Source organism: Salmo salar, chromosome ssa10 (assembly GCF_905237065.1).
Source record: "Salmo salar chromosome ssa10, Ssal_v3.1, whole genome shotgun sequence".
Classification (NCBI taxonomy): Eukaryota; Metazoa; Chordata; class Actinopteri; order Salmoniformes; family Salmonidae; genus Salmo; species Salmo salar.
In genome coordinates, this window is record NC_059451.1 from 88,033,389 (window position 1) to 88,177,567 (window position 144,179).

Sequence of the window (144,179 nt, forward strand, 5' to 3'; positions counted from 1 at the left end):
CAGTTGCAGGAAAACACTCACATCTATTTCCATTATGCTCAACTTTAGGATGGCTCATCATTTTGCCCATTAGTTTAACCGTTCTTATATAGTCATAACGAGTGCTATCTTTTGGATAAATCCGACAAAGTAAAGTGACAAGTTATTGTATGAACAAAGTATATGATAAATGCTGTTGGCACATTTTGTTTTGTGTCCCGAATAATGATAAGCTGTTTTTAGAGGATTACAAATGATCAATGAGAGTCTTGTAGTCAGTTTATTGAGTTAAGAAATTGAATCAGAATGAAAAATGAAATTACAGATTACAGACTCGCCTTTAGGCAGACAAAACATTATTCAGTCATACTAAGAGATTTTTTCACAGAACTCAGAAGTCTAAGTCTATTGGTCCCAGAGACTGGACCATTGGCCTGGAACATCACCATGGGATACCATTCCCTTCCCAGTCCAGAAGGCTGCCATTGTGCTTCTCTGTGAGGGTTGACATCACATGCAGAATGCCTTTGGCACTGTCCTCAGTCTTCACCGGTGCCTGTCGAACAGAAACCCATCATAGACAAACAGTTATAGATCTGTGCCATTCTGCTATGACTCTAGTCCTACCTTATTCTACACTTATAAACAAATATGTAATTATCATAATGAGTTTTGCTACTTCAGAGCAATGTGCAGTGCATTGTTGTCAATATCGGGTGTATGAGAGGCGAAGTCAGGTGCAGGAGAGAAGCGAAATGTAACCAAGCGCACTTTATTATAGTTCCAAAATCCGAGAGCACTACATCAATAAAAATGCGCTCAAAACCACGGAACATAACCAAAGTAAAGCGCGTAAATCAAACACCACGAAAACATGAAACAATTACACACAAAACATGATGGGAAACAGAGGGTTAAATACAAGTAGATTGATTGGGGAAATGATAACCAGGTGTGTATGGAAACAAGACAAGACAAATGGATAATAGAAAAATGGATCGGCGATGGCTAGAAAGCCGGTGACGTTGATCGCCGAACGCCGCCCGAACAAGGAGAGGAGCCGACTTCGGCGGAAGTCGTGACAATTGTGTAGAATGGCATTGTGGACTTTTAAGCTTAATAGTTTTATTTTACAGATACATGCAAAAAGCACTCTTGAAATAATTAATGAAAACCAGTATTTTTATCCCCCCCTTACTCACATGTGGGCCTCCCATGTCAGTTTTCACCCAGCCAGGGTGAATGGCCATGACCAGAATCCCATCCCTCTGGAAGTCCTCTGCCAGGCAACATGTCAGCATGTTCAGTGCTGCCTAGTGGAGAATAGGACAACAGAAATCATTTTATCCACATCTTCATTATTCAGCATGGAATCAATAGAAACTGTTCCACTATCAGCCAGAAGAGTGTTAAGGATCACATTAGAAGTAGGCCTACTGATGGTGGCATACCTTGCTGGCTCTGTAAGGATACATAGGGGCCATGGAGAAAGTCTCAGGACACTTCTTAACCGAGGACAGCAGAGTGGAGATGTTGATGATGGCTGCCCTGCTACAGGACATCCCTGTTCTTGCAGGACCTAATTGGTCAGCTGCCTTCTGCAGGTATGACCTGAACTCCTGCAAGAAAGGACAGATAAAGAAGAAATTTTCTTAATCTCAGTGTCAATACATCAAAGATCTCACAATAGTGAGCAGTTGGGGATGTCTCTGCGCCAGCTCCTTCAGTGCCTTGAAGCAGGAGCAAATGTGTTGGGTCAGGACAGGCTAAATTCTAGGATCCTGATTGACTCCAGCAATTTCCAGAGAGAATTAAGTGGATATACAAAGTCACGTGCTAATAATGAATCTTTCCAATTCAAATACACAACAAATGTACAGTACTTAATAATGAGAGAATCTACGTATTATATTTAACTCAAATATCTTGCTACATAAAACAGAAACCATGCTCAGTTTTCTATTGTTGCCAACCTCTACATACTCTGTGCCATGCATTGGGCTCTGGAGCTCTCTGATACTTTGCTACTTTCTGTAAACTGGCCTTAGAGGCTGTGGACTACCTGAGCTCCATATAGATCTCGACACGCGGCAATGATCTGGGCTGGAGCACTGGTGGACTCTGCCAGCTGACGGACTAGCTCTAGACCGATTCCCCGGTTAGACCCTGTCACCAGAACACTGCCTCCTATCCTAGCCGCCATAGTCGCTGTCTGTCTATTGAATTAACTTATCCAACACTGACACTCCTTATGATTATGTGTAATGTATGTGCGGGGGCGGAACAGTATTTAGAGTTCATAGTTCATCTTCACCTATGTTAATGTTTAATCTGCATGGGCTGCACCTTAGTAGCAGCGTCATCCCATTTCACAAATAATGCCCTGCACACTCACTATTCAGCAAGCATTTGGACAGCAGACTCTTTAGGGCAAGACCAGTAGGAAACAAAAGACGGACAATTACCCCAAAAAACGTAGTTGTGAAATACATACAATATTTATTTTATACTTAACAAAAATAGAAACACAAAATGTGTTGTTCCCATGTTTCATGAGCTGAAACAAAAGATCACAGAAATGTTCCTAAGATGTTCCATACGCATTTGTTTACATCCCTGTTAGTGAACATTTCTCCTTTGCCAAGATAATCCATCCACCTGACAGGTGTGGCATATCAAGAAGCTGATTAAACAGCATAATCATTACACAGGTGCACCTTGTGCTGGGGACAATAAAAGGCCACTCTAAAATGTGCAGTTTTGTCACACAACACAATGCCACAGATGTCTGAAGTTTTGAGGGAGCCTGCAATTGGCATGCTGACTGCAGGAATGTCCACCAGATTTGTAGCCAGATAATTGAATGTTCCTTTCTCTACCTTAAGCCGCCTCCAACGTCATTTTAGAGAATGTGGCAGTAAGTCCAACCGGCCTCACAACAGCAGACCTTGTGTAACCACTCCAGCCCAGGACCTCCACATCTGGCTTCTTCACCTGCGGGATCGTCTGAGACCAGCCACCCAAACAGCTGATGAAACCGAGGACTATTTCTGTCTGTAATAAAGCCCTTTGGTGGGTAAAAACTCATTCTGATTGGCTGGGCTTGGCTCCCAAGTGGGTGGGCCTATGCCCTTCCAGGCCCACCCATGGCTGTGCCCCTGCCCAGTCGTGTGAAATCCATAGATTAGGACCTAACACATTTTTTTAATTGACTGATTTCCTTATATGAACTGTAACTCAGTAAAATCGTTCAAATTGTTGCATGTTGTGTTTCTATTTTTGTTCATTGCATTATCTCCACAAAGTGTCGTGAGTTACCCATAGTTCCGAGCAAAGGCACACTACAGGTATGCTACCACTTGCAACATAATTTACAGTATACCACTAATACATTGTATATGTGGTGGATAGGAAATGTGGTAGACGTTATTATTATTAAAAGTCTGAAATCTACATTATTTCATTCTTCAATCACCCAGTATTTAAATGTTCAATTATATAAATATTTAAATGATGAACATTGAGATATACAGTAAATAAATGGATCTGAAATTGCATCTATTTTGACCAGTGGCTCTGGGACATAAAACATAGCAGAACTATGGGTAGCATGACACCTGACGAATACAATTGGTAAGAAGATGTGCCTGTAATATCTGCAAGACATGTTGTAGTCGTAATTAGATACCTTTCCCTTTCACAATCTCTCTCTCTCTGTGAGGGATAGTGAGTGCTGATATCAGATAAGGAACTTTCACATGACTTCATAACTTTATTGAAAAAAACAAGGCCATTGTAAACACACACACACATACACCACACGTAAACACACACATACACACACTTGCGCATACCAAGGTTATTCAAGTTTTGTGATTTAAAATTATGTTAATTTGTATCAGTTTTTTTATTTTTTATTTTTAATTCAGTTTAGCTTCAGTTTGTTTTCAGACTTGATTCACAATTTTTTATTTAGTTTCAGTTTGATTAAAAAAACATTTCAATTTAGTTTTTATATTATTTAGTTTCAGTTGTAGTGTTTGAGACAGAAAGTAGCCTATGCATGGGAGGCTAGGAGCTATTTACGTGTTGTATACCTGTAGTTTCTTTGGGGGGGGGGGGGGGGGGGTAGTCCCTTCTTGACACTGGGGGGCAGTAAAACATAAGGTAATGGGTCAGGACCATAGACTTGGCTAGACATAACATCTCTGTATATGTGTCATGATGGTGTCTGTGAGAGGATGGGCAGCGCCATTAAGGCCATCTCCATCTTGAAATAGTAAATGATATTTTTCACAAGTAAAATTCATTGGCTGATCCCTTTTGTCACGACTCCAACCGGGTCATCATGTCATGCCAACCAGGTCATCAGGAGGGATTAGCCAATGTAGTTGGAAGTCCCGCCCAGTTGACTAAATCAAAATGGTGAAAGACCTCAATGGCGCTGCCCATGCTAATACAGGCTTTTGTCCAATAGAGCACTCCATACAACTGGCCAGGACATGGTTAGGTTTAAATTATAAATCAATCCTTATGTGACTTGGATTTAAAGAATAAGCACCTAGACTGGTGCAAGATATATGGTGGAAGAAAACTCTCTTGCCCATGTTTACACCAATCCAATGCTTTTTCTTTGACTTTAGTAGTACATGTAAGAAGAATCAAGTACCTTTACCTTTATCTGACAGAAAGAGAGAGGAAAAATCATGGCACATTTTACATGTTATGTAATATTAAACATGTATCACTGACTAACCCCTTCAAATAGGGTTAATAAAAACAGCTACAACAACAGCAAAAACATAAGCAATACAAAATGTCTTCACAAATCTATCAGTTTACAGTCAGCTAATTTGCGTGTGTGTGTATGTGTGCACCAAGGTTATTATAGTAAACAAAAACTGAAAGTAAAATAAAAACAAAAATTTGAAAAAACATTTTGTAAACTGAAATAAAAATAAAAAACATTTGAAAAGCTAAAACTATACTGAAACTATTATCTTTGACTGCAAAACTAACTAAAATAAAAACCAAATAAATTAGTTTTAGTTTTAGTTGTTTTCTTCTAAACTTTGGGGAAAAAATTAAATGGGGTTTTCAAGCTTCTGAATCTGGCGGGTAAATGCTGGCAGTAGATGCCGATGTTTCAAATATGCCTATCTTGTACATCACTATCACTAGCGATCACTAGCTAACAGGGAAGAAATCTGAGGGTGAGCATGGAGCCTAACTGGGCCAAGCTAGAACAGCTTGTGAAGTTGTTGGAGCCATTCGCGATCCACACCAACCAACTTCAAATTGATAGCCAGTCGCTGTCTGATGTGGTGCCGTGCCTTCTCAACCTTGAGGCACACTTGCAGTCAACTACTGTTGCAAAACAGTTGGCACAGGTCCTCCTGAAGTCACTGCGTGAGTACTGCATACTGAATACTGAATCCAAAACAGCAATGTTAGTTCTAGGTCCCAAGAAACAAAGAGATCTTCTGTTGGATCTGACAATTAATCTTGGTGGTTGTACAGTCGTCTCAAATAAAACTGTGAAGGACCTCGACGTTCCTCTGGACCCTGATCTCTCTTTTGAACATTTCAAGACTATTTCAAGGACAGCTTTTTTCCATCTACGTAACATTGCAAAAATAAGAAACTTTCTGTCCAAAAATGACACAGAAAAGTTAATCCATGCTTTTGTCACTTCGAGATTAGACTACTGCAGTGCTCTACTTTCCGGCTCCCCGGAAAAGCACAAAATAAGCTTCAGTTAGTGCTAAACATGGCTGCTAGAATCTTGACTAGAACCAAAAAATGTGATCATATTACTCCAGTGCTAGCCTCTCTACACTGTCTTCCTGTTAAGGCTAGGACTGATTTCAAGGTTTTACTGCTAACCTACAGAGTATTGCATGGGCTTGCTCCTACCTATCTCTCGGAATTTGGTCCCGCCGTACATACCTACACGTACGGTATGGTCACAAGACGCAGGCCTCCTTATTGTCCATAGAATTTCTATGCAAACAGCTGGAGGCAGGGCTTTCTCCTATACTCAATTTTTATGGAATGGTCTGCCTATCCATGTGAGAGACGCAGACTCGGTCTTGACCTTTAAGTCTTTATTTACCCTCTGCCCAGGGTTGTGAAGGTGAACAGAAAGGCACTGGAGCGACAAACCACCCTTGCTGTCTCTGCCTGGCCGGTTCCCCTCTCTCCACTGGAATTCTCTGCTGGCTTACTAGTGCTCTTCCATGCCGTCCCTAGGAGGGGTGCATCACTTGAGTTGGTTGAGTCACTGACATGATCTTCCTGTCCGGGTTGGCGCCCCCCTCGGGGGGGAGATCTTTGTGGGCTATACTCAGCCTTGTCTCAGGGTAGTAAGTTGGTGGTTTGAAGATATCCCTCTAGTGGTGTGGGGGCTGTGCTTTGGCAAAGTGGGTGGGGTTATGTCCTGCCTGGTTGGCCCTGTCTGCGGGTATCGTCGGATGAGGCCACAGTGTCTCCCGACCCCTCCTGTCTCAGCCTCCAGTATTTATGCTGCAATAGTTCATGTGTCGAGGGGCTAGGGTCAGTCTGTTATATATGGAGTATTTCTCCTGTCTTATCCTGTGTCCTGTGTAAATTTAAGTATGCTCCCTCTAATTCTCTCTGTCTCCCTCTCCCTCCCCTCCCGGAGGACCTGAGCCCTGGGACCATGCCTCAGGACTACCTGGCCTGATGACTCCTTGCTGTCCCCAGTCCACCTAGTCGTGCTGCTGCTCCAGTTTCAAACTTTTCTGCCTGCAGCTATGGAACCCTGACCAGTTCACCAGATGTGCTACTTTGTCCCAGAACTGCTGTTTTCGACTCTCTCCCTACCGCACCTGCTGTCTCTAACTGAATGCTCGGCTATGAAAATCCAACTGACATTAACCTGAGGTGCTGACCCTATACAACCACTGTGATTATTATTATTTGACCCTGCTGGTCATCTATGAACGTTAGAACATCTTGGCCATGTACTGTTATAATCTCCACCCGGCATAGCCAGAAGAGGACTGGCCACCCCTCAGAGCCTGGTTCCTCTCTAGGTTTCTTCCTAGATTCCTGCCTTTCTAGGGATTTTTTCCTAGCCACCGTGCTTCATCATCTGCATTGCTTGCTGTTTGGGGTTTCAGGCTGGGTTTCTGTATAGCACTTTGTGACATTGGCTGATGTAAAAAGGGCTTTATAAATACATTTGATTGATTGAACTGGAGAACAAAAAGCAGCTTTTTCAGTCAGGTAACCATGGTGACCAGGTAACATTTCACATTCCAGTTATAGCACTCAAATTTCAAGAATAAGACTTGTTTTCACCATTCATGTTTGCCACTTTTTAATGTCGATGGTCAAGGAAATATGTCAGTGCAAATGAAGAATATCTGTAAGTTCTGTGACAGAATGGAGTATACAGTGGGTCATCACAGGAGAAGATTTAAGTTATGTCAATTAATCTTGAATCCTCACACAGTCATGATGAATCACATTGAAAAGTTACAGATTTATGGATGAGTAAAAAAACAAACAAAGAACAATCAGATAAGCTAACTACTTTTTATCTTCAAGGGACACAAACTGCTGAACAAGCTTATGTATGATGTGGCATGCTTGGCATTTCAACCAGACACAAAACATTACAAGAAGGAGTGCGTACAAGCCTGTATTTCTCCTTTGGGCAACCTGACTGATTTTAGGCCATCCATAAGTAGTTCTCTCTCACTACTGTCTCTATGCCCTAGTTTGCCTCCTACAAAGTATATTAGAGTCGTCCATCACTGTCAAACATTACTCACAGAGTTAAGTCTCTTTTTATTTTGATGCTTGACTCAGAAACATCTGAATCCTCCAGTAAAAGACATGTGGGACCTCAACCGCAACTTGCCTTGCACTCGATATAGTGATAAACCATGCAGGAGTCCTTTGAGTGAAGCCCAGAGGAATGCTAGGTAGGTAGCCAAGCTGCTCTGAGTCAGCAGGTCGGCCTGGTAACCTGCTGAGAGGTGTGGAAGTCAGAGAGCTGAGGGAATGCAGGGCCCAGAGCGGACAGGCTGGTCTGACAACATTACTCCCCCCCCCCCTCCCCTTCTAGAGCAAGTGTCTATGAGTTGTCACTCCTGCCTTGGACTTGATTTATGAATTAAGGTCACTAATTAGTAAGGAACGCCAGGTCTTAACTGAAAGGAAAAAACTAAAACCCGCAAACACTCGGCCCTCTGTGGAATGAGTTTGATACCCCTGTTCTAGAGCATTCCACATTACTTCCTTCAGAACTCTGAGCCCTGTACAGGTTCCACCTGCATCATCCACCTTGCGTCTTTTTACTGGGGGATGGCTTGTCTATGTCTATTTACAGTACTAATTACACTTTCATTCAATGAAAAAAAGTTTTATCTCATGAATCATTTGCTGCTTGCTGTGTCACACTATCATTGGTGTCTCTCTGAAATCCTTTAACCCTGACGAGTCTTCAGCACTATCGGTACAAGTATTCTAAACTCACTTTTGCTCAGGTAGTGGTGGTAATAATATGTTCCGATAAGTTACAGGAAAGGTACAGCATATTCAGATACTGTTCCCTATAAAATCTTATCAGAGAAAAGGTGTGGAGACAACTTTGCCAATTAAGTAAGTTAATAATCTAATTTATAAATATTATTTTTGAGGAGGATGTGAAAATGTGAATAACCAGAGAGGTGGCAGTGAACGGGTAGAAACCACAACAGTGCGTGAGTGGCAGCTGCTGAATACAGCAACAGGAATCACAACGATGAGACTGAGAACCGCCCTCCATTGTCTGTTTGGCAGCAGGATATGAATAGAGGCATCTCAAAGAAACATCTCTTGAATGTCATCATATGACCCATCCACCAGTCTGCCAGCTATCACAGGGCTCTAGGTTTTTGTTAGTGCTCGTGCTTCTGATAGATAGGCTCCTAAATACTCTCTGTAGCATTTGCCCAGTAGTTTACTGTAGTTTCTTCAAATTAGAGATGGCAGACATCACACATAAACTGATATCATATCACTTTGTTTTGGAAGAATTTTGCATTTCAGGATACCAGTTAATTTCAGTCACTGAAGAGTGAATAACATCCCTGTTAGATGAGAATGTTTTTCCATGACAATCACCAGAAGGCCACGGAGACAGGCGTGGGAGTATTATATATCTTATCAACATTACTGCTCAGCAGCCTGACATGGCTGACTCACATAGCTCACATACTTAGGCAACAACCAGAGGAAAGTCTGATGGAAGTTGTCCTGGAAACAGATCCAATGACTCTCTCAAGGGTGTGGCTATGAAGGTGAAACAGCAAACGTATAGAGTTTCTCTGACATGCACCCTTTCCTCTTGGGTGATGGAGGCTTTTCGTGAGGAGAATCTTTCTCTGCAGCCTGTACCATATTAAATATAATGTTTGTGTTCAGGTGGGTAGGTAGGCTTGCATGCATTTACAGGAAGCTTCCTCTGAGAAGAGCTCAGGAAATTGCTTGGCCCCCTTGGCAGCAGTGTGAAGATCAAAGCACTGGCGGGCGTTGAGCAGCATCCACTGAGGTTGCAGGATTATTGTCTCTCTTCAGTCCTGCATTCCTGCTCTCTCTATCATCTGAGACACTGTGGGACCAGTGGAGGGGGTGAAGGGGGGCAGAGCTCCACACTACTGCATATGAGTGTGCTTCTACAGATTTGGTCGGGTGGATCACATTGATGGTTACCCTGTCAGCTTTCAGTCAGGATGTTGTCATTGTCCCAGTCTGAGCAGGTTGAACTGTGAATGAAGAGACAGATGGTACAAAATACAGGCGTGAATCAGAGAAGGTTCAATCACAAACATCTTCTTAATTAATTATTGCATTAGCTATGCACAAAATGAACAATCTAATCCTTAGTATCCTAATCTGTAAAGCTTTGAGGGATTTACATAATTTAGTAGAGGCCATGCCATACCAAAACCATGTTCCTTTGTCAGAGACACACACAGAGTGGTACTGATTACACTAGGTCATGGTACTACACCTTATTGAGTGGAGGATAAAGCTGGAGTGTCAGTGCTCAGACTGAGAGAGAGAGAGAGAGAGAGAGAGAGAGAGAGAGAGAGAGAGAGAACATTGGAACATTCAATGTCTGAAGTACTTCTGCTCTTGATCTTAAGAGCAAGATCCCATGTTTTATTAGAGATATAGGAGATTCTCCTTACTCCAAGGAAGAGAGCTTCTCCATTCTAGAAGAGAAGATCAATCATTTCCAGGCCCAAGGAAATGTTCTGATCTGTGGGGATCTTAATGCTAGGACTAGAGAAGAATCAGATACCATTAGCACACAGGGAGACAAACACAAACCTACAAACATCAGCATTCCTCTGCCCTCATGTCCCCCCAGAAATAACTTTGCTAAAAAACAACAGAAATGGGAACCAACTACTGCAGTTCTGTTGAACGCTGGGTCTGTACATAGTCAATGGAAGGCTACAAGGGGAATCTTTTGAGAGACATACAGATAGCTCACCTCTTGGCAGTAGTACTGTAGATTATGTCATCACAGAATTAGGTCCAGTGTCTTTCAGAGCATTCACAGTCAGCCCACTAACACCACTATCAGAGCATAGCAAAATTACAGCAATTAGCAATCCAAAAATATAATCTCTCCTAGACAACTTTCTGACCAACACATATAATCACAATAAGGAAGGTGTAAATTTGCCTGTACAAAACATAAACAAAATGTTTGACAAATTGGCATCGTTATCCAATCCAAAAAAGACAAATGATGAAAAATGGTTTGATTGTGATTGCAAATGCGTAAGATAAAATACGTAAGTATCTATCCAACCAAAAACATAGACAACCAGACAACCAGGATCTGCGCCTTCAGTATTGGGAAACCCTAAAAGAATACAAACATACTCTCAGAAAAAAAGAGCAACATATTATACACCAACTTAATGAAATTGAGGTATCCATTGATAAAAAAAACTTTGGGGAAAATTGAAACTGCCTATCAGTGGCGTGTATTCATGGTTGCCAAGGGAAGCCAGGCTTCCCTCCAACATGTACCAATAAAATACACTACAAAAACATACTAAATAACGTATGAAATCAAATCAAAATATAATTTTATTGGCCACATACACGTGATTAGCAGATGTTATTGTGGGTGTAGCGAAATGCTTGTGCCTCTAGTTCCGACAGTGCAGTAATATCTAACAAGTAATATCTAACAAATTACACAACATATACCCAAAACACACAAATCTAAGTTGGAATGAATTAAGACTATATACATATGGACGAACAATGTCAGAGCGGAACGGACTTAGACACAGTAGAATTGTATAGAAAAGCAGTATATACAGATGAGATGAGTAATGCAAGATATGTAAACATTATTAAGTGACTAAGATACCGTAGAATAGTATAGAATGCAGTATATACATATCAGATGAGTAATTCCAGATATGTAAACATTATTAAAGTGACTAGTGTTCCATTCCTTAAAGTGACCAGTGATTCCTAGCCTATGCCTATAGGCAGCAGCCTCTAACGTGCTAGTGATGGCTGTTTAACAGTCTGATGGCCTTGAGATAGAAGCTGTTTTTCAGTCTCTCGGTCCCAGCTTTGATGCACCTGTACTGACCTCGCCTTCTGGATGGTAACGGGGTGAACAGGCAGTGGCTCGGGTGGTTGATGTCCTTGATGATCTTTTTGGCCTTCCTGTGACATCGGGTGCTGTATGTTCCTGGAGGGTGGGTAGTTTGCCTCCGGTAATGCGTTGGGCAGACCGCACCACCCTCTGGAGAGCCTTGCGTTTGCGGGCAATGCAGTTGCAGTACCAGGCGGTGATACAGCTCGACAGGATGGTTTCAATTGTGCATCTGTAAAAATTTGTGAGGGTTTTAGGTGACAAGCTACATTTCTTTAGCCTCCTGAGGTTGAATAGGCTCTGTTGCACCTTCTTCACCACACTGTCTGTGTGAGTGGTTCATTACAGTTTGTCAGTGATGTGTAAGCTAAGGAACTTGAAGATTTCCACCTCCTCCACTGTGGTCCCGTCGATGTAGATAGGGCTGTGCACCCCCTGCTGTTTCCTGAATTCCACGATCATCTCCTTTGTTTTGTTGACATTGAGTGAGAGGTTGTTTTCTAGGCACCACACTCCCAGAGCCCTCACCTCCTCCCTGTATGCTGTCTCATCATTGTTGATAATCAAGCCCACTACTGTTGTGTCGTTTGCAAACTTGTTGATTGAGTTGGAGGCGTGCTTGGCCACGCAGTCATTGGTGAACAGGGTGTACAGGAGGGGGCTGAGCACGCACCCTTATGGGGCCCCAGTGTTGAGGATCAGCGGAGTGGAGGTGATGTTTCCTACCTTTAACACCTGCGGGCTCAGTTTCACAGGGCGGGGTTCAGACCCAGGGCCTCAAGCTTAATGATGAGCTTGGAGGGTACTATGGTGTTGAATGCTGAGCTAGAGTCAATAAACAGCATTCTTACATAGGTATTCCTCTTGTCCAGATGGGATAGGGCAGTGTGCAGAGTGATGGCGTTTGCATCGTCTGTGGATCTATTGGGGTGGGAAGCAAATTGAAGTGGGTCTAGGGTGGCAGGTAAGGTAGAGGTGATATGATCCTTGACTAGTCTCTCAAAGCACTTCATGATGACAGAGGTGAGTTCTACGGGGCGATCGTCATTAAGTTCAGTTACCTTTGCCTTCTTGGGTACAGCAACAATGGTGGCCATCGTGAAACATGTGGGGACAGCAGACTGGGATAGGGAGAGATTGAATACGCCCATAAACACACCAACCAGCTGGCCTGCGCATGCTCTGAGGATCAAATCAAATCAATCAAATCAAATGTATTTATAAAGCCCTTCTTACATCAGCTGATATCTCAAAGTGCTGTACAGAAACCCAGCCTAAAACCCCAAACAGCAAGCAATGCAGGTGTAGAAGCACGGTGGCTAGGAAAAACTCCCTAGAAAGGCCAAAACCTAGGAAGAAACCTAGAGAGGAACCAGGCTATGAGGGGTGGCCAGTCCTCTTCTGGCTGTGCCGGGTGGAGATTATAACAGCACATGGCCAAGATGTTCAAATGTTCATAAATGACCAGCATGGTCAAATAATAATAATCATAGTAGTTGTCGAGGGTGCAAAAAGTCAGTAACACAAGAGAAAGTGTCAGTTGGCTTTTTCATAGCCTATCTTTGAGAGTATCTCTACCGCTCCTGCTGTCTCTAGAGAGTTGAAAACAGCAGGTCTGGGACAGGTAGCACGTCTGGTGAACAGGTCAGGGTTCCAGCAGGTCTGGGACAGCAGGTCTGGGACAGGTTGCACGTCCGGTGAACAGGTCAGGGTTCCATAGCCACAGGCAGAACAGTTGGAACTGGAGCAGCAGCACGGCCAGGTGGACTGGGGACAGCAAGGAGTCATCAAGCCAGGTAGTCCTGAGGCATGGTAGGGCTCAGGTCCTCCGAGAGAGAGAAAGAAAGAAAGAGAGAAAGAGAGAATTAGAGAGAGCATATTTAAATTCACACAGGACACCGGAAAAGACAAGAGAAATACTCCAGATGTGACAGACTGACCCTAGCCCCTGACACATAAACTACTGCAGCATAAATACTGGAGGCTGAGACAGGAGGGGTCAGGAGACACTGTGGCCCCATCCGATGAAACCCCCGGACAGGGCCAAACAGGTAGGATATAACCCCACCCACTTTGCCAAAGCACAGCCCCCACACCACTGGATGCGGCTAGGGATGCAGTCTGGACCGGCAGCCTTGTGAGGGTAAACACGTGAGGGTAAACTCACGTCAGCCATGGAGATGGAGAGCCCACAGTCCTTGGTAGCAGGCCGTGTCGGTGGCACTGTGTTATCCTCAAAGTGTGCAGAATGTGTTTAGCCTGTCCGGAAGCAAGACGTCGGTCTCAGCGATGTGGCTGGTTTTCCTTTTGTAGTCCATGATTGTCTGTAGTCCCTGCCACATATGTCCCGTGTCTGAGCCGTTGAATTGCGACTCCACTTTATCGCTATTCTGACGTTTAGCTTGTTTGATTGCCTTACGGAGTGAATAACTACACCGTTTATGTTCTGCCATATTACCAGTTCCCTTGCCATTGTTTAATGCGATGGTTTGCACTTTCAGTTTTGTGCGAATCATACCATCTATCCACGGTTTCTGGTTAGGGTAGGTTATAATAGTCACAGTAGGTACTACATCTCCTAAACACTTCCTTATGAACTCCGTCACCGTATCCGTGCATGTGTCTAGACTATTTTCATATCCCAGTCCACGTGATCAAAACAATCCTGAAGCGTGGATTCCGATTGGTCAGACCAGCGTTGAATTGTACGAAGCACGGGTACTTCCTGTTTGAGTTTCTGCCTATAGGATGTTGAGGAGTAAGATGGCGTCGTGGTCAGATTTGCCGAAAGGTGGGCGGGGGAGGGCCTTGTAAGCATCCCGGAAGTTTGAATAGCAATGGTCGAGAGTCTTAGTAGCGCAAGTAGGACAGTCAATATGTTGATAGAGTTTTGGCAGCCTAGTCCTCAGATTTGCTTTGTTAAAATCTCCAGCTACAATAAATGCAGTCTCAGGATATGTGGTTTCCAGTTTGCATAAAGTCCAGTGAAGTTCTTTGAGGGCCGTCGAGGTTTCAGCTTGAGGTGGGATGTAAACGGCCGTGGCGATGACGGATGAGAATTCTCTTGGGAGATAATATGGTCGGCATTTAATTGTGAGGTATTCTAAGTCGGGTGAACAAAACAACTTGAGATGCAAGAATTACACCATGGGTCATTAATCATCATGTATTCTGTCTCTCTGTGTTTCATAAATGTCCTTCAATTCGCAAGAGGCTGAATGTTTCTCACCGGAGAAAGCATCCGAACAAACGGAACAGCGCACCCTTTGTCTCAGTATGTGTAGACAATCTATCTGATGCTGTCTGGTCCAAAAGAGAAGGACAGTGTTGTCGCCCTATAGCAATGAATGCAAAGGAAGACGGCGAGCATTTGGCCTCCCTTGACAAAAAAAGGATAAAATAATAGCCAATCAACATTGAGCTAAACTGAGTGAGCTCAGCTGTGAATGGTCCTGGTGGTTTCACACCAATCACATCACATCTGAAGCCAAACGTCATTGACGGAAAAAAACTAGAATTGTTGCATCTCTAAATCAGCCATGGATGGAGATAGGGATTAGGACTTTTTTAAACTTAATTCTCTGTACTGGCCAATGATTATAACAGTGATTCTATCCAACCATGAATTCATACATTGTGCCCCTGGCCTGAGAGTATGGAAGTTCAACATGTAACTAGATGTAGGAGGCTAATAGCCTGGCGCATCACTGCCCATAAAAGGAAGTTAGGATAGCGAGCAAGCATTTAAGTCAGGTAGCCTAGGACAACAAAAACTAAAAGTGTGTACTGTGTGAAAGAGTCGTAGAACATTTAAGCACCATGAAAGAGGAGGGTGGTATTGGCGTTTCTCTACAAGTACTGTAGGGTGAGTCAACATGTTTTTTCTACTTGCACACACACACAGAGAGAAATCTGTAGCTAACAGGGACAGCCACATCATATTTAGCTTACGTTGGTAAGACTAAATCCTTTTTGGTATCTTTCAGTTGTTACTGTATTAGTCTAAGCATAGGTAATTAAATGATGTTGAAATGTTGAAGTTGGAATAGTGCTGGAATAGTGGAAGCAGAGTGTTTTATTTGCATCTTTAACTCTCTGTGGTTCTAAACCAATAGTTGTCTAGTAGCTCGAAAATGTCAGTAACATTAACTTGCTTGACCATGCTGTAAGTGTTGTAACTGTTTGTAATACGTTTTGTGGACTACACCGGACAGATGTTGCTCTCGGGTTTTGTGATGAAACAATGGTGTGGTTGAATTTATTCTGCCCACTTTGTTTTCTTATTGCCTCGGCCTTAGGCCTATATATCATGTTGTCAAGGAATATGAACTACCAGGTTATAGAACAAACAACACAATTATCACAACTCATACAGTACCAGTCAAAAGTCTGGACACACCTACTCATTTAAGGGTTTTTCTTTATTTTTACTATTTTTCTATATTGTAGTTTCTAGTTTGTACAATAGTGAAGATATCAAAACTATGAAATAACATATATGGAATAATGTAGTAACCAAAAAAAGTGTTAAACAAATTTAATTCTTCAAGATTCTTCAAAGTAGCCACCCTTTGTCTTGATGACAGCTTTACACACTCTTGGCATTCTCTCAACCAGCTTCATGAGGTAGTCACCTGGAATGCATTTTAATTAACAGGTGTTCCTTTTTAAAAGGGAATTTGTGGAATTTCTTTAATTAATGGTTTTGAGACAATCAGTTGTGTTGTGACAAGGTCGGGGTGGCATAGAGAAGATAGCCCTATTTGGTAAAAGACCAAGTCCATATTATGGCAAGAACAGCTCAAATAAGTAAAGAAATGACTGTCTTTAAAACATGAAGGTCAGTCAATCCGGAAAATTTCAAGAACTTGAAAGAAAAGAAAACCACTACTAAAGGACACCAATTACAATAAGAAGAAACTACTACTAAAGGACACCAATAATAATAAGAAGAGACTTGATTGGGCCAAGAAACACGAGTAATGGACATTAGAATGGTGGAAGTTTGTTCTTTGGTCTGATGAGTCCAAATTTGAGATTTTTGGTTCCAACAGCTGTGTATTTATGAGACACAGAGTAGGTGAACGGATGATCTCCGCATGTGTTGTTCCCACCATGAAGCATGAAGAAGGAGGTGTGATGGTGTGGGTATGCTTAGCTGGTGACACTGTCTGTGATTTATTTCAAATTTAAGGCACACTTAACCAGCATGGCTACCACAGCATTCTGCAGCGATACTCCATGCCATCTGGTTTGCGCCTAGTGGGACTATCATTTGTTTTTCAACAGGACAATCACCCAACACACCTCCAGGCTGTGTAAAGGCTATTTGACCAAGAAGGAGAGTAAAGGAGTGCTGCATCAGAGGACGTGGCCTACTCATTCACCCGACCTCAACCCAAATGAGATGGTTTGGGATGAGTTGGACTAAAGAGTGAATGAAAAGCAGCAAACATGTGCTCGTCATATGTAGGAACTCCTTCAAGACTGTTGGAAAAGCATTCCAGGTGAAGCTGGTTGAGAGAATGCCAAGCGTGTGCAAAGCTGTCATCAAGGCAAAGGGTGGCTACTTTGAAGGTTCTCAAATATAAAGTATATTTTGATTTGTTTAACACTTTTTTGGTGACTCCATGATTCCATATGTGTTATTTCATAGTTTTGATGTCTTCACTATTATTCTACAATGTAGAAAATGATAAAAAATAAAGAAAAACCCTTGAATGAACAGGTGTGTCCATACTTTTGACTGGTACTGTAGGTTGTAATATGGCTTTTTTTCCCTGGCTTGGCTTCCCCAGTGATTTTAACTACGCACCGCTACTGCTGCTTAAACAAACCACACTGAGAAGAATTGGCAATCCAAAATGGTGACCTATGAAACACTCATTTTGAAGAAATATTAAAACATTCAAATTCAAAACAAAAAGAAATCTATGAAAAATGTACAATTCTTGAATCAGCCATTAAAGACAACCAGAACCCGTTGGATTCCCCAATAACACAAAAATAACTATCGGGAAAAATACAGGCCCTGCAACTCAGAAAAGCTTGTGGTCCTGACGTAATATTAAAGGAAATGATAAAATACACAGACCACAGAAATGAACATACACATTTATTTTCCCAAAGGTGCAGAGTAAAACAGGGGAACAACTTGAGTCTTTTTGAGCTCCAAAGGTATTGGGAAAGTGACACATGAAATGAAATGATACAATGACTATTATTATTATTATTTTTATTTTTTGTGTTATTACTTATCAATTCATTTATACATTTATAATTAGTAGGTTTTGTTATATGTTTAAACAAACCAATTTTTTTTGGCACTTATTTATTGAAAATTGTTTTTTTGTGGTGTAGTTTTCATATAAGCCGCTGGACTTCCAACCACACTCGGACCTGTTTTTTAAAATGTGTTTTTATCTGTCTTGTTGTCTATCACTTGTTTTCTTTGGTGTGAAAAACAAAAAAGACAAAACAAACTAAAACTAAGGAGTACAGTCGTGGCCAAAAGTTTTGAGAATGACACAAATATTAATTTCTACAAAGTTTGCTGCTTCAATGTCTTTAGATATTTTTGTCAGATGTTTCTATGGAATACTGAAGTATAATTACAAGCATTTCATTAGTGTCAAAGGCTTTTATTGACAATTACATGAAGTTGATGCAAAGAGTCAATATTTAGACCTCTGCAATCCGCCCTGGCATGTTGTCAATTAACTTCTGGGCCACATCCTGACTGATGGCAGCCCATTCTTGCATAATCAATGCTTGGAGTTTGTCAGAATGTGTGGGTTTTTGTTTGTCCACCCGCCTCTTGAGGATTGACCACAAGTTCTCAATGGAATTAAGGTCTGGGGAGTTTCCTGTCCATGGATCCAAAATATCGATGTTTTGTTCCCCGAGCCACTTAGTTATCACTTTTGCCTTAGGGCAAGGTGCTCCATCATGCTGGAAAAGGCATTGTTCATCACCAAACTGTTCCTGGATGGTTGGGAGAAGTTGCTCTCGGAGGATGTGTTGGAACCATTCTTTATCCATGGCTGTGTTCTTGGGCAAAATTGTGAGTGAGCCCACTCCCTTGGCTGAGAAGCAACCCCACACATGAATGGTCTTAGCATGCTTTACTGTTGGCATGACACAGGACTGATGGTAGCGCTCACCTTGTCTTCTCCGGACAAGATTTTTTCCAGATGCCCCAAACAATCGGAAAGGGGATTCATCAGAGAAAAGGACTTTACCCCAGTCCTCAGCAGTCCAATTCCTGTACCTTTTGCAGAATATCAGTCTGTCCCTGATGTTTTTCCTGGAGAGAAGTGGCTTCTTTGCTGCCCTTCTTGACACCAGGCCATCCTCCAAAAGTCTTTGCCTCACTGTACGTGCAGATGGACTCACACCTGCCTGCTGTCATTTCTGAGCAAGCTCTGTACTGGTGGTGCCCCGATCCCGCAGCTGAATCAACTTTAGGAGACGGTCCTGGCACTTGCTGGACTTTCTTGGGCGCCCTGAAGCCTTCTTCACAACAATTGAACCGCTCTCCTTCAAGTTCTTGATGATCCGATAAATGGTTGATTTAGGTGCAATCTTACTGGCAGCAATATCCTTGCCTGTGAAGCCCTTTTTGTGCAAATCAATGATGACGGCACGTGTTTCCTTGCAGGTAACCATGGTTGAACAGAAGAAGAACAATGATTCCAAGCACCACCCTCCTTTTGAAGCTTCCAGTCTGTTATTCGAACTCAATCAGCATGACAGAGTGATCTCCAGCCTTGTCCTCGTCAACACTCACACCTGTGTTAACAAGAGAATCACTGACATGATGTCAGCTGGTCCTTTTGTGGCAGGGCTGAAATGCAGTGGAACTGTTTTTGGGGATTCAGTTCATATGCATGGCAAAGTGGTACTTTGCAATTAATTGCAATTCATCTGATCACTCTTCATAACATTCTGGAGTATATGCAAATTGCCATCATACAAACTGAGGCAGCAGACTTTATGAAAATAAATATTTGTGTCATTCTCAAAACTTTTGGCCACGACTGTAGACAGTCAGCTTTAATTTGAGGGTGTTTTGATCCATATCGGGTGAACCGTTTCAAAATTACAGCACTTTTTGCACATAGTCCCCCCAATTTAGAGGACCAAAGGTATTGGGCCAAATGCACTTATATGTGTATTTAAGTAGTCGAAAAGTTAAGTATTTGATCCCATATTCCTAGCATGCAATGATTACATTGCAATGATTACACAACATTGTTGGATGCATTTGCTGTTTATTTTGGTTGTGTTCAAGATTATTTTGTGCCCAAGAGAAATGAATGATAAATAATGTATTGTGTCATTTTGGAGTCACTTTTATTGTAAATAAGAATAGAATACTTTTCTAAACACGTCTACATTCATGTGGATGCTACCATGATTAAAGATAGTCCTGAATGAATCGTGAATAACAGTAAGTGAAAAAGGGAGCGGAGGTTAGCAATTTTTTTTTGGGGGGGGGTATGATATTTGTGCGTCTAACTTTCTCACTCATCATTATTCATAATTGATTCAGGATTATCCGTAATTGGCAAAAACACTAGAACAATAAACAGCCTCTCTAGCGATACAGAAATAAAATGGCTCCTGTATGCAGATAACCTGGTGTTGTCCCCCACAAAAGAGAGGTTACAGCAACATTTAGATAATCTGCAACAGTTCTGTCAGATGGGCCCTGACAGTCAATCTCAAAAAGACAAAAAGATGATATTCCAGAAAAGATCCAGATGTCAGGGAAACCAATATCCATTTTTACTGGGCTCCACTCATATACTGAACAAAAATGTAAACGCAACATGTAACAATTTCAACGATTTTACTGAGTTATAGTTCATATAAGGAAATCAGTCAATTGAAACAAATTAATTAGGCCTTAATCTATGGATTACACATGACTGGGCAGGGGTGCAGCCATGGGTGGACCTGGGAGGGAATAGGCCCACCCACTTGGGAGCCAGGCCCACCCACTGGGGAGCCATGCCAAGCCAATCAGAATGAGTTTTAGACAGAAATACTCCTCAGTTTCATCAGCCGTCCGGGTTGCTGGTCTCAGATGATACCGCAGGTGAAGAAGCTGGATATGGAGGGCCTGGGCTGGCGTAGTTACATGTGGTCTGCGGTTGTGAGGCCGATTGGACGTACTGCCAAATTCTCTAAAACGACATTGGAGGCAGTTTATGGTAGAGAAATGAACATTTATTTGAACATTAATTTCTTTGGCAACAGCTCTGGTGGACATTCCTGCAGTCAGCAGAGTCAATGTGCAGGTGTACAAGGTAGTTGAGGTAATTAAGATAATACAGTATGTAGATGTGGGTAGGAGTAAAAGTGTGGCAATCTAGATATATACTGAACAAAAATGCAAGTCGCATAAAACTTCAGACATCTATGGCATTGTTATGTGTGACAAAACAGCACAAGGTGCACCTGTGTAATGATCATGCTGTTTAATCAGCTTATTGAGATGCCACACCTGTCAGGTGGATGGATTATCTTCGCAAAGGAGAAATGCTCACTAATAGGAATGTAAACAAATGTGTGCACAACATCTGAGAGAAATAAGCTTTTTGTGCGTATGGAAAATGTCTGGGATCTTTTATTTCAGCTCATGAAACATAGGACCAACGCTTTACATGTTCTGTTTATATTTTTGTTTAGTAAGAACCAACACACACCTAGACATATTTGGGACAAAAAAAAATCAGCTCCACAGGGAAATTCAACCTGGCCGTGAATGAACTAAAAGACAAGGAGGGCTATTTATGTCATTAAAATATCTATCAAATTAGACAAACCAATTAGGATCTCAGGTCAAAATATTCAAATTAATAATATAACCAACTGCACTATATGGCAACGAAGTGTGGGGTCTGCTTACAAAACAAGAATTTTTACAAATGAACAAACACACAATTGAAACCCTGCATGTGGAATTCTGTAAGAGCATCCTCAGAGTACAGAGAAAAACTCCAAACAACGCATGCAGAGAAGAATTAGGCCAATTCCCTCTTCTTATTAATATCCAAAAAAGAGCCACCAAATTGTATAATCATTTAAAAACAAGTTAAAAACTCCTGCCATTTGTATTTGTATTTTTTATTTGTATTTATTATGGATCCCCATTAGCTGCTGCCAAGGCAGAAGCTACTCTTCCTGGGGTCCAACCACACCAAGGCACTTATATTACACATAAAACAAAAGATAAAACAGTACATCATATAACATCGTTACACCACTACATATCTACGCCAGCTGGTCCTGAGGCTTAATTCACTAACGACTACCAACCCAACTAAACCTCGGGACACTACTCAGCAAATCTGGCCCAACCAAATTATCATAAATAAAAAATAAAAATATATCACCTATTGGAAAGAAACCACAAAAGATCTAAGTACACTTCAATGCTATTTGTCTCTAAACAGACAGTACACGGTGGTAGACTATCTGACCACTGTAACTGGCAGAAAACTGAAGAAAACACTAACTATGTACAGACTTAGTGAGCACAGTCTGGCCATAGAGACCGGTTGTCACAGGCAAACTTGGCTGCACAGAGAGGACAGGCTTCCTCCAGGAAGAGATAGAGACAGAGCTGCATTTTCTGTCAAACTGTGACAGATATTCTGACATAAAAAATACATTCTTCCCCAAAATTATAAAATAATATGAATAGTTTGAATATCTAAATGATGAAGACAAACTTAAATACATACCTGGTGAAAAAACAAAATGCTGTGTTTTAGCAGCCACATTTGTGGCCACCTGCCACAACATGAAGGACAGCCAGTGAGAAGTGTATAGTGTGGTTTTTCATATTTTCCTATTCTTTATTATTATTTGTTGTAATTGCTGTTAATGAGTATCACTATCATTATTATTGCTTAATTACAAACAGTCTAGTATATTCAAATCAAATCAAATTGTATTAGTGAAATGCTTACTTACGAGCCCCTAGCCAACAATGCAGTTTTAAAAAATATAACAAAATAAAATATGAATAAGAATAAGAAATAAAAGTAACAAGTAATTAAAGAGCAGCAGTAAAATAACAATAGCGAGACTATATACAGGGGGCACCGGTACAGAGTCAATGTGCGGGGGCACCGGTTAGTCGAGGTAATTGAGGTAATATGTACATGTAGGTAGAGTTATAAAAGTGACTATGCATAGATGATAACAACAGAGAGTAGCAGCGGTGTAAAAGGGGGGGGTTAGAAGCCTCTTGGACCTAGGCTTGGCGCTATGGTATTGCTTGCCATGCGGTAGCAGAGAGAATAGTCTATGACTAGGGTGGCTAGTCTTGATCATGTTGAGGGAGAGGTTGTTGTCCTGGCACCACACTCCCAGGTCTCTGACCTCCTCCCTATAGGCTGTCTTGTTGTTGTCGGTGATCAGGTCTACCACTGTTGTGCCATCGGCAAACTTAATGATGTGTTGGAGTCGTGCCTGGCCATGCAGTCATGAGTGAACAGGGAGTACAGGAGGGGATTGAGCACGCATTCCTGAGGGGCCTCTGTGTTGAGGATCAGCGTGGCGGATGTGTTGTTGCCTACCCTTCCCACCTGGAGGCGGCCCGTCAGGAAGTCCAGGATCCAGTTGCAGAGGGAGGTGTTTAGTCCCAGGGTCCATAGCTTATTGATGAGCTTTGAGGGCACTATGGTGTTGAATGCTGGGCTGTAGTCAATTAATAGCATTCTCACATAGGTGTTCCTTTTGTCCAGGTGGGAAAGGGCAGTGTGGAGTGCAATAGAGATTGCATCATCTGTGGATCTGTTAGGGCGGTATGCAAATTGGAGTGTATCTAGGGTTTCTGGGATAATGGTGTTGATGTGAGCCATATTCCTATCTTTGATCATTGTAGCTATGTTTATTTTGACAATGTACGTGTTTACTTTCCAAGTCAATAAAGTATACTTAAATGAATTGACAGAGAAAAAGAGAGAGAGACTGGTGAAACTGGATGTCAATGCATGGGGTCATCGCTGATGAGATAAATCCATATGTAGAACACATATGTAGAAATGTTTTTGCCAAGCCTCTATCCATGGTATACAGTGTGAGAATACTGCAGTGGCAGCAAAGACCATTTCCCAATATTACAAGCAAGGGTAGGCCTATATAGTTTAAGTACCACATTGCCACTTTTTCTATTTGTATATATTTATTTTGTAAAAATCCTGTCCTTGGCCGTTTTGTCATTGAATGACCTCAGGGAAAATCTCATCATCACATCATCACATTAATTGAGTTGAATAATAGGGATTCTGTTCTTAGTCACTTCCTAAAAATTACTTTTGACACTCATTGGAGAAATGTGAGTCAGTGAACCATGTCTCACCTGCTCTATGCCTCCTGGTCAACACCGACTGAAACATTCCAGCTGACCCCACGCACGACCCCATCCCCGCCTTCAATCGGCGTGTCTAGCTGACGTCATTGTTATTGAGGCAGTGTAGCTCTGCCCATCGCGAGGACAACGTTTTCCATCACAGATCTGATTCCTACTACAGAACCAGGACTGTTTAAGCACTGTACCTGTGCGTCTATCAGCCCCTATGGTGCTGCGAGTAAATGCGCTTACGACGAAGTGACTGACTTCCTGCTTAAACCTGTTTCGAGGAAAGCCTGTGGATGGTCCGAAGTGACTGACTGACTGACTGACTGCCTGCTTAAACCTGCTTCGAGGAAAGCCTGTGGATGGTCCTATCCGCTGGGGTTCAACGCGCTAACATGTCAAGGTACCAGAGGACCCCCTTGAAAAACACCGACAATGTGGTAGAGGTCAAGAGCAAAGTAAGTGGCTGGTTTATTAATTTCACATTCATGGGAATGGAACTCGTGGACCGCAGTTTATTTGCTGTTAGGTTACCTTATCAGGCACGCGCATGGATAACGCCTGCGGTGCTCAGGGCTAAACCAAATCAATCCGTATAAATTGGATCTGTCCGTATTGCGCTGTCTGTATTGCGCTATCCGCTCTTGAATCCCCCACGTAACTAATCATCATCAGAGCGGGAAACACTGATGTTGGTGCCTTTGTCGCCACGACGTTCTGAGACGGAGCAGCTTGGAACGAGTCTGCCTCTTTCAATATGTAGTAGCCTAGGAAGCAATGACAGTTCGCATTGTCGCTCTCGGCTATGAAAGTGCACTATCCGTTCCTGTTGTAATTTCTTTGATGCATGTAGCGCGCTGTTATGCTGCAGAATAGAGCGTAGCTGTACGCGGTTAATTATAACATTAGGCCTGGCTGATTAATTATGCATGAAACATGGTATTAGTAGCGATAAACCATATGGCTTAGTAAGCTCACTGCCAATGAATTCACCGATTCACCATAAATGAATAGACCACATAGGCCATAGCCTATCTGTAAAAAAAAATATTGACAATTGACAATAAATGATATATGTATTATCAGTATCAGCCTACACAGGGTGATTATTCGTTTATTATTTTATCATCATCATCAGTGTAGCACATTAAAATAAACTGTCTGTCAATTATACTCTGTCAATGTGTCTTTTTATAAAAATAATAGCGATGACAATACTTCGAACACACATTGTCTGTCCTGGCAATACAGATGTTTTTCAGTAAAACCCAGGGGTCTCTATGGACTTCTGTCACAAAGAGCAAACATGGTAACTGCGTTTATGGAAAGTGTTTAAATGGAGTTAATGACTCTGATTATTACTTTTTCAATGTTTTACTATTGTTGTTCGCTACAGGTCAGAATCTTTAACAATCTAGTAAGCTCAGAATGCACCATACTAGTGTGTATGTCAAATTCTGACATGCTACGGATTGTGGTGTTAACTCTAAATGGAGATATCTATACATGCATTCTCTGTGCAGTGTAATGTGCAGTGCAACTGCCTCACTCTCTGTCTCTCCTCAACAGTGATTTTGAACAACTTGTTGACAGTGTATTCTATTCTAATCATGTTTGTATCTCAAGTATGTGTCTCAGCTGCAGCGCAGCGTCTTAAAATGTATCAAAGGCAATGTCTCGAAGGCAAACAGGTTCTCTCTTTGTCAGTCTCTTCTTATTCTCTCTAATAGCTATGTGTTTGGTGGGAGAGTATATGTATTAATAATTAATAGAAAACACTCCAGCCTTTCACACGGTTCTACAGGAGGCTTGCTTCTCCGAACGAGTACAGACACTCATGACTCAGCAAAGTTGTTCTGCTCATTGGAGCCCTGGGATGGTAGAGGATATAGGATCCCCTACACTAATCTGTCCATCACCCACGCACTTGTTTTCTCCCACATTTACCATCACTTTCTATATTCATACACACACAGACTTATTCTCACTTGATTACTTGCACACTTGCTATGTAGGTGATATTTAGGCAGAGTGGATTTAATCATAATCAAAATTATTTTCCAATCGTTTTCGTTCTGAACAGAACCATACTTTTTTTTTGTTCTGTTCCGACCAGAAAAATAAAGTTCTCAACTGGTTCGAACAAAAAAAGTACGTTTATATCGTTCCTTTTTAAAACTCAATTTTATATACATTTTTTACATTTAGCTCGATATTAAATGACTTCACCAATCAGTGCGGATAGAGCAGCTTGCTATGGAGTGGCCAAGCGATAATTGTTTACACATGCATTGGACAGATGTCAGACAGGTGTAGGGTGCGAAATGCGACTGAAATGTTGCATGTGTGAAGAGAGAGGGTGGAGGACGAGGCCAGCTTGAAGTGCTGGGCATCTTGTTATGACATGCATTATCTGAATTAGGCCCACAGAATTATACCTACGGAGGAGCGGCTTCGAAGAAGGATCTTTGAATGTCTTTGACCTTCAGAGAGTTGTCTTAAAGTTGGACCAAGCTAGCTAGCAAGCTTGTGTGTGCAGAGCGGCACCAGAATTTAAATAAAAACACATTTTTGTAGTTAATAAATCCAATGTTAAACTTGATACCTATAGTATCCTTAATAACCTTTTCACACGTACCAACAAACGGGTGTGATCATTCTACAGTGGTCCCTGTTGCGCATGATCAAACCGGTGTGATTAGAATGCTTATTTAGAACGTCCATTTTTGATTGAAGCAAGAATCATCATTTGAGCTGGCCACACTTTTTTTTCTCACATAAATATTTTGCACAAACACAGTCCTGACAAAGTTATGTCCAGAATGTGACCAGTTTATTTCAGGATGGAATGATCAGACATTCACAGAAGTAGCTACACCATAACACAATCATCCAATTGGAAAAATGTAGGCTACATTTGTTCTAGCCCTAACTGAGGAAAGTTTGAGGTAACACAAGGTCATATGTTTACAACTCTCTGTTGACATAAACTACAATATGAATTAGCTAAACATTTTCAAGAAATCGAAAGTAATCAGACTATGGGTAGATGGGTAGCCGCCATGCTTGTTTTTTTCTCATCAACCAAAGATAAGAGGAGGCAAGATGAGTTTGGTCTATTTATAGTATGCATGTTTAAGGGGGTGTGTCGTCTACGATCATCCACTTCCCTTCATTCACTTCCGTAAGTTTACCCGAAAGATGAGTGAACCATTCCTTCGCCTCATTATAACATCTTTGGTCTGACAGATTATGTGACACCCAGAATGCATTGTATAATGTCATCAAACATGGCGCCACACATAGCTGGCAAATATCATTATCGTCAGTACAACCTTCAAAAGTATTTTACACACATCATAGGTGTCCATTACAATATACGCAATAATCGGAATGCATTATTTGTCACCAGTAATTGAAAATGTGAATAAACTGTAAATAAATTATGCTCCATTCATACATACAGTAGAAATGACAACACAATATACAGAAAATATGGATAGGAACGCACACATGTCCAAAGTTATTATTTGTAAGGAAAACAACAAGGAAGGCAATGCGAGCGCCAGCAAGAACATTACAATTCTTGCAAAACTGCGCAAATATATGCATACTTGATCTGCGCAAACATGAGTGAAGTGCTGTGGGTTCTCCTCAAAGAGAGAAGTTTATCCGGCTCAGTAAAGCCTCAAACATAAATTGTCCACAACGCTGAAATGGACTACTTCTATGTGAATTAATGAGGAGGCGGAACACACCTCCATTAAAACTGTTGTTAGAAAATACAACTTGTTAGAAAATAATTAGAAATGGACAAGTTGAAACATAGCCTATAGATAATTAGTAGACAGCGTGTTAATTGTCCTGTTACGTAATAATCACATTTTGGAACAGTGAGTGCATTCTGACCTCACGTGCATAAAACAACTGTTAGAGATATTTAACCTTCTAATAAAAAATCTCTTTCCTTAATTTCTGAATCACAGTTGTAACGTCAGTAGGCTACGGTAGCCTATGGGAGGGGCAGGTAGCCTGGCCCCACACACACGCACACACACTGGCAAAGATTTTCTGAGTGACAGAGTGAGGGCTTTGCATAGGCGCTTTGTTGCATTTTTTGGGGGAATGGGAAAAAGGACTGGAAAGTAAAATAATATTATTAACAGGTTCCCATGCTTTTAAGAATAAAGGTGCTGTTTTGGAATAGTATGGATCACTTTTGTTCCCGGTTCTGATTCTGTTCCCTGAAAAATGTAGTTCTGTTCCGTGAATTATATATATATTTTTTAATCGTTTTTTATGTTTTTATAGAATATTTAAAACATACAATATACTTATTTAACCTTTATGGGGCGGCAGCGTAGCCTAGTGGTTAGAGCGTTGGACTAGTAACTGAAAGGTTTGCAGATCGAATCCCTGAGCTGACAAGGTACAAATCTGTTGTTCTGCCCCTGAACAACTGTTCCTAGGCCATCATTGAAAATAAGAATTTGTTCTTAACTGACTTGCCTAGTTAAATAAAGGAAAAATACAAATTTGGCAAGTCAGTTACAAACAAATTCTTATTTACAATGATAGCCAACCCCAGCCAAACCCTAACCCCTATGGGACTACCAATCACAGCTGGAATACAGCCAATGCAGCCTGGAATCGAACCAGGATCTGTAGTGACACTGAGATGCGGTGCCTTAGACCACTGCGCCATTCGGGAGCCCATACTTGCAGTGAAGCAGCTCAACAACTACATCACATTAGTCATCAAACAGCAAAACGCATCAAGGACAACAAAAATCATAACAGCAAGGCCAACTGAATATGTTTGAGTGCATGTATGGCACTATTTACATGTCTGTGTATGTGCACATGTGTGCATTTGAATGAGCGTGTGTGTATATTGCATGTGTACAAACACCTGCACAGTATCAGCCTCAGGCAAACCAGCATTAACTGTAACAACACTGCCCCTCATTGTCATTCAAACTTACTTTTTGTGATGTTTTATTTCAATTTTTTCTTTTTACTTTTATCTTTGAGAGTTTCAGAGTTCCTCTGTCTGTGTTCTTTTGCCCATCTTAATCTTTTCTTCTTATTGACCAGTCTGAGAAACGGCTTTTTCTTAGCAACTCTGCCTAGAAGGCCAGCATACTGGAGTTGCATGGAATTTCTCGCATGGAATAGCCTTCATTTCTCAGAACAAGAAAATTCTGACGAGTTTCAGAAGAAAGTTATTTCTTTCTGGACATTTTGAGCCTGTAATCAAACCCACAAATGCTGATGCTCCAGATACTCAACTAGTCTAAAGAAGGCCAATTTTATTGCTTCTTCAATCAGTACAACAGTTTTCAGCTGTGCTAACATAATTGCAAAACGGTTTTCTAATGATCAGTTAGCCTTTTAAATTGATAATCTTGGATTAGCTAACACAACGTGCCATTGGAACACAAGAGTGATGGTTGCTGATAATGGGCCTCTACACTGATGTTGATATTCCATAAAAAATCTGCCGTTTCTAGCTACAATAGTCATTTACAACATTAACAATGTCTACACTGTATTTCTGATCAATTTGGACAAAAATTTGCTTTTCTTTCAAAAACAAGGAAATTGAAAGGTAGTGTATATCAGCTCATACACCCTGTACAATGGAATCGGTACATCAAAAATCTCTTCACAACTATTTTTCAATCTGTATGGCACAGCTGTCAAAATCCTGGTCCTGAAATGAAACAGGTGTACTTTACTATTTATGCAATTTTTATTCCTCTGCCAGTTTTGATCCTTTATATTGGGCAGACAGACCAGTTCCCGACCTCCTCCCGCTGCCACCTGCCTCCTCCATTTTTTGGATCTTGGATTGAGCAGACCTTCTGATACAATTCTGATAACTCCATGAGAGACATAACTCTACCATTCCAATTTACAATATCATTTAAAAACAAAATACCCTATTCAAACATCTTTCCCATAAATTCAGGTATTTATCAACCAGCACATTTGAGTTCAGCCATAATATTTGTTGTAATATTTGCTCTATCTTTTCAGGGGGATGAAATTGAAATTGTAGTCAGCTCGCAATACTTGTTTGAAAAAGAGAGAGACATTTAAAAAAGTATAATTTACAATTAATCGAAAATGAGACATGGCGATCATCAGAAGAAGGCAGCGCCATAAGTAAGTGAGTAAACTGAGATATGACTAAGGAGTTAATCAGGGAAATGTTTCCATAAATAGACAAGTATTTACAGTTGAAGTCGGAAGTTTACATAGACTTAGGTTGGAGTCATTAAAACTCATTTTTCAACCACTCCACATTTTATATTACATTTTAGTCATTTAGCAGACGCTCTTATCCAGAGCAACTTACATTAGTGAATGCATACATTTCATTAAAAAAAAAATCCATACTGCTCCCCCGTGGGAATCGAACCCACAACCCTGGTGTTGCAAACACCATGCTCTACCAAATGAGCCACACGGGACATCCACAAATTTCTTGTTAACAAACTTTTGTTTTGGCAAGTCGGTTAGGACATCTACTTTGTGCATGACACAAGTCATTTTTCCAATAATTGTTTACAGACAGATTATTTCACTTATAATTCACTGTATCACAATTCCAGTGGGTCAGAAGTTTACATACACTAAGTTGACTGTGCCTTTAAACAGCTTGGAAAATTCCAGGAAATTATATCATGGCTTTAGAAGCTTCTGATAGGCTAATTGGCATAATTTGAGGCAAATGGAGGTGTACCCGTGGATGTATTTCAAGGCCTGCCTTCAAACTCAGTGCCTCTTTGTTTGACATCATGGGAAAATCAAAAGAAATCAGCCAAAATTGTAGACCTCCACAAGTCTGGTTCATCCTTGGGAGCAATTTCCAAACGCCTGAAGGTACCACGTTCATCTGTAGAAAGAATAGGCCACATGTATAAACACCATGGAGCCGTCATACCGCTCAGGAAGTAGACGCGTTCTGTCTCCTAGAGATGAACGTACTTTGGTGCGAAAAGTGCATATCAATCCCAAAACAACAGCAAGGGACCTTGTGACGATGCTGGAGGAAACAGGTACAAAAGTATCTATATCCACAGTAAAACGAGTCCTATATCGACATAACCTGAAAGGCCGCTCAGCAAGGAAGAAGCCACTGCTCCAAAACCGCCATAAAAAAGACAGATTATGGTTTGCAACTGCACATGGGGACAAAGATCATATTTTTTTGATAAACGCAACACCATCCCAACCGTGAAGTACGGGGGTGGCAGCATCATGTTGTGGGGGTGCTTTACTGCAGGAGGGACTGGTGCACTTCACAAAATAGATGGCATCATGAGGGAGGACAATTATGTGGATATATTGGAGCAACATCTCAAGACATCAGTCAGAAAGTTAAAGTTTGGTTGCAAATGGGTCTTCCAAATGGACATTGACCCCAAGCATACTTCCAAAGTTGTGGCAAAATGGCTTAAGGACAACAAAGTCAAGGTATTGGAGTGGCCATCACAAAGCCCTGACCTCAATCCTGTGGAAATTTAAGGGCAGAGCTGAAAAAGCAAGTGCAAGCAAGGATGCCTACAAACCTGACTCAGTTACAGAAGCTCTGTCAGGAGGAATGGGCCAAAAATTATTGTGGGAAGCTTGTGGAAGGCTACCTGAAACGTTTGACCTAAGTTAAACAATTTAATGGCAATGCTACCAAATACTAATTGAGTGTATGTAAACTTCTGACCCACTGGAAATGTGGTGAAAGAAATAAAAGCTGAAATAAATCATTTTCTCTCTACTATTATTCTGACATTTCTCATTCTTAAAATAAAGTGATCTTAACTGACCTAAGATAGGGAATTTTTACGAGGATTAAATGACAGGAATTGTGAAAAACTGAGTTTAAATGTATTTGGCTAAGGTGTACGTAAACTTCGGACTTAGCTGTACCTCTCCATGGTTGCAGGATCTTGTCTATTTTTACAAGTTTTCTATTTTAATTTATTGTGGAGATCTCATATCTTTTGTGATATGAATACCAAGTATGTCTACTTCACCATCAGCCCATTTTATAGGTAAACCGCAGGGTAATGTTAAAGTTGTAATTTTTAAAGATCCAATGCGTAATATTGTACACTTATCATAATTAGGTTTTAGTCCAGAGTGTCCAGAAAAGTTATCTAGATCTTCAGTGAGACATTGCAGGGATCTAGCTTGTGGACTCAACATAAAACTTGAGTCATCGGCACACATGGACACCTTTGTTTTTTAATAGCTAGCGATTCGATGACAATAACGAATATATATGGTGACAGAGGACACCCTTGTTTAACTCCTCTTGACAATTCAAAACTCTCTGACAAGCAGCCACTATATACTATTTTACACCAGGGGGTTGCTATACATGACATTTACCCATTTTTATAAGAGAATCACAGAAATTGAAAAAACTCAGGCATTTATAAATAAAATCCTGTCTTACTTTATCAAAGGCCTTGTCAAAATCCCCTATAAATACCAGGCCTGGCTTCTTAGATATTTCATGATGTTCTATTATTTCTAGTGGTTGTCGTATATTATCTCCAATGTATCGTCCATGTAAAAAACCTGTCTGATCAGGATGAACAATACTTGGTAAAACCTTTTTAGTTGTGAGTGCTATGCATTTCGCTAGTATTTTTGAAGCGTAACATTGAAGCGTAAGAGGCCTCCAGTTTTTAAGATAGACTGGCTCTTTATATTTGCCACCTGGGTCCTGTTTTAATAATAGTGAAATCAGACCTTCCCGCTGAGTACCTGACAAACTACCATTTCTATAGGAGTAGTTAAAACAAGCTAAGAATGGACCTTTGAGCATATCAAAAGCCCTGGGTTTTTTACTGACTGAAAGGATTTATTAGCCTTAAAAAGTTATTCCTCTGTAATTTGGCCTTCACACTGATCTTTCTGTACATTTGTTAATTTTCAATATTTTTATTATTTGGAAAGAATTCCTTACAGTAATCATTATTCAGTTTGTGAGGATGAGATGGAAAAGAGAACATCTCTTTTAAAATATAATTTGTAGAATCATAAATGACTCCGTCTTCAGTAACGAGTTTCTGCAAATTATTTTTGTTAGCGTTGCTGTGTTGGAGATTCAGGAAGAATTTGGTGCATTTTTCTCCATATTCCATCCAGTTCACTTTATTTTTGTAATAGATTACATTAGATCGTTCTTGAATAAGTTCCTCCAGTTCTTTTTGTTTTTCCTCTAACTTATTTTGTATCTCTGTAGTATCATTTTTATTGGTATCTACCTGTACTATTAGTTCATGTATTTCCCTTGTTAGTCTTGTCTATTGCCTATTGCGGACAGTCTGAGCACTGATGAAGGGATTGTGCGTTCCTGGTGTAACTCGGGCAGTTCTTGTTGCCATCCTGTACCTGTCCTGCAGATGTGATGTTCGGATGTACCGATCCTGTGCAGGTGTTGCTACAAGTGGTCTGCCACTGCGAGGACGATCAGCTGTCCACCCCGTCTCCCTGTAGCGCTGTCTTAGGTGTCTGTGGAACTTGTTTAGTTTATGTCTCAGTTGTTGAATCTTATTTTCATACAAATATTTACGCATGTTAAGTTTGCTGAAAATAAACGCAGTTGACAGTTTCTTTTTTTGCTGAGTTTAGTTGCATCATAATTACCTTTAACATAATTTTCATAGAAAAACACATCCCAGCATTTCCATAGCAATTGACGTTTCACATGATCATGAAAGAGACCTTGCATTACACTAGCGATGGCTTCACTACAGTACAAATGTATCCCGTACAATATGTTATTGTTCCCCAATGTTCTTGTTCTGATATCTTCCCCTTGCTCTCTCTCTTTTCTGTTTTTGGGTGGAAATGGCATAATCAGTCACCCCTCCTGCTCAGTAAAGCATGCAATGTATTCTTCTTCAATGGAGAGGAAAAGAAGCGTAGAGTAAACCCACTCATTTTCTGTGAGAGGCCACAATCATTGAGTGCATATCCCATTATTTGTTTCAGACTGTAAATATGGTTGGACACACAAACCAATCAATCATGTTATCATAAAAACAACCAATGGATTTTAAATGGGTGGTGCACCATGCAGTACTCCCTACTCTATACTGTCTAGCACTGTTTGCTCATCCTGCCTGTTTTTCCTTTACTCTAATCTGTCTCCTTCGCCTGCCAATCTGTTGTATATTTGTCTCCCTGTCTTTGTGATTGGGGAAGTAAGTGGCACCAGACATTGATGGGATTGCACATCGTGTTAGAGGAGTGACAACCTGCTGTGTGTGTTTCTATGTGATAAGCACCTCAGAAAGAAATTCACTGGCTGTGCAGGGCAGCATCTCCACACAGACAAGCACAGCTCACATCTTGTGTTGTCCCCACAGCGCTCTTTATGTATTTGTGCTACACGGCTACCTCACAATGATCAACAATCCACTGTGTTATCATTGGGCTGTGCCCTGGTCCCTGCTGCATCTAATAGGAAGTCTCAGAACATGACTCCAGTTGTTACATACTGGACGATGTCTACATGTCAAGCTCTGTGATGTAAAAGTAACACCTAGGTTATGTTTTGAAGAATGCAGAATGCATGCAAGACAATGAAAAGCGATGGTGGAATATAGGTGAATTGTGAATGGTTGGGTTAGCAGTGAATGGCAATGTCATGTCTGAGTCTTATGTTGGAGTCTGTTGTTTGTTGTAAAATTGATGTCAGGATGCACCATTCTTCATGAGTTTGCTTTCATGACACAGTGTTCTCTGACCTTTTTGTTTTCCAGTTTGAGGCGGAGTACAGACGTTTCGCTTTGAAGAAGAGCAGCACCTGTGGCTTTCAAGAGTTTTACCGGCTGCTGCAGACGGTTCACCACATCCCCGGTGTGGAAGTGCTGCTGGGATATGCTGACATCCAGGGTGACCTGCTGCCAATCAACAACGATGACAACTTCTACAAAGCCCTGTCCTCAGCCAACCCACTGCTCAGGATCATCATCCAGAAGAGAGGTGAGGCTGCATCATGGAGAGAGGGATGGGAGGGGGCTAAGAGTATAGATATATATAAGAGAAACCTCATTGGTAGCTTACGGTGTTGGTTAAAGCTTTCTGCTATTGATGTTGACCTTGTTGCAGTTGGAGTTCCTGTATTCTTGCTCCAAAGCCTGTTGACTGTTGTGTTGAAGTGGGCTTGTCACTCTTGATGCTTGTTATCGGCACTGTCCTTGGTGTGTTTTTTAAGTGTCAGTTGTAGATCATGAAAAGGAACTTCGAGGTGAGCTAGCAGAACATTATAGTGTGTGTTTATGACTAAATAAATGTTATGCCTTTTGTTATTGTGCAGTCGTTAGTGATAGTGGCTCTATTGTAATGTTGTTGACAGCTGTGTTTCTTACTGTGACTGATAGTGGATGTATGAGAGTCAGTCAGTGTGGCAATGGTGATGACGTTGTTTGTATTGTGAGGGGATGAGTGTCTGGTACTCTGCTCATTGTTGCCATTCTGGCCTGCCTCAGTGGGTTGGACTGTCTGGCGCTGGGCCAGCCCTCAGGAATGCGAAGGCAGAGCACTGAGAAGGGATGGAGCTGGGGTTGGCGCTAAGGCTAAGGGACTGGAGATGGGGGTCGGGGCTGGCTCCAGTGGCGGTTCTAGACCATTTCAACTGGGGGGGCCAAGCTGGGGCCAGTTGTACTGTTAGAGGGGCCAGTTACATTAGATGTTATTGTTGTCATATCGTTTTCTTCACTGCATTGCAGGCATTAGCAGGCAAAAGACCATGTTCATAATCATCATCGTTGCCACTGTCATTTAGGGGGGCTACAAGGGGGTCCAAAATTGTTGTCACAGGAGCACTGCCCCCCCCCCCCCACAGAACCGCTAGTGGCTGGTTCCTCTCCCTGATCTCAGCCCTAGCCTTTTACACACACACACACACACACAAACACACACACAAACCTCAGATGCTCCGTTCTCTTCCCCACCACATGCTCTCTGTCCCTCTTAATAATCTCTCTCCCCTCTCTCCGTCTGTCTGTCTCTCTCTCTACATCTCTTTAGCTCCCTCTCAATTCCTCCATCCCTAATGCCCCATCACGGTCAGTGAGTTTGATCAAAACCAATTCTGCAGGGCAACATTCCGGAAATGTGTCACTAATGCTCTTAAAAGTTGCTCCCCCATTATTTATAGTCAAGTCTTTCTATGTTCTGTTGTTTTATTGTTTTGTTTGTTTGCTTAATTCAGTTGGAAATGTTAATCTGGAAAGAGGAGAATGGCTGCTATTGTTCCCAGTTTTAGAATACCATCCTGTTTGTAACAAAACAAATTTGCTTACATGAAATTCCCATTATTATGCTTCTTTATTAGCCATGTCGTGCTGCTTTGTGATTGCTACAGGAAGGTATCGATGACTCATTTAGCACTTTACATAATTATCCGTCAGGCTCACGATGTTATCCAGGTCAGTGGAGATGGATGGTTATTGTAGTTAACCATCTCTATTTTATGACTAAACTTAACAAAAAGAAGACGAAATTATATTACCAAACCAAGATAAATGACAAAATACAATGGAAAAAAGCTTTTGAGTACCTTAAATGATATCTTGGCCAGAAACTCCAATTCATCTCCATCGTTCATTGAAGTTAATGTTCATTTACAACAAAACCTTTTAATATTGCCAGTATTTCAATGAATATTTCACTAGTAAAGTGGAAAAACTCAAAAGTGAAATGACAACATTGAACAGTGAACCATCATGTTTTTATATAAAAGATATAATAATGAAAGAGAATAATTGCTGTTTTGAATTTCTTGCAATTAGTGTGGGAGAGGTGGAAAAACTGTTGTTATTCGTCAGTATTGATAAGTCACCAGGTATAGACAACCTTAATGGGAAACTATTGAGAGTGGTAGCAGACTGTATTGCCACCTCTATTTGCTAAATCTTTAACCAAAGCCTAAAGGAGTGTGTGTCCACAGGCGTGGAAGGAAGAAAAAGCACCCTTTGTTGCCTCTAACAGCCGCCCAATCAGTTTGCTGCCTGTTCTTAGTAAACTGATGGAGAGAATTTTATTTGACCAAATACAATGCTATTTTTCAGAGAACAAGTTAATTAGTGACTTTCAGCATATATATCGAAAAGGGCACTCAACTTGTACTGCACTGACTCAGATGACTAATGATTGGTTAAAAGAAATGGATAATAAGATAATAGTTGGAGGTGTATTGTTAGATTTCAGGGTAGGCTGTTATTGTAAATAAGAATTTGTTCTTAACTGACTTGCCTAGTTAAATAAAAAATACATAAATAAAATAAAGATTAGAGTGCAGCCTTTGATATTATTGATCATAAATTGTTATTGAAGAAACTTGCTTGCTTTGACTTTACATCACCTGCCATCACATGGTTGGAGAGTTGTATTTATCCAATAGAACCCAGAGAGTGTTCTTCAATGGAAGCTTCGCTAACGTCAGATATGTACAGTGCGGTGTCTCTCAGGGCAGTTTCCTTACTCTTCTCTATTTTTACAAGTTATTTGTCACTGATCTTACACGAAGCTAGAATGACTATGCATGCAGATGATTCCACAGTCTACATGTCAGCACCCAAAGCCAGTGTTCTCAATGAAATTCTAAATAAGGAGTTAGTCAGTATCAGAATGGGTGATTAATAATAAACTGATCTTTAAATACGTTTTTGACACAAAAATTGCATATACTAGTTGTTCAGGCTCTGGCATTGTCCCATCTTGATTATTGTCCAGTAATATGGTCAAATGCAGCAAAGAAAGACCTAGCAAAGCTGCAACTGGCTCAAAACAAGAGCAGGATGCCTTGCACTTAACTGCACATACAGAACTAAGATCAACAACATGCATGCCAGAAATGAAATTGAATAACACGTATGTGTTCATTTATTTTGCTACGCTCGCGCACGTAACGCGAGCAGTGTGGTCAGCATGTTACATACACATCATTTTTGTGATGTATTGTTTGTATATTGTTGTATTTAAAATGTGTGTGACTGTTCTTGTGTATCAGTGTTTTGTTACTGGTCATTGTGTTTTTTTTGTGGACCCCAGGAAGAATAGCTGCTGCTTCTGCAAAAGCTAATGGGGATCCAAATAAACAAATATGTGCTCAGCTGTGTATAGAGAGGAGAGAGGAGATGTGCCCTTTAGTTCAACCCCTCTCTGTGTGGTCGCTGAAGCTCTAACGGTTTAGTGTGCTATGTGTCAGTCAGAATAGAGATAGACAGTGCAGCTTAATGCTTCTCTATCCATGGCTCTCTGTGGGAGTGACTCCTGCTGCATCAGCACCAGGCCCTGCTCTGCCTGTCATGGCTGGGGAGCACAGTGCCTTGCTGGGGCCTGAGATGCGGTCAACACAGGTGGCAATGGAACTGGGCGCAATAACACTGGATGGAGAGAGACTAGGGTGGATGTATAGAGTGACAGAGGCTGCAATAGTAGATTTAAGGGAAGAGCATTAGTAATGCCATTTGTGAGGTAGAGTGAGTGAGAGGTTGGGGGTTTGGGGGGCTGGGGGAGTGAAGCTCAGAGGGTGCCTTCCATTCAGCACAGACCAGGAGAGCAACGAATGCAGCTAATGAGATCTAGTCTCCCCTGTGGTCCTGGAAGAAGGCTTCAAGAGAGAAACTCAGATGTGAAGAGATGAAAAGTGAGAAATTGAAATAGAAAGCGAAGGAGAGAAAGAGACTGCTATAGGAAGTTCATAGTAATGTGTCTTTTTCCATTTCATCTTCCTGTTTTCTCCCTGTTCTCATCTACATCATATGCAGTATATGTTTGAAAGAAAGGCCTATTTGAATAACAAAGCCGTAGCTTGCACAGAAATATAATTTGCCTCCTTTCTAATTTTCTCTACTTTTGCATATTCTTTATACTCTATGTTATCAGATTGTCAACCAAAACCTAATATTAGATAAAGGAAACCTGAGTGAACAAATAACACAACATTTACATACTTCATTTATTTCATAAAAAATGCAACACCCAATGCCCCTGTGTGAAAAAGTAATTGCCCCCTTACACTCAATAACTGGTTGTGTCACCTTTTAGTTGCTATGGCTTCAACCAAACGCTTCCTGTAGTTGTTGATTAGTCTCTCACGTCGCTGTGGAGGAATTTTGGCCCACTCTTCCATGCATAACTGCTTTAACTCAGCGACGTTTGTGGGGTTTCAAGAATGAACTACTAGTTTCATGTCCTGTCACATCATCTCAATTGGGATTACGTCTGGACTTTGACTAGGCCATTCCAAAACTTCAAATGTGTTGCTTTTTAGCGATTTTCATTTAGACTTGATTGTGTGTTTTGGATCATTGTCTTGCTGCATGACCCAGTTGCGCTTCAGTTCACATACGGATGGCCTGACGTTCTCCTGTAGAATTCTCTGATACAGAGCAGAATTCATGTTTCCTTCTATTAAGGCAAGTTGTCCAGATCCTAAGGCAGAAAAGCATCCCCGAACCATCACACTACCACCACCATGCTTGACTGTTGGCATGAGGTTCTTACTGTGTAAGGCAGTGTTTGGTTTTTGCCTTGCATAATAGGACCTGGGTCATTCAAAAAAGTTATACTTTTGACTCATCTGTGCATAGAACATTCTTCCAGGAGTCTGGTGGATCATCCAGGTGGAGAGGTGCCTTCTGGCAAATATGAGTCAACTTTATGGATGAGATGGGTCCCATTTATGTCTGGCGAAAACCAACTACAGGAAGCATTTGGTTGGAGTCATTGCAGCTAAAGGTGGCGCAACCAGTTATTGAGGGTAAGGGAGCAATTATCTTTTCACAAAGGGGAATTGGGTGTTGCATAATTTCATAAAATTAACTTCATTCAATAAATAAAACAAGTATAAATGTAAATCAATTTTTATTCAGGTTTCCTTTATCTAATATTAGGTTTTGGTTGAAGATCTAATAACATTCAGTATCAAAAATCTGCAAAAATAGAGCAGATCAGAAAGGGGAAATACTTTTTCACGGCACTGTATAAAGAGGAAGCCAGCATCCGTGTATGCTCCAGGAGATCCAGCACACATGCTAATTATTCATTAGCTGAAAAAGCCTCCTCGCTTTACAGACAAAGCTCTGATCAATAATTTGAATGGCTCTGGAGGCAAACGCAATCAGAGGTTTTTTGCTCTATTTGTTCACCCAGCGGGAGTTGTTCTGTTTTGCTGCAACTGACTGACAATAGAGCTACTTCCTGTTTTCATGGGGATGCTCTTTAGAGCCCTGAACACCTATCAGGCTTTAAACGGGCTAAGTACAGTATGTGGCTATAGATCAAATTACATTTTATTTGTCACATACACGTGTTTAGCAGATGTTTTTGTGGGTGTAACGAAATGCTTGTGTTTCTAGCTCAAACAGTGCAGTAATATCTAACAAGTAATATCTAACAATACACACATTCTAAAGTAAAGGAATTGAATTAGGAATATACAAATATTAGGACGAGCAATGTCAGAGTGGCATAGACTGAGATACACTGTATCTGTAAAAGTTTGTGAGGGTTTTAGGTGCCAAGACAAATTTCTTTAGCCTTCAGTCAGGAAGTCCAGGACCCAGTTGCACATGGCGGGGTTCAGACCTTGGAGGGTACTATGGTATTGAATGCTGAGCTATAGTCAATGAACAGCATTCTTACATAGGTATTCCTCTTGTCCAGATGGGATAGGGCAGTGTGATGGCGATTGCATCGTCTGTGGATCTATTGGGGCGGTAAGCAAATTGAAGTGGGTCTAGGGTGTCCGGTAAGGTGGAGGTGATATGATCCTTGACTAGTCTCTCTAAGCACTTCATGATGACAGAAGTGTGCTACGGAGCGATAGTCATTTAGTTCAGTTACGTTTGCTTTCTTGGGTACAGGAACAATGGTGGACATCTTGAAGCATGTGGGGACAACAGACTGGGATAGGGAGAGATTGAATATGTCTGTAAACACTCCAGCCAGCTGGTCTGCGCATGCTCTGAGGACGCGGCTAGAGATGCCATCTTGGCCGGCAGCCTTGCGAGGGTTAACACACTTAAATGTCTTACTCACGTCGGCCACGGAGAAGGAGAGCCCACAATCCTTGGTAGCGGGCCGCGTCGGTGGCACTGTGTTATCCTCCAAGCGGCTGAAGAAGGTGTTTAGCTTGTCCGGAAGCAAGACGTCAGTCAGGAAGTGAAGTCGGTGTCCGCGACGTGACTGGTTTTCCCTTCGAGTTCTTAGGAAACTATGCATTATTTTAGTTTTTTATGTATTATTTTTTACATTGTTACCCCAGGAAATCTTAAGTCTTTTTACATACAGCCGGGAAAAACTATTGGATATAAGAGCAACGTCAACTTACCAACATTACATCCAAGAATACGACTTTCCCTAAGCGGATCCTCTGTTTGGACCACCACCCAGGACAATGGAGCTAATTCCTGTAGGCGATCCAAAACAACAACGTCGCAGAAGGGGCAGATGAAGCGGCCACCTGGCCAGGCTCCGTAGACGGGCACAATGCACACCACTCCCGAGTATACTACTAGCCAATGTCCAGTCTCTTGACAACAAAGTAGACAAAATTCGAGCAAGGGTTGCCTTCCAGAGAGACATCAGAAATTGTAACGTTCTCTGTTTCACGGAAACATGGCTCTCTCGGGATATGTTGTCGGAATCGGTTCAGCCACCGGGCTTCTCCATGCATCGCACCGACAGAGATTAACACCTCTCTGGGAAAAGGAAAGGCAAGGGTGTATTCTTTATGAATAACAACTCATGGTGTAATCATATCAACATACAGGAACTCAAGTCCTTCTGCTCACCCAATCTGGAATTCCTTACAATCAAGTGCCAGCCATTTTACATTCCAAGACAATTCTTGTCAGTTATAGTCACAGCTGTGTACATTCCCCCTCAAGGAACAGCCATCAAGGAACTTTTTTATTTTATACCAGGTAAATTGACTGAGAACACATTCTCATTTACAGCAACAACCTGGGGAATAGTTTCAGGGGATAGGAGGGGGGATGATTAGGTGGCCGTGATTGTATGAGAGCCAGATTGGGAATTTAGCCAGGACACCAGGGTTAACACCCCTACTCTTACGATAAGTGCAATGGGATCTTTAATGACCTCAGAGAGTCAGGACACCCGTTTAACGTCCCATCCAAAAGACAGCCCCCTATACAGGGCAGTGTCCCCAATCACAGCCCTGGGGCATTGGGATATTTTTTAGACCAGAGGAAAGAGTGCCTCTTACTGGCCCTCCAACACCACTTCCAGCAGCATCTGGTCTCCCATCCAGGGACTGACCAGGACCAACCCTGTTTAGCTTCAGAAGCAAGCCAGCAGTGGGATGCAGAGTGGTATGCTGGACTATTTACAAATTGGAAACCATACATCCTGAGGGTGCATGTATTGTAGCTGGGGATTTTAACAAAGCAAAGTTTAGAACAAGTCTACCTAAATTCTTCAATCATATTGATTGCGATACGCGCATGCACAATACCCTCAACCACTGCTACTCTAACTACCGCAATACATACAAAGCTCTCCCCCACCCTCCCTTCGGTAAATCCGGCCACGACGCCATGTTGCTCCTTCCTTCTTATAGGCAGAAACTCAAACAGGATGTACCAGTGACGAGAACCATTCAACGCTTGTCCGACCAATCGGAAGCCACGCTCAAGATTGTTTTGATTACGCGGACTGGAATATGTTCCTGGTCAGCCTCAGAGACCACATCGACCTATACGCTGACTCAGTGAGTGCGTTTATAAAGAAGTGCATTGGAGATGTGGTACCCACTGTGACTATTAAACCTACCCTAACCAGAAACCGTGGATGGATGAAATGCGCGATCCACCACATTTAACCATGGAAAGAGGTCTGGAAATATGTCTGAATATAAACAGTGTAGCTATTCCCTCCGTAAGGCAATCAAACAAGCGAAATGCCAGTACAGGGACAAGGTGGAGTCGCAATTCAACGACTCAGACACAAGACGAATGTGGCAGGGTCTACAGGAAATCACGGATTGCAAAAAGAAATCCAGCCACGTCACGGACACCGACGTCACGCTTCCAGACAAACTAAACACCTTCTTTGCCCGCTTTGAGGATAATACAATGCCATCGTCGCGGCCTGCTAACAAGGACTGGCTGACGTGAGTAAAACATTTAAACGTATTAACCCTCGCAAGGCTGCTGACCCAGATGGCATCCCTAGCGGCGTCCTCGGAGCATGTGCAGACCAGCTGGCTGGTGTGTTCACGGACATATTCAATCACTCCCTATCCCAGTCTGTTGTCCCCACATGCTTCAAGATGGCTATCATTGTTCCTGTACCCAAGAAGGCAAAGGGAACTGAAATAAATGACTACCGCCCCGTAGCACTCACTTCTGTCATCATGAAGGGCTTTGAGATACTAGTCAAGGATCATATCACCTCCACCTTACCGGCCACCCTAGAACCACTTCAGTTTGCATACCGCCCCAACAGGTCCACAGATGATGCAATCGTCATTATACTGCACACTGCCCTATCCCATCTGGACAAAAGCAATACCTATGTAACAACAGTAGTGGGCTTGATTACCAACAACGATGAGACAGCCTACAGGGAGGAGGGGAGGAGGGGAGGGCACTCAGAGTGTGGTGTCAGGAAAACAACCTCTCACTCAACATCAACAAAACAAAGGAGATGATCGTGGACTTCAGGAAACAGCAGAGGGTGCACCCCCCTATCCACATCGAAGGGACAGCAGTGAAGAAGGTGGAAAGTTTTAAGTTCCTTGGTGTACACATCACTGACAAACTGAAGTGGTCCACTCACACAGACAGGAGGTTGAAGAAATGTGGCTTTTCACCCAAAACCCTGACAAACGTTTACAGATGCACAATCGAGAGCATCCTGTCATGCTGTATCACAGCCTGGTACGGCAACTGTACCGCCCTCAACCACAAGGCTCTCCAGAGAGTGGTGCGGTCTGCACAACGTATCACCGGTGGCAAACTACCTGCCCTCCATGACACCTACAGGACCCAATGTCACAGGAAGGCCAAAAAGATCATCAAGGACAACCACCACCTGAGCCACTGCCTGTTCACACCGCTACCATCCAGAAGGTGAGGTCATAACAGGTGCATCAAAGCTGGGACCGAGAGACTGAAAAACAGCTTCTATCTCAAGGCCATCAGACTGCTAAACAGCCATCACTAAGTCAGAGAGGCTGCTGCCTCCATTGAGACCTAATCACTGGCCACTTTAAGGAATGGATCATTGGTCACTTTATACAATGCACTCTAAATAATGCCACTTTAATAATGTCTACATATCTTACATTACTCAGATCACGTATATACTGTTTTTTTATACTATATATTTCACCTTGCCTATGCCGCTCGGCCATCGCTCATCCATATACTTACATGTACATATTCTCATTCACCCCTTTAGATGTTTTGTGTATTAGGTAGTTGTTGGGGAATTGTTAGTTTACTTGTTAGATATTACTGCACTGTTGGAACTAGAAGCACAAGCATTTCGCTACACTCGCATTAACATCTGCTAACCATGTGTATGTGACATATAAAATTTGATTGTCTGTAGACCATTCCACATACGTCTTGCGTCTGAGCCGTTGAATTGCGACTCCACTTTGTCTCTATACTGATGTTTTGCTTGTTTGATTGCCTTACGGAGGGAATAACTACACTGTTTGTATTCAGCCAAATTCCCAGTCACCGTGCCATGGTTAAATGCAATGGTTCGCGCTTTCAGTTTTCCACTTACTAACCGTATAGTAAATGCAGTTTCATTTAGGAGCCTGTATTCCTTACCCTCTGCAATACTACTGCATGTGCTAGTGTTTTTTCCCCCCTCCCTTTTAAGAGTGTGAGAATGTACTACGTGAGTAGTGAAAATCTTCATGAGTTACACCTGGAAGCAGTGGTGGAAAAAGTACCCAATTGTCATACTTGAGTAAAAGTAAAGATACTTTAATAGAAAGTTACTCAAGTAAAAGTAAAAGTCACCCAGTAAAATCCTACTTGAGTAAAAGTCTAAAAGTATTTGGTTTTAAATATACTTAAATATCAGAAGTAAATGTAATTGCTAACATATACTTAATCATCAAAGTAAAAAAATCCTTATATTAAGCAAACCAGACGGCACCATTTTCTAGTTTTTCATTCATTTACGGATAGCATGCTCCAACACTCACTTTTTTTTTGTTATTTTTTTTTGTGAGTCCGCCAGATCAGATGTGGTAGGGATCACCAGGGATGTTCTCTTGATAAGTGTGTGAATTAGACCATTTTCCTGTCCTGCTAAGTATTCAAAGTGTAACAAGTACTTTTGGGTGTCAGGGAAAATGTATGGAGTAAAAAGTACAGCATTTTCTTTAGGAATGTAGTGAAGTAAAAGTACAGATACCCCTACTTAAGTGGTACTTTTATTTATTTTTACTTAAGTACTTTACACCACTGCCTGGAAGTATTCTCATTTTCTATTTAAATGAGAATTAGAAAGCAGCTCTCTCACTCTCTTCACTCTTTCTCTCTCGCTCTCTCTCTTTCTTTCCCTGCTCTCTCTAGCATTGGCCAATATCTGTTAGCTTTGGCTTTCTCAGAGGATATATTTAATAAAACCATAAGGGGAACAGAAATGCACATTTCCAGAGAGGGCTTATCACTGTCAGTGACAGACATACCCGTTCAGGGCCTGGCGCTATGTGATTGCAGTTTCATCTTCTCCATGGAAGGAATGTCAGTTTTCCACAGTAATGCCTTTTCATATTTCTCATTTGTTTGCAAGTTAGAGCAAATCAGTAGAGCAGTGCTCTTCATTCACTTTAACTGGTCTTGACTTCTAGTCAACCACATTTCCCTCAACTCTTACTCTCTCTTCTTTCATCTCTAGAGACCGTCTATTTAAGGAGACTATTGATCCTTGCCATACAGTACAGTACACATGGTATATTTGAATTATAACCTCAGAGGACTGTGGACAATCAAATCAGATGGTGAGTCAACACAGGGGTGAAGTTTCTGTCAGGGCTATCTTAATGTAAAGGTTGTAGTGATGCTAACAGACTGGAAGTAGTGGTGATGCTAGTCTAAGACCACGCCTAAGACACTGGTCAATCGCTCTGACCAGCACAACTGGCCAGTCTGGCTATTGAAGGCCCAATAAGCTGCTGTCCAGAGATTGACTCTTATCTAACCTCCCCCCCCGAGGCTGCTACATGACAGAGCTTTGGTCTATTGACACGTTACTGGCATAGTGGACACATTGTGCTGGTGGAGCCATTTAAAGTCTCTGACCCTTCCTCCCTCCTCCACTCTCCCTCTGTGGGACATTAATATCACAGAGTGCTGGTCCACTGAAACACTGATGAGATTGATGGGGCTTTTAGCATGAGCTCATCTCACAGAGTGGCCATTGAGAGGCTGGCTAATGTGATTCTATAGCACACGAGATTCAGCGCTCGCCTCCATCCTCACCCAGAATCCCAGCACAGAACACCTATGGTGTCTGTCAGCCCAGTGAGTCCACTTGCCCATCGTTGCCATTCTCAACTAGCTAGCTACCATGTCTCTCCTCAATTTCCTGGTACAGTCATAAGAAGCCAGTAGCAAAGGTCTATGGAATTAGCTTGGCAATAGCTGGCAGTCTGAGAAGCATGGATTAGTGAAAATAATATATCTTTTGTGGTTGCTAAATCTACTTCCTTGAAGATTTATTTCAGCAGACTGCTTTACAAGCTGGGGTTTATTTGGCTAATTCACATCGACTGAGAGGACGCAGGAAAAGGGGGGATAGAGATACAAAGAGGGAGAAGGGAAAAGAGGGAAGAAAGGTTTTCAATGTTAGCTAGAGGAGATCTTCCTGGATGTCTTCAGGGCCCTCTCTGGAGAGAGTGAGCAGGGAGACGGGAGGTTGACTTTCAATGTTAGCTAGAGGAGATCTTCCTGGATGTGTCTTCAGGGCCCTCTCTGGAGAGAGTGAGCAGGGAAAAGAGAACCCTTTCTTCCCTCTTTTCCCCTCTCCCTGCTCACTCTCTCCAGAGAGGGCCCTGAAGACACATCCAGGAAGATCTCCTCTAGCTAACATTGAAAGTCAACCTCCCGTCTCCCTTACCTGCACAAACACAACCACACACTACTACTAAGTTCAAAACAATTTGCACATTCAAACCGTGCTCCAATGTAGTCATGCAGGAGTGCTTTAGGTGGTGTATCAGAGGTGTTACTGTGGGTCGGCATGCTGTTGCAAAGCCCATTGGCTGTGCTGCTGTTTTTAGCAGAGTAGGAGAGATTCCCTTATGTTCATCCAGCACACGCACTGAGGCTGCATCAGCTGCTCAATACCCCGAGGAGACGGTGTGTGTGTGTGTGTGTGTGTGTGTGTGTGTGTGTGTGTGTGTGTGTGTGTGTGTGTGTGTGTGTGTGTGTGTGTGTGTGTGTGTGTGTGTGTGTGTGTGTGTGTGTGTGTGTGTGTGTGTGTGCGCCTGAGAATGCATTTGAGTTATGTATAGGATTGGTTGGACGACAGAGAGTGAATGTATTTATGATGTGGCTGTAGGATACATTCCCTCAATCCTGCTGTGTCTTTGCACACTTAATTGCATGATTAACATCTCCACTGTCGTTACAGACGGTGTGAAATCAAATATTCCTAGGTTTGGAGATTGAAAGATAGAAAGTTATATCAGGAAAGCAGAGCAGAGGAGCGAGAGAGAAGGGAATGAGGAAAGTAGGCAGAGTGTGAGTAGTGCTAGGAACATCTGCTGTGCAGGTGTATGTACCTGGGCGGGGTTTTCTGTAATGTACCTGGGCAGGGTTCTCTGTAATGTACCTGGGCAGGGTTTTCTGTAATGTACCTGGGCGGGGTTTTCTGTAATGTACCTGGGCAGGGTTCTCTGTAATGTACCTGGGCAGGGTTCTCTGTAATGTACCTGGGCAGGGTTTTCTGTAATGTACCTGGGCAGGGTTTTCTGTAATGTACCTGGGCAGGGTTTTCTGTAATGTACCTGGGCAGGGTTCTCTGTAATGTACCTGGGCAGGGTTTTCTGTAATGTACCTGGGCAGGGTTTTCTGTAATGTACCTGGGCAGGGTTTTCTGTAATGTACCTGGGCAGGGTTTTCTGTAATGTACCTGGGCAGGGTTCTCTGTAATGTACCTGGGCAGGGTTTTCTGTAATGTACCTGGGCAGGGTTCTCTGTAATGTACCTGGGCAGGGTTTTCTGTAATGTACCTGGGCAGGGTTCTCTGTAATGTACCTGGGCAGGGTTCTCTGTAATGTACCTGGGCAGGGTTTTCTGTAATGTACCTGGGCAGGGTTTTCTGTAATGTACCTGGGCAGGGTTTTCTGTAATGTACCTGGGCAGGGTTCTCTGTAATGTACCTGGGCAGGGTTCTCTGTAATGTACCTGGGCAGGGTTCTCTGTAATGTACCTGGGCAGGGTTCTCTATTATGAACCTGGGCAGGGTTCTCTGTTATGAACCTGGGCAGGGTTCTCTGTAATGAACCTGGGCAGGGTTCTCTGTTATGAACCTGGGCAGGGTTCTCTGTAATGTACCTGGGCAGGGTTCTATGTTATGAACCTGGGCAGGGTTCTCTGTAATGTACCTGGGCAGGGTTCTCTGTAATGTATCTGGACAGGGTTCTCTGTTATGAACCTGGGCAGGGTTCTCTGTATTGTACCTGGGCAGGGTTCTCTGTAATGCACCTGGGCAGGGTTCTCTGTTATGAACCTGGGCAGGGTTCTCTGTTATGAACCTGGGCAGGGTTCTCTGTTATGAACCTGGGCAGGGTTCTCTGTTATGAACCTGGGCAGGGTTCTCTGTATTGTACCTGGGCAGGGTTCTCTGTAATGTACCTGGGCAGGGTTCTCTGTTATGAACCTGGGCAGGGTTCTCTGTAATGTACCTGGGCAGGGTTCTCTGTTATGAACCTGGGCAGGGTTCTCTGTTATGAACCTGGGCAGGGTTCTCTGTTATGAACCTGGGCAGGGTTCTCTGTATTGTACCTGGGCAGGGTTCTCTGTAATGTACCTGGGCAGGGTTCTCTGTTATGAACCTGGGCAGGGTTCTCTGTAATGTACCTGGGCAGGGTTCTCTGTTATGAACCTGGGCAGGGTTCTCTGTAATGTACCTGGGCAGGGTTCTCTGTAATGTACCTGGGCAGGGTTCTCTGTAATGTACCTGGGCAGGGTTCTCTGTAATGTACCGGGGTAGGGTTCTCTGTTATGAACCTGGGCAGGGTTCTCTGTAATGTACCTGGGCAGGGTTCTCTGTAATGTATCTGGGCAGGGTTCTCTGTTATGAACCTGGGCAGGGTTCTCTGTAATGTACCTGGGCAGGGTTCTCTGTTATGAACCTGGGCAGGGTTCTCTGTTATGAACCTGGGCAGGGTTCTCTGTAATGTACCTGGGCAGGGTTCTCTGTTATGAACCTGGGCAGGGTTCTCTGTAATGAACCTGGGCAGGGTTCTCTGTAATGAACCTGGGCAGGGTTCTCTGTAATGAACCTGGGCAGGGTTCTCTGTAATGTACCTGGGCAGGGTTCTCTGTAATGAACCTGGGCAGGGTTCTCTGTTATGAACCTGGGCAGGGTTCTCTGTTATGAACCTGGGCAGGGTTCTCTGTTGTGAACCTGGGCAGGGTTCTCTTTAATGAACCTGGGCAGGGTTCTCTGTTATGAACCTGGGCAGGGTTCTCTGTAATGAACCTGGGCAGGGTTCTCTGTAATGTACCTGGGCAGGGTTCTCTGTAATGTACCTGGGCAGGGTTCTCTGTAATGTACCTGGGCAGGGTTCTCTGTAATGTACCTGGGCAGGGTTCTCTGTAATGTACCTGGGCAGGGTTCTCTGTAATGTACCTGGGCAGGGTTCTCTGTAATGTACCTGGGCAGGGTTCTCTGTTATGAACCTGGGCAGGGTTCTCTGTTGTGAACCTGGGCAGGGTTCTCTGTTGTGAACCTGGGCAGGGTTCTATGTAATGAACCTGGGCAGGGTTCTCTGTAATGTACCTGGGCAGGGTTCTCTGTAATGTACCTGGGCCTGGTTCTCTGTTATGAACCTGGGCAGGGTTCTCTGTAATGTACCTGGGCAGGGTTCTCTGTAATGTACCTGGGCAGGGTTCTCTGTAATGTACCTGGGCAGGGTTCTCTGTAATGAACCTGGGCAGGGTTCTCTGTAATGTACCTGGGCAGGGTTCTCTGTAATGCACCTGGGCAGGGTTCTCTGTAATGTACCTGGGCAGGGTTCTCTGTAATGTACCTGGGCAGGGTTCTCTGTAATGAACCTGGGCAGGGTTCTCTGTAATGTACCTGGGCAGGGTTCTCTGTTATGAACCTGGGCAGGGTTCTCTATTATGCACCTGGGCAGGGTTCTCTGTTATGAACCTGGGCAGGGTTCTCTGTAATGTACCTGGGCAGGGTTCTCTGTAATGTACCTGGGCAGGGTTCTCTGTAATGTACCTGGGCAGGGTTCTCTGTAATGCACCTGGGCAGGGTTCTCTGTAATGCACCTGGGCAGGGTTCTCTATTATGTACCTGGGCAGGGTTCTCTGTTATGAACCTGGGCAGGGTTCTCTATTATGTACCTGGGCAGGGTTCTCTGTTATGAACCTGGGCAGGGTTCTCTGTAATGCACCTGGGCAGGGTTCTCTGTAATGTACCTGGGCAGGGTTCTCTGTAATGTACCTGGGCAGGGTTCTCTGTAATGCACCTGGGCAGGGTTCTCTGTTATGAACCTGGGCAGGGTTCTCTGTAATGCACCTGGGCAGGGTTCTCTGTAATGTACCTGGGCAGGGTTCTCTGTTATGAACCTGGGCAGGGTTCTCTGTTATGAACCTGGGCAGGGTTCTCTGTTATGAACCTGGGCAGGGTTCTTCATGCCATATCAGATCAGAAGATACAACACCTGCACATATCACCCACTGTTACTTAGGGCAGCCTCTGAATGTCTTCTCTAGCCAAGTCATTCTCCATGTCTTTCAACCTCTGAGATTTCTGAGAGCTGCTGTGATCTCTTGTTTCTGTGAAACAGCCAGGCTGGTGCGCTGCTTGTTGTTACATTTTTGTATCTCTAGAGGCTGGGGAAGGAGTGGAGGCACTGGCAGGAATGTCCTGGCATGCAGCGGGTACACTGGAGGCGTGGAAACAGGATGTTACCAACCACAGGTTAGCGTGGTAGGTGGGTAGATGCCCAATGCCACTGAGGGTCAATAGGTTGTCAGCAGTGTGAATACAGGGCAGTATGACCCAGGGCTCTTGACCGGTTGCCTGCCTTGACTAGTTGATATAGAGGTGCAGTTACCAAGTTGATTGTAACATTAACAATGGAGCAACTGTAAACCACTTTGTAGTGTAAAAACGTCATGACTGTTTTTGGTCTTATTTCAGTGGTTTTAATCCAACCTTCAATCTAAGCCCCAGTGGTTTACTGAGCATCACATATATAGCAGGACAGTCCTTTTCAGATGTGTTTCTTCCCAGAGACTAGCGGTATGGATGTGTAAAAACAGAGCACCCACAAATAGAAACAGAGGAGGAGAGGGCCTTTGAAGGGGCCGTTGTGAGTCTGAGCGTTCTGCCTGCTGAGGTCAGAGAGAAGGTGTGGGCATTGTTTGAGGGTTTTAAGAATGCTTGCTGGTATTGGCAGCTGTCTACAGTCCATTTTTGGATTCTGAATGGAATGTACACTACAGTACGCCTACCACGACGATGACTCAGCTCATATTGATGGTGACATCATACTGTTTTATGATCCAGCTCAGTGTTTACACAGTCACATATACATGAAATAGCAGACTGTAAGGGAATAGGCAGCAGCAGGTGGTACAGAAGACAAGAATAGAATGCTGCCAAAATGACAAAGGAACATGGAACTAAAGAGAAGTTTCAACTGTAAACTTCCCTTTACCTGTTCCCAAACACAGGGGGAGAGGATCATGAATATTAATGATGCTGTGTTTGAGACTGTATTGTGAAAGCTATAGTTCTCCTTCCTCCAGTTTCCAGAGGTTTATAGTGTGATCAGGGTTGGTCCCGTGGGGGTTGGGAGGGGTTTTATAGAGAGCGGCTAGACCAGGTCCCAGTGTTTGTGGTGTAGGGAGACGGTCCCCCTTGTGTTTGTGCCTCAGTAATAATCCTGGGATGGGATAAGAGCTGCCCTCAATTTTAAAGGGTAATCCAAGACAAGCGCCATTCGTTACGTCCCACTGATCAATACACACATACATACACACACAGGTACGCGGCCTACTGCTGATCCGGCCTCCCGTGCAGCACGTGATTGCTGATCGGATCTGCTGCTCCACTAACAAACTATGTTGTCATCCAGTGTCTTTCAATCAGAATAGAAGTGTTTTTGTGTGTTGATACTGTGTTGCCTGTATTTGTTTAGTTAGGCTATGCTGAGGCTCCTTTCTAGATGGCAGTGGGAAGACCCATTCTTGCTGTTTACATGTGATGGAAACAGTGGGGTGTTATCATGGTGACCATATGGCAGGGCTTCAGCCTCCAGGTTCAGGACAGGGGCAGCGTGGTCCCCCCAACCTGGCTGGGGAGGTCAGTCAGACTATATGGGTAGGGCAAGTTTTTCTTTACCTTGTGACCAGGGCTGTATCCACGAAGCATCTCAGAGTAGAACATTGGTTGTAAGTGCTGAGAATGGAGCCATTTTACTCCTACTGAGTCTAAATAAAAGCTATGCATGAAGCCTCTTTAGTCATGAGAGGAAACCTCATTTTAAAACCTCATGAGCTTAACCAGTTAAGAGTTACCAGCAGTTGTCTTGAAAAATCGAATCAGGCAGCAAGACAGTGGTTTCTGCGCTATAGACAGGCAATTGCTTTGGACTTGTTGAAAGAATGTTTTGATATTTCTATATGATTAACCAATAAATAATCTACACCTACATGCAACAATATCTCTTTAGATATGATTTCACGAGGCCTAATTCACATGATAGCTACTTATAACCACTAGGTTAATAAATTATCACTTTATTATTTCAATTATTTAATTAACCTACATCATGTTATTTCAAGTTATACATTGGGAGCGCAATATCCCATTGTTAAAAAAATATGCCTAAATTGGGTAATTGAACACATTTTGGGCCGATGTTAACTTTGAATGTGTTTGGTAAAAATGATAGACCTTTCGAATATTTTATGCAATATTATCGGCAAGTGACTTGATGCCTAGCCCACTGTGCCAAAGAAATGTAGAGTTGTTAAACGGGAGTGACGAGTGTGTGATATTATCAAAATTCCTCTTAACAACCAATATGATTTATGTGCCTATCACATTATTCCAAATATCAGAATTGGTCCAAAAAATATATATTAGGCACTCCAACAAATTAGGCAAGAATTAACAGTAGGCAAAGTGATTGTGTCAGTCAGAAATTATATAAAATATTTTACCATTGCAACATTTTATGTACAGTCACATTCACCGTGGTTTGTGTGCCATACATTTCACAGCTGGCCATACTTCATCGTGATTGGTTATTCCCAATCATTTAAAACAATGTCAATGAGCGTCATCACTATCTTTCCTTTGCAGTACCTCAAACTGCCGTGATGACCAGCTGAGATAAACTTTTCTGAGTTGATTTTCCTCCTGGCTCAGAGTTCGTCTGAGCAGTATCTTAAGATCATCCTTAAACCTACTCTGAGCTGAGAGCTTTCTTTTGTCTTAAAGGGGCAATCTGGAGTTGCTACATCCATTTTTAGAATGTACCCATTGATGCTTGAAAAACACAACTTATAAATACCTCGTGAAACACAATATAGCCTCAAAACATGGTTGAAACTATAATGTCGATATCATGGATGGTCAGTCCTTGCATCCATAGCTCTGCCTATGAATTTGAGAGGGGTTACATTTCTCCAGCCCCATCCATCAGCTTTTTACAGAAACTTGGGCAGGGAGGACACTTTCAAAAAAAAAATCAACTGCTGATTGCCACTTTTGAACAGGTTTGAACAGGATTCCTAGGAACTTTTCTCAGATGCTTTGTGGATACAGGCCCTGACCAGGATAAAACTCTAAAGTACTAGAGTTTTTCCTAGTTAGATCACAGGATTAATATAACTCCTGGATCCTATATATGATCTTTATTTGGAGAACATTTTTAAAGATGTTCCTATCTGAACATTGATGAACAACAGAGCTCAGCTGTTGGAATGTTGCTACAGGAATAGTTTATTCTTGGAGCAGCGCTGCAATGCGGCCAGTGGCCAGACGTTGTAAGGGGATCCAGGAGATGTGGTGCCAAAGAGATGCATCCACAGTACTCTGATCTGCTTCCTGCTGGCAGCATCAGGTGTCCATCACTCAAACCCCCTACCCTGGAGAACGGGGGCTCGCTGGTGCTGGTTCTGCCAGGCCATGCTTTCCATTCCACTGCCTGGCCTGCTCACTCTGGAATAATTCATGTGAAAGCATGCCTGGGCCAGCATGACAGCCAGGGTAGGACAATGAGCTCAGAGTGGGACCCGTGTTCATGGTGATGATCGTTTTCATAATCTAGAATGAAGGAGACAAGAACAATGAGGGTGAGTAAGAAACAACCTACCCCTCTGTGACCCACCAGCATGGCTGGTGTCAGGGCAAGAGGAAGTAGTAGTGCCTATGTTTGCCCCGAAGGCAGGACTCTCCCAGTCACATTTATGTGATGTGACGGAACAGTTACTAAGTCATTGGACGATTGCTGTCTGTCTGATTAGAGCGTAAAATCAGCTGTTTCCTCAAAGGAAACCAGACAGCTAAAATAGTGCTAAACTCAACACTACTTATCCCAGCTGTGGTGGGTTCTCACTCAATACAGAGTAGTGCCAACTGGTCGTAAACAATAGAAAAAAGGCTAACGGTGCTGCAGAAAAATGCATGACATTTTTAATATTTGTATATATGGTCAGAAATAAGCAACTAGATTTCAGCAGCCTTACAACACCTGCAGCCAGCTAGTCAGTCAGTCAGTCAGTGAGATCTGTTATTCTGTAATAACCTGTCATTGTGATGTATAGCTAGTCAATAAGCTGTTACACTCTGCAATAACACAGCATTATGAAGTGCAAATTCACAACCAATAAGCTGTTACACTGCAATAACACAGCACTGAGGTGTAACTCCACTGTCAATAAGCTATCATATTCTGCAATAGCATGTCTGTCTGAACTATAGACAAGAAGGCATTGTATCAACATGGAGGCAAACTAAACCAGTTCAAATGCCCTTTTCACCCTATTTTATTTGAAAGAGGCAGCAGAATCAGCTTATGGCTGAGCAGAGAGACAGATGTTGACTCCATACCCATAGATACTTAATACACACCTCTCTGTGTAGCTTTCCTTGGCAGACCAACCCCCTCCCCCAGGTCCTGAGGACAGGGACACAGTGAATTCTCTGGGGACACCCTCCCAGGTTAGCATGGATGGCAGCACAGAGAGATCTGTCACTATAGGCTAGACAAGGGCAGGAGGTAAATTGATGGGTCTTTCTGTGTCTCTGTCTCTCCCACTCCCACTCTCTCAACCCCTCTGCTCCTTGTCCTCTGTGTGTGTGAGAGTCAGAGAGGCTCTTGTGGAAGTGGGGTAAAGCAGCATTTCTATAGGACCCAGTGGGCGAGGTTTGAGATGTCTGAGAGGATCAGCAGTGTCTATGCCTGAAGGCTGCAGACGACTAGCTGTATTATAGTTATTTCCAATTCTGGTAGAGTCATGAATACTGTAAGCCCATCTCTCCACTGCTGGCTTCACTTCAATGTCCTCCCCTAAGGCCCAGTGCTACTGAACCCACCCACCTCAGCCCTTCTTCTCAGTGTTTCAATCTAGTGACTGCCTTGTCTTGATTTTCACATGCAACAATCTCACTTTTATAATACCCGCTTTGTTGCAAATAATGATGGTATTAAACTCAACATGCTCAAGGATATGTAAGATGTCAGCGGTTATTCAGAAGTGAATTGACCTCTTGACGCTGGTTATTAACAGGTATTTTCTCTCTCCTGTGCTGCAGTAACGTAATGCAGTGTATAACATGAGTCAGGTGATTCATGCAGTAGCCTACAGAGATCACATGATCTAGAGAGGAGGGTAGTTGATTCATTTGTTATAGTGAGGGAAGCACAGGGGGAACACGTTGCTAGGAGATCAGAGCAGTTTGTTCTGGAATGTGTTGGAGCCTCCCACAACCCCTCACCACAGGGCAAAGATTTTCCAAGTTGTCTGTGTATAATACAGGCTCTGCATACAGGTATACCTAGAAATGTGTACATTGTTTTGTGTGTGTTTGTTCTTTCCTTTGTAAGATAAGTGGGAGTATAGATGGTACAGGACCTGGTGAAGGGATGGTTTCAATGGTTCCTCTTTACATCGGCACTAATGCAGGCACACACACACACTTAGACATTTACACTAGGGAGACAGTATCTCTGTAGCTAGCCACTCTGCACATTAGCCTCTGATCTCACTCACCATTAAACCACATTATAGCCCAGTTGGTCAATAATACAGCTCAGCCCAGTAGAACTCTTAGACCACACAGACCCCTGGGCTGGCAATGCTTACACTGTGTACCGATACAACCGCACAGACACCAGGGAGAGAAGGAGAGAGCGGGAAAGAGAAGTAGATATTGAAATTTAGAAAAAGGGGAAATTGGATGTTATAGAGACATTTTACTCCAGATGGGTTATTTCTAGTAGCAGGCATTTCCCCCTTTCCTCTATAGACAGTAGCTGTGGTCTTGCCCTCAATCTCTGTTAACCTGTATGTCTGTGTGAGTCAGCTGTTATGTCAGGACTCATTTACAGACCATTGTAATGAACTCTGGCATTCTCTCTGTGGGGATATTGTGCACAGTGCAGAGGAAGCATCATTCAGAAGGTATTGCAGTGCTCCCTGTACTGCAGGCTCTTTAAAAAAAAATAATTGACACCTACTATAGATCATTGAGCAGACCCAACCCTCCTGGTCTGTAACCCTGGACCCCATCCCTTCCTTCCTCCTGACCCAGCCCCCCACGTGCTCTCCGGTTGGGCTCACCCTCCAGCCCGCCTCCTCCAGCCTATGAGTGGGTTTAATAACAGAGGCTGCTCTGCTCTCTGTGGGGGTCCAGACAATAAAACTAATGAAGGTGGACAGGGAGGGAGGCAGGGCTGACTACAGCTCTGTGAGGACTGTGGAACACTCACAAACAGAACTACACAAACAGAACTACACAAACAGACCTACACAAACAGACCTACACAAACAAACACTTGAGTTAAACCCACCCAGGCACACAAACATGTACAGTTGAAGTCGTAAGTTTACATACACTTAGGTTGGAGTCATTAAAACTAGTTTTTCAACCACTCCACAAATTTCTTGTTAACAAACTATAGTTTTGGCAAGTCAGTTAGGACATCTACTTTGTGCATGACACAAGTCATTTTTCCAACAATTGTTTACAGACAGATTATTTCACTTATAATTCACTGTATCACAATTCCAGTGGGTCAGAAGTTTACATACACTAAGTTGACTGTGCCTTTTAAACAGCTTGGAAAATTCCAGAAAATGATGTCATGGCTTTAGAAGCTTCTGATAGGCTAATTGACATAATTTGAGTCAGTTGGAGGTGTACCTGTGGATGTACTTCAAGGCCTACCTTCAAACTCAGTGCCTCTTTGCTTGACATCATGGGAAAATCAAAATAAATCAGTCAAGACCTCAGAAAATAAATTGTAGACCTCCACAAGTCTGGTTCATCCTTGGGAGCAATTTCCAAACACCTGAAGGTACCACGTTCATCTGTACAAACAATAGTACGCAGGTATAAACACCATGGGACCATGCAGCCGTCATACCACTCAGGAAGGAGACACGTTCTGTCTCCTAGAGATGAACGTACTTTGGTGCGAAAAGTGCAAATCAATCCCAGAACAACAGCAAAGGACCTTGTGAAGATGCTGGAGGAAACAGGTACAAAAGTATCTATATCCACAGTAAAATGAGTCCTATATCGACATAACCTGAAAGGCCGCCCAGCAAGGAAGAAGCCACTGCTCCAAAACCGCCATAAAAAAGCCAGACTACGGTTTGCAACTGCACATGGGGACAAAGATCGTACTTTTTGGAGAAATGTCCTCTGGTCTGATGACAAAAATAGAACTGTTTGGCCATAAGGACCATCGTTATGTTTGGAGGAAAAAGGGGGAGGCTTGCAAGCCGAAGAACACCATCCCAACCGTGAAGCACGGGGGTGGCAGCATCATGTTGTGGGGGTGCTTTGCTGCAGGAGGGACTGGTGCACTTCACAAAATAGATGGCATCATGAGGGAGGAAAATTATATGGATATATTGAAGCAACATCTCAAGACATCAGTCAGGGAGTTAAAGCTTGGTCGCAAGCTTGGTCTTCCAAATGGACAATGACCCCAAGCATACTTCCAAAGTTGTGGCAAAATGGCTTGAGGACAACAAAGTCAAGGTATTGGAGTGGCCATCACAAAGCCCTGACCTCAATCCTATTGAAACTTTGTTGGCAGAACTGAAAAAGAGTGTGCGAGCAAGGAGGCCTACAAACCTGACTCAGTTACACCAGCTCTGTCAGAAGGAATGGGCCAAAATTCACCCAACTTATTGTGGGAAGCTTGTGGAAGGCTACCCGAAATGTTTGACCCAAGTTAAACAATTTAAAGGCAATGCTACCAAATACTAATTGAGTATATGTAAACTTATGACCCACTGGAAATGTGGTGAAAGAAATAAAAGCTGAAATAAATCATTCTCTCTACTATTATTCTGACATTTCACATTCTTAAAATAAAGTGGTGATCCTAACTGACCTAAGACAGGGAATTTTTACTGGGATTAAATGTCAGGAATTGTGAAAAACTGAGTTTAAATGTATTTGGCTAAGGTGTATGTTAACTTCCGACTTCAACTGTATGTTATTAACAAACATACAGATAAATGTAAACTGTACCACACACACTTTCCAGAACTGGCAAATGTTTATAGTATTGGCATATATACTGTATATACAGTGAATATACTGGGTTTTCTGTCTATTCTCCATGTTGGAAGAGCTTTTCTGTTGTGACCAGATGATTGTTTTCACTTAATAGTGTTGAGGTCAGGGTTCACAACTGTCACCCACTTGTTATGTCTCATGCCCTCTAGTTGAGCCTGGATATACATCAAATCTCAATGTTATCCATCCCTTCATACAACAGCCTGTGGCTTTGGTCAAATCTGTTTGTTGTCATCCATAAAACCTATTGGCATTACTAGCCACTAGCTAAGTGTGCTTTTACCGGTGTTGAATGTTAGGATCATGTCCACTGCATCCTCCATGATACACATTAGTCATACAGTGATCTCCCAAAGCTCTAACCAAACAGGGTGTGGGAAAAGCTCTCTTTCTTTTGCTATGGCCTCTCTAAGTTGTTGATGACTTCCTATGTTTCACCCTCTCAGCAGGCAGTGCTCCACATAACCACATCCAGACCTCTCCTCCGTTTCTTTCTGAGAAACAGGATCACACAGCACATCCTTCTCCGCAGTTTAAAAATAACTTAAAATATTCTCTCCTCCCCAGCAAGTGTCGCTTCACATTTAGAACAGAGCCCTGAGTGGTTCCTCCCTGTGCTGCTACCTGCCAGCTAGCACTAAAAACAACACATTTGTTTATTTCTGTCACACCAGAGAATGTGTCAGGTGGGTGTGATGATAGAGCTAGGCTGTCTTGTCTGTTTAATGTAAACAGTGGGGATTGAAGCGGTGATTCATCTGACTGGTATGCAATCTGATTCTTTCACAACCTCTGACCCCTCAGTAGGGGTTGAGAGGTATGGAAATCCTCACTGTGTCCTTACACATACCACACTACCCCTGCTCCATCTCTCAGACTGACTGTCTATCTGTCTGTCTCTGGGGCAGGTTCTGAAGTACTGTTCTCCTGTTCCCAGCAATCTCTGCTCTCAATCAGCGCAAGGTTGCTCAGTTGTCTGAACCTCTGGCAGTCTCTATGGGTGTGCCACAGGGTTCAATTCTCGGGCCAACTCTCTTCTCTGTATACATCAATGATGTCTCTCGCGTTGCTGGAGATTCTTTGATCCACCTCTATGCAGACGACACCATTCTGTATACCTCTTGCCCTTCTTTGGACACTGTGTTATCTAGCCTCCAGACGAGCTTCAATGCCATACAACTCTCCTTCCGTGGCCTCCAACTGCTCTTAAATGCAAGTAAAACTAAATGCATGCTCTTCAACCGATCGCTGCCCGCCCTTCCAGCATCACTACTCTGGACGGTTCTGACTTAGAATATGTGGACAACTAAAAATACCTACAGTCGTGGCCAAAAGTTTTGAGAATGACACAAATATTTATTTTCATAAAGTCTGCTGCCTCAGTTTGTATGATGGCAATTTGCATATACTCCAGAATGTTATGAAGAGTGATCAGATGAATTGCAATTAATTGCAAAGTACCACTTTGCCATGCATATGAACTGAATCCCCAAAAACAGTTCCACTGCATTTCAGCCCTGCCACAAAAGGACCAGCTGACATCATGTCAGTGATTCTCTTGTTAACACAGGTGTGAGTGTTGACGAGGACAAGGCTGGAGATCACTCTGTCATGCTGATTGAGTTCGAATAACAGACTGTAAGCTTCAAAAGGAGGGTGGTGCTTGGAATCATTGTTCTTCTTCTGTTCAACCATGGTTACCTGCAAGGAAACACGTGCTGTCATCATTGCTTTGCACAAAAAGGGCTTCACAGGCAAGGATATTGCTGCCAGTAAGATTGCACCTAAATCAACCATTTATCGGATCATCAAGAACTTGAAGGAGAGCGGTTCAATTGTTGTGAAGAAGGCTTCAGGGCACCTAAGAAAGTCCAGCAAGCGCCAGGACCGTCTCCTAAAGTTGATTCAGCTGCGGGATCGGGGCACCACCAGTACAGAGCTTGCTCAGAAATGGCAGCAGGCAGGTGTGAGTCCATCTGCACGCAGGGTGAGGCAAAGACTTTTGGAGGATGGCCTGGTGTCAAGAAGGGCAGCAAAGAAGCCACTTCTCTCCAGGAAAAACATCAGGGACAGACTGATATTCTGCAAAAGGTACAGGGATTGGACTGCTGAGGACTGGGGTAAAGTCCTTTTCTCTGATGAATCCCCTTTCCGATTGTTTGGGGAATCTGGAAAAAATCTTGTCCGGAGAAGACAAGGTGAGCGCTACCATTAGTCCTGTGTCATGCCAACAGTAAAGCATGCTAAGACCATTCATGTGTGGGGTTGCTTCTCAGCCAAGGGAGTGGGCTCACTCACAATTTTGCCTAAGAACACAGCCATGAATAAAGAATGGTACCAACACATCCTCCGAGAGAAACTTCTCCCAACCATCCAGGAACAGTTTGGTGATGAACAATGCCTTTTCCAACATGATGGAGCACCTTGCCATAAGGCAAAAGCGATAACTAAGTGGCTTGGGGAACAAAACATCAATATTTTGGGTCCATGGACAGGAAACTCCCCAGACCTTAATCCCATTGAGAACTTGTGGTCAATCCTCAAGAGGCGGGTGGACAAACAAAACCCCACACATTCTGAAAAACTCCAAGCATTGATTATGCAAGAATGGGCTGCCATCAGTCAGGATGTGGCCCAGAAGTTAATTTACAGCATGCCAGGGCGGATTGTAGAGGTCTTGAAAAAGAAGGGTCAACACTGCAAATATTGACTCTTTGCTCTTTGCATCAACTTCATGTAATTGTCAATAAAAGCCTTTGACACTTATGAAATGCTTGAAATTATACTTCAGTATTCCATAGTAACATCTGACAAAATATCTAAAGACACTGAAGCAGCGAACTTTAAGGAAATTAATAATTCTCAAAACTTTTGGCCACGACTGTAGGTGTCTGGTTAGACTGTAAACTCTCCTTCCAGACTCACATCAAACATCTCCAATCCAAAGTTAAATCTAGAATTGGTTTCCTATTTCGCAACAAAGCATCCTTCACTCATGCTGCCAAACATACCCTCGTAAAACTGACCATCCTACCGATCCTCGACTTCGGCGATGTCATTTACAAAATAGCCTCCAACACTCTACTCAACAAATTGGATGCAGTCTATCACAGTGCCATCCGTTTTGTCACCAAAGCCCCATATACTACCCACCACTGCGACCTGTACGCTCTCGTTGGCTGGCCCTCGCTTCATACTCATCGCAAAACCCACTGGCTCCAGGTCATCTACAAGTCTCTGCTAGGTAAAGCCCCGCCTTATCTCAGCTCACTGGGCACCATAGCAGCACCCACCCGTAGCACGCACTCCAGCAGGTATATCTCACTGGTCACCCCCAAAGCCAATTCTTCCTTTGGCCTCCTCTCCTTCCAGTTCTCTGCTGCCAATGACTGGAAGAAACTGCAAAAATCACTGAAGCTGGAGACTCATATCTCCCTCACTAGCTTTAAGCACCAACTGTCAGAGCAGCTCACAGATCACTGCACCTGTACATAGCTCATCTGTAAATAGCCCATCCAATCTACCTCATGCTCCTTTGCACCCCAGTATCTCTACTTGCACATTCATCTTCTGCACATCTACCATTCCAGTGTTTAATTACTATATTGTAATTACTTCGCCAACTTAGCCTATTTAGTGCTTTACCTCCCTTATCCTACCTCATTTGCACATGCTGTATATAGACTTGTTCTACTGTATTGTTCTACTGTATTATTGATTGTATGTTTTGTTTATTCCATGTGTAATTCTGTGTTGTTGTATGTGTCGAACTGCTTTGCTTTATTCTTGGCCAGGTCGCAGTTGCAAATGAGAACTTGTTCTCAACTAGTCTACCTGGTTAAATAAAGGTGAAATAAATAAATAGATAAACATCCACCAACCCCAATAAAGAATACTGTAATGAAACAGGCAGGGAGCAGGTCTCGAACCCTCAACCTTCTAGCTCCGAAGGTGGAGGAAAAAATGTGTGTGTGTGTGTGTGTGTGTGTGTGTGTGTGTGTGTGTGTGTGTGAGGGACGGACAGACAGAGACAGAGGAGAAATGGGTTAAGAGGTATTGGGAGTGGTAACTATGAAAACAGTGGAATAGTGACTCACTGTTTTTGAAAATCTCAGTTCAGATTGTTGACATCATAGAAATTAGTATATAACTTCACAGGGCCTGTATGGTTGAATATTTGATCTTAACGAATCCCCCAGAGAAAAGCCAAAAGAAAAATACAGCAGGATAAAGTGAGACCACTGCATTCTATATCAATAGGTGTATTTGTATAGTAGGGAAATGAGACTTCCTTCTTGAGAGTTGAAAGGTGAACTTTCTCCACATCTTAAAGTTAGGGCTTGACGGTTTACACACGGAAAGACAGACGGAGGCATTAGAAAAGATTAGAGGAGATTTTAAAACATGTGCTGTTTCCCCTCTTTTTACTCTCCAACTGACCAGATTTAACCCATGTCTTACCCCCAAGTTACCTGTTGACATCTTGAACATAATGCCCTTACTGTCTCAGAGCATACTACCATTTATTTGATGGTTCATATTTGGAATGAACTGAGACCCTGGTGCTGCCTTGTCATTTTATGTCTTTGTCTGACATGGCTTTTGTCTGTGCCTCTCTCTGTCCTGTAGATGTGGATGAGCCTGTGGTCTTTGCCACCAACTCCCTGCAGAGGAGGAAAAAAGGCCTGGCAGGGTTGCGCCCGGCTCAGCAGAAGACCAAACCAGGCCTGATGATTGGCCTTCCCCAGGACTTCCGCCAGATCTCCTCCATCATCGATGTCGACATCCTGCCCGAGACACACCGGCGTGTCCGCCTGCACAAGCACGGTACCCACAAGCCCCTGGGTTTCTATATTCGGGACGGGGTGAGCATGCGGGTCACACCTCAGGGTGTGGAGAAGGTGCCTGGTGTCTTCATCTCGCGGCTGGTGCGTGGAGGCCTGGCTGAGAGCACAGGACTGCTGGGGGTCAACGATGAGATCCTTGAGGTCAACGGCATTGATGTGGCCGGCAAATCTTTGGACCAGGTGACAGACATGATGGTGGCCAACAGCCACAACCTGATCGTGACGGTGAAGCCGGCCAACCAGCGCAACAACGTGGTGCCCCGGGCAAGCAAGGTCTCGGCAGGGGGGAACAGCTCCTCTGGATCTGTAGGCTCTGCATTCTCCCACGACTCAGCCCCCAGCACTGCCTCTCAGAGTGTCAGTCACCATAGCAACAGTAACAGCGTGGCGGAGGGCGACAGCGATGAGGACGGAGACCTTATCATTGAGACTGACAGCCTGCCACCTTACCTGCCCCATCGCTGTGTGTCCAACGGTAACGGCAGCCACAGAGAGTCTCCATTGACCTCGTCACTAGGGCAACGGCCCCTCCCCCAGAGCATGTCCCTGCCCAGCTGCGGCTCTCTGTCAGACAGCAAGGCCTCCCTGAGCTCCCTGACCACTCCTACACACAACGGCAGCCCCACCAAGACCAGCAGCAGCCAGGAGAGCATGAGAGAGGATGGAAACATCATCACACTGTAAAACCTGGACATTAATAACAGAAGACAAAACATGCACAATTGGAGAAAATCAACACATGATGAACTTTATCTGAACATAAAACAACAATTTGTTACCTCATAACAGAAAACAACTCACAACAATGATAAAGGCAATGATGATGGCTTTACCTTAAAAGCATCTGATGTGTATTCCATGCAACTCAACACTGTGGAACCAGCAGTCGTCATGTAATGAACTCAGTGGTCAGTGTAGTGTGAATCCTGATGCCTACTTACTACAAAACACATGATGATCGCTGTCACCACCACCATAATGGAAGTGCCTTACGGCTTTCCGCACAACTCGCCTTATGTTTATCACTTATATTTTACTTTCAAACAAGACCACCTCTCACTTCAATTCTAAACAGTGCCGTTGGGTGTCAGTGCAAAGGTAAAGATTGGCAGAAGGAGAAGCAGACAGAATGTGAAATGTTATCTGTCTGTCTGTGTGGGACATTAACAAACACAGCCCTTTTCTTTTGCTCATCCTGTATTCTGCAATACTTCCTCAGCATGTCCAAACAGTGTGTTCTCTTCTGTGACTGTGCCAATCATTGCTGATTGTGCTGTGCTGCTGGTTGTTCGCCTGTTTAGCTGACAATAGCTTTTATCAGAGAGGAATAGGCGACGCGAGAGGTTTTACAAAATCTGTCCACGAAAATAAGCCCACAAAGTGAGGAATTTTTGTATGAAGGTGCATAAGTGTTGAATTTGGTCATCAAAAAATGCAATTGCTAATTTCCTAGGTTAGGCTTATTTTATCGAATAGAAATTTCGTAATGGTTAGGTTGTTACAAATGCACTGATATAAGTGGACGCACGTGGCGTTTTGGCAACTTACTCAAAAACGACTTTATATCGGAGAAGTGCCTGTTGTCATAGAGATAGGTAGAGGACTCATCATGGATATAACCCGTTTTACCATGGACATTGCCATTGAGGGCTTCCACCATTTTAAAGTAGAAATTGGGTTGGGATTTTTATGAGTTGGAGGCAATAAGCCAATGAAGAAAATTGACTACTTTAAATTGGAGATAGCCTATTGTGGCACAAATACAAAGAGTCCTCTATCTATCTCTATGGTCTGTTGTTCACACGAGTATATCTGCCCGCTTATTGGCTAGAATGGTCCCACCTGATCTTGCCCCGCATCTTTGAGGACATGTATTTCCATTGTTAGTGTTCACTCAAATATCTTGTCAATATAATAGACAGTCTTTGTTTTTATTCCTCTGATCAGAAGTCATTGTGAATTGGATTCACATACAGCACATCTCGAAACATACCGTTCTTCCTCTGCTCATCCCCAGGAGGAATGTCATGGTATTACTGTACACACAACACAACAAAGTCAAGTGAGGCTTTTACAATGTGTGCTTTGATCCATGTCTCCCTTCTGAACATCCCTACTACAATTCGATACACAAAGTTATGGCATATCATACTCTTTTTTTCTAGGAAAATATGTAATGGGGCTGTTAATCATCATGGTGTTAGTATAGGAAATAGGAGGGAAATATGGTCCCCTGTCTCCTGATGTAGAGGCACATCATATTTATTTGACTTTCAGATAATGGCAAAGTTTACACACTGACGTGGGGAATGGGGATGCATTATAGCAGTATATCTAACCAATTGTATCTGTCTCAGAACCACCTTCAAGAGAATACCACCGTCTTTTATTTACTTTACAGCCACCAAACACTTTCCTAATCTAAAACATAGTCAGGTGGTTTGGCTTTGTATTCCCCTCTCATAGTCTCTGCTTCAGTGAAGTCAGGGGTTGCTTGGAGATACAGAGGTCCCAGGATGAAACATTAGATCCTGGAGAATTTCCCTGGCAGACTTGCTGTCTTGCTTTTAGAGAAACCAATTCCATTTTCCTTCAGGACAAGGTTTCTCTCCCCTGAAAATTTGACAGAGGGGGAACACAACAGAAATAACATGGAGTGCTGTTGCTCCAGAAGGTCACGGCCTCTTATAGACCCAGCTGTCTACAGGCCCACTTGTGACTGCCGTGTTTTTGTGTAAAATAAGGAAATTCCTTTCATGTTTGAAAAGCCTAGAGCTCTGCACATTGGGACCTTGTTCATACAATTAACTCCCTTCTTGATATCTAAACCAGAGGAGCATGGGGAGGGAAGGAGGAGAGAGTTCCTCTTACTTTTGAGGCTTTGGGTATCATCTTGCAGTGAGAGCTGTGAGGCAGACGGTCTAAAATCTACAAGCTTGGCCTCCCGAGTGGTGCAGCAGTCTAAGGCACTGCTTCGCAGTGCTTGAGGCATCACAACAGACCTGGGTTCGATCCCAGTCTGTGTCACAACCGGCCATGACCGGGAGTCCCATATGGCGGTGCACAATTGGCCCAGCGTCGCCCGAGTTAGGGGAGGGTTTGGCCGGGGGGGCTGTACTTGGCTCATCGCGCTATAGTGACTCCTTGTGGCAGGCCGGGCGCCTGCAGGCTGACTTTGATTGTCAGTTGAACGATGTTTCCTCCGACACATTGGTGCAGCTGGCTTCCGGGTTAAGCGGGCGGGTGTTAAGAAGGTCATGTTTCGAAGGACACATGACTCGACCTTAGCCTCTCCCGAGTGAGTTGCAGCGATGAGACAAGATCGTAATTGAAATTGGGAGAGAAAGGGGGGTTAAAAAAAATTATCAAAGCTTATGGTTGTTGGTTCTGACCCTCACTACACCTGAACACAAGGGCCCCCTGACCCTCTGTTAGTACTGGACTGAAGGAAAACTCTGACGGCCCTCACAGCTAACAATGCCCACGACCTCCAGGCTAGTTGATGGGCTGTGTCTGTTTCTGGCTGTGTCTTTATGTCTGGAGTGAATCACAGAGACAGCAGGAGCATCAGATGACCTACCACACCAGAAGGACAATATTGTGTTTTACATGAACATGATGTAGGTGTAGGTCAGCACTCAATCTGGAACCAAGTGGAATAACACTGGAATAACACAAGTTTATTAACTCCCCATCTTAATGTTGACTTAGATTATTGAATTGACCAATAAGACACAACAAAACCAGCAGAGCATGAAGACCTCCTATGGCCTGGTCATTATTGTTTTACTAGAGCTGCAGTTGTATGGGTCACCGGCACTGTTGCACCAGGTGGCAGCCAGGTAGCATGATACAATAATTAACCTGAGAATGAAGATGTTCACTTTGATAAGAGGGGAGGGGCAATTATCTATTGAAAGAGGCCATCATAAGATGCATTTTTAAAGCTTGTTCTCTTTATAAACCAAGAAACACAAGTACATAGTCCTTGGACATCCTTGTAGAAAATACAAGAGAATCACCTTCACAGATACAGTATGGTCTTTTAATCTACCTACAGAAACCTATAACAGAAAAGCTACCACGTACTGTACTGAATAATATTTTCATGTATGTAATTGTATATGTATAGATACAAATGAAGAATTATATAAACAAGGGATTTTTTTTGATTCACTGGGAGATTTTGTTGGAAAAGAACATTTTATAAATGTGTAAAATATGGAGAGTATTTTTCTTATTCTTGTACTTTTATTTGTATATGAGAATCCTAGAGAGGACATTTCTATTTCTTTGAGTACCGGGAACCAAACAGCGGAACAAAGTGTTTATATGAATCTGATCGGTCAGGGTGTACAATACTGTGAATGTCATATAGAGATATGCTGTTTGTGAAATTACATCTTATAATAAAATATTATTTTAAAAAATACAATATTTAGATGTTTTTTTTGTGGTCGCATAGGCCTAATTCACTCTGAATCCTTTACCCTTGGCCTTGCCCCACCTCTCTCGCTCTCTCTCTCTCTCACTAACTTTATCTCAATATGCTTTAAAGGCCCAGTGCAGTCAAAAACGTGACTTTTCTGTGTTTTATATACACTTTCCATGACATGGACTGACCTGGTGAAAGCTATGATCCCTTATTGATGTCACCTGTTAAATACACTTCAATCAGTGTAGATGAAGGAGAGGAGACAGGTTAAAGAAGGATTTGTAAGCCTTTATACAATTGACACATGGATTGTATATTTGTGCCATTCAGAGGGTGAATGGGCAAGACAAAAGATCTAAGCGCCTTTGAACAAGATATGTTAATAGGTGCCAGGTGCACCAGTTTGAGTGTGTCAAGAACTGCATTTCTGCTGGGGTTTTCACACTCAACAGATTCCCATGTGTATCAAGAATGGTCCACCACCCAAAGGACATCCAGCCAACTTGACACAACTGTATTTGTATTTTGTATGAATATTTATTATGGATCTCCATTAGCTGCCAAGGCAGCAGCTAGTCTTTCTGGGGTCCAGAAAAATTAAGAAAATTATACCAAATTTCACAACACATTAACGGCCCATGTACACTAGCATAAGATGGCATGTGGTGAAACACTGCTTCCCATTAATTTCAATGGAAGGAAAGTGGTGAGAAGCGGAGAGGGCGGGGGACCTTCGGGCGGTGCGAAACATACATTTTTCCCAACTTAATGCAAATCACCAGCGGCGACCGCTGGGCGATGACCAATCATATCGAGTGGTTCCCATGACGAATTTGATGCTATGTGACCCAAGGCTGAAGACTTTCTTCAGCAAAGATGGCTGACAAAAACACTAGGATGGAAGCAAATGTAAGTGATTATAACGTCATAACGAATCATGCAAGAAATGAACAGTTGACAGGAATATGTTAATGTCGAGACAAACGATTATACTTTTTTTTTTCAATCATAAAGTTAATTTACGATAATCGCGATTTAGCAAGCTAGCTGACGAGCTAACATTAGCCAACTAGCCGGCAATCTTTATGGGTGTTGTGACATGAATATGAAATTGTAATTCTGGTTGTTTAATGTTTCAGAGACTCCTGAAACAACCAGCAAACCAGGCTGTCGTCTTGTGAAACAGTGGATATAAAGAATCTAGCTAGCTAAAGCATTTACTGCAAATTGAATGTACAATTTTGTAAGCTTGCCTTGCTGATATTTCCCATGCAATGCAGATAGATGAAATAACGTAGCAAGCTAACTATTTTCTTGCTTATTGTGCAGTGGAGGATAAAAATACCTGTATGCCTATTGATGTGTAGTTAGCTATGTAGCCGATCTGTGTATGGACCCTAAAACGTTTGGTATACACATTAGTTCAGAACTTCAGCTATCATAGCCAGTTGTATCAACTTCCAAACAGTCTGAATGACAATGAAGCTTATGGGTTGAGTAGATTATAATATAACTTTGTGCCAAAGATGCAAGTCGTATATACATGTAGTTATTACCATGCATGTGATTCCCAACATTGTAGCCTGTACATTTAATATATTCACTGATCATGTACTCTACCTTGGCAAATAAAGGTGCAGTTCAGGTATGAATATCTTTGAGATAATTTTTCAGTCATATCCAGTACCAGGAGTATTAAATTCCAGTCTTTGAATGATGCTGTGTCTGCATGTATGTACTACAATTATACACGTCAACAGTGTTTACCAATCTTGGTCCTGGGACATCAATGGTTACACATTGTAACTATGCAATAGACTAGAAACATGATTTAACTAGTTAAAGGCTGATTTGTAATTCATATATACAGAAATATAATTTTAAAAACAGTAAACTACACATCCTATGCATCATGTAAATACTCTAAAACAAGTTCATTTCGATATCTAATTTCCTTAATCTGCATTGATCTGATAAACACAGGATAGGTGTAGTATTTCATCAAATGAGAGAATTTCAACCAGTAGAGAATGTGAAATGCTTTATTGGAAGTTCATTATCCAAGTGTTATAAATACATGCATTATAAATATTATGAATATAAATTCAATCTTTACTTCAATGCACATCTGTTGTGCATTATAAAAACAGAGGAAGAAAGAGGTGGCGAGAAAGGTGTAAAAGAAAGGGAAAGAGGTAAGAACAGAGGAGCAGGGAAGACAGCATATGATTAATGAATCACAGTGCTACCCTAATACTCTCTCAGTTCATCACAATTACATAATAGTGTCTCTAGTGGTGTCTCCTAACCAGCCATGGGCTCCCAGTTGGCCCGAAGGTTATTTTAAGAGCGGGTGAGGTGGCGATGACGGGACTGGGGGTTGGCGTCCTCTCTCACATCAAAACATACCCGCAGACGAGAGACCGATGGAGAGAAATAGCATGTTTAAGCCTTGTGTTTAAAAAAATTTGTAACACTGTCAGTCATCATAATTATCAGGAGGTGAAATGCAAAACTGGCCTTGGATCATTAACTCTGGGACTACTGCTTCTCTATCTGTATTTCAATGTAAAGCATCTCTTTAATAATACTTCCTGTTGACCTGACCAAGTGACCTCTCACCTATGGTCATGCTGTGTCCTCTATGTAGCCAGTTCAGATGCGGGAGGGGTTCACCGACACAGCTGATATAACCTAAAGGATTTAGGGAGAAGGGGAGAGAGGGATGAAGTGAAGGAGAGAGACTGTTATTGAGAAAATAAGGTTGTTAAAGAGTGTTTTCAACATTAATCTATGTGTGTGGCCTCATCTGGTGTCTACACTAAGTGGCTGCAGAGTACTTTATGCTGAAAAACATGAACGGACACACGAGGACAAACAATATAGCATCACAAATGAATACATAAATACCACTTGAAGCTTGATGATGAGTTGACCATTTGAATCAGCTGTGCAGTGCTAAGGCAAAAACAAAAATGTGCACACCTTTGAGTCCCCAGGACCAGGACTGAGAACCACTGCTCTTCATTGAGACCTCTTCATCTGTAGACAGGCTTTCATAGCCTTCTTTATCAGGACAGAAAACCTCACAAGAAACAGACTTCATTATACTCAAATTACACTGCACTGAATATTATGTTTCTATTATCTATGTTACTAGTTATTATTATTATGTTACTAGTACCTACCCTATCCAGAATAGCCTACTTTCTCACTTTGAAAGTTGGGACTACTAATGTTAACGTTATCCTTTCACCCTCCTCCATGGCTGTTAGCTAGCTACCTACAAATGCATTTGGAGTTTGTTTTTTACAGTGATAAATACATCAAGATAGCTAGCTAATATTTAGTTAGGTAGCTGGTGATATTTCATTAACTTAGCTATATATCTATACAGTATGTCAATTTGGTTAGATAGCTAGCTAGCCAACTAGCTAAGTTAGCTCATTTAGCAGCTCATTTGAGTTAGCCTGTACTGTAACTTTAGCTAGTTAGCTAATAAAACATCGTTTTTTTTACATTTTCAAAATGTATTGACTTACTTGAATAGGTTCTCCCAGCCATGTGGACAATTGGAAACAGGGCAGCAAAGTTTGTTTGTCAACAGAGCGTTTTGGAGCATATTACTATTGAACTATTTACCCATTTAATAACCAGACCTTCATACAAACTGGCTATGCTGAATTCTTGACGCACAATCGAATGTGCTACTAAACTCAGCAAAAAAAGAAACGTCCTCACTGTCAACTGCGTTTATTTTCAGCAAACTTAACATCTGTAAATATTTGTATGAACATAAGATTCAACAACTGAGACATAAACTGAACAAGTTCCACAGACATGTGACTAACAGAAATTGAATAATGTGACCCTGAATAAAGTGGGGGGTCAAAATCAAAAGTAACAGTCGGTATCTGGTGTGGCCACCAGCTGCATTAAGTACCGTAATTTCCGGACTATAAGCTGCTACTTTTTTCCCACGCTTTGAACCTCGCGGCTTAAACAATGAAGCGGCTAATATATGGATTTTTCCCGCTTTCAAATTAAATAAATAAAATTTAAAAAACACATTCTGTGACGTGCTCAGTTTTTTGAAATTGCCGAACGGGTTAAGGTCAAACAACTGTTTTGTTTACTGTTTAGATTAAATCGAGCGCGCTCAAACTTCCCATCATTCTGATTACGGTAGTCATTTTGTCACCATCATGGCAAAGACACGGAGAAATGCATATGATGCAGCTTTCAAGTTGAAGGCGATTGATCTGGCTGTTGGAAAAGGAAATAGAGCTGCTGCACGGGAGCTTGGTCTGGAGCAATGACTTTCTTGGTAGGCAACTGTTTACTGCAAATGTTTTATTTTTTGTTACAAGCCGTGTTTCGTTAAAGCCTATTTATTTTTGTTACAAGCCGTGTTTCGTTAAAGCCTATTTTTTTTCTTTCGTTAAAGCCTGTGTAAAGTTAATTTGTTTCAATGTACCGGTAGGCACATGTGCGGCTTATTTATGTTCAAAATAATCTTTTTTTTTTAATTCAGTGGGTGCGGCTTATATTCAGGTGCGCTTAATAGTCCGGAAATTACGGTACTGCAGTGCATTTCCTCCTCATTGACTGCACCAGATTTGCCAGTTCTTGCTGTGAGATGTTACCCCCCTCTTCCACCAAGGCACCTGCAAGTTCCCTGACATTTCTGGGGGGAATGGCCCTAGCCCTCACCCTCCGATCCAACAGGTCCCAGACGTGCTCAATGGGATTGAGATCCAGGCTCTTCGCTGGCCATGGCAGGACACAGACATTCCTGTCTTGCAGGAAATCACACACAGAACGAGCAGTATGGCTGGTGGCATTGTCATGCTGGAGGGTCATGTCAGGATGAGCCTGCAGGAAGGGTACCACATGAGGGAGGAGGATGTCTTCCCTGTAACGCACAGCGTTGAGATTGCCTGCAATGACAACAAGCCCAGTCCGATGATGCTGTGACACACCGCACCAGACCATGATGGACCCTCCACCTCGATCCCGCTCCAGAGTACAGGCCTCGGTGTAACGCTCATTCCTTCGACAATAAACGCGAATCCGACCATCACCCCGGTGAGACAAAACCACGACTCGTCAGTGAAGATAACTTTTTGCCCGTCCTGTCTGGTCCAGCGACGGTGGGTTTGTGCCCATAGGCGACGTTTGTTGCCGTTGATGTCTGGTGAGGATCTGCCTTACAACAGGCTTACAAGCCCTCAGTCCAGCTTCTCTCAGCCTATTGTGGACAGTCTGAGCACTGATTGTGTGCATTCCTGGTGTAACTCAGGCAGTTGTTGTTGCCATCCTGTACCTGTCCCGCAGGTGTGATGTTCGGATGTACCGATCCTGTGCAGGTGTTGTTACATGTGTTCTGCCACTGCGAGGACGATCAGCTGTCCGTCCTCTCTCCCTGTAGCGCTGTCTTAGGCATCTCACAGTACGGACATTGCAATTTATTGCCCTGGCCACATCTGCAGTCCTCATGCCTCCTTGCAGCATGCCTAAGGCACGTTCACGCAGATGAGCAGGGACCCTGTGCCTCATTCTTTTGGTGTTTTTCAGTCAGTAGAAAGGCCTCTTTAGTGTCGTAAGTTTTCATAACTATGACCTTATTTGCCTACCGTCTGTAAGCTGTTAGTGTCTTAATGACCGTTCCACAGGTGCATGTTCATTAATTGTTTATGGTTCATTGAACAAACATGGGAAACAGTGTTTAAACCCTTTACAATGAAGAGCTGTGAAGTTATTTTGATTTTTACGAATTATCTTTGAAAGACAGGGTCCTGAAAAAGGGACGGTTCTTTTTTTGCTGAGTTTTTATGCTGCCAGCACGCCCACAAGCGAGTCACAATGGGCGGTCTAAGCTGAACTCGTCAATTTACCGCTTGCTAGTGTACATGCCACATAAGTGTGTGCCCTCAGGCCACACTCTACTACCAGCACGTATCTATAACACAAAATCCATGTGTATAGTGCGTATGTTATGTTTTTGTGGAAAACATTGGAGTCAACATGGGCCATCATCCCTGTACAATGCTTTTGACACCTTGTAGAGTCTATGCCCCGAAATGAGGCTGTTCCGAGGGCAAATGGGGGTGCAACTCAATATTAGAAAGGTGTTCCTAATGTTTTGTACAGTTAGTTTATATTTCCACACTGAGGTTGGAATAATACATTGAAATTGTGAAAGTTATGATAATGCCCTTTTAGTGTACAAGCTGTTTTGGTGGGTTGGTGACATCTGAATTTTGTTTATTGACCAATAAGAAAGAAAGTTCCAAATCTCTCTGCCAATAACAGCTACTTTTTCCCCTCCCCACTTCCAGACAATTATAGTAAAAGTCTTAAGAATTTCCACTTTACTAAAAAGCTATTTTAGTTTATTTTTGACCATTTTAATTGAAAATAATCACAGTTAGGTACCTAATTGTTACCCAGAAATGACATGGAGATGAAAAAGTCTGCATTGAACCTTTAACGGCATGAATGACAAGGTCAATGTTGCCAAAGCGAAGTGATACACATAAAAACAATGAAAGCAACAACAATACGAATAGTAGGTGTAGTACTAAAGAAAAAAAAAAAAAACAATTGCCAAATATACAAATGTCAACAACTATCAAAGTTTCTTCAAGTGCAGTCGCAAAAACCATCAAGCGCTATGATTAAACTGGTTCTCATGAGGACCGCCCCAGGAAAGGAAGACCCAGAGTTACGTCTGCTGCAGAGGACAAATTCATTAGAGTTAAATGCACCTCAGATTGCAGCCCGAATAAATGCTTCACAGAGTTCAAGTAACAGACACATCTCAACATCAACTATTCAGAGGAGACTGCGTGAATCAGGCCCTCATGGTCGAATTGCTGAAAAGTAACAAGTAATAAAGGACACCAATAAGAAAGAGAGACTTGCTTGGGCCAAAAAACACAAGCAATGGACATTAGACTGGTGGAAATCTGTCCTTTGGTCTGATGAGTCCAAATTTTAGATTTTTGGTTCCAATCGCTGTCTTTGAGACACAGAGTGGGTGAACGGATGATCTCCGCATGTGTGGTTCCCACCGTGAAGCGTGGAGGAAGAGGTGTGATGGTGTGGGGGTACTTTGCTGGTGACACTGTCAGTGATTTAATTAGAAGTCAAGGCACACTTAACCAGCAAGGCTACCACAGCATTCTGTAGCAATTTGCCATCCCATCTGGTTTGCGCCTAGTGGGACTATCATTTGTTTTTGAACAGGACAATGACCCAACACAACTCCAGGCTGTGTAAGAGCTATTTGACCAAGAAGGAGAGTGATGGAGTGCTGCATCAGATGACCTGGCCTCCACAATCCCCCGATCTCAACCCAATTGAGATGGTTTGGGATGAGTTGGACTGCAGAGTGAAGGAAAAGCAGCCAACAAGTGCTCAGCATATGTGGGAACTCCTTCAAGACTGTTGGAAAAGCATTCCAGGCAACACTGGCTGAGAGAATGTGTGCAAAGCTGTCATCAAGGCAAAGGGTGGCTACTTTGAAGAATCTAAAATCTATTTTGATTTGTTTAACACTCTTTTGGTTACTACATGATTCCATATGTGTTATTTCATAGTTTTGATGTCTTCAATATTATTCTACAATGTAGAAAATAGTAAAAATAAATAAAAACCTTTGAATGAGTAGGTGTGTCCAAACTTTTGACTGGTACTATATAAGCGCCTTGGCATAGATTGGAAAGTTTCTGGAACTGTATTGGAGGGAACCGCCACCATTCTTCCACAAGAAATTCCATAATTTTGTGTTTTGTTGATGTTGGTGGAAAACATTGTCTCAGGCGCCACTCCAGAATCTCCCATAAGTGTTCAATTGGGATGAGATCTGGTGACACACACACACACACACACACACACACACACACACGTGTAGAAGCACCTGCTTTCAATATACATTGTATCCCTAATTTACTGTATTGGATATTTGTGTATATATATATATATAAATAACACACAGGTAACTGACAAAATAATGGAAACACTTCCATTATTTTGTCAGTTACCTGTATGTGCTTGTATATATAACAAATAAAACAAACAAATATCCAATACAAAATGTAATAACGTTCAAAACCTAATTCAACAAATACAAATTGAAAATGACTGACTGACTTATTCTCTCTCTCTGTTTGATTGTGTGTCCCGTCTCATAACATTCCAAAAGCTGCTACCCACATAGAGTAAATGTGAGTCACACGACCCACACCAATAGCACAGGCACTACCACCACCAATACAACCCCCCAGCGACCCCTGTGGGTCATTAACTCTAATTGTGGAGGATATAACAGTGTCCCTCTCATAGACATTTTAATTTCCTGTGACATTATTTTATTAATTAAGGATGATTATTTACTGCTGGTATAGCTGCAGTTAGTGCTCACAAGGGCAAGAAGTGATTGCAAAACCAGATAATGTCAATGTCCTTCTTGCCCATCACTCTGGATGTTTATATTAAATCTCAGACAGTAAAAATGTCCCAGACTGAACAATGAATGTTTGTCTCTGTGTGTTAAGAGTGTATTCAAGAATGAGAGAAGGCTACTTGTCTTTTTCTCTAAGTACTCCCCTACAGCTATTCACTCTTAGGCATCTTGAGTCATTTTCTATTCAGTTATCTTTACTTTTACTCAAGTATGACAATTGGGTACTTTTCCCACCAGTGGCACAGTATACACTTTATAGGCTACATTGTATAAACCACGACATGATTGGATTTCTTCATGGTTACAATCTCGTTACAACTGTTCAGCGACGTTTACCGCACGCGCTTCAACATCCTCGCCTTATCTGCCTTTATGTTTATGTGGTTACTTTCATCATTCAGTCATTGTCACTCACTGGCTGCAGCGAAAATCGATCATCCTCTCCCAAAACCAAGTAAATATGGCACCAAGAGAACATTGCAAATATCTCTAGGAACTGACGATTTTCTAACATATTTCCATGTTTCAAATCAGAGTATGACAAGAGTATATCAACAAAATAACCTATTATCTGATTAATCCACTGCAGTGGAGTGATGATGTAAAGGCTGTGATGATCAACTGCAAGTTATGAAGATTAATTAAAAGAGCATGCAGACCTTTCCATTTTATGGAACTGGGGAATATTTTTGCTCTTTGTGGGTTCCTCTGCACCCATGGCTTTCAAAAGGTAGCCAGGTCAGTGGCTGAAACAAAAGCTTAATTGAAATAATTGATCTCCCATGCATATGTGATATGTATTGCAAGGGAAACGGCACAACATTCGCTGATCATAAACATGTTTTTGATTTATTTAAGGAAGGTTTCGGCCTACAATGGCCTTCATCAGAATAATCACAAAGTGAATGGCCCTCCATTTCAAAGGGAGGACACTGGCTTTGTGAGTTATTTTGGAATTGAAAAAGTTAGCAAACAAAAGCGGTAGCAATGTTGCCAAACACCGAAGGTCGAGAGAGACGTTCTGGATCCATCCCTCAGACCCTTCAGACCCCAGAAGTCTTAACCTGGAGAAGGACTATAGTGTGTTAGCGCATTGACACCCCCCCCCTCCTTTGTACTTGTTGTTCATTCATGAAAAAAAAGCTCTAACTATTGTCTAAACCAGTTGTTTAAGTCCATTTTGCCTATGCTTTTTATGTTGTTCGGTTATCCCTAGTTTTGCTTAGCCCTGTTGTTCATTTCCCAATACCTAAAGTATTCAACATAAAGGTTTTATAAAAACTGCAGTTGAAATATGTTTGCTCAGTCTTCCCAATTGTTTTACTGGTTCCATTTCTGCCCTTACGAACAAAAACTTGCAGTCAGAGTGCAGTATAACTGCAGTATGCTGCATCTGAAATAAGTTTCATATACTGCAGTAAATTTCCAGTGTAACTGTATAACTGCGTCCAAAATACCAGTCGACTGCAGTTACTGCACTTTACTGTAGTTTCAAAACCCCAAATCTTTTTGGTGAGAGTGTATTTTACCACTAGGTGGAGATAGACCACAGTACCCCTCACCTTGAGGCTCAACATGTATATTCTACCACACCCTCTCTCATTACCACCACCAGCTGAAAAGTTTGCATGGGGAAGACATATTTTGTAGACAAGTGTGCTTCATCAATTAATAATTCCTCCACTTGCTCTTTAGTTTTGGGCTTCCAAATGGCGCAGCGGTCTAAGACACTGCATCTCAGCAAGAGGCATCACTGCAGTACCTGGTTCAAATCCAAGCTGTATCACATCCAGCTGTGATAGGGAGTCCCATAGGGCGGCACACAACTGGCCCAGTGTCATGCCATCATTGTAAGAATTTGTTCTTAACTGACTTGCCTAGTTACATTTTAAAAAGTTGAATACTGATTTACATAGCTTTAATAGTGCTGGTGTCCAGTAGGGGGCTCTAGTGAGCAATTTACCACATGCTATACTCCTGCATATTCTGTTCCTCAACCATACAGGTGCAAGCCCCTTCCAATCACAGTTGGAACCAATGTTTCTCAAATATATACAATACCAGTCAAAAGTTGACACACCTACTCATTCTAGGGTTTTTATTTGTACTATTTTCTACATTGTAGTAATAGTGAAGACATCAAAATTATGAAAAAACACATTTGGGATCATGTACAAGTGCTGCATCAGATGACCTGGCCTCCACAATCACCCGACCTCAACCCAATTAAGATTGAGTTGGACCGCAGAGTGAAGGAAAATCAGCCAACAACTGCTCAGCATATGTGGAACTTCCTTCAAGACTGTTGGAAAAGCACTCCAGGTGAAGCTGGTTGAAAGAATGCCAGAAGTGTGCAAAGCTGTCAAGGCAAAGGGTGGCTACTTTGAAGAATTGAAAATATATGTTGATTTGTTTAACACTTTAGTTACATGATTCCATGTGTGTTATTTCAGTTATTTCAATGTAGAAAATGGTAAAAACCTTTGACTGGTACTGTAGAGATATACATATTTTAACTTTTCAGTCAACCTCAAGTCACCATCATTCAAAAGTAGTACATCCACAAAATAATGACAAGAGACCAAAACTATGCTTATGGATGTGTATTTTAATAAAAATAATTCTGTCAAAATTAAACAGAATACAATATTTCTTTATCATGTTTCTAGTACATAGGTATGTTTTTTTATTATCATTATAATCTCTCTTTTTTTGTGTGTGTGTGTGTGTGTGTGTGTATATATATAGATATATATACACACACATACACACACAAAATATATATAGTTTTAAAGGTTCTAAAAGTTTCATGCCAAGTAGAGGGTAACTCACTTCACAATTGCTAAACTCAAAACTCAATTTGAAATTAAAATAATAGAAGTAAATTGTGCACAGCTTGTTGTTTTTAATTCCTAATTCCATTCCCTTCGCCTCTCCATTTGAAGCATGGATAGCTCCAATGGAAAAACATAACACATAAAAGGAGAACAGGGAGATTGTTTGCTACAGTAGGTGTAGGTGTGTCTATAAAAGTCCCAGGAGAAGCTCGACAGATTACGATCTTTCTACACACACACCTAGACATTAGTCAACCTATTTCATAATGAATGATCTTAAAATGGAAATATACATTTTGGGTGGCTATAGGAGTTTAAAAGCCATTTTCTGTTTTTGAAAGCCATCAAGAGATACAGGCTTTGCTATAATGTCATAAGATATAATCAAAATCTATCTGCTGGCTGCTTCCAATATTGAAAGTCTATCACTGAATGTTCAGAATTACCGGTAAACTCTAGTGAAAACCCATGCGAATGGATACCGCCACCTAAAGATTTAACTAATTGAGCAACGTGAATTAAAACAACTAAAACCTCCATCCAACATGGGTTACAGTGTGTATAGGTATGCTTGAAAGATGATGTGCCCCAGTATGTCAGTCTTTAACAGGTTCGGGATAAAGGGCTCCCGAGTGGTGCAGCGGTCGATTCCAAGCTGTACCACAACCGGCCGTGATTAGGACTCCCATAGGGCGGCGCACAATTGGCCCACCGTCGTCTGGGTTAGGCCGTCATTGTAAATAAGAATTTGTTCTTAACTGACTTGCCTAGTTAAATAAAGGTAAAATAAATACATCAAGTATTTTGCTTCCTACTGCAATACAATATTTATTTTTAAATGTTTTATTTAACTAGGCAAGTCAGTTAAGAACAAATTCTTATTTACAATGACAGCCTAGGAACAGTGGGTTAACTGCCTTGTTCTGTGGCAGAACAACAGATTTTTACCTTGTCAGCTCGGGGAGTCGATCCAGCAACCTGGCCCAACGCTCTAACCACTAGGCTACCTGCCGCCCCGGCCGTGATTGGGACTCCTGTAGGGCGGCGCACAATTGGTCCAGCGTCGTCTGGGTTAGGGTTTGGCCGGGGTAGGCCGTATAGAGGACCCTCACATAGAGGACCCTCACATTAAGGTATTTGGTATTTGTTCTTGTATATATTTTAGCAGGTATAAGCCCATTATGCAGATAGGAGATGTTGTCCAAATGTAAAGATTGTGTAATTTTTTTGATCAAAATGGCCTTTGTGAACATATTAAAGTCTACCAAACACTAACAACACAGAAGCTGATGTTTTCTACTCCCACCACCCCTTTGCATCACAAACTTGCTTTGCAGGATTGTCAAAAAAATGTATGAAACATATTGCAATATGTCTTACAGGTACAGGGGATGTCAATATCAATCTCGTGGTGGCCAGCAGCAAATCTGAAGCACAAACGTAATATAATCTACTAAACTACATTCAACACAGTGGAGCGCCTCCTGCTGGCTGGGTGAAATACTGCGTTAATACATCAATGATCGACAACTGTCCCATGTGCCAAGAGAATATCTGTTAAAAATAGGAGAATACATACTGTAATGAAAGAAAGAGAGAAAAAAAATTACATATTCAACTGTGACTATAATAAACAAACAAAAACAAACGAACAAAGTTATGGTCACATGTTTGTAAAAGTGACCGAGTCTGTGTTTAGAGTTTATGTGTTAACGCGACAGCTTCACATTAGTTGTGAGAAAAATAGAACCGCAAGAAAGCGGAAAAATAAGCATGTTCGCGATGATATGATAATAGGCTGGCTGTCAAAGCAGTGGTATGAAAAGACTGATCGACTGACTGTGTGAATTAAGTGTGGCCAATGGCAAGTACCATTGGTTATTAAAAAAGGGGAGGTCAAAATAAAAGCCTCGTATTTGGCAATCAGTTTAACTTTTTTATTGAATATATCATTAAATGGTGTGTGTGTGTGTGTATATATATATATATATATATATATATATATATATATATATATATATATATATATATATATATATATACACACACACATACACACAGTCAGACTTCATATCTTCAATATAATTAGCAAGTCAAAAACCAGATAGTGATTTCCAAATTCCCCACAGTACTGTATGTCTGTGTATTGTTACTGTAGGTTACAAATCAAACTAGTGGAGACACTTGATTGGAAATATACTACACTTATATTGAAACTCACAAATGAATCAGTGTCATCATTATGTGATGTGAGGTGAATGCTGCTGTGTGGGGCTCTGAGGTGACCAGCAGGTTAGTGGCTTACAGCCATGTGTACTCTCACAAGCCAATTCAGACCTTGAACTTTAAATTAAATGAGCTTCTGGAGTTAAGTCATACTAAGTAGTAAGAATTTGAACCAAAAAATGCAGGTCCTAAATTGGAGCCACTGTACAGCTGGGTAAACCTCTCTCTGTCTACAATATCCCATACTGAGATGACAAATATGCTGTGAATACCTGAGTTCTGAATGAAAGAAACCAGAGTATCTTGCTTGGTAACGACAAAGCATGCCAATGTGAATTTCTTTGATATGATGAACATCTTTAAAATACTGTGTAGGGTATTGAAATCCACTCAAAAACAAAAACGGAATTAGATTTTTTTCCTTCCAAGATGAGCACAACATACTGACTAAATAAAACCTATAAAATGACTAGATAAACAGAATAATAATGAATTCTTTAAATAGAGTCACACATTTTGTATTTGATAATACTAAATTAAAAATAAGCTTTCTTGTCATGTTCTACTCATTCCCCTGTCCATCTGCTTCTGCCAAATGGCAAGCGACACACCAATTCAAACACATGCTTTCCTCAGTCATCTGGCAACCCATTGGAAAGACCTCTTCTTAGCAGTCCTGAACATTGCCTTAGGAATGAAATAAACATTTTTGGAACTGCTGTATTGTAATCTAACACTATTACTGTACTCCAAACAGTAACCCTACAATCCAACTTGACGCTAACAGCATGGGCCATGTGTAGTCAAAAAAAGTCCTAAAAAGTTCCTTATAGGTAAAACAGTGCATTGATGTGGTACTATAAGGGGAGGGGAGTATGTGTGGGTGTCTGTCCAGACTCACCTGGACTGGGGCTAGTGCAAAAAGTTGTCTACTCTGGCGAAGGAACAGGACCCTGAGCGGACCCTGGCCATGAGCTGGACACACTCTGTGGCCTGACCCAGAGCAAGCATCAGAGGGGGCTGCTTAGGCAAGTTCTGAGACTCTGAGGGGCAAAAGACAACATCAGGGTGTGTACATTAGCTAATAAAGCATGTGTGACTCAAACATGTACATGGGAAAATGTACAATGTGTATTCATTAGAAGAGAGTTAACATACACACTACCAAGCGTATTACTTTTGTGGTGCTGGGAGTTACTGCCCCCCAAAAATATTGTAGAAAAAGAAAAATAGCTTGTGTGAGTGAAAGTTATTTTTAAATCAGAGTATTCATGACATTATGTACTGTATGTGAAACTTAGCCTTACCCAAGATGGCGCTGTTAAGAGCAGAGCAGATATTCTCTCTCTGCATTGGGTCTAGCTGTTGCCCCACTGGGCAGTTCCAGGGATCCGAATATGCTAATAAACTGAACGCATCCTGTGATAAAAGAGAGAGAAAGGGATAGGGAGAGAGAGAAAGCGATAGGGAGAGAGAGAAAGCGATAGGGAGAGAGAGAAAGGGAGAGAGAGAAAGGGAGAGAGAGAAAGGGAGAGAGAGATAGAGAAAGGGATAGGGAGAGAGAGAAAGGGAGAGAGAGAAAGGGAGAGAGAGAAAGGGAGAGAGAGAAAGGGATAGGGAGAGAGAGAAAGGGATAGGGAGATAGAGAAAGGGATAGGGAGAGAGAGAAAGGGATAGGGAGAGAGAGAAAGGGATAGGGAGATAGAGAAAGGGATAGGGAGATAGAGAAAGGGATAGGGAGAGAGAGAAAGGGATAGGGAGAGAGAGAAAGGGATAGGGAGAGAGAGAAAGGGATAGGGAGAGAGAGAAAGGGATAGGGAGAGAGAGAAAGGGATAGGGAGAGAGAGAAAGGGATAGGGAGAGAGAGAAAGGGATAGGGAGAGAGAGAAAGGGATAGGGAGATAGCGAGAAAGAAAACAGCAGGACCAGTAAAAGCCCATTAAGGACTATGATTTGGAAGCAGTATAATGGTCTGTCTTATACAGAGGGAACATCAGACACTTTCAGTCGATCTACCTTAATTGTCAGAGAACAATACTAGGGACAGACTTTCTAATGGTCATATACAAGTAGTAGTGTGTAAACTGCAGTATAACCATAAACCAAACTTTCCCCATTCGGTGGTTGACAATTATACAATTCGTAAGTCACAGGCTGTGTTTACACAGGCAGTCCAATTCTGATATTTTTTTCCCACTTCATCAGATCAGCTCTGAAAAAGATCTGATGTGAAAATATCTGATATGATTGGTCAAAAGACCAATTAGTGGAAAAAATAATACTAGAATTGAACTGCCTGTGTGAACGCAGCCAGTGTCCCACAGTGTGCCAGTCTTCTATTGTGTGAAACCCCCCCCCGGGTACCTGCAGCATCTTCTTGTGTGTGACGTTCTTGCCGTATTCACGGCACAGCTGCTCGTTGAGGCCCTGCAGTTCACGGCCAAATTGGATCATCCTCTCTGTGGCTGCCTGGTTCCCTCCACACAGCTGTCTGGAGGCACAGCTATCCTCTACCAGGACACACACAGCCACAAGGGTCAAAGCACAGCCACGGACAGAGTGCATTTGACACTTCACATAATAACATACTCTCTGTGGTCACTAAAGATCCCATGGCACTTATCGTAAGAGTAGGGGTGTTAACCCTAGAGTCCTGGATAAATTCCCAATCTGGCCCTCATACCATCACAGCCACCTAATCATCCCCAGTTTACAATTGGCTCATTCATCTGCCCTCCCCTCCCTGAAACTATTCCCCAGGTCGTTGCTGTAAATGAGAATGTGTTCTCAGTCAACTTTCCTGGTAAAATACGGGTACAGAAAAAAATATGTATGGACAAACATACACTTTCATTCAGTAATTTTCATAATGTCAGTGAGACACCTTGTAAAAAATAAAAGCTGCTGTCTATTTCATTTAGCAACCTTGACGACACAAACATCTGCCTGACTGGATTATGTTTGAGCTCAATTTAGAAACACACATCCCCAGATATCCAGCCAGCCAGAAAGGAAAAACGGAGAAAAGCAGACACACAGTGACAGTCAGAGAGAGGGAGAGGAAGAATGACAAAGAGAGATAGACAAAAGTGACAAAGAAAACATTGTGGTAGTGACATTGACACCTGGGACAAGGTGTGTGCGCCTGACAATCAAAACAGTAAGCACGTGTGTGTGCGCACGTGTCAAGCGTCTGTACCTGCCACTCCGTTGCCCAGGCTGATGTCCTGAGCCTGCAGGATTTCCTGGTGCTTGTAGGTCCCATTCATGATCCGAGCAGAGGGGTTCTCTGCCACCCCGTTAGTGTAGTGCTCAGCCTCAATCTCCATCTCACTGTCACTGCAGAGGAGACAAACACAGGGACAGGTTCAGACATCCGTCATAATATCGCAGATGGTCTGCTTTTCTCCCACACCAGTTAAAAACGCAACCACGCTAAAAAACAAACACATAGACCCTTGCCTTGCCACACACCTGGTCTCCTCCTGGTTGCTGGTGCCACTGTGAGGCTGGGACTTGGTGGAGTCCGTGGAGTTGGACTCGGAGTAATTGACAGAGGAAGGGGAGGAAGAAGAGGAGGAGGAGGCAGAGCTGACGCCTGGATACTTGTTGTGGCTCTTGTTCTTGTTGGGAGGGGTGACCCCGTTACTGCATGTGGGGCTGTCTGCTCCTGGAGATGACAGAGCCAAGGTGAAACAGACACATACAATAGATGGACAATACTCTCGCTTATCTCATTTGTGTTTTTAACACACTGGGCAGATGGATAGGTAAGTGTGAAGGTGTTTCCCTTACCTGCACTGTGCAGATTGGGGTTGGTGGCTCCATGTCGGGGGCTCAGGCTGGGGGAGCCAGGGTAGCTGTCCTGGGACTTGGGGGAGCGGACACTAAAGCATCGTACCTCACTGTCTGTACCGTTCACCATCTCCACAAACTGCCGACACCTGGAAGATACGGGCAACCATGAATCTGTCTGACATCTAGTCTACAATGTCTGACATGCTTTGTCCTGGAGTACAATGTACCATCTGATATTAAACCTTTCATTCTGCTTAACTGTCAGATATCACTTGCTTGAACAAAAACTGTCTGAATGAAAACTGTCAACTACAATTACTGCAAAACTTCAGTTGCTTTCAGAATTCGGCAAAGGTGAGGCTGTGTAAGATCATGTCTTTGTACCCAGAAATGTGTAAATGTAACAGGAACAAGTCAGACTGGTTACGGAGTATGAGTATCTGGCTTTATGGATACATGTCACTATGACCGGATGAATGTCAAACAGATCAGCGCCTGTTCTGTTCTGCTCACTCGTCTTCCATGACAAAATGGAGCAACAGGCATGACCAATCAAAATCAGGAGTTCCCTCGGCGGCAACAACTGTGACCTTGTGCTTACCCTGCCCCCTCCCATCTCTGTGTAACTGCTACAACAAGCTCCTCTCTTCCTCTATAAGAGAGCCATAAAAAATGGCCACCTAGCTGTGGGTCTGCGTCTCCAAAAGACTTTCAGCAGACCACAGTATTTATTAATGTCTTTGTGCCATAAACACACAGCTGGGCAGCAGGCCAGAGCTTTACTGACAAAATGCTCCTGTGGTTGTGTTGTATGTGCCTGAGCCTGCAAAGACACTACAAGACCAGCAGAGAGTGCTTATTTAGGCCCTACAATTCCAATACTTCTTAAATGTAACCTTTAGATTAACACTCCCATAAAAGAGTCCCATAGTTGGTTCAAGGCTGCTCACTTCAACATGAAGAGTAGATTGGGGTTGTGTTCTAGAAGTCCAGGGTACAGCTGTTGTGTGGCTTCGATGGCCTCTCCAACCCGCCCTGCCAATACCAGCTTCTGTATTCCTGTGAGTAGAAAGAGGAATATTATCATTCAAAACTGATTGAATGGATGACTGTGAGCAAATGTATGACTCTGATTGGTCCTCAGTGTTTCTGTGGTACTGTTAGTGCGGAGTCTGTGTGGTTCTCACTCTGCCGGTTCTTTATGGAGGTCTGGTCCTCCTGGATCAAGGTCTCTGTAGCCCTGGCGAAGGCTGTGGCCGTAGCACAGTACCCATGATGCACCAGGTAGGTGGATACCATACTGGAAGAATCAAAGACATGGTTTAGCCTTACAGTAGTAGAGAAAGACACAGCAGTCTGTTAGGGTGAAAAGTGTAATGTCGATAAGGATCTCTTACTTCTGCAGCACTGCCTGCCACTCCCCGAGTCTCTCGCCGATGGGGAAGCGAGCGATCATGCCATGGATCTTAGCCCTCCATTCACTCATATAGTCCTCAATGTCAAACACAAAGGGCTGCTGGCCAAAGTTAGCATCCACAATCTCTCCAGGAGTCTGCAAGCCCACTGTGGGGTACAGGTTTGGCTGTGGGTAGAGGGTAAGGTGTGAACACAGGTATATACAATATTAGCTTTGCACACCTTGGCAAGCGCACATTCCCAATCTGGCCATAATAGGAAGAACTTGCCTTTAATTTTTATCATTTGATCAAATCAAACTTTGTCACATGCGCCAAATACAACAGGTGTAGACCTTGCCGTGAAATGCTTACTTACAAGCCCTTAACCAACAATGCAGTTCATGAATAAGTTAAGAAAGTATATACCAAATAAACTGAAGTAAAAAATAAAAGGTAACACAATAAAATAACAATAACGAGGCAACATACAGGGTACCGAGTCAGTGTGCAGGGGTACAGGTTAGTCGAGGTAATTTGTACATGTAGGTAGGTGGGGCAGGCGGGCGTCAATGTAAATAGTCCGGGTGGCCATTTGATTAATTGCTCTGCAGTCTTATGGCTTTGGGGTAGAAGCTGTTAAGGAGCCTTTTGGTCCTAGACTTAGCGCTCCAGTACCACTTGCCATGCGGTAACAGAGATAACAGTCTATGATTTGGGTGACTGGAGTCTGACAATTCTTTGGGCTTTCCTCTGACACCGCCTAGTATATAGGTCCCGGATGGCAGGAAGCTTGGCCCCAGTGATGTACTGGGCCGTACACACTACCCTCTGTAGTGCCTTCCGGTCAGATGTCGAGCAGTTGCCATACCAGGCGGTGATGCAACCGGTCAGGATGCTCTCGATGGTGCAGCTGTACAATTTTTTGAGTATCTGGGGACCCATGCCAAATCTTTTCAGTCTCCTGAGGGGGAAAAGGTTTTGTCGTGCCCGTGTCACGACTCATGGTGTGTTTGGACCATGGTAGTTCGTTGGTGATGTGGACACCAAGGAACTTGTAACTCTTGACCCGCTCCACTACAGCCCCATCAATGTTAATGGGGACTTGTAGGGCCCACCTTTTCCTGTTGTCCACGATTAGCTCTTTGGTCTTGCTCACATTGAGGGAGAGGTTGTTGTCCTGGCACCACACTGCCTGGTCTGTGACCTCCTCCCTATAGGCTGTCTCAATGTTGTCGGTAATCAGGCCTACCACTGTTGTGTCATCAGCAAACTTAATGATGGTGTTGGAGTCGTGTTTGGCCACGCAGTCGTGGGTGAAAAGGGAGTACATGAGGGGACTGAGCATGCACCCCTAAGGGGTCCCAATGTTGAGGATCAGCGTGGAAGACATGTTGTTGCCTACTCTTACCACCTGGGGGCATCCCGTCAGGAAGTCCAGAATCCAGTTGCAGAGGGAGGTGTTTAGTCCCAGGGTCCTTAGTGATGAGCTTTGTGGGCACTATGGTGTTGAACGCTGAGCTGTAGTCAATGAACAGCATTCTCACATAGGCGTTAATTTTGTCCAGGTGAGAAAGGACAGTGTGGAGTGCGATTGAGATTGCGTCATCTATGGATCTGTTGGGGCTGTATGCGAATTGGAGTGGGTCTAGTGTATCCGGGATGCTGTTGATGTGAGCCATGACCAGCCTTTCAATGCACTTCATGGCTACCGACGTGAGTGCTAAGGGCAGTAATCATTTAGGCAGGTTACCTTCGCTTCCTTGGACAGAGAGACTATGGTGGTCAGCTTGAAACATGTAGGTATTACAGACTCGGTCAGGGAGAGCTTGAAAATGTCAGTGAAGACACTTGCCAGCTGGTCTGCGCATGCCTTGAGTACACGTCCTGGTAATCCATCTGGCCCCGCGGCTTTGAGAATGTTGACCTGTATAACAGTTCTTGCTCACGTCGGCCACCGAAAGCGTTATCACTCAGTCGTCCGGAACAGCTGGTGCTCTCATGCATGCTTCAGTGTTGCTTGCCTCGAAGCGAGCATAAAAAGGCATTTAGCTCGTCTTGTAGGCTTGCGTCACTGGGCAGCTCGCGGCTGGGTTTCCCTTTGTAGTGCGTAATAGTTTTCAAGCCCTGCCACATACGACGAGTGTCAGAGCTGGTGTAGTAGGATTCAATCTTGTATTGACGCTTTGCCTGTTTGATGATTCGTCTGAGGGCGTAGCGGGATTTCTTATAAGCGCCCGGGTTAGCGTCCTTGAAAGCGGCAGCTCTAACCTTTAGCTAGTGGTTGGGATATGTACGTACAGTCACTGTGGGGACGACGTTGTCAATGCACTTATTGATGAAGCCGATGACTGAGGTGGTATACTCCTCAATGCCATTGGATAAATCCCGGAACATATTCCAGTCTGTGCTAGAAAATCAGTCCTGTAGCGTAGCATCCGCGTCATCTGACCACTTCCGAATTGAGCGAGTCACTGGTACTTCCGGCTTTAGTTTTTGCTTGTAAGCAGGAATCAGGAGGATAGAATTATGGTCAGATTTGCCAAATGGAGGGCGAGCTTTGTATGCGTCTGTGTGTGGTGTAAAGGGGGTCAAGTTTTTTTCCCCTCTGGTTACACATGTGACATGCTGGTAGAAATGAGGCAAAACAGATTTAAGTTTGCCTGCATTAAATTCCCCATCCACTAGGAGCGCCGCTTCTGGATGAGCATTTTCTTGTTTGCTTATGGCCTTATACAGCTCGTTGAGTGCGGTCTTAGAGCCAGCATCGGTTTGTGGTAGTAAATAGATGGCTACGAATAATATAAAACTCTGTTGGTAGATAGTGTGGTCTACAGCTTATCATGAGGTACTCTACCTCAGGCGAGCAAAACCTAGAGACTACTTTAATACTAGACATTGTGCACCAGCTGTTATTGTCAAAGACACACACACCTCATCTTACCAGATGTAGCTTCTCTGTCCTGCCGATGCATGGAAAATCCCACCAGCTCTATATTATCCATGTCGTCGTTCAGCCACGACTCGGTGAAACATAAGATATTACAGTTTTTAATGTCCCGTTGGTAGGATAGTCTTGATTGTATATTATCCATTTTGTTTTCCAATGATTGCACGTTGGCCAATAGAATGAATGGTAGTGGAGGTTCACTCACTCGCCTACGAATTCTCAGAAGGCAGCCCGACTTCCATACCCTTTTTCTCCGTCTTTTCTTCTCGCAAATGACGGGGATTTGGGCCCGCTCCCTAGAAAGCAGTATATCCTTCGCGTCGGACTCGTTAAAGAAAACATCTTTGTCCAGTTCGAGGTTAGTAATCGCTGTTCTGATGCCCAGAAGTTCTTGTCAGTCATAAGAGACGGTAGCAGCAACATTATGTACAAAATAAGTACAAAAATAAGTTCAACAATGTGAAAAAAACGAACAAAACAGCACAGTTGGTTCAGAGCCCGTAAAACGGCAGCCATCCCCTCCGATGCCATTGGCATGGCAACCGTGAATAATATAGGACATTCATATCATCATCAATGGAAGGAGCAAAGCTACCGCTACTGAATTACCCTAATTTAAAGTTGACAGTCATGCTATTCAAAATAATATTCAAGGCTACTACACACACTATTAAAATGGCACAAGTAAAGAATGTCAGATGAGGAAGTCAAGGAAACAGTATAGAGTACTATACATGGGTTTTCAACCGGGGGTCCTTGCAGGGGTTCCGCAACAATATAAAAATAAAATAGTGTTTTTATGAATATTGCTAGCAACAATCAAATCAAATGTATTTATAAAGCTCTCATTACATCAGCTGATATCTTAAAGTGCTGTACAGAAACCCAGCCTAAAACCCCAAAAAGCAAGCAACGCAGGTGTAGAAGCACAACAATAGAATAAACACGTTTTGAATTACATATCTACAGTAGAAAATAGGAGAATATCTTAATTCTAATTATATGAGCTTTGTTTCTCAATTCCTAATATTGAGCAAATTACACTAATTTGGTGCTAATTACACTCAATGGAGTATCTGACATAGGCTTTGAGAAAGCACTGGTGAACAGGCTACCAGTGCAAAAAGTGCCGCTGGCTGCTGGTAAGCTTTCTTGACTTGGACATTCATTTTGCTAACACATGACTAACCTTTGTTTAACCAGTTAAACAGCTGCTCATAGCAAAAATACGTTTGGAATTACCTTTCTAGCTAACAGGCTGAGTTTACACCTCTTACAATTATAATGTGGAGAGGTTGGACGTGAAAAAAATGGTTTGCTAACATATGATGGGGGTCCCTGGGTTGCCGGTTTGACTGGGAGGGGGGTCCCTGGGCAAAATAAGTTGAAGACCCCTGCTATACAATATACCACACATGTAAAACAACAGAAGTCCTTGACATTGAATAAAATATGTCCACATTTCAGTATAATACTCACAGGGAGGTCTGTAAAAGCTACACCTGAAGAACAAACAGAGAAAAACAAATGTTAATGGAGTGGAAGATATAAAAAAATACATATAATTTGCAATCAAGTAAACAGAATGTTATACATCGCCTGGGAACATATCAAAATGTGTGAAGCATAGTGCATTTTCATATAACAGTTAACTTGGATGTTTATTCCCCAGCACTGTTGGTGTCCAGTTCTCACCTAGACTGATGCCATTCTTGGTGTAGAAACAGGTGTTGTTAATTAGGTTCACACAGCAGCCAATCACATCTCCAGTGGTGAAGGTTGGGCCATATGGTTGGCCAGTCCCTGAAGAGCAGAAGGAGTGTCCGTCGTCACCGTGGTAACCATACGAGTGCTTGTCCCAACCTGGGATAGGAGACAAAGGCAGAAGTGATGTAAGGAAATCTAGACCTATGGTACATGAATATTACACAACATGGTGGAAACAAATAGAGAAACTCAACACTTCCATAAGCTTACAACTACAGTTAACCATTCTCATCTCACATCTAGCTAGATTAATATGCATCAGTTAATGGTTAGGGCAGTGCCACTCATACATTAGAGAGGGGAAGGAGTGAGATGGGTGAGCCAGCAGTGTGATGAGCAATAATATCCCCATAAAAGACAGTGACACCGGAGGAGCTGAGCCTGACAAATGGTCTCTTTTATTTGGATATCCCCACTTGTGTCCTGTGTAGCATGTGCAATACTCTGGGTGGCCAGCGAGAGGCATCGGTCTCTGAATAGGAGCACTGACTGATGAGTCATACTCAAAACAGAGCAATACATGTGTGTGCATGGTATCAATAGGGACAGGGAAGGAGAGTAGACTGCATGGGCAGAGGGAGCTCTGTATGGAGAGATCTTCAGTGCATGTGTTTGTGTGGGGGGTTGTATTGTGTAGACTTGTGTGTGTCTGCAGATTGTATATTGGTCGGCTCAATCAGTGTCTGTCACCAACTAAAAAGAGAAAGTGGCGCAGAGAAAGTAGGTCGTGTGTGAACTGTGAGGTATTAGATTAATCTGCGGAGCAGCGCCGACAGGGATATTACTCCTAAAGCTGGGCTCAGTGTTCCCTACATGCTAATGAAATGGGCAGGGCTCCACTATGGGATCAGACACACAGAGGTCAACAAGGAATTTACAACTATTACAGCCAGGATCTAAACAACCACCTACACAAATGTACAAAAGTCTGTTGGCATATAATGTACTAGAAACCCAGTAACAAAATAAATATTCATAAACAATGTTCATACAACTAAACTCTCCAACACAACAGCGCACCCGATTTCCACCATATTCCAACCATTGTGTAACACAGATACATTTGAAGCAATCAGAGCAGGGTGTGAATGAAGAGCAGTTGTAGTCAGCAAGAGCATGTAGAATTGGCTGGATGAGTCCAAAGCATTCCAAAGGCCTCAGGCGCCATGGAGAACCCAATAGGCAGGTGTGACAGCCTGAGGAAGGGGTCATACAATTGGTCAGCGCAGCATGGAGGAATGATCTAATTGGCAGGGAATCGCATCAGTGCACAAGAGGAAACATAGCTCCCATGGGCCTAAGTCAGAAATATACCCACCCTCCTGTCCTGTGTCACAGCAGCCACTGTAACAATCAGTGATCTCTTCATGTGTGTGAGTGCATGGGTGTGGGGGGAGAGGGCGAGAGAGTACTTGATGGAGTAAAGCAAGAATGTATTCTCTACATGCACTTTATGCTCATCCCCCATTGCCTGTTCTTAAGTTTCACCTTTGCATCTTTTCTTTTCAGATTCAAACAGCTGAAAATACTATATTTTTGGTTATGGAAAATATATTTCACAGCGGTTTGGATGGTACAATGATTCTCAACACCAGTGGTCCCGTACCCCTTCAAACATTCAACCTCCAGCTGCGTACCACCTCTAGCACCAGGGTCAGCTGACTCTCAAATGTTTTTTTTTGCCATCATTTTAAGCCTGCCACACACGCACTATACGATACATTTATTAAACATAAGAATGAGTGTGAGTTGTTGTCACAACCCAGCTCGTGGGAAATGACAAAGAGCTCTTATAGGACCAGGGCACAAATAATAATCAATAATTTTGCCATCTTACATATAAAACTTGATTTGTTAATCATAAACTGTGAATAACTCACCACAGGTTAATGAGAAGGGTGTGCTTGAAAGGATGCACATAACTCTGCAATGTTGGGTTGTATTGGAGAGGGGTCTCAGCCTTAAATCATTTTCCACACACAGTCTGTGCCTGTATTTAGTTCATGCTAGTGAGGGCCGAGAATCCACTCTCATATAGGTGCGTGGTTGCAAAGGGCATCAGTGTCTTAACAGCACAATTTGCCAAGGGAGGATACTCTGAGTGCAGCCTAATCCAGATGCAATGCAAATAGTCTGGGTTGTCAATTGATTAGATGTTCAGGAGTCTTGTGGTTTGGGGGCAGAAGCTCTTTATAAGCCTCTTGGACCTAGACTAGGCGCGCCGTTACTGCTTGCCGTGCGGTAGCAGAGAGAACAGTCTATGACTAGGGTGGCTGGGGTCTTTGATTATTTTAGGGCCTTCCTCTGACACCACCTGGTATAGAGGTCCTGGATGGCAGGAAACTTGGCCCCAGTGATGTACTGGGCCGTATGCACTACCCTCTGTAGTGCTTTGCGGTCGGAGGCGCGAGCAGTTGCCATACCAGGCAGTGATGCAACCAGTCAGGATGCTCTCGATGGTGCACCGGTATAACCTTTTTGAGGATCTGAGGACCCATGCCAAATCTTTTCAGTGTCCTGAGGGGGAATAGGTTTTGTCAAGCCCTCTTCACGACTGTCTTGGTGTTCTTGGATCATGTTAGTTTGTTGGTGATGTGGACGCCAAGGAACTTGAAGCTCTCAACCTGCTCTACTACAGCCCCGTCGATGAGAATGGGAGTGTGCTGGGTCCTCCTTTTCCTGTAGTCCACAATCGCCTTTGTCTTGATCACATTGAGGGAGAGGTTGTTGTCCTGGCACCACACGGCCAGGTCTCTGACCTCCTCCCTATAGGCTGTCTCATCGTTGTCGGTGATCAGGTCTACCACTGTTGTGTCATCAGCAAACTTAATGATGGTGTTGGAGTCGTGCTTGGCCATGCAGTCATGTGTGAACAGGGAGTACAGGAGGGGACTGAGCTCGCACCCGAGGGGCCCCCCCATGTTAAGGATCAGCATGGCGGATGTGTTGTTACCTACCACCTGGGGGCGGCCCGTCAGGAAGTCCAGGATCCAGTTGCAGAGGGAGGTGTTAAGTACCCGGGTCCTTAGCTTAGTGATGAGCTTTGAGGGCACTATGGTGTTGAACGCTGAGCTGTAGTCAATGAATAGCATTCTCACATAGGTGTTCCTTTTGTCCAGGTGGGAAAGGGCAGTGTGGAGTGCAATAGAGATGGCATCATCTGTGGATCTGTTGGTGCGGTATGCAAATTGGAGTGGGTCTACGGTTTCTGGGGTAATGGTGATGATGTGAGCCATGACAAGCCTTTCAAAGCATTTCAAGGCTACAGATGTGAGTGCTACTGGTCAGTAGCCATTTAGGCAGGTTACCTTGGTGGTCTGATTAAAACATGTTGGTATTACAGACTTGGACAGGGAAAGGTTGAAAATGTCAGTGAAGACACTTACCAGTTGGTCAGCGCATGCTCAGAGTACACATCCTGGTAATCCGTCTGGCCCTGCGGCCTTGTGAATGTTGACTTGTTTGAAGGTCTTACTCCCATCGGCTGCAGAGAGCGTGATCACACAGTCGTCCGGAACAGCTGATGCTCTCATGAATGTTTCCAGTGTTACTTGCCTCAAAGTGGGCATAGAAGTTATTTAGCTCGTCTGGTAGGCTCGTGTCACTGGGCAGCTCTCGGTTGTGCTTCCCTTTGTAGTCTGTAATAGTTTGCAAGCTCTGCCACATCCGATGAGCGTCGGAGCCGGTATAGTACAATTCGTATTGACGCTTTGCCTGTTTGATGGTTCGTCAGAGGACATAGCGGGATTTCTTATAAGCTTCCGGGTTAGAGTCCTGCTCCTTGAAAGCGGCAGCACTACCCTTCAGCTCAGTGCGAATGTTGCCTGTAATCCATGGCTTCTGGTTGGGGTATATATGTACGGTCACTGTGGGGACGACGTACTCGATGCACTTATTGATAAAGCCAGAGATTGATGTGGTGTACTACTCAATGCCATTAGGAAGAATCCCAGAACATATTACAGTCTGTGCTAGCAAAACAGTCCTGTAGTTTAGCATCTGCTTCATCTGACCACTTTTTTATAGACCAAGTCACGGTTAATGTGATTGGCTACTTGTATTTGACATTGTGTTGTTATTTCGCTGAACACTAGATGGTTTAATTTTATTTTTGGCAGTGAAACGAGGCTACTCAGGCGAGAAAAAAACCTGGACTAACCCTGGGGGTAAGCACACCCCAGTTTGGGAATAGCCGCTCTACACTATACTTGCTTGTTTTGTCACAAACTGAAATTAGACAAACTATTATAATTTTAGCAACCAGGAACTGAGGGAGCGATTTCTGCATAGTGCATCTTTAACTGGTGATGAAATGAAAAGTGTGTGATTAACTATTTACTGCTGAGCAGCCAGCGTGCAGATGGCCCTGTATTCATACACTGATACTGCTCTGTACTCTCCTTCGTGTTTGGTGGCAAACACTCATCTACTAGCCTGTTTGGTTACATCCAATCTTATCAGGCCCTGGCATGAGAGTGTTTCTGCTTGGATGGCTTCATTCACTGAACCAGGAGTGCTGCAGACTGACCACTTTGATCTATGCTCTGACTATTCTACAATGGGCTAAACGTAACTGTAGAGTGGAATATATGATTGAGGAAAATACTGCATTGAGAATGAAAAGGCCTTGAGAGGATTACTAAATGAACAACAATTACAAATGTATTTCTCCCTTCCTCTTCAATGAATGTGAGCCATCCTGTCTGTGGCAGCTCCACTTTCACCTGACCTTCATACAGGTCAGACAAAGGTATTGGGTGGTATTTTGCATGTTAAATGTCATCGCTCATTACTAAAGTCTCTGCGCAAACAAGTCCAGGCATGTTCTGTAACAGTCAGTCACGGTTTCAATGTGACATTAAATCTTGATCCATCCATTCCAGGCTCTCCAGGGTTTTATTCTTTTTTTAAATTTAAAAGAATAAATGTAACCTTTACTAGGCAAGTCAGTTAAGAACAAATTCTTATTTACAATGATGGCCGCCCTATGGGACTCCCAATCACGGCCGGTTGTGATACAGCCTGGATTCGAACCAGGGTGTCTGTAGTGACGCCTCAAGCACTGAGATGCAGTGCCTAAGACCGTTGCACCACTAGGGAGCCCTGACAATACATCTGGAAACAAATCTGGATATAGATTCTGTAGATTAACAATGTCTGAGTTGTGATAATAAAAACACAGGTTTAGTTGTCCACAATCTATTACAGCCGAACAAACAAAACCTAACACACACTGACTACTACTCCTTCTCCTTCAATACTTTACCAATCAAGCAAAGATTATGGGCAGGGTTCTAGCTGTGAACCCTATGACCTTCAAAACCCACACTCATCCTACAATCTAAACATTCCAGTCTGCCACTGCCTTCCCTCATACTCACCAGGCAGTCTGTTCATGTTGACCCCCTGGGCAGACAGACCAATCCCCATGTACCTGGAGACAACAGGAGATCAAAGGTCAGCGACATCATCAGTTTAGACAACATGAGTCAGTCTGATGAGTCAATAGCTGCTGATAAATCCTTTCAGTCCCCAAATTGCCTTCAGTTATTTACTGCTCTCTTTAGTTTCTCTACACGCCATTTTCAACTGACTTAGAGGCTAATAGCTAACATGGGTAAACAAACCACAAGGTTAAATTGAAAAAGGTGGGAGGTCAGAACAGTCAGTGGAGTTACCAAGTATCAGCAAACCCTTACCCATCCCTGCCCTTGCTGACAATCTTCACTTCAAAGTAGTAGATCCCACAGGCGGCTGGTATGGGATGAGTGGCACGCACAGACGCGGCATCCTTGTGATTCTTCCCATGACCTACAAAAGGAGAAAACTGTGTGTTACAGTCAGTATAGTACACCACACAAACAACCCACTGCTCTGTCAACCTGGAAAGGTCAATGTCAAGAGTGCATTAATCCAACCAGAAAAAAATAGCTGAAAATGGCTTCTCTCTCTCCAAGGACCCTGAAAACCCTCATACTGTACGAATTACTAAACCCTTTCAAAACGCAACCATATCCCTGTCAATCCTACCTCAATTGACAATCACATTCGTCATGCAAATTCATACTCAAATTCTGTGACATGAAATCTGATAGCTCTTCAAAAGTTCCTTTCATAGGAGTATACATGCATGCTTAAAGATTTGCAATTTGCAGAAATCACTCTGCCATTTCCTGGTTGCTAAAATAATAGTTAGCCTAATTTCAGTTTATGTGACAAAACAAGCAATGAATAGTGTAGAGAGTTACTGTATCATCTAAACGGCTGTGAAATATATTTTCAATAACCAAAAATATGTATTTTTCAGCTGTTTGAAGCTGGTGTACAAACCCGAAAGTAAAAGACGCAAAAATGAAATGGTAGGCATAGAAATAACACACAGAACAGATCCACCGCTTTTAAGACCTGCTTTCAATGACATTAACAGATCTATAACTCAGATTTCTATGTGAATTTGGTCAGGTCGCCACAAAGTTACAGATGGTCAAACAGATGTAAAAGAGGTCTTAGAAAACATCTACCAGAAAAAGTTTTAAAAAGGTATTAGAAATACCTCAAAAAACAATGTTGAAGGAAAGAACCCTGCCAACTATTATCAAACACTTAGTTTCTGGGAAATGTTTCTGCCTTCTGTAAGTTTAGAAACATGGCCTTCCTTGTGCCTTGAAATTCCATTACCAAAAACCCAAATATCTTCTCTGTCCTTCATAACGGAGGATAATGAAAGTTTACAGAAGTAACAAGTAAAGATAAACCTATCAATTAGTTAGTGTTTCTACTGATAAACTATTTCTATGAATTATTATGTGATTAAAACAAAATTCCATGACCAACTCTACTGTTCTGTGGTGCACTGTACCCGACTGAGGGCTACTGTGCTGTACATTAATGTCCTAACTTGTGAAACATAGATGTCTATGATTGGTTAAGATATGGTCCGGTCCAAACAAATTTAACCTTGTTTGGGGGCAGAGCTCATTAACAATAATAACCAATGTAAAATAATACCCAAATATGCAAAGGAGGATATTGCATATTTATAACTTTGTGTACCTTTTTAGGATACATCACCATGAAGAGAATTACATTTATATCCATAATTATGCATTTCTTTGTCGTACAGATCGGGAACCCATGATGAAATTCTGTTACTGCAATTCCGTTACCGGGTGTAAATCCACTTCACTTACTGTACTTCAATAACCTAAAGAGATTTTTTCAAAGTCAATGTGCCATGTCATACCTGACACCCCATTCTTTCTGCAGACATTGTTCAATCTTTACATTTGGAGCAGATATTTGAAAAATGTACACACACAAAAAAAGAGGGAGATTTTACCGAAATTCTGTTACAAAACTTTGAATCTGCAGAGTTCTTCTAGTAAAATGTTGTGTAAATTGTTAAAAGAAGTCCTTGTGCATAGCGTTGTATGGTTTGTTAAACCTTGAAATCAATGTTTTTTCTTTGGTATACGTACATTAAGTGAAAAATCGGAGTCCGTTATTGTGGAATTTGTCTTATCTAAAATCAGCAGCATGGAGTTAATTTACCCTGTAGAGTAATCTCATGGTCAGTGTAGTGAGGCCGTCACTGTCTCGCCACTCCATCGAGCTCATAATTGTGACAGCTCCCAGGAGTATCCCAGAGCGCTTACACTTTGTGTATCAAATCAAATTTTATTGGTCACATGCGCCGACTACAACAAGTGTCTTTACAGTGAAATGCTTATTTATGAGCCCATTCCCAACAGTGCAGAGATAAAAAGGACTACAAATATTTGTTAAATAAAAAAGGAACACAATAAAAACAATAATGATGCAATATACAAGGAGTACCAGTACAGAGTCAATGTGCAGGGTTACAAGGTAGTTGAGGTAATTGAGATAGTATGTAGAATGTTGGTAGGAATAAAAGTGAGGCAATCTGGATATATCCTGAACAAAAATGCATGTCCCTCAAAACTTGAGACATCTGTGGCATTGTGTTGTGTGACATAACTGCACATTTTAGAGTGGCCTTTAATTGTCCCCAGCACAAGGTGCACCTGTGTAATGATCATGCTGTTTAATCAACTTCTTGATATGCCACACCTGTCAGGTGGATGGATTATCTTGGCAAAGGAGAAATTCTCACTAACAGGGATGTAAACAAATTTGTGCACAACATTTGAGAGAATTAAGCTTAGCGTAGGGAGATTTTTTATTTCAGCTCATGAAACCAACACATTACATGTTGCGTTCATATTTGTGTTCAGTGTGTAATAAAACAGAGTAGCAGAAGCGTATGTGAAGTGTGAAAGTGTGTGTGTGGCGTCAATATGCATGTATGTGTATGTTTGTGTTGGCGTGTCAGTGTAGTATGTGTGAGGGTGTGGATAGTCTAGAGCGTGTGCATAGAGTATCTTCTAAATCAAAGAGGAATACGTGACGCATGAATAATGTTAGTTACATGAAGTAGCTAAAAGAAACCATTAAATGTAGCTAAAGATTACAGGGTCCCCTATATATACCTGACCACAATTAGTCGACTGTTTGGTCATTAGGCTGTTGGTCGACCAAGATCGTTTTAGTCGAGCAGTAACATATATACACACACTACCGTTCAAACGTTTGGGGGCACTAAGAAATGTCCTTGTTTTGGAAAGAAAAGCTAATTTTTGTCCATTAAAATAACATCAAATTGATCAGAAATACAGCGTAGACATTGTTAATGTTGTAAATTACTATTGTAGCTGGAAACGGCATATTTTTTTATGGAATATCTACATAGGCGTACAGAGGCCCATTATCAGCAACCACTCCTGTGTTCCAATGGCACGTTTTGTTAGCTAATCCAAGTTTATCATTTTAAAAGGCTAATTGATCATTAGAAAACCCTTTTGCAATTATGTTAGCACAGCTGAAAACTGCTGTTCTGATTAAAGAAGCAATAAAACTGGCCTTCTTTAGACAAGTTGAGTATCTGGAGCATCAGCATTTGTGGGTTCGATTACAGGCTCAAAATGGCCAGAAACAAAAGTACTTCCTTCTGAAACTCGTCAGTCTAGTTCTGAGAAATGAAGGCTATTCCATGCGAGAAATAGCAAAGAAACTGAAGATCTTGTACAACGCTGTGAACGACTCCCTTCATAGAACAGTGCAAACTGGGTCTAACCAGAATAGTAAGAGGAGTGGGAGGCCCCGGTGCACAACTGAGCAAGAGGACAAGTACATTAGTGTCTAGTTTGAGAAACAGACGCCTCACAAGTCCTCAACTTGCAGCTTCATTAAATAGTACCCGCAAAACACCAGTCTCAACATCAACAGTGAAGAGGCGACTCCGGGATGCTGGCCTTCTAGGCAGAGTTCCTCTGTCCAGTGTCTGTGTTCTTTTGCCAATCTTAATATTTTATTTTTATTGCCCAGTCTGAGATATGGCTTTTTCTTTACAATGCTGCCTAGAAGGCCAGCATCCCAGAGTCGCCTCTTCACTATTGACGTTGAGACTGGTGTTTTGCGGGTACTATTTAATGAAGCTGCCAGTTGAGGACTTGTGAGGCGTCAACTAGGCTCGTAATTGAAAAACTTTATTCGTATTTACAGATGGCATTCAAGTTCGTTAAGGCACATGAAAGTTCAAATGTTCAAGAAGGCATTTTTGCAAAACGCATTAATTAAAAAATGAAAGTTGAAACGTTTCTCCTGTGAAGTCGTGACTTGCGACATATACCTAGTTTCCTGAAACAAGTCACACAACTATTAACTTGGGTCCTGCCCAAAGCTTGCAAGCGAACTTACGACTTTGTAAAAAATATTCTGTGCCCTCAGTTTCCCACGCCAGTGAACTGGGGCCAGACACAGCTGTAGGCTATCTGCGCAAGGGATAAGAAGCAGTGCTCGACTTAAGCAGGAGCACACAGGAGCTGAGTACCGACACCTCAAACATTCTACTGTTTGAGCTCTTGTTCCTCTTATAGAATATCAGTTCAAAAGGTTTCCCTTTCCCTTAGCCACAGAAAAAGACAGGAACCTTCCCGCTAGCCATGATTGACTGAGATAATGACTGGGCTGTACATGCCGAGAGAGGAGTTCAGACTGGTCTGCGGTGTAGCATCATCTGTCTATAAAATGACCTGCTCGTAATGACTAGATAATCCTTTATTACTGAAGTTTTTTCTAAAGATATAACGTTAGCCATGGATAACTGCAAATGTGTTGCTACTGCTCTCAACAACAATGCTATTGACAAACGTCAGTGGGAAAAAGTTGTGATGGACTACTTTCAGGAGGATGATCGTACCATACTGGCTCTCTCTGAATCAGACGATGTGAGCCAGAGTGACTTGACACAACAGGCCAAGCAAGCTGTACAAACAAAACCGACACAGGAAGTCTTATTTAATGAAAGGGGTTGCAGTCTGCCGTGAAGTGTTGATCCATGTATACAGGTAAGAGTCTAGCTACAGTTTTAGATATTATAAGTTGCTAATTGTCCAAAAGTTGTTTTCATTGCAAGTTAAAGCTTACTGTTAGCTAGCTAGCTGACGTTAGGTGGCTGGCTTGCTAGCTAACATTACATGTAATATCTCAGAAAGCCATTTGCATTGCTAGTTATAGCCTAATGTTAGCTAGCTAGCTAACATTGAACCTATTTGGTTAACTTTAGCCAGCTATGATAATCGGTTTGTATTGCTAGTGCTCTATGGATTGGGATTATGGTTCATTGCCTAGCTAGCTAGCCAGCCAAACAAAAGATCCCAAATTCTAGTGTACGGTTAGCTAGTTGACGTTAGATGGCTGGCTCGCTAGCCAACATTACATGTATGATCTGTGGAGTAATATTATCTCAGAAAACCATTTGCATTGCTAGTTATAGCCTAATATTAAGCAAATAGGTTCAATGTTAGCTAGTGAACTTTAGCTAGCTATGACAATCTTCCACTTTGCCAGATGATTACATGACCCATCACATTAACCAGGTGTGTCTGATGGTGATTACGGCTATCTATTGTATAATAATGTTAAAAAGAATTGTATCTGGAATTTGTCATTCAGCATCAGTAGAACACACCTGACTCTCCTCCATCAGTCACACAAGGAGAATGGTCTAATGCCTCCCATCAAAAATAGAGCTGGCCCAAGCAAGCACTTGTTCAGAGTTAGCGGTCTGTCAACCAGAGGATGGTTGCTGACTGCAAGACAACCTGTCAAGAACCTGCAGTTGTCTCTGGGCCCCTACTGAACCAGAAAGCAAAGACATCAGGATGCATTACAGCTTTGATTTTGCTCAACAAGTAAGCAATATGTCCTCCTTTATACTGATTAAGGACATAGATGGATAGATACACACACATACAGGAAGCAGGCAAATGCCTGTGACTGAGCTGTGTAAAGACAGACTGACAGGGGTGAGACAATTAATTTAAATTTATATGAATGTTATTTTGTTGTTTGCAGGTGGACCATCCTTCTGACCCTATGCAGCCAGGTCCCATCTACTTTTAAACTCCTCGCAAGTGTGGCTTGTTTGGTGTCTGCTATGAAGGAATACCACAAGTCAACTACTTGATTGAAGGCATGTCATCCAGCAAAGGCAGCAGCACAGTCATTGGGGAAAGTTGGGGAAACACGTGTGGACCTGAATTGTGATAACTGCTGTGGCCAAAACAAGAACAGGTTTGTGCGTGCCAGGCACAAGTTCCACCCCAGTCTGGACCTTCACATCCTGATCACAGCAACAAAACAAAAAAATGTATGAAATGTATGCATTCACTACTGTAAGTCGCTCTGGATAAGAGCGTCTGCTAAATGACTAAAATGTAAATGTAAATGTAAATCACAGACCACACCAAGTTAACCCCCAACTGGTGCTTCGGCCTCATCAAGCAGCGCTTCAGAAAGACCAGAGTGAACACTGCTGGTGTCGTGAAGGACAGCACTGTGACGGGGTTAACATCTAACAGCTGGTTGGACTGTGTATGGTATGGTGCTGGTGGAAAGCTATGGCTGGTAACAACACCTGTACTTCAGGCCACTGTCACAGATCAAGCAGTACCAGCAGATCATGTGAATATCATTTTCATTGCATGGTATGAGGTGATTCTTCTTATCTAAACTTGGGAGGAGAATTGATGTTATGCAAGGTTGTAATGTCCATTTTTTGTTATTTCCTGTTTTCCAGATTTGATGCCTGGTGTTGTTGTCGCCAAGGAGTGTACGGACTCAGTCGGGACCAGGTTTCAGCTGCTACGGAACGCTGACATCCTTCCTCCCATAGATGGTCTGCCTGTACAGGCACCACCTGGACTGGACACAGCTATACAAACTATCTTTTTGAGAAGATCAGGGAATTTTGCGACGAAGAGGCAATAGACATCAAATGCCCTGCAACAAAGGGCAGGACAGAAACAGGCTCTCCGAATAAATATTTCCAGGCATGGTTCGGGGGCGAGTTCCCAGTCATCAGCACTATCTGCAGTGCCTCTATTCACATGCCTCTCTCCTAACACACCAAACATTGCTGCTACTATTTATTTATCCCACTGCTCAGCAACTTTACCACTGATTGTATGCATATACAGTTGAAGTCGGAAGTTTACATACACTTAGGTTGGATTCATTAAAACTCATTTTCAACCACTCCACAAATGTCTTGTTAACAAACTATAGTTTTGGCAAGTCGGTTAGGACATCTACTTTGTGCATGACACAAGTAATTTTTCCAACAATTGTTAACAGACAGATTTTTTCATTTATAATTCACTGTATCACAATTCCAGTGGGTCAGAAGTTTACATGCACTAAGTTGACTGTGCCTGTAAACAGCTTGGCTTTAGAAGCTTCTGATTGACTCAAATGACGTCATTTGAGTCAATTGCAGGTGTACCTGTGGATGTATTTCAAGGCCTACCTTCAAACTCAGTGCCTCTTTGCTTGACATCATGGGAAAATCAAAAGAAATCAGCCAAGACCTCAGAAAAAAAATTGTAGACCTCCACAAGTCTGGTTCATCCTTGGGAGCAATTTCCAAACACCTGAAGGTACCACGTTCATCTGTACAAACAATAGTACGCAAGTATAAACACCATGGGACCACGCAGCCGTCATACCGCTCAGGAAGGAGACACGTTTGGTCTCCTAGAGATGAACGCACTTTGGTGCGAAAAGTGCAAATCAATCCCAGAAGAACAGCAAAGGACCTTGTGAAGACGCTGGAGGAATCAGGTACAAAAGTACCCACAGTAAAACGAGTCCTATATCGACATAACCTGAATGGCCGCTCAGCAAGGAAGAAGCCACTGCTCCAAAACCGCCATAAAAAAGCCAGACTACGGTTTGCATCTGCACATGGGGACAAAGATTGTACTTTTTGGAGAAATGTCCTCTGGTCTGATGAAACAAAAATAGAACTGTTTGGCCATAACGGCCATCGTTATGTTTGGAGGAAAAAGGGGGAGGCTTGCAAGCCGAAGAACACTATCCCAACCATGAAGCACGGTGGTGGCAGCATCATGTTCTGGGGGTGCTTTGCTGCAGGAGGGCCTGGTGCACATCACAAAATAGATGGCATCACGAGGAAAGAAAATTATGTGGATATATTGAAGCAACATTTCAAGACATCAGTCAGGAAGTTAAAGCTTGGTCGCAAATGAGTCTTCCAAATGGACAATGATCCCAAGCATACTTCCAAAGTTTTGGCAAAATGGCCCAAGGGCAACAAAGTCAAGGTATTGGAGTGGCCATCACAAAGCCCTGACCTCAATCCTATAGAAAATTTGTGGGCAGAACTGAAAAAACATGTGCGAGCAAGGAGGCCTACAAACCTGACTCAGTTACACCAGCTCTGTCAGGAGGAATGGGACAAAATTCACCCAACTTATTGTAGGAAGCTTGTGGAAGGCTACCCGAAACATTTGACCCAAGTTAAACAATTTAAAAGGCAATGCTACCAAATACACTCAATTAGTATGTAAACTTCTGACCCACTGGGAATGTGGTGGAAGAAATAAAAGCTGAAATAAATCACTCTACTATTATTCTGACATTTCACATTCTTACAATAAAGTGGTGATCCTAACTGACCTAAGACAGGGAATTTTTACTCTGATTAAATGTCAGGAATTGTGAAAAACTGAGTTCAAATGTATATGTCTAAGGTGTATGTAAACTTCCGACTTCAAATTGTAACTACCTCATCTATCACTGGTATCATTATTGATATTGTTTTTGTACATACTGTATATTATTTGGTTCTTTCTCCACTGGCATTGACACCTATTTTTTTCATTATATTTACACCATCTATTTTTGATATTTCTATTATGCCCGTAACCATTTTGCAGTACCAAATTAGACAAGAGTGTCATCTAATATTTATAAAATATTTTTATCTGGACACTGTTTACCTGGAATGTTTCCTTACTTTTATCAATTAGTCTTAATCTTTACTACACCACTCCCTGTTTAGCACATGACCTCACATGTGAATTCTTAAAGAGATAGGTTGGGCTGGCGTAAGAGTGTGTGAACAATGCTGAATGGGTGTAGACAAATTAGAGCTCTCCAGTAGGTGTACCAAAACATTCAGGGGCTTTTTTCTCAAAAGTGGGGTTACAAGTTTATCAACTTTCAAAGCAGAATTACTTTCCCATTGTTCCTCACATGCAGTGTACAATATACCATTTTGTAGCTCTGCGTCTCTGCATTTATCCAATGTAAAAAACACAATTTCAAATGTTGCTACATAAGACCGAATCAAGGCGGTCAGTCACAGTTGATACGTTTCCAGTTTGTTCCAGACAGGCCATGTGTAGCCAATGTGATTTATACGATATTTCATTTTATCAGGATATTTTCTACCTACAGGGTGCAATGTTTTTATTTGTTGGCTTTATGTAACCTATTTTTTACATAGTTGGCGATGGCAAAAAGTTAATTTAGGTTTGTATCATTTTAATTTAGATAGAATTTTGATTACCCACATGACGATGATTGAGATATGAAGACGTTATTATAAATTAAATGAAACTGTTTCACAGAAATGTGCATATGAAAACCACAATTGGCACGAAGATTGGTAGAAATGGTAAGATAGACCGCTGCGCCAATTGGAAGGCCCTAAAGCACATCATTCCAGTGCTAGAGGCGTCGCTACAGATCCAGGTTCGATCACGGGCTGTGTCGCATGGAGACGGCACACAATTGGCCCAGCGTTGTCTGGGTTAGGGGAGGGTTTGGCCGACTGGGATGTCCTTGTCCCATCACGCTCTAGTGACTCCTTTTGGCGGGCGTATGCACACTGACTTCGGTCACCAGCTGTACCGTGTTTCCTCCAACACATTGGTGCGGCTGGCTTTCGGGTTAAGTGAGCAATGTGTCAAGAAGCAGTGCAGCTTGGCGGGGGCGTGTTTCGGAGGACGCATGGCTCTCAACCTTCGCCTCTCCCGAGTCTGTACGGGAGTTGCGACGATGGGACAAAACCACCTACCATTTGGATATCACAAAATTGGGGAGAAAAAGGGGTAAAAAAAATACCCCACAAAAATAGAAAATAAATGGTAAGATAAATATGCATCCCACATGAGAAATGTTGCAGACTCCTCGTGTAGCCTATTACTGCAACTTCACGAGAGTAATGGCAGAATCTGCAAAAGCCAGCAGGAGCAGGAGAATGGTTGGGCCAGGTTTGTGTTTTTTCTTCTGGTTATCATTTGTCTTATTTCATGAAACCATAAGCATCAAGCATCAGACATTCTCAACGAGGAGCATTGAAGATCCCGAAGAACACTGTGGCCATCATTTTTAAATGGAAGAAGTTTGGAACCACCAAGAGTCTTCCTAGAGCTGGCCTTCCGGGCAAAACTGAGCAATCGGGGGAGAAGAGCCTTGGTCAGGGAGGTGACCATGAACCCGATGGGCACTCTGACAGAGCTCCAGAGTTCCTCTGTGGAGATGAGGGAACCTTCCAGAAGGACAACCATCTCTGCAGCACTCCACCAATCAGGCCTTTATGGTAGAATGGCCAGACGGAAGTCAATCCTCAGTAAAAGGCATATGACAGCCCACTTGGAGTTTGCCAAAAGGCACCTGAAGACTCTCAGACCATTAGAAACAAGATTCTCTGGTCTGATGAAACCAAGAATGAAGTCTTTGGCCAGCATTCCAAGCATCACGTCTGGATCAAACCTGGCACCATCCCTACGGTGAAGCATGGTGGAGGAAGCATCATGCTGTGAGGATATTTTTCAGCGGCAGGGACAGTCAGGATCAAGGAAAAGATCAATAGATTAAAGTATAGAGAGATCCTTGATGAAAACCTGCTCCAGAGCCCCCAGGACCTCAAACTGGGGTGAAGGTTCACCTTCCAACAGGACAACGACCCTAAGCACACGGCCAGGACAACGCAGGAGTGGCTTCGGGAAAAGTCTCTGAATGTCCTTGAGTGGCCCAGCCAGAGCCCGGACATGAACCCGATCGAACATCTCTGGAGAGACCTGAAAATAGCTGTGCAGCGATGCTACCTTTCCATCTTGACAGAGCTTGAGGGGATGGGAGATATTCCCCAAATACAGGTGTGCCCAAGTAGATTCGAGGCTGTAATCACTGCGAAAGGTCCTTCAACAAAGTACTGAGTAAAGGGTCTGAATTACTTATGTAATAGTGATATTTCAGTTCTCTTTTTTTGCAAACATTTCTATAAACATGTTTTTGCTTTGTCATTATGGGGTATTGTGTGTAGATTGATGAGTAACAATTGATATTTAATCAATTTTAGAATAAGGCTGTTAACGCAACAAAATGTGGGAAAAGGGAAGGAGTATGAATACACTGTATGTAAGTGGTACTGTACCTCTCCTCTGTACTGTGTCCCTGTCAGTAAAGCACAGCCATCTTCATGATCATATGTACAAATCCACTAATCAACCAGTCATGCTTTGCCACAGTCATTATGACTAATAGAGAATCAGTGTATTTATTATCACCTTTGATTTCATCAGCAACATTAATCAGTTCTATTTTCAGCCCTCTCCTTTCTGTAACCAAAGCCCAGCAGGCCCCTCTATGACCATACAAACAGCCATAATAAATACAACACAGGAACACACTTGTGTCTATAAATACCTCCAACTAACACCACCACCTCAACATACAGCACTCAGCAGAGCCACACAGTCCTGGGAGTGAGACTCTCTCGCTGTCTCCGTCAATCACACACAATTTTTTAGAGGCCAAATGTTGTTTAACATCCACATAAGCCTAAGTAGTTGGTTAACAATGTGTTATTAGAGCATAATGTAGGCATACTCAAATATGGCTATTAACGTGCACCATTTTTTGCTGTGTAAACAACATGTCTGGTTATAGAGCAAATTGTTTACCATATTGTGGGGCGTTCTTACTTCACCGTGTTTTTACTGGTTCGATTTTTTTTTTTAGAAACTGCTCATGGATTCTCTCTTTCTAAGTCCCCAATCCAGAGTCAAAGGATCTCCCTCATGGTCAAGTCAGTGGTCAAAACAAGAATGTAGCGCAGTACTACCCACGACAGAAGACAAGAAATAAATAGACAAAAAACAGAAGGAAACAGAAAAAAAACAAAAGAAAATGAGAGGAAAAGCGTAAGGGAGAAACGTTAGCAAACGCTGCATCACAGCTTCACACAGAGACTGGGGGAAACCAACACAATCTGGTGATGTCACCTCTGACTGAACATGCATGATTGGTTCTTCAGACGACAGAAAACCGTCTCTATGGGCAAACATTACAAATCAGTTTAAAGGAATCGCAGGGCATGCTTAAAGTCAGTCATGTGTCCTATAGGCTATTTAATTACACAATAACACTATACAACCTTTAGGTATAAAATAGAAAATTGGCAGAAATCTATACAGGCTAAATCACACAAAAAAAGCAAGTACAAAGACCAATAATTTACAATGGTTGACTATGGTACACAAATCCTATACCACCACTTCATAAAACACACTGATGAATCAGACAATACTGTAGCTTAGGCTATGTGCTCTTTAATTCAGCAGGTAAGCTGATGCCCTTTTCTGAAAAGAAAAACTAAAAACAATGAGCACAGGACGTAAGCTCATCAATAGAAATTAAGAAACAACATTTTAGCTAAAGATGGCCCTCCTTTCATTAACAATTAAGGTCAGGGATATAGGGCCTACACAACTAAAATGTCAGAGAGGAACAAGGCCTTAAAAATACATGCAGGTTTGAAAAACAAGAATTTTAAATGTCAATAGTCTAGGCTGAAGATACACATTATTACTCAGGCCTAATCATATGGCCTTATGGGCCAGATGGCAAATGTCTGCATTTAGGCATTTTTCCGCTAATTTGTCTTTTGACTAATCAGATCAGCTCTGAAAAAGCTCTGATGTGAAAAGATCTGATGTGATTGGTCAAAATACCAATTAGTGGAACAAAGATCAGAATTGGGCAGCCTGTCTAAACGTAGCCTAACAGGACTATGCAAGCCTTAGCAGTCTCCACTGCATTGTCTTATGTCAGATTCTGCCTGTACTGAGGTTGAGGGACGAGGGTCACGTAGGAGCGGCGCCACCTGATATAAGACAGCTCAGGGCCTTACATGAATCAGTGGAACTTATACTGTGCAGGCCTTGCAGACATGGAACTCTTTAATATCTCTAGGCTTGAGATATAGGCAATCCTGAGATATCGCACACCTCCAGCTCCACCATGTATAATCAACAGTACCAAGGCCAAAAGGAAAACTGGCACACTGGTCAAAATAGCATAAAAATCACCAGGGTGAAGAAAAGTAACAGGAACTGACAACTCAGTGGCTTGACACAACACAGTGGCTTCTGTGATTTTAGGGGGAATAACAAGCCTATAACTTTAGATGACAGACTAGACCTAATACTGTATTCATGCTTGCTGACAATTATTATTACTAAATTTAAAAAATATGATCACAAAAAAAGACATCCTCAAAATGTCCCCCATCTGACTGTACTGTAGTCCCACAATCCCACTACACGACCAACCATGTAACACAGGCTAAATAACAAACACACAGCTTTTGAGCCACCATCAACTAATGGGATTATGCAATTATCAGTCACAAATTATCATGAAATCCTTGTCAACCTTCAACTCCAGACAACAATTGACCAAAGCAGTGTACCTAGGCCTGAATTCAGCACTACAAACGCAGCCACCTAATGTTAAGAGAATTCTATAGCTAGCCTATTATTTCTGTAGATTCAAGTGTATGTTAATACCAAGACCTTACACTGACCAGGGCCTTGGTCTGTCTATTATGAGGTGTTATTTTTGTTTTCCTGATCTTGTGTTAAGCACTGACTATGGTCCTATAATAACTCAATCATAGCACTGTTGTGCGATTAGACTTGACAGTTGACTAAACATGTAGCATGTTACTCTTTCTATGATTACACAACACACATTACAGCATGATGATTTCTAGATGGATAGCTGTCAAGTCCTACTTTTGATTTTATGCAGAATACTTAAATAACTATCTGAACCAATTGTATTTATACACCCGGGCTACTGTCTGCACCCCAACAAGTTGTTTGTGGTAAAAAAATATATATATCGCTAAACTACCTGCATAAATACCATCTGATCTATGTGCTGATGTTTATATACAACAAATGTGTTGAGGCCTCCTCCCTTGTCGCAACTGGAAGTGTAGCTGCTGGCTGGGTTGAAATGGTAGAGGATGATGTTATTTTCAGTGCCTGAAGAACTCTATGGAATCCTTAGCTGTGCTCAGTAGTTGGATCCAGAATGTATAATGATTTAGAATAATAGTCCAGACACAGAGAACGATTTCATGAACTGGCAAGCCAACAGAACACAATGCAATATTTCCCTTTTCTACTTATTTGATCACAAAATACAAACACATTCTAACGTCTAGTCATGGGTCATATCAACTGTATGAAGATTTGCTTTTAGCTAGCTAGAACCAGAGGAAGAGGCGATAGCTAGCTACATAGCTAAGTTAGCTAACGTTCGAGTTCAGTTTTAGCTAGCTAACATTAACGTTAGTAGCTACATTTTATATTGCTAGCTACTAAATATATATATATATATATATATATATATATATATATATATATATACACACAATGGTGCATTTCGATAGTACTAGTTAGCTAATGTTTGCGTGCTATTATTTAGCTAGTTACTGCATTGGCTAACAGAGATGGCGTGCAATTAGCATTGGCTTGGATAACGTCGTTAGCGAACTAGCTAAGTTTGCTAGCGCGCTAGCTAACTAGTCAGTTAGTTACGCTAGCGAACTAGCTGTGCGTCGCTTGTCATTGCTAGGTACCTCGCTATAAATTGTGGCATAGTAGTTAGCTGTCACAATTTATAGTTAGGTTAATATTTCGATTATGGTCAAATATAAGCGGTAACTAGCCAATTTGTAAAGAAAACATTAACTGTAAACAAAGAGACCGTTTGAGTTGAACGTTAGTCAAAGAAACGGATATGCTTGTCATGGTTAGCGAGTTCAGTCAACCATTTGGGCAATGGGCATTCCGCTCTGCTATTGTGAAACAAAGCAAAGAGGGACCGAGAGGCAGCTTAAACTAGATCAGGGAGATTGCATACAGAGACACGACGCTGAACCTCCGGAGAGTCTATCGTAAATAACATATTCGAGACATCTAGGTACTAAATGTTATACCAGTTGTCACTTCTGTATAACTTTACCTTTGTAATGTACTCGCAGATTGTTCTGTGAGAGCCCGATGTAGCTGTATTTATCCTTGGGGCTCCATGATCGGGGTAAGGGGGTCTCATCCTCATTTACGGCCGGGTAGAGCCGCTTCAATCGCTCATTTAGCTCGGCCTCTTGGTAATTAAAAGCAGGATCCCCCAACAGCAGGCTCCCCGCTCCAAGCTCTGCCATCTTCGGCTTGAAATGTTTTATTTTTTATTGTCTTCTACTAGCTATGTCAATGCGTTGATACAGGGAGAGAGTGAGATAGACAGTGGTGTGATATCCCTGGCTAACCAACGCTCTCGAGTATGACTGACAGTGACGTGTGGGTACTGTAGTTGAATACAGGGCTATTCGCTAGAAAGATTTTCGGAATCGACTACAGAAGCCCCGCTCCGAAGCACTCTTTGGTCATTTTTTTCAGTTTGAGTCCGTGAAAAGGAAGCTAGGAAATGTAGTTTTCGAGTGGTTGTATGCGGTCGTATTTTGTTGATGGTCAGGACCAGGGGCGTATTTATTACGTCGATTATGTTGCAAAGCATTTCTTGAACGGGGAGGGACCTACCTGAATTTGTCCAATAGAAACTCTGTTGCAATTGTTTGGAATAATGATTACACCCCAGGACATATTGATCTCGCAAGTCTTATTATAGCAGATAAACAGACATTTGTGCAATGCATTTCCTCATTTTATTTACATTCTGGCATGCATTCATTAACATTTTGTGTCTCACATGTTTCTCAAACTAATCCAGATTTTTTAAATGCAATGTTAGTGGATGATGTGTGCCAGTTTGTCTGACGACTCAAACTTAATTCTTCCGCTGCTCTGTCGTTTGAAAAAGAAACTAACGGACCACTACAACTAGTATTCTAATTCCTAATTGAGCCAGACAAACTGCCAGCTGCATCCATTTCAACTCGAGAACATTGCCTTTCCCTAGGCTGACTCTGAAATTGGTATGCTTGATAGATGTATTTGAGCTAGATTAGTGTTTGCAAACTCATCAAGGGAGCAGAAAAAAACATTTTCAAAACTGTTCCAGACATTGACGATTCATTACATTATTAAATCCTGAGCCAAATATTGTTTTACACATTCTTTTTGGCAAGGTTCTCCTGGGACACAAAGCATCTGGAGCGGGATGGGCTACTATTTGGGGTCCTTCCTGGGTCCTTAATTTCCATGGCAACATTGTTGTTAACGTAACAATGCATCCGGGTGCCTGAAGCAACTAGCTAACTAACTGAATGGAAGAGGCATGACGTGTTTTTACAGTAATGTATTCGCTAACTAGCGCTCCTGTTTGCTTCATCTAACGTTAAACATATCAGCAAGTGTCAATTGGAGGTCCTGGCTCATCAATAGAGGCTAGCATCAAACAGAGTAAGATAGCTAATGTTAGCAGTTAGCTAACGTGATTTTATTACATTTACATTACATTTAAGTCATTTAGCAGACGCTCTTATCCAGAGCGACTTACAAAATGGTGCATTCACCTTATGATATCCAGTGGAACAACCACTTTACAATAGTGCATCTAAATCTTTTAAAGGGGGGGGGGTTAGAAGGATTACTTTATCCTATCCTAGGTATTCCTTAAAGAGGTGGGGTTTCAGGTGTCTCCGGAAGGTGGTGATTGACTCCGCTGTCCTGGCGTCGTGAGGGAGCTTGTTCCACCATTGGGGTGCCAGAGCAGCGAAAAGTTTTGACTGGGCTGAGCGGGAACTGTGCTTCCTCAGAGGTAGGGGGGGCCAGCAGGCCAGTGGTGGATGAACGCAGTGCCCTTGTTTGGGTGTAGGGCCTGATCAGAGCCTGAAGGTATGGAGGTGCCGTTCCCTTCACAGCTCCGTAGGCAATCACCATGGTCTTGTAGCGGATGCGAGCTTCAACTGGAAGCCAGTGGAGAGAGCGGAGGAGCGGGGTGACGTGAGAGAACTTGGGAAGGTTGAACACCAGACGGGCTGCGGCGTTCTGGATGAGTTGTAGGGGTTTAATGGCACAGGCAGGGAGCCCAGCCAACAGCGAGTTGCAGTAATCCAGACGGGAGATGACAAGTGCCTGGATTAGGACCTGCGCCGCTTCCTGTGTGAGGCAGGGTCGTACTCTGCGAATGTTGTAGAGCATGAACCTACAGGATCGGGTCACCGCCTTGATGTTAGTGGAGAACGACAGGGTGTTGTCCAGGATCACGCCAAGGTTCTTAGCACTCTGGGAGGAGGACACAAGGGAGTTGTCAACCGTGATGGCGAGATCATGGAACGGGCAGTCCTTCCCCGGGAGGAAGAGCAGCTCCGTCTTGCCGAGATTCAGCTTGAGCTGGTGATCCGTCATCCACACTGATATGTCTGACAGACATGCAGAGATGCGATTCGCCGCCTGGTTATCAGAAGGGGGAAAGGAGAAGATTAATTGTGTGTCGTCTGCATAGCAATGATAGGAGAGACCATGTGAGGATATGACAGAGCCAAGTGACTTGGTGTATAGCGAGAATAGGAGAGGGCCTAGAACAGAGCCCTGGGGGACACCAGTGGTGAGAGCGCATGCTGCGGAGACAGATTCTCGCCACGCCACCTGGTAGGAGCGACCTGTCAGGTAGGACGCAATCCAAGCGTGGGCCGCGCCGGAGATGCCCAACTCGGAGAGGGTGGAGAGGAGGATCTGATGGTTCACAGTATCAAAGGCAGCAGATAGGTCTAGAAGGATGAGAGCAGAGGAGAGAGAGTTAGCTTTAGCAGTGCGGAGAGCCTCCGTGACACAGAGAAGAGCAGTCTCAGTTGAATGCCCAGTCTTGAAACCTGACTGATTAGGATCAAGAAGGTCATTCTGAGAGAGATAGCAGGAGAGCTGGCCAAGGACGGCACGTTCAAGAGTTTTGGAGAGAAAGGAAAGAAGGGATACTGGTCTGTAGTTGTTGACATCGGAGGGATCGAGTGTAGGTTTTTTCAGAAGGGGTGCAACTCTCGCTCTCTTGAAGACGGAAGGGACGTAGCCAGCGGTCAAGGATGAGTTGATGAGCGAGGTGAGGAAGGGGAGAAGGTCTCCGGAAATGGTCTGGAGAAGAGAGGAGGGGATAGGGTCAAGTGGGCAGGTTGTTGGGCGGCCGGCCGTCACAAGACGCGAGATTTCATCTGGAGAGAGAGGGGAGAAAGAGGTCAAAGCACAGGGTAGGGCAGTGTGAGCAGGACCAGCGGTGTCGTTTGACTTAGCAAACGAGGATCGGATATCGTCAACCTTCTTTTCAAAATGGTTGACGAAGTCATCCGCAGAGAGGGAGGAGGGGGGGAGGGGGAGGAGGATTCAGGAGGGAGGAGAAGGTAGCAAAGAGCTTCCTAGGGTTAGAGGCAGATGCTTGGAATTTAGAGTGGTAGAAAGTGGCTTTAGCAGCAGAGACAGAAGAGGAGAATGTAGAGAGGAGTGAGTGAAAGGATGCCAGGTCCGCAGGGGAGGCGAGTTTTCCTCCATTTCCGCTCGGCTGCCCGGAGCCTTGTTCTGTGAGCTCGTAGTGAGTCGTCGAGCCACGGAGCAGGAGGGGAGGACCGAGCCGGCCTGGAGGATAGGGGACAGAGAAAATCAAAGGATGCAGAAAGGGAGGAGAGGAGGGTTGAGGAGGCAGAATCAGGAGATAGGTTGGAGAAGGTTTGAGCAGAGGGAAGAGATGATAGGATGGAAGAGGAGAGAGTAGCGGGAGAGAGAGAGCGAAGGTTGGGACGGCGCAATACCATCCGAGTAGGGGCAGAGTGAGAAGTGTTGGATGAGAGCAAGAGGGAAAAGGATACAAGGTAGTGGTCGGAGATTTGGAGGGGAGTTGCAATGAGATTAGTGGAAGAACAGCATCTAGTAAAGATGAGGTCAAGCGTATTGCCTGCCTTGTGAGTAGGGGGGGAAGGTGAGAGGGTGAGGTCAAAAGAGGAGAGGAGTGGAAAGAAGGAGGCAGAGAGGAATGAGTCAAAGGTAGACGTGGGGAGGTTAAAGTCACCCAGAACTGTGAGAGGTGAGCCATCCTCAGGAAAGGAACTTATCAAGGCGTCAAGCTCATTGATGAACTCTCCAAGGGAACCTGGAGGGCGATAAATGATAAGGATGTTAAGCTTGAAAGGGCTGGTAACTGTGACAGCATGGAATTCAAATGAGGAGATAGACAGATGGGTCAGGGGAGAAAGAGAGAATGTCCACTTGGGAGAGATGAGGATTCCAGTGCCACCACCCCGCTGGCTCGATGCTCTAGGGGTATGCGAGAAAACGTGGGCAGACGAAGAGAGAGCAGTAGGAGTAGCAGTGTTATCTGTGGTAATCCATGTTTCCGTCAGCGCCAGGAAGTCTAGGGACTGGAGGGTAGCATAGGCGGAGATGAACTCAGCCTTGTTGGCTGCAGACCGGCAGTTCCAGAGGCTGCCGGAGACCTGGAACTCCACGTGGGTCGTGCGTGCTGGGACCACCAGGTTAGAGTGGCAGCGGCCACGCGGTGTGAAGCGTTTGTATGGCCTGTGCAGAGGGGAGAGAACAGGGATAGACAGACACATAGTTGACAAGCTACAGAAGTGTTGTTTCTTGTATTATTGTCTCCTGTGTCTTTAGAGAACTGTTTCACTTTGATATCCTTTTTCTTCTGTCCTGATTTTCTCTTTCTTTTCTTCTGTTAACTAGATATTCTTTGTTGTTCTTCGTTAGCTAGCTAGCTTCTATTCTATTCTTCTTTATTATTTTGGATATAGCGATATGGACACATACTAAACTATTCTTTCCCCTCGCTTGCTAATTATTTTGTAACCTGGCCTGCCCATGTCTCCACTCAAGTTGTTCAGCAAGAGAGAAGACAGTACTTCAGGTGGCGAGATCAGGAACCATGGGTATTTTACAAATGATATGCACTGTATCATATGACATAGGGTTAAAGTTGTGGAAGGATTTACTGAGATAAATCATGTGCTACAGATGTGGTGCTGAGTTTTGTGGCCCTGTGGGGAAGCGACGATCCTGGAACAGCTTGAAAGCTACCTGTAGAGGGAGCTGCAGGCTCTTGACCCACTTCTGCCAAAAGTCAAACTTCACGCCCCATCCATCTGCCATATAATTTATACATGTTATCCATATCATTTTCATGGGTTTGTTACATGGTATTTACCTAACTACATTAAGGAGTACAGCCTATAGATTCATTTTCACTTGGTTGTCAGGTCACAAAATCTGCCCTCTGTCATATATAGTGTCATATATACGCAGGCATACAGGGAGGAATTCAAAACGTACAAGCCGCTACAGTCTTACATACTTTTTAAAAATGAAATCACATTTGGTGTGTAGCATTTCAGCATGGAATGTTTGTGATTGTGGCATATAGACCTATATTGTTATGGTGAATGTGAGCCTGGACAGCACAACAAGGATGAATGGCAGTATGAGAGGGGCTTACAGATTTCATGCTTATAGGATGTTGGATTTGATTTGACTGCAATGTCTATTTCTGCAGCATACCTATGGGACTAGATCCGTGAGCTGGAGCCCCTCCGTGCTCATCTGGTTCTGGTCTCAGAGCAATGTGAGAAGGGGACCAAATCACATTTTATTGGTTGCGTACACATATTTTGCTGATGTTATCGCCGGTGTAGCAAAATGCTTATGTTCTTAGCTCCAACAGTGCAGTAATACCTAACAATGCAAAACAATACACACAAATCCCCAAAATAAAAAGGGAGAAATTAAGGAAAATATAAATATTACAACGAGCAATGTCAAAGTCCGGAATATAACTATATGATGGTGTGTATAGACAGTATATGAATAGAAAAGGTGTGTACAGCAGTAGTTATATAGGATGAGCCTTGAATAGAACACAGTATATAGAGTGCATTTGGAAAGTATTCAAACCCCTTCAATTTTTCCAAATTGTCTTATGTTACAGCCTTGTTCTAAAATTGATTAAATACATTTGTTTCCTCATCAATCTACACACAATAACCCATAATGACAAAGCAAAAACAGATTTTTTTATATAAAAAAACAAACAGAACTACCTTATTTACGTAAGTATTCAGACCCTTTGCTATGAGACTCGAAATTGAGCTCAGGTGCATCCTGTTTCCATTGATCATCCTTGAGATGTTTCTACAATTTGATTGGAGTCCACCTTTGGTAAATTCAATTGATTCAACATGATTTGGAAAGGCACACACCTGTCTATATAAGGCCCCTCAGTTGACAGTGCATGTCATAATTAAAACCAAGCCATTAGGTCGAAGGAATTGTCAGTAGAGCTCCGAGAGAGGATTGTGTCGAGGCACAAATTAAGGGAAGGGTACCAAAAATGTCAACAGCATTGAAGGTTCCCAAGAACACAGTGGCCGCCATCATTCTTAAATGGAAGACGTTTGGAACCACCAAGACTTCCTAGAGTTGGCCACCAGGCCAAACGGAGCAATTGTGGGAGAAGGGCCTTGGTCAGGGAGAGTGACCAGGAACCCGATGGTCACTCTGACAGCTCCAGAGTTCCTCTGTGGAGATGGGAAAACCTTCCAGAAGGACAACCATCTCTGCAGCACTCCACCAATCAGGCCTTTAAGGTAAAGTGGCCAGACAGAAGCCACTCCTCAGTAAAAGGCTTATGGCAGCCCGCTTGGAGTTAGCCGAAAGGCACCTAAAGGACTCTCAGACCATGAGAAACAAGATTCTCTGGTCTGATGAAACCAAGATTGAATTCTTTGGCCTGAATGCCAAGCGTCACGTCTGGAGGAAACCTGGCACCATCCCTACGATGAAGCATGGTGGTGGCATCATCATGCTGTGGGGATGTTTTTCAGCGGCAGGAACTGGGAGACTAGGTGGGGTCGATGGAAAGATGAACAGAGATACCCTTGATGAAAACCTGCTCCAGACCGCTCAGAAACTAAGACTGGGGCGAATGTTCACCTTCCAACAGGACAACGACCCGAAGCACACAGCCAAGACAAAGCAGGAGTGGCTTTGGGACAAGTCTCTGAATGTCCTTGAGTGGCCCGGACTTGAACCCGATCGAACATATCTTTTATACATTTGCAAACATTTCTAAAAATCTGTTTTTGCTTTGTCATTATGGGGTATTGTGTGTAGATTGATGAGGGGGGAAAAAACAATTTATTCAATTTGATAATAAGGCTGTAACGTAACAAAATGTGGAAAAAGTCAAGGGGTCTGAATACTTAACTGAATGCACTATATATACAAAAGTATGTGGACACCCCTTCAAATTAGTGGATTTGGCTATTTCAGTCACAAATGTTGCTGACAGGTGTATAAAATCGAGCACCCAGCCATGCAATCATTGGCAGTAGAATGGCCTTACTGAAGAGCTCTGACTTTCAACGTGGTACCGTCATAGGATGGCACTTTTCCAACAAGTCAGTTTGTCAAATGTCTGCCCTGCTAGAGCTGCCCCGGTCAACTGTAAAAGCTGTTATTGTGAAGTGGAAACTTCTAGAAGCAACAACGGCTCAGCCGGGAAGTGGTAGGCCACACAGGCTCACAGAACAGGACCGCTGAGTGCTGAAGCACGCAAAAATAGTCTGTCCTTGGTTGCAACACTCACTACCGAGTTCCAAACTGGCCCTGGAAGCAACGTCAGCACAATAACTGTTCGTCTGGAGCTTCATGAAATGGGTTTCCGTGGCTGAGCAGCCGCACAGAAGCCTAAGATCACCATGCACAATGTCATGCGTTGGCTGGAGTGGTGTAAAGCTCACCGTCATTGGAGTCTGGAGCAGTGGAAACGCATTCTCTGGAGTGATTAATCACTCTTCACCATCTGGCAGTCTGACGGACGAATCTGGGTTTGGCGGATGTCAGGAGAATGCTACCTGCCCCAATGCATAGTGCCAACTGTAAAGTTTGGTGGAGGAGGAATAATGGTCTGAGGCTGTTAATGTTCTGGCTAGGCCCCTTAGTTCCAGTGAAGGAAAATCTTAACGCTCCAGCATACAACAACACTAGACGATTCTGTGCTTCCAACTTTGTGGCAACAGTTTGGGGAAGGCCCTGTCCTGTTTCAGCATGACAATGCCCCTGTGCGCAATGCGAGATCCATACAGAAATTGTTTGTTGAGATCGTGTGGAAGAACTTGACTGGCCTGCACAAAGCCCTGACCTCAACCCCATTTAACACTTTTGGGATGAATTGGTACACATACTGCGAGCCAGGCCTAATCGCCCAACATCCGTGCCCAACCTCACTAATGCTCTTGTGGCTGAATGGAAGCAAGTCCCTGCAACAATGTTCCAACATCTAGTGGGAAGCCTTCCCAGAAGAGTAGAGACTGTTATAGCAGCAAAGGGGGGACCAACTCCATATTAATGCCCATGATTTTGGAATGAGATGTTCGACGAGCAGGTGTCCACTTACTTTTGATCATGTAGTGTATGAAGTGGGTAAAACAGTATGTAAAAAAGTGACCAGTGTTCAATGACTATGTGTATAGGGCAGCAGTCTCTAAGGTGCAGGGTTGAGTATCGGGTGGTAGCCGGCTAGTAACAGTGACTAAAGTTCAGGAGAGGGTACTGGGCAGAGGCCAGCTAGTGGTGACTAACAGTCTGATGGCCTGAGTCTCTTGGGCCCAACTTTGATGCACCTGTACTATGTCCACCTTCTAGATGGTAGCAGGGTTAACAGGCCGTGGCTCGGGTGGCTGAGGTCCTTGATGATTTTGTTGGCCTTCTTGATCTTGGATCCTGGGCCTGCGAGAGGAGGAGAGGGCAGAGATCTGAGTGGTATACTACGAAGCAAGCTAGATCTACTCAGGGTTTTATAAGTCTAGCCAGCTTCAGTTGCCTTCACATTCCAGATCAGGCTTCATCCATACTACGATGGTGGATATTGCTTGTCTGCCTGCTGCCTTTATGTTGAAACATCAATCCATGGGCAAGTCAGTGGCACATTTTTGTTTGTGCCGAAATCAAAATGAATGAAAAGTTATGTTGCAAATTCAGCAGGCTATGGTGTGAAATAGGCTTTTAGAAGTGCTGTCTTTATTTTATTAGGCTAGTTCTCGTTAATGGGAAAGGGTGGATATTAGTACAACTTCGTCAGTTGTACAACTGAATGCATTCATCTGAAATGTGTCTTCCGCATTTAACCCAACCCCTCTGAATCAGAGAGGTGCGGGGGCTGCCATAATCAACATCCACGTCTTCGGGCGCCTGGGAAATAGTGGGTTAACTGCCCTGCTCAGGGGCAGAACGACAGATTTTTATCTTGTCAGCTCGGGGATTAGATCCAGCATCCTTTTGGTTACCGGCTCAACACTCTAACCACTAGGCTACCTGCCATCCGACAGCTAATGCCGTCTTTGGTGTGCTTATCAATGCACAAGCACCTTTTTCCTCACTCCTATTGCTCCTTCTGGGTTTTGTTGGGTTTTGGCCAAAGACATATCATCCCCTAGCAATTTGACTGTTAAACTCATGAGTACACTAGCAATGGCCGCCAGTCTTGACTTGAATGGGAACTGCCATATATGGTTTATATCTATGGTTGGTTGTGACTGTCAGTTTAACTTTCGCAAATGTAGAAATTTGCGAAAGTTAAACTGACAGTCGCAAAAAACTTACAGTTTGGAAAGCAAATACTGTTGTTACTAAATGTGTAATGTGATAGGTATTTTAACATTATTTTTCTACACACAAAATAAAACTATTTAATCAGTTTCTCAAATGAAGGGGATGATGACACAATCTTTACGAGAGGGAGGTTATCTGATTTAATTGGTTCTCAACTCGTGTCTCAGAAACTTCATTAAGGATAAATGGAGCAGCCTGGAGCAGGTTAGGTCTGAAAGATTTGTTTGCCATGGTAAAAGGTGTGCCACTGGGTAAAAGGTATGCCACTTTCGTGGTACCGGTGATCCCGAATTAAACTCAGAGTTGACCAAAGTTAGCTTGTTAAGTCCTCAAACCTGGTTTCGTAGTATAGGGCTCTGGGGCCTGAAGCAAGAGATCCAACAGCTTCAAACGTTTATTAAAAACATCAGGGAGAAACAAAGTTCCTTGTAGAACCAGGTACAGTGCTTACCAACTACGGTCAGTCTCAATCACACCATTGCTGCACTGTCTCATGTCATCCATGCATGGGCTGAACCCTTCATCGCTCTTTGTCTTGTTCTTCTCAGGTGTGTTGTCTGCAGGAAGACCTGGCCACTACGTATCTAATGTACAGAGAGGAATGTGATGCTCGCACGCTGCTCATCACCAACATCAGCAGCATGAGCTATGGACTAGACGAGGAACCAGAGGAAGAGCTGGAAGGTGGTGATAAAATAATACTTCATCAACTATCTTGATGGAAGAGAAGATTGTAGGGTTATGTCAACTCTTAACATCTGTTCCTTTCCTTCAGAAGTGGAAATATAGGACCCAGTTAAAGAGAAATTAGCTCTGAAGGTGTGTCGAGAGGACCTGACTAAAGCCGAGGTGGAGCTAAATCGATCGCATGCTGAGTATGGAGATGTAATGCCCCGCCGTGACTGGGAGACGCTGGACCATACCCACAAAGAGAACTTGCTCAAGGTACAGTACATTACAGTAAAATGTTTTATTCAACCACAGCAGACTCACTTCAATTCGTGTGGAATCTCTATTTGCACCTTTCCCATATGGAGACCCTGCAGAAAAACTGAATATGACACGCTGCTTGAGGCGCACACGCAGGTCACAGCCTCCAGGGAGAACTGGATGGCTTCAGAGAGGCCTGAATGGGAGCGGGTATCACATAGGAAAAACTGCTCTAGGTTTTCAGTGTTTTTCCCCTTCCCATTTGTACTATGGTATTGTTGGTAGTAATGCCTAAAGCATTTACAGTGCCTTGCAAAAGTATTCATCCCCCTTGGCGTTTTTCCTATTTTGTTGCATTACAACCTGTAATATAAATTGATTTTTATTTGGATTTCATGTAATGGACATACACAAAATAGTCAAAATTGGTGAAGTGAAATGAAAAAAATAACTTGTTTCAAATAATTCTAAAAAATAAAAAACAGAAAAGTGGTGTGTGCATATGTATTCACCCCCTTTGCTATGAAGCCCCTAAATAAGATCTGGTGCAACCAATTACCTTCAGAAGTCGCATAATTATTTAAATAAAGTGCATCTGTGTGCAATCTAAGTGTCACATGATCTCAGTATATATACACCTGTTCTGAAAGGCCCCAGAGTCTGCAACACCACTAAGCAAGGAGCACCACTAAGCAAGTGGCACCATGAAGACCAAGGAACTCTCCAAACAGGTCAGGGAAAAAGTTGTGGAGAAGTACAGATCATGATTGGGTTATAAAACAATATCTGAAACTTTGAACATCCCACAGAGCACCATTAAATCCATTATTAAGAAATGGAAAGAATATGGCACCACAACAAACCTGCCAAGAGAGGGCCGCCCATCAAAACTCACGGACCAGGCAAGAAGAGCATTAATCAGAGAGGCAACAAAGAGACCAAAGATAACCCTGAAGGAGCTGCAAAGCTCCACAGTGGAGATTGGAGTATCTGTCCATAGGACCACTTTAAGCCGAATACTCCATGGAGCTGGGCTTTACGGAAGAGTGGCCAGAAAGAAGCCATTGCTTAAAGAAAAGAATAAGCAAACACGTTTGGTGTTTGCCAAAAAGCATGTGGGAGACTCCCAAAACATATGGAATAGGTATTCTGGTCAGATGAGACTAAAATGTAGCTTTTTGGCCATCAAGGAAAATGCTATGTCTGGCGTAAACCCAACACCTCTCATCACCCTGAGAACATCATCCCCACAGTGACACATGGTGGTGGCAGCATCATGCTGTGGGGATGTTTTTCATCAGCAGGGACTGGTACACTGGTCAGAATTGAAGGAATGATGGATGGCGCTAAATACAAGGATATTCTTGAGGGAAACCTACTTCAGTCTTCCAGAGATTTGAGACTGGGACAGAGGTTCATCTTCCAGCAGGACAATGACCCTAAGCATACTGCTAAAGCAACACTCGAGTGATTTAAGGGGAAACATTTAAATGTCTTGGAATGGCCTAATCAAAGCCCAGACCTCAATCCAATTGAGAATCTGTGGTATGACTTAAAGATTGCTGTACACCAGCGGAACCCATCCAACTTGAAGGAGCTAGAGCAGTTTTGCCATGAAGAATGATGGATGTGCCAAGCTTATAGAGACATACCTCAAGAGACTTGCAGCAGTAATTGCTGCAATAGGTGGCTATACAAAGCATTGACTTTGAGGAGGTGAATAGTTATGCACGCCCAAGTTTTCAGTTTTTTGGTCTTATTTCTTTTTTGTTTCACAAATAAAAAATATTTTGCATCTTCAAAGTGGTAGACATGTTGTGTAATTCAAATGATACAAACCCCCCAAAAATCTATTTTAATTCCAGGTTGTAAGGCAACAAAATAGGAAAAATGCCAAGCGGGGTGAATACTTTAGCAAGCCACAGTAGAGTTTTGCTTTGTGACGGAATCACGATCAACAGTTTTAGATCATAACATTTACACAACTGTGTGATTACAGACGTGCTGGGAGGTAGTGAGTGTTGGGCAGAGCTCTCCCAGGACCAATCCAGCAGCGGCGTCTGGATATACTGCTAGCAGAAGATCTCAGTCTTTCACTAGACTGGTAAACCTCCCTCCCTGCTGAACTTTCTAACTACCTGAACATCAACAACACATTTCTGAAAATAATGGCATGGTCAAAATGTCTTCAGCCTGTGTCCACTCAGGGTACTTCTGATGATGTGCCCATATAGCTGTGGTATGAGGGACAGTTGAGGAACCATAGGCTAAAGAAGGCTGATATGAGAAACATCAAGGAGGTTTGGAAGGAGAAGGTCATTGAGGACAAGAAGGTAAACTGTTACCTTTTTGCTTTCAAAATAATCAGTTAATATTTCACACTCTTTGACTCTAATATTTATTCTTAATGTATTTATCTTCAGAGAGATGAGAGCAGCAATCTTCCAGAATTTCTACACCAGCATGTGGAGAGCCAAAATGGGGAAAAGCCTGGGGAGTGGGTTTATAGATTATTAGAGGGCATTCGTCAACACCAAAATGATACTATACACTGGGTTAACTGCCTTGTTCAGGGGCAGAACGACAGATTTTTACCTAGTCAGCTCGAGGATTCAATCCAGCAACCTTTGGGTTACTGGACCAACGCTCAAACCACTAGGCTACCTACCGCCCCACAAGAGGTAATAACCTATAGTTTTTTGGTCTCAGTCCATAGTTTCACACCTCAGTACATAATTCTGCGCTCCCTTTTTGATAGAAGTATATGTACAATAGCAATAATCCATGCTGTTATTGCAATACAGTCACATACTGTACTACCATACTGAAACACAAGCTTTACAAGAAACAGACTTAGACTGCCATTACTGACTGTTACCTGTGGCAAAGACGTGTTATACTCCATGTTCACAGACATTTGCATTAGTAATGATTAGTTTTGAAAGGATCATCAGGGGCATTGTGTTTGTGATTCACAGAGGTGACTGTGGCTGCCTTCAAGAACATTTACCCCTCTCTGGACTCTACCACACTGGACTGGAACCTAACTATGGCATTTCTAGATACTCCAGGAGGAGCTAGAGCAGCAGACAACAAAAAATGGACACAGAGCTGGCCCTGCAGCACCTCCTGGTAGCGGATGTGACCAGGGCTGGGCCTGCACCACAACAGGACTGGTGCATTTTTAGAAAAGGTCAGCTGTCAGGCATCTTACTGTATTTTTTTTTCTCTGCTCTCATTGCAAAGTAATTGTTTATACTGAAATGATCTGTAAATAAAATGTGTTTCCCACAATCAGTGTCAATAGTGTAAAGTTTATGTAACCACATCAGCATTCCAAATGTAAGCTATCACATACTTCTCAGGTGATATTCGCCAGTCTATTAAACTGATCACTGGTGCAGTATACCATTATATAACTGTGCCGTCTTGTGGATGTCCCTATGTAAAAACCCTGTGTAATGTTGATCCATGCCCTTTCTACCCATTCTTGTAATTTACACAGCAAATGTAGTTCACCTTCATCAAAGTAGGCTGAATAAGAGGTACCATATTTTTGTCTGAAGAGGGAAGTGTGTTTTAAAAAAAAAGTGTGTGTTTGTGGAAAATCTAAAACCTACCAGCTGTATAGATTGAAGAACTTCAGTTCTCTTTCCCGCATAGCATTAGGACAGATTATTGTCCTGAGCATGCGCCATAAACTGGGGTAATCGCCATAACTGGGAGCCTGGGCACGGGTTTTGGGTCCGCGGTAAGTTGTTTGTTTGTATAAAGCATTTCATGATATATTGAATGAGAAAAAAAAATGGTCTTCTGGCAACAACAGTATCGTATTATGTTTTAGACTGAATTAGTTGATTATACCTTTTTTTGACAGGCGCTGGCTCACCAAAAGTGCTAACTAAGACACGCCTATGTTCTGTCTGGGCCCGGTCAACAACAAAAAAAAAAGGCTTCAAAATGTATTTTTAGCAGCCGAAACCACGTGCCATTCCATTTGTGTTTTTTTTAGAGCCCTGATTATATTTTATTAGATGAGCAATACAGGACTGCTACCTAGCCAGACAACCAACGTTTGATCTTTGCTATTAGCCTTGCCTATGCTAGCTATCTATGAACCTAGCCTATTAAACTCGCCGCTCAACTCAATCGTTGACTAGTGTGGGCGAGCTCGCGCTCCAACGTCACATACAGTGAAGTTTAAATCAAAACAACTAATTTCAGCTCCCAGGGAACATCCCGACATTCCGCTCCATTGTTCTGTGTAATTACGGGCTATTTGGGTGCTGAAATCAGTCGTTTTGTGACGTCGGAGCTCCAGTCTGCCCGTAGTCGTCGCTGCTCAACTCTATCGTAAATCGTTGAGTTTAACAGAGGAGCTATAAACCGTGAGTTAGCCAGTTTGGTTGGCGAGTTCAGCCAAAAGACCCCGACAAAATTGTTTATGATGACATTCTAACTCAACTAACGTATTGAGCGGACTGTGTGAAGTAGTTTGCTGTCCATTTAGAAGTCAGCTTACGGTCACAGGGAAAGTTAGTTACTAGTAACGTTAGCTAGCTGGTATGACTTGGTAGGTAACTAAAATAAAACACTTTGTAGCTAGCTAAGTCTAGTTATCTCTGAAATGTCAAACGATTGGATATAACATTTTTGTAATTATAGTCCGAGAAGTATGACTATAGTGGAGGAGTATTTACTAGGTTCATGTGAATAACTTTGGTATGCAAGCCTCGTATAAAGTTATCGTGCGTGGGGGAGACGAGACACATGACACGCGCTGGTGTCATTGATGTCGCACTTATCAAAACAAGACCAACTAACATTAAATAGTATGGTCAGGATAGGTATGAACACCATCTGGGTGTAACTGGAAAAATACCCAAAGCATAGATGGTCTACAGTGCTGTTTTTTTTTTTAGGAGCGCATGTAGAGTGTTTTTTGTGCTGTGAATGTATTGTTGAAGCACTGAATTCCAAAAGATATTTCCTACATACACTCTTTGCATATGTCTGTAGGGTAGGGCAGATCATGGATAATTGTACGTGCACTCATAATATAATTTGTATACTGCAAATTGACTACAACTAACCCTAAAAATATATTGTATTTGAAAATAACAATCATTTCATACCTGGGGGGATACTTGGGAATCGACTTCCTAATTTAAACACATTTTGGGCTGAATTCCTGGTTATTTTAGTTTCTTTATTTTTTAAACAAAACAATACAATAAATAACTTCAAAAATCACCTGTTGCCAACCCCTGCTCTACCTGGTCTTTCTTGACCAGATTTATTGAGTTTAGTTTATATCATTGGATTGTCTATACTCATAAGATTGTCTCTTCCACTAGTGCTTGTTGCCAGGTGATTCAGAATGGGGGAAAAGCCAATTTGGGAACAGATAGGATCCAGCTTTGTACAACATTACTACCAGCTCTTTGACACTGACAGGACCCAGCTTGGAGCAATATATGTGAGTCTCAGAATGTGAATCTGTACTAATGAATATTTATCATAGTTTCTCTGTCCTGTTGTCAGCCCCTTGTATATATGGACCGTTCACGTGCTGTCGGGAGTTATCGGAAGTATCGAGTTAGGAATGGGAAGTTTCACTTGAATAACCCTCCCAAGTGGGCATTACAAATGGGAAACTGAGAAAATGTTGTTACCCAAGTTGCAACTTTTCACCTTTCAACCAAAGGATGACAACATCCGTTTTTGACCATTACAAAATTATCAATGTGGATAACGTTGCTAGTTTGACCATATTGTCAATGTTAACCAAGCTAGCTAACTTTATTATTAGCAACATTAGCTATCTTATCAAGCTAGCTAAAATATTGTTGGTTGAAGAATTGGTCCGACTTTAACAGTTCCAGAACACAATCATGTCGGACTTAGGACTTCCCAGTTCCTACGAGCACATGAATGCCCCATTATTCCACCTACAACTGTCTATCCACCTCCTCTGCATCTGTAATAACTCATTCAGTAATGATTTTCAACAATTCATTAAATATTTGTTAATGTAAGGTTCAGCTGTTATTCAAATAGAAAAGTAGTGTATCATATCTCCATTCCTGTGAGCGAATGCTCCCTGATAACTCTATCCAAAACGCTAACCAAAGTAAAGATTGTTAAATCAATACATGTATCGTAGTCTTTCTTTATTTCAATGTAACTGTTCAAACCTTTACTTGGTTTATGTCTTTCAGAGACTGATGCTAGATCAAACAAGTTTTGACAAGCATTCATCTGAGGAACTTTTTGGGCCAAAGAAACAGGGTCTGAAGCATCAAGTTAGACTGTGGAGGACATGCAAATATGCATACTACTTGGACACTTACAAGCTAAAGCATAATATATTTCAATAAGATGTGTAATATACAGCATATAGTAACATATTTTAAGCTGCTCAAATAATTGTAATGTCCATTTATCAATCGTGAGAACAAGCAAGTTGTTGATTGTGCCCTTTTCTTTACATTCTGCTTAGTGAGCATTCTTGATTCAGTGTATTGTTTGTGTGCCCCCTATTGGTAGCAGGGTGATTCTCATGAAACTGGCACATAAACACATCTTTCTCTATTATTCTTCTTGGATCACTAAGAATCGGATCTGTAGGTATCCATTTCATAATTATTGTTTTGTATTTGATCAGATATTATGCATTTTACCCAGGGGTGAAAGTATATTTTATTTCTTCCCGGTATGGTACTTAAGTACCACAATTTTAACCAAGCTAGCTAACTTTAGCAACATACACTACCGTTCAAAAGTTTGGGGTCACTTTGAAATGTCCTTGTTTTTGAAAGAAAAGCAAAAAACATTGTCCATTAAAATAACATCAAATTGATCAGAAATACAGCGTAGACATTGTTAATGTTGTAAATTACTATTGTAGCTGGAAACGGCAGGTTTTTAATGGAATATCTACATAGGCGTACAGAGGCCCATTATCAGCAACCATCACTCCCGTGTTCCAATGGCACGTTTTGTTAGCTAATCCAAGTTTATCATTTTAAAAGGCTAATTGATCATTAGAAAACCCTTTTGCAAATATGTTAGCACAGCTGAAAACTTTTCTGATTAAAGAAGCAATAAAACTGGCCTTTAGACTAGTTGAGTATCTGGAGCATCAGCATTTGTGGGTTTGATTACAGGCTCAAAATGGCCAGAAACAGAGAACTTTCTTCTGAAACTTGTCAGTCTATTCTTGAACTAAGAAATTAAGGCTATTCCATGCGAGAAATTGCAAAGAAACTGAAGAGCTGTTTCCAGCTACAATAGTCATTTACAACATTAACAATGTCTACACTGTATTTCAGATCAATTTGATGTTATTTTAATGGACAAAAAATGTACTTTTCTTTAAAAAACAAGGACATTTCTAAGTGACCTCAAACATGAACGGTAGTGTACATATAGAATTCCTATTAATTCAATAGGATCTCTGTTAGCCTGGTCATAAAGATTTGTCATTTAACTTTTAAAATGCATTACCTTTTTTTATTGTGGCATAAACACAACCAGTCATGATGTTTTCATCTGATTTGTCAAACAATTGCTTCAAAGGGCTCCTTTACTAGGCTACCTGCGCACCTTCATCCACTCGCAACATATTTCCAGCCTCCAAACAGTGGTGAATGGAAAGAGACCTCTGTTACACAAAACACCAAGAAGTCTAATGACATTTGCCGATTGTCATTAGGCTAGAATTGATGTGTCCACTGCTGTCCGTGCTCGCCTCTTAGTCGGCCACTCGTCTCTGCCTTGGCATAATTTCAGTGTTCTCGTCAAACCACATCGCTGTTTGGAACGTAGGCTATACCACCTGTTTTCATTCACAAATGTTTCCTGCCTCTGACATGCGGTAATGATAAATAGTGGTGTAATAGTCCCCCAAAAAAGAACTTTTTTTTTTTATTGTAATAGGCTTATGTTTTACTGGTACAGCGTATGCCCAGTATTTATTTTGGACTGTACTGCTTTACTTTCACCTCTGATTTTACCACAAATTCCACAATTACCAACGCAAAATATAGCTTCCGAAGTTCCAAAAAGTCTTAAACAAATACAATTCTAATATTTTTTAACATTGCTCTCCTAATGAAAAGGCCAGTGTTAAACATTGAAATATGTAATTATAAACAATTATTTTGTGATTTCTCATTACCGCAACACAACCTTTTCTGATTATTGTTTTTTGTCATAATTGCTTGTGTATACATGTTATTTTTATGTACAGATATTTGGATAAAGAACAAAGGGCACACGATCAGATTAATGCAAAATTACTGAAATATGTTTTTTTAAATTTATTTCCTAAATATTGGTGCATTACAGTAATGATAAGGTTTCAGAGATGAGAATGCATGTTTCGGTAATGAGTGTTGCATAGTTTGCCATTGAAAAACTGTACTGAGCTCTATTAGATATTCAGTAACACAATACATCATCAAACGGTGTCATTTGTTAAGCCCAAATGACTCGCATAATACTGACATCACTGATCTTAATGCAATTGACAAAAATAACCCTTTATTTTCTAAGGTATTTAGAAAATTGGTGTGGCAGGTAGCCTAGTGGTTAGAGCGTTGGACTAGTAACCAGAAGGTTGCAAGATCGAATCCCCGAGCTGACAAGGTAAAAATCTGTCGTTCTGCCCCTGAACAAGGCAGTTCACACACTGTACCTAGGCCAAAATACCTAGGCTAAATTGAATTTCATCCCATGGACAAATGGAATAACATGATATTCCTGTAAAGCAGGGGAGAAAGTAAGGCGGTACAGCATCCCGGCAAAATAAATAGTGAGGGTACGCAGTACCGGTAAAACATGGGCCTATTACAATATTTAAAACAAAATATCAAGAAAAATAGGCTGCATGTCAGAGGCATCAAAAATGTGTGAATGAACATAATGCCAAGGCAGAGATGAGTGGTCGACACAGAGACATACGTGCACAGCAGTTGACGCGTAAATTCTGACCTAATGACAAACGCAAATGTCCTGACACTTTTTGGTGTTTTGTGTAACAGATGTCTCTATCCATTCACCACTGTTTGGATGCTGGAAATATGTCAAATCAAATTGTATTTATCACACACATGGTTAGCCGATGTTAATGCAAGTGTAGCGAAATGCTTGTGCTTCTACTTCCGACACTGCAGTAATATCTAACAATTCCCCAACAACTACCTAATACACACAAATCTAAAGGGGTGAATGACAATATCTAAGTATATGGATGAGCGATGGCCGAGCGGCATAGGCAAGGTGCAGTAGATGGTATAAAATACAGTATATACATGTGAGATATGTAGACATTATTAAAGTTGCATTATTTAGAGTGGCATTGTTTAAAGTGACTAGTGATCCATTTATTAAAGTGGCCAGTGATTAGGTCTCAATGGAGGCAGCAGCCTCTCTGACATAGTGATGGCTGTTTAGCAGTTTAATGGCCTTGAGATAGAAGCTGTTTTTCAGTCTCTTGGTCCCAGATTTGATGCACCTGTACTGACCTCACCTTCTGGGTGGTAGCGAGGTGAACAGGCAGTGGCTTGGGTGGTTGATGTTCTTGATGATCTTTTTGGCCTTCCTGTGACATCGGGTGCTGTTGGTGTCATGGAGGGCAGGTAGTTTGCCCCGGTGATGTGTTGTGCAGACTGCACCACTCTCTGGAGAGCCCTGCGGTTGTGGGCAGAGAAGTTGCCGTACCAGGCTGTGATACAGCTCGATAGGATGCTCTCGATTGTACATCTGTAAAAGTTTCAGGGTTTTGGGTGACAAGCCAAATTTCTTCAGCCTCCTGAGGTTGAACAAGCGCTGTTGCGTCTTCTTCACCACACTGTCTGTGTGGATGGACCATTTTAAGTTTGTTTGATGTGTACACCGAGGAACTTAACTTTCCACCTTCTCCACTGCTGTCCCTTCGATGTGGATAGGGGGGTGCTCCCTCTGCTGTTTCCTGAAGTCCACAATCATCTCCTTTGTTTTGTTGATGTTGTTTTCCTGACTCCACACTCCAAGTGCCATCCCCTCCTCTCTGTAGGCTGTCTCGTCGTTGTTGGTAATCATGCCCACTACTGTTGTGTCGTCTGCAGACTTGATGATTGAGTTGGAGGCGTGCATGGCCACGCAGTCGTGGGTGAACAGGGCGTACAGGAGGGGGCTGAGCACGCACCCTTGTGGGGCCCCAGTGTTGAGGGTCAGCGAAGTGGAGATGTTGTTTCCTACCTTCACCACCTGGGGGCGGCCCGTCAGAAAGTCCAGGACCCAATTGCGCAAGGTGGGGTTGAGACGGAGGGCCTCCAGCTTGATAATGAGTTTGGAGGGTACTATGGTGTTGAATGCTGAGCTGTAGTCAATGAACAGCATTCTTACATAGGTATTCCTTTTGTCCAGGTGGGATAGGGCAGTGTGATGGAGATTGCGTCGTCTGTGGACCTGTTGGGGCGGAATGCTAACTGAAATGGGTCTAGGGTGTCCTTGACTAGTATCTCAAAGCACTTCATGGTGACAGAAGTGAGTGCTACGGGGCGGTAGTCATTTATTTCAGTTACCTTTGCCTTCTTGGGTACAGGAACAATGATGGCCATCTTGAAGCATGTGGGTACAACAGACTGGGATAGGGAGCGATTGAATATGTCCGTAAACACACCAGCCAACTGGTCTGCACATGCTCTGAGGACGCGGCTAGGGATGCCGTCTGGGCCAGCAGCCTTGCAAGGGTTAACACGTTTAAATGTTTTATTCACCTCAGCCACGGAGAGGTGGGGCGCAGTCCTTGTTAGCAGGCCGCGACGATGGCACTGTATTGTCCTCAAAGCGGGCGAAGAAGGTGTTTAGTTTGTCTGGAAGCATGACGTCAGTGTTCGTGACGTGGCTGGTTTTCTTTTTGTAGTCCATGATTTCCTGTAGACCCTGCCACATGCGTCTCGTGTCTGAGCCGTTGAATTGCAACTCCACCTTGTCCCTGTACTGGCATTTTGCTTGTTTTATTGCCTTGCGAGGGAATAACTAGACTCTTTATATTCAGTCATATTTCCAGACTTCTTTCCATGGTTAAATGTGAGTGGGTGAATGTGTGCAGGTAGCCTCATAAAGGAGCCCTTTGAAGTGATTGTATCAGATGAAAACATCATGAGTGGTTGTGTTTATGCCACAATAAAAGGTATACATTTTTAAAAGTTAAATGACAAATCTTTACAACTAGGCCCACAGAGATCCTATTGAATTGATAGGGATTCCTATATGTAATTCTATGATTAGGCCCATAAAAAAAAATGTGCGTGCAAGCGCGTGCACCTAAAGCAGGTCCATACCGGGAAGAAATGAATTTTACTTTAACCCCTGCTATAAAATATTGAAATATGTGGGATATGGAGCAAGTGCTAAAACATGTACACATGGGAAAACGGGGGATATCCTCCTTTAAGTGGAGGGGTTGGTCTTCGCTGAAGCACAAACAGATTGTGGCTTTAAGTAAATTAAATGCTGTTTTACACCCATATTTCTTGACAACCTTAGTTAAATAATAGATGTTTTACAAAAAAGTCTATACAATAGCTTTAAGCTGTGGTCCTAGTAAATAATACAAGTTACCAGCACAGCGCACCCATTGACTATACATTAGAAATAGCTTATTATCATTACCGAAATTAAGGTTACATTTACATCTTTACATTTTAGTCATTTAGCAGACACTCTTATCCAGAGCGACTTACAGTAGTGAATGCATACATTTCATTTCATGCATTTTTTTTTTTGTACTGGCCCCCCGTGGGAATCGAACCCACAACCCTGACGTTGCACACACCATGCTGGCGTTGCAAACACCATGCTCTACCAACTGAGCCATGATTTTTCAACGCCGATACCGATTAATCGGCCGATTTTTAAATATTTTTATTTTTTGTAAAAATGACAATTACAACAATACTGAATGAACACTTGTTTTAACTTAATATAATACATCAATAAAATCAATTTAGCCTCAAATAAATAATGAAACATGTTCAATTTGGTTTAAATAATGCAAAAACAAAGTGTTGGAGAAGAAAGTAAAAGTGCAATATGTGCCATGCAAGAAAGCTAACGTTTAAGTTCCTTGCTCAGAACATGAGAACATATGAAAGCTGGTGGTTCCTTTTAACATGAGTCTTCAATATTCCCAGGTAAGAAGTTTTAGGTTGTAGTTATTATAGGAATTATAGGACTATTTCTCTCTACGATTTGTATTTCATATACCTTTGACTATTGGATGTTCTTATAGGCACTTTAGTATTGCCAGTGTAACAGTATAGCTTCCGTCCCTCTCCTCGCTCCTACCTGGGCTCAAACCAGGAACACATCGACAACAGCCACCCTCGAAGCAGCGTTACCCATGTAGAGCAAGGGAAACAACTACTCCAAGTCTCAGAGCGAGTGACGTTTGAAACGCTTTTAGCGCGCACCTGCTAACTAGCTAGCCATTTCACATCGGTTACACCAGCCTAATCTTGGGAGTTGATAGGCTTGAAGTCATAAACGGCGCAATGCATTGCGAAGAGCTGCTGGCAAAACGCACGAAAGTGATGTTTTGAATGAATGCTTACGAGCCTGCTGGTGCCTACCATCGCTCAGTCAGACTGCTCTATCAAATCATAGACTTAATTATAACATAACACACAGAAACACGAGCCTTAGTTTCTGGATTCGACCATATTAATGACCTATCACGTTTATTCTTTCAGTGAAATATGGAACCGTTCCGTATTTTATCTAACGGGTGGCATCCATAAGTCTAAATATTCCTGTTACATCGCACAACCTTCAATGTTATGTCATAATTACGTAAAATTCAGGCAAATTAGTTCCCAACGAGCCAGGCGGCCCAAACTGTTGCATATACCCTGACTCTGCGTGCAATGAACGGAAGAGAAGTGACACAATTTCACCTGGTTAATATTGCCTGCTAACCTGGATTTCTTTTAGCTAAATATGCAGGTTTAAAAATATATACTTCTGTGTATTGATTTTTAGAAAGGCATTGATGTTTATGGTTGGGTACAGTCGTGCAACGATTGCTTTTTTTCGCAAATGCGCTTTTGTTAAATCATCCCCCATTTGGCGAAGTTGGCTGTCTTTGTTAGGAAGAAATAGTCTTCACAGTTCGCAACGAGCCAGGCGGCCCAAATTGCTGCATATACCCTGACTCTGTTGCAAGAGAAGTGACACATTTTCCCTAGTTAAAAGAAATTCATGTTAGCAGGCAATATTAACTAAATATGCAGGTTTAAAAATATATACTTGTGTATTGATTTTAAGAAAGACATTGATGTTTATGGTTAGGTACAAGTTGGAGCAACGACCGTCCTTTTTCGCGAATGCGCACTGTGTCGATTATATGCAACGCAGGACAGGCTAGATAAACTAGTAATATCATCAACCATGTGTAGTTAAACTAGTGATTATGATTGATTGATTGTTCTTTATAAGATACATTTAATGCTAGCTAGCAACTTACCTTGGCATCTTACTGCATTCGCGTAACAGGCAGGCTCCCCGTGGAGTGCAATGTGAAGCAGGTGGTTAGAGCGTTGGAATAGTTAACTGTAAAGGTTGCAAGATTGAATCCCCAAGCTGACAAGGTAAAGATCTGTCGTTCTGCCCCTGAACAAGGCAGTTAACCCACCGTTCCTAGGCCGTCATTGAAAATAAGAATGTGTTCTTAACTGACATGCCTAGTTAAAAAATATTTATTAAAAAAATAGGCAAATCGGTGGCCAAAAATACAGATTACCGATTGTTATGAAAACTTGAAATCGGCCCCAATTAATCGGCCATTCCGATTAATCGGTCGACCTCTAGTTCTCATTACCGAAACGGACCTAAAAATGTTATGGTAAGGAGAGGACCTTAGTTCAATTTGCAAGTAATAGGAGACCGCCATTATGAGTCCGCAAACAATAGACCACATCTTCAAAGCCCCTTCATGCCTCCATGTTGGTGAGGAAATGGTTATCTTAAGTTTTTCCCAATTTGAGGTTTTTGGTCATTTTGGTAATGTGAAGGTCAAGTGTCGTAAAGGGGGTGTTTGAGAATAAAATCCTCTTCGTAAGTAAAGAAATTAAATGAACTTGTGCTCGTCTGACTACTCTAGATGATGCATCATCGGTTAATACAACTTTATTAAATAATATTTTTGAGTTTTTACAAAAACTCTGTTACGGTAATGAGAAATATGTCGGGTTATAAATAAGTTAGGTTTTTCGCAAGTCAAATTTTATAAAATGACCTGAGAATTTCATCATGAAGCATTTCGGTAATGAGAATTTTGGGTGAAAATTAGCTAAATTCAGACAAAAATGTGATATGTATTTAAAATAATACACTCTGCCATGAACTAGATATCTTAGTCTTCAGAATGATAGTTGACTGTTGCAGATGTATTATGGTGTTTGAAGTCAATTTATTGCTCCCATGGTTAACTGGTTTCATGAGAATCACCCACAATTTACATTTTTAGATGGAAGGAGAACTGCACAAGCTGACTCATTTACATCGTAATGAAAATGTATTACTGGAAGGCTTTTTGTTGCTATCTTATTTGGCCTCAAACAATTAGATTTTCATCAAAGAATAAGATAAGAGCAGCAGAGCCCGTTCTTCTATTCTTACACTTGGCACTTGCCTAAATTATTACATATTCCCTCACACCCTTGAGTATGCGTAGAAAAGTTAGTCATGCTTTTAAAATATTTGGCAGTCGGGACACCTCACATCCTGCTGACAAACTCAATCCTCTGCTTTTCCTTTTAACAGATTGATGCATCATGCCTTACGTGGGAAGGACAGCAATTCCAGGGAAAGGCAGCGATTGTCGAGAAACTTTCTGTGAGTGACATTTTAAAATATTTCACCTGAGCATGACAGAATGGAATACCTCAATACTATGACAGGAGTATACTGATTCAACAGGATATCCAGTAGACATCCTGGTGGAATGTGCTTGTCTCTGATACATCTGTCATGTTTCTTATTTCTTCTTTTCAGACTCTCCCCTTCTTAAAAATTGCTCACAGTATAACAGCACAAGACCACCAGCCCACCCCTGACAGCTGCATAATGAGTATGGTAGTAGGACAACTAAAAGTAAGTATCTTTCATTCTATCACTGTAAAAATCAATATTGCCAGTTTCTTAAACCAACAGCTGAATAGTTTGCATGCTAGACATCCCCACCTGCTGGGGGCTGATGATGACCAGGTCCTGGGCTTTTAGAATACCTTTTTGCTGAACAATTACAGCAATGCCTGGGTTTGCACCAATGAATTATTCAGGCTTGCCCAGCACAACCCTTGACCTGTCTGTGGTCTAATGCCCCATCTTCTCCCTACTTACTGTCAGTAAGGATCTGTGTTCTGACTGACCATGGTTCAGTTGGGCTTTTACTAACCTCATGCCATAGAGGGATGTATTCATACTGGAGTTTGATTATGAGAGACCATAGTGTGTTCAGGGAGTTTAAAAAAATATATTTACTCACCAAATAATATTTTTACACTCTGGTTAAAGTGGGGGGAAATGTACTATAAACTGGGACAACCATGTGGTTTGTTTGTTGAATCTGAACCTAGATCATAGTGAAGGCTGGCTTGTTTGACTGGTAATCATTCAGTATTGACCAATTATCGCAACTAGTCTCAGCCGCAATAATGACATTATATGCTAGCTCTGACCTTCACTGTGGACCTTCAACTTGCAAGCTGCTGATTGTTAGAAGCTTTTTAGAACACAAAAGTGTCATTTGAAGGAGCCAATGCCATCATGATCACTGAGCAGTAAACCTTACAGAGTTATGTAAACCTTGTCTCCACTGACACCTAAAGGGATTACTTGCTTTTTGGCTGTATCTCCATTAGTGCTTGTTCACACCTGCTTGTGCTCTGTTTGACTGGAATAGCCTGATCAGGAATTGGGGTTTGTCACAAGCAGTGTGATTGTATAAATTAGGCTGAGGCTAATTGCAAGACTGACTGTAACCGCCCCGTTCCTCCCACATCCCTTCCCCCTGGAAGCCTCTTCCCCAGAGAAGAAATGTGTATCTCATTCCACGCATGCGTTTCTTTACCTCTACTTTACAAACACATTGTTGTGCTCACCCTCCCTTCACATTTCTCACTGCAAATTGTGTATGATAATTCTTCAAATTTTACTGGTGAAACGTCCATGCCAACCATTTTACCTCAAGTCAATTTCATGGTAATATGCATTTACACTGAATAAATATATAAATGCAACAATTTCAACAATTTTACTGAGTTACCGTTCATATAAGGAAATCAGTCAATTTAAATAAATTCATTAGGCCCTAATCTATGGATTTCACATGACTGGGGATACAGATATGCATCTGTTGGTCACATATACCTAAAAAAGAAAAAAGTAAGGTTGCGGAACAGAAAACCAGTCAGTTTCTAGTGTGACTACTATTTGCCTCATGCAGTGCGACACATCTCCTATGCATAGAGTTGATCAGGCTGTTGATTGTGGCCTGTGGAATGTTGTCCCACTCCTCTTCAATGGCTGTGTGAAGTTGCTGGATATTGGCGGGAACTGGAACACACTGTCACACACATCAATCCAGAGCATCCCAAACATGCTCAATGGGTGACATGTCTGGTGAGTATGCAGGCCATGGAAGAACTGGGACATTTTCAGCTTGCAGGAATTCTGTACGGATCCTTGTGACATGGGGCCGTGCATTGTCATGCTGAAACATGAGGTGATGCGTGCAAGTAGCCATTGAAGGTGAGCAATTGCCCACTGAAGTCGGTTACGGCGCTGAACTGCAGTTAGCTCAAGACCCTGGTGAGGATGACGAGCTTGCAGATAAGCTTCCCTGAGATGGTTTCTGACAGTTTGTGCAAAAATTATTTGGTTGTGCAAACCCACAGTTTCATCAGCTGTCCGGGTGGCTGGTCTCAGACGATCCCGTAGGCGAAGAAGCCAGATGTGGAGGTCCTGGGCTGGCGTGGTTACACATGGTCTGCGGTTGTGAGGCCGGTTGGACGTAAACTGCGTTGAAGGCGACTTATGGTAGAGAAATGAACATTCAATTCTCTGGCAACATCTCTGGTGGACATTGCTGCAGTCAGCATGCCATTTGCACACTCCTTCTAAACAAATTTGTGCACAAACTGTGAGAGAGAGAAGCTTTTTGTACATATGGAACATTTCTGGGATCTTTCTTTTAGCTCATATAACACTTTTTACATGTTGCGTTTATATTTTTGTTCAGTATAGATCTTCTTTAATTATGTACAGTGTTTTAAATGATGTACAATGATAATTTATTTGCAGATTGTGTTAAGAAATCAAAGCACATATTTTGCCTATGGCGCGTGCTGTTGTGTTTTGGCCGCATGATTGAGAAATGCGACCATTCGCACAATCATCCAGAAATCCATAACAAATTAGGTGGTGTTTTTTGTCTCACAGTAACGTTATACAATGCTATTATATTCTGTTCTGTTATGTAGAATACTATCATTATGTGCTCTTGCAAACATTTATTCAGGTTTGATCTAACATGATTAAACAAGCACCATTCTCCATCATAACTGAAATTCGCCAGAGTAGCCTGTTCTCCGGGCAGCCGAACGAGTACAGACTGTGTGTAAAGTAGAGAATCTCACACATGTGCAGAAGCTTCGGTTGTTTAGCAAATCGGGAAGAGGCATCCAGAGAATTTAGCAACGCGGCCACTCCGGATAAGTTAATGGATAGTAGAGTAACAGGAATGTGTTTGTTGTGTGCAAGCAGCTTGTGTTGCTTCGACCCAGCCAAAATCAACCCTTGTCAGAGATGCACCCAACTGTGGATTGGATTCACAGCCATAGAACTGTGACTTGACTAAGCTCTGTCTTTGTGTTACAGGCCGATGAGGACCCCATCATGGGATTTCATCAGAGTTTCATCCTGAAAAACATTAATGATGCTTGGGTATGCACCAATGACATGTTCCGGCTCGCGCTGCACAATTTCGGCTAAGGACACCAGAGGTGTGCAGGAGGGATATGAGGGAAGGCTGACGACACCTAAATGCCCAACCTTCCCTCTGTATCTTTCATACCTGTTAGTGAAATTACACCGGAATCCAGATGTCAAACACAGAGACCTACAGGCACATAGGCTACATGCCTCCAACTGAATTGAGATGTGTTCCTTTGCTGAGAGCTCACAGAACCATCAGTCTCGTTCGCTACGCCAGTGTTTCCTAACTCCAGTACTTCCTAACTCCAGTACTTCCTAACTCCAGTACTTGAGTACCCCCAACATTACATATTTTTGTTGTTGCCCCGGACAAGCACACCTGATTCTACTTGTCAACTAATCATCATGCCCTTGATAAGTTGAATTAGGTGTTTTTGTCTGGGCCTACAACTAAAATGTGTGCTGTTGGGGGTATGTGAGGACCGGAGTTGGGAAACAATGTCCTACGCTGACCTGCATGATGCTGGGGAGCTTGAATATCTGAAGATGCCAGAAAAGGAAAAAAATATATACCAACGTACCTGCACCATTTTCTCTTCCGTTTTAGTTTTATGTTCGGACTCAACATTTCTTAGATCTTGTTGTTTTCTCTTACTCACCTTTGTGTTGTGGCTTGCCTTGGTGTATACAACTATATTTAGCTTATTTTGTTAAGTTTATATTAACATTCATTGTCATATCAGGTTGCTACAGCGATCCAAAGAATCATAGAAAATATGGTCAATAAGACACCCTCCCCTCAGACCAGCAAGTTTTCCATTTCCTGCTCACTGCTCTCTGTGACAATGAATAATGAAGCCACGATACACAATAAAAGTTGACTTTTTCTTAATGATTTCAGTTCATTGTACCTCTGCCTTTCTCTCCTTACACCTACCTCCTCACTCTTATTTTAATTGTCTTGGCATTTTATGGACAACAATTTAGGTTCTAGTCAGTAGTTCTATAGAGCAGATCATATAAAACACTGTGCTATCACTGATTTTCTCAAGCAAGATGCAGACAAAATTTTACCTGTCTCCAACCCTTCATCCACAAGAGAATTTAACAAGTGACATCAATAAGGAATAATAGCTTTTACCTGGTCAGTCTGTCATGGAAAGAGCAGGTGTTCCTAATGTTTTCTATCATCAGTGTATATGGACATAAGGTTCTGAATTTCTTTCTCCTAAACTGTCTTTTTTTGGACAATACCGCATAAATAGCCAATAATGAATTGAAGGATGCTCTTGACAATTGGGAGCACTTTGCCATCAGAGTGCTTTTGGAGAAGCTTTGCAGGAGGGGGAACAGGCATACATCAAATTATGCCTTTATTTTTTTTATTTTTTTTACAGCAATTATGGTTGTATACTCTGCCCTCCAAATGTATTTGGACAGTGAAGCCTATATTACCAGTCAAAAGTTTGGACACCTACTCATTCAAGGATATTTCTTTATTTTTACTATTTTCTACATTGTAGAACTATGAAATAACATGAATCATGTAGTAACCAAAAAAGTGTTAAACAAATCAAATTTTTTATTTGAGATTCTTCAAAGTAGCCACCCTTTGCCTTGATGACAGCTTTGCACACATTCTCTCAGCCAGTTTTGCCTGGAATGCTTTTCCAACAGTCTTGAAGGAGTTCCCACATGTGCTGAGCACTTGTTGGCTGCTTTTCCTTCACTCTGTTGTTCAACTTATCCCAAACCATCTCAATTGGGTTGAGGTCAGGTGGTTGTGGAGGCCAGGTCATCTGATGCAGCACCTTCGCTCTCCTTCTTGGTCAAATAGCCCTTACACAGCCTGGCGTTGTGTTTTGGGTCATTGTCCTGTTGAAAAACAAATGATAGTCCCACTAAGTGCAAACCAGATGGGATGGTGTACCGCTGCAGAATTCTGTGGTAGCCATGCTGGTTAAGTGTGCCTTGAATTCTAAATAAATCACAGACAGTGTCACCAGCAAAGCACCATCACACCACCACCTCCGTGCTTCATGGTGTGAACCACACATGCGGATATCATCCGTTCATCTACTCTGCTTCTCACAAAGACATGGTGGTTGCAACCAAAAATCTCAAATTTGGACTCATCAGACCAAAGAACAGACTTCCACCGGTCTAATGTCCATTGCTCGTGTTTGTTGGCCCAAGCAAGTCTCTTCTTCTTATTGGTGTAGTGGTTTCTTTGCAGCAATTCAATTATAAAGGCCGGATTCACGCAGTCTCCTCTGAACAGTTGTTGATGTGTCTGGTACTTGAACTCTGTGAAGCATTTATTTGGGCTGCAATCTGAGGTGGAGTTAACTCTAATAAACTTATCATCTGCAGCAGAGGTAACTCTGGGTCTTCCTTTGCTGTGGCGGTCCTCATGAGAGCCAGTTTCATCATAGTGCTTGATGGTTTTTGCGACTGCACTTGAAGAAACTCGTAAAGTAATTGAAATGTTCTTGATTGACTGACCATAATTATACTGTGTGTGTGTGTGTGATATATATATATAGTACCAATCAAAAGTTTGTACATCTACTCATTACAGGGTGTTTCTTTATTTGTACTTTTTTCTATATTATAGAATAATAGTGAAGACATCAAAACTATAAAATATCACATATGGAATCATGTAGTAACCAAAAAAGTGTTAAACAAATCAAAATATTTTATATTTGAGATTCTTCAAATTAGCCAACCTTTGCCTTAATGACAACTTTGCACACACTTGGCATTCTCTCAACCAGCTTCATGAGGTAGTCACCTGGAATGTTAAAAGTTCATTTGTGGAATTTCTTTCCTTAATGAGTTTGAGCCAATCAGTTGTGTTGTGACAAGGTAGGGGTGGTATACAGAAGACAGCCCTATTTGGTAAAAGTCCAATTTATGGGAAGAACAGCTCAAATAAGCAAAGAGAAACAACAGACCATCATTACTTTTAGACAACAGATGACCTGGCTTCCCCAATCACTCAACCTCAACCCAATTGAGACGGTTTGGGGTGAGTTGGACCGCAAAGTGAAGGAAAAGCAGCCCCACACCATCACACGTCCTCCTCCATGCTTCACGGTGGGAATCACACATGTGAAGATAATCCGTTCACCTACGCTGTCTCTCTCTGTATCTCAGAATATGTGGG

The 144,179-nt window shown here is 42.5% G+C and overlaps 4 protein-coding genes and 1 long non-coding RNA gene across 9 annotated transcripts; 2 read left to right on the forward strand and 3 right to left on the reverse strand.

Annotated features, from left to right (window-relative positions):
• Window positions 1-240: 240 nt before the first annotated feature.
• Window positions 241-2,298, reverse strand: zgc:158868 (SDR family oxidoreductase). Its single transcript, XM_014124172.2, has 4 exons — window positions 2,042-2,298; window positions 1,431-1,598; window positions 1,182-1,292; window positions 241-535 (listed from the first exon to the last, which is right to left on the reverse strand). The coding sequence occupies exons 1-4, from the start codon at window positions 2,180-2,182 to the stop codon at window positions 422-424; spliced, it is 534 nt and encodes a 177-aa protein (XP_013979647.1). The 5' UTR covers window positions 2,183-2,298; the 3' UTR covers window positions 241-421.
• Window positions 2,299-24,043: 21,745 nt separating this feature from the next.
• On the forward strand, window positions 24,044-64,636 carry LOC106560828 (partitioning defective 6 homolog alpha). Its single transcript, XM_014124171.2, has 3 exons — window positions 24,044-24,463; window positions 34,793-35,015; window positions 63,687-64,636. The coding sequence occupies exons 1-3, from the start codon at window positions 24,368-24,370 to the stop codon at window positions 64,586-64,588; spliced, it is 1,221 nt and encodes a 406-aa protein (XP_013979646.1). The 5' UTR covers window positions 24,044-24,367; the 3' UTR covers window positions 64,589-64,636.
• A 5,727-nt stretch (window positions 64,637-70,363) lies between these two features.
• On the reverse strand, window positions 70,364-72,101 carry LOC106561106 (uncharacterized). Of its 2 annotated transcripts, none has more exons than XR_001318724.2 (4): window positions 71,882-72,101; window positions 71,325-71,424; window positions 70,962-71,033; window positions 70,364-70,727 (listed from the first exon to the last, which is right to left on the reverse strand). It is a non-coding gene; the product is annotated as an uncharacterized lncRNA (long non-coding RNA). The 2 variants fall into 2 exon arrangements; XR_006757156.1 differs by having other exon boundaries at window positions 70,364-70,731.
• Window positions 72,102-79,397: 7,296 nt separating this feature from the next.
• LOC106560827 (ran-binding protein 10) lies at window positions 79,398-112,924 on the reverse strand. Of its 3 annotated transcripts, none has more exons than XM_045688196.1 (15): window positions 112,494-112,924; window positions 97,481-97,592; window positions 97,163-97,215; window positions 91,710-91,877; window positions 91,494-91,516; window positions 87,068-87,252; window positions 86,858-86,970; window positions 86,621-86,729; window positions 85,668-85,816; window positions 85,335-85,542; window positions 85,072-85,211; window positions 84,237-84,382; window positions 83,180-83,291; window positions 82,774-82,915; window positions 79,398-81,200 (listed from the first exon to the last, which is right to left on the reverse strand). In XM_045688196.1, exons 1-14 carry the CDS (start codon window positions 112,690-112,692, stop codon window positions 82,785-82,787), a joined length of 1,848 nt encoding a protein of 615 aa, XP_045544152.1. In that variant the 5' UTR covers window positions 112,693-112,924; the 3' UTR covers window positions 79,398-81,200; window positions 82,774-82,784. The 3 variants fall into 3 exon arrangements, with proteins under 3 accessions (XP_045544152.1, XP_013979643.1, XP_013979644.1); XM_014124168.2 differs by having other exon boundaries at window positions 79,398-82,559; window positions 112,494-112,922; XM_014124169.2 differs by having other exon boundaries at window positions 79,398-82,559; window positions 85,347-85,542; window positions 112,494-112,914.
• A 13,703-nt stretch (window positions 112,925-126,627) lies between these two features.
• Window positions 126,628-141,907, forward strand: LOC106560825 (nuclear transport factor 2). Of its 2 annotated transcripts, none has more exons than XM_014124166.2 (5): window positions 126,628-126,770; window positions 128,377-128,498; window positions 137,834-137,905; window positions 138,065-138,163; window positions 140,951-141,907. In XM_014124166.2, exons 2-5 carry the CDS (start codon window positions 128,400-128,402, stop codon window positions 141,062-141,064), a joined length of 384 nt encoding a protein of 127 aa, XP_013979641.1. In that variant the 5' UTR covers window positions 126,628-126,770; window positions 128,377-128,399; the 3' UTR covers window positions 141,065-141,907. The 2 variants fall into 2 exon arrangements, with proteins under 2 accessions (XP_013979641.1, XP_013979642.1); XM_014124167.2 differs by lacking the exon at window positions 126,628-126,770 and adding an exon at window positions 127,160-127,407.
• Window positions 141,908-144,179: the final 2,272 nt, after the last annotated feature.

Excerpts from the sequence above, each read along its gene's own strand:
- zgc:158868 (XM_014124172.2), bottom strand. The coding sequence starts at position 2,182 with ATGGCGGCTAGGATAGGAGGCAGTGTTCTGGTGACAGGGTCTAACCGG. Across the intron at positions 1,599-2,041 it reads GAGATCTATATGGAGCTCAG|GAGTTCAGGTCATACCTGCA; the intron begins GTAGTCCACAGC and ends CCTTTCTTGCAG. Across the intron at positions 536-1,181 it reads CTGACATGGGAGGCCCACAT|GCACCGGTGAAGACTGAGGA; the intron begins GTGAGTAAGGGG and ends TCTGTTCGACAG.
- LOC106560828 (XM_014124171.2), top strand. The coding sequence starts at position 24,368 with ATGGTCCTATCCGCTGGGGTTCAACGCGCTAACATGTCAAGGTACCAG. Across the intron at positions 24,464-34,792 it reads TGGTAGAGGTCAAGAGCAAA|TTTGAGGCGGAGTACAGACG; the intron begins GTAAGTGGCTGG and ends TTTGTTTTCCAG. Across the intron at positions 35,016-63,686 it reads GATCATCATCCAGAAGAGAG|ATGTGGATGAGCCTGTGGTC; the intron begins GTGAGGCTGCAT and ends TCTGTCCTGTAG.
- LOC106560827 (XM_045688196.1), bottom strand. The coding sequence starts at position 112,692 with ATGGCAGAGCTTGGAGCGGGGAGCCTGCTGTTGGGGGATCCTGCTTTT. Across the intron at positions 97,593-112,493 it reads TCTGCGAGTACATTACAAAG|GTCATGGGAAGAATCACAAG; the intron begins GTAAAGTTATAC and ends CTCCTTTTGTAG. Across the intron at positions 97,216-97,480 it reads GTCAGCAAGGGCAGGGATGG|GTACATGGGGATTGGTCTGT; the intron begins GTAAGGGTTTGC and ends TGTTGTCTCCAG.
- LOC106560825 (XM_014124166.2), top strand. The coding sequence starts at position 128,400 with ATGGGGGAAAAGCCAATTTGGGAACAGATAGGATCCAGCTTTGTACAA. Across the intron at positions 137,906-138,064 it reads CGATTGTCGAGAAACTTTCT|ACTCTCCCCTTCTTAAAAAT; the intron begins GTGAGTGACATT and ends TCTTCTTTTCAG. Across the intron at positions 138,164-140,950 it reads TGGTAGTAGGACAACTAAAA|GCCGATGAGGACCCCATCAT; the intron begins GTAAGTATCTTT and ends TTTGTGTTACAG.